The sequence below is a fragment of the Ylistrum balloti genome, unplaced genomic scaffold, assembly GCF_031769215.1.
Source record: "Ylistrum balloti isolate Yb309-2 unplaced genomic scaffold, AGI_CSIRO_Ybal_v1 Utg370876, whole genome shotgun sequence".
Lineage (NCBI taxonomy): Eukaryota > Metazoa > Mollusca > Bivalvia > Pectinida > Pectinidae > Ylistrum > Ylistrum balloti.
Genome location: NW_026782500.1, coordinates 375,944 through 498,218, shown reverse-complemented (window position 1 = coordinate 498,218; position 122,275 = coordinate 375,944). Strand labels below are relative to the sequence as shown.

General features: G+C 36.5%; 6 protein-coding genes and 1 non-coding gene across 9 annotated transcripts; 3 read left to right on the top strand and 4 right to left on the bottom strand.

Moving 5' to 3' along the window:
* The first annotated feature begins 737 nt into the window (after window positions 1–737).
* Window positions 738–6,878, top strand: LOC132559214 (uncharacterized protein SCO4629-like). Its single transcript, XM_060223835.1, has 3 exons — window positions 738–827; window positions 3,232–3,355; window positions 6,409–6,878. The coding sequence occupies exons 1-3, from the start codon at window positions 738–740 to the stop codon at window positions 6,876–6,878; spliced, it is 684 nt and encodes a 227-aa protein (XP_060079818.1).
* Window positions 6,879–8,751: 1,873 nt separating this feature from the next.
* Window positions 8,752–19,010, bottom strand: LOC132559217 (nudC domain-containing protein 1-like). The gene is made up of 9 exons (XM_060223838.1): window positions 18,899–19,010; window positions 17,474–17,625; window positions 17,142–17,330; window positions 15,773–15,962; window positions 14,258–14,446; window positions 13,289–13,496; window positions 11,899–12,040; window positions 11,407–11,535; window positions 8,752–9,995 (listed from the first exon to the last, which is right to left on the bottom strand). The coding sequence occupies exons 1-9, from the start codon at window positions 19,008–19,010 to the stop codon at window positions 9,537–9,539; spliced, it is 1,770 nt and encodes a 589-aa protein (XP_060079821.1). The 3' UTR covers window positions 8,752–9,536.
* Window positions 19,011–19,261: 251 nt separating this feature from the next.
* LOC132559208 (receptor-interacting serine/threonine-protein kinase 1-like) lies at window positions 19,262–55,345 on the top strand. 3 transcript variants are annotated; one of them, XM_060223828.1, is made up of 16 exons: window positions 19,262–19,352; window positions 21,541–21,792; window positions 22,946–23,246; window positions 23,606–23,813; window positions 27,321–27,467; window positions 28,963–29,060; window positions 30,331–31,003; window positions 31,389–31,581; window positions 33,376–33,471; window positions 38,112–38,311; window positions 38,772–38,932; window positions 40,971–41,049; window positions 49,345–49,793; window positions 52,356–52,470; window positions 53,360–53,512; window positions 53,914–55,345. In XM_060223828.1, exons 2-16 carry the CDS (start codon window positions 21,620–21,622, stop codon window positions 54,180–54,182), a joined length of 3,315 nt encoding a protein of 1,104 aa, XP_060079811.1. In that variant the 5' UTR covers window positions 19,262–19,352; window positions 21,541–21,619; the 3' UTR covers window positions 54,183–55,345. The 3 variants fall into 3 exon arrangements, with proteins under 3 accessions (XP_060079811.1, XP_060079810.1, XP_060079812.1); XM_060223827.1 differs by having other exon boundaries at window positions 49,345–49,871; XM_060223829.1 differs by having other exon boundaries at window positions 49,345–49,871; window positions 53,360–53,475; window positions 53,914–54,018.
* LOC132559210 (phosphatidylserine decarboxylase proenzyme, mitochondrial-like) lies at window positions 30,651–74,082 on the bottom strand. Its single transcript, XM_060223830.1, has 6 exons — window positions 73,774–74,082; window positions 67,750–67,986; window positions 63,568–63,847; window positions 62,948–63,108; window positions 60,228–60,533; window positions 30,651–30,955 (listed from the first exon to the last, which is right to left on the bottom strand). The coding sequence occupies exons 1-5, from the start codon at window positions 74,080–74,082 to the stop codon at window positions 60,291–60,293; spliced, it is 1,230 nt and encodes a 409-aa protein (XP_060079813.1). The 3' UTR covers window positions 30,651–30,955; window positions 60,228–60,290.
* A 7,589-nt stretch (window positions 74,083–81,671) lies between these two features.
* On the bottom strand, window positions 81,672–97,079 carry LOC132559216 (protein IMPACT-B-like). The gene is made up of 10 exons (XM_060223837.1): window positions 96,989–97,079; window positions 95,447–95,575; window positions 94,547–94,599; window positions 93,445–93,507; window positions 91,035–91,120; window positions 90,418–90,540; window positions 89,844–89,938; window positions 89,110–89,268; window positions 88,564–88,698; window positions 81,672–83,365 (listed from the first exon to the last, which is right to left on the bottom strand). Exons 1-10 carry the CDS (start codon window positions 97,013–97,015, stop codon window positions 83,321–83,323), a joined length of 915 nt encoding a protein of 304 aa, XP_060079820.1. The 5' UTR covers window positions 97,016–97,079; the 3' UTR covers window positions 81,672–83,320.
* An 8,442-nt stretch (window positions 97,080–105,521) lies between these two features.
* On the bottom strand, window positions 105,522–112,775 carry LOC132559207 (ADP-ribosylation factor-like protein 2-binding protein). The gene is made up of 7 exons (XM_060223826.1): window positions 112,740–112,775; window positions 110,416–110,473; window positions 110,076–110,137; window positions 109,712–109,818; window positions 109,132–109,217; window positions 108,392–108,488; window positions 105,522–108,150 (listed from the first exon to the last, which is right to left on the bottom strand). Exons 1-7 carry the CDS (start codon window positions 112,768–112,770, stop codon window positions 107,992–107,994), a joined length of 600 nt encoding a protein of 199 aa, XP_060079809.1. The 5' UTR covers window positions 112,771–112,775; the 3' UTR covers window positions 105,522–107,991.
* Window positions 112,776–112,983: 208 nt separating this feature from the next.
* On the top strand, window positions 112,984–113,055 carry Trnag-ucc (transfer RNA glycine (anticodon UCC)). Its single transcript has one exon. It is a non-coding gene; the product is annotated as a tRNA-Gly (tRNA).
* The last annotated feature ends 9,220 nt before the right edge of the window (window positions 113,056–122,275 follow it).

Genomic DNA, 122,275 nt, shown 5'->3' with positions numbered 1-122,275 from the left:
CACCTAATGAAAGAGTTTATTATACATGTAAATACAAATTACTTTGAATTAATGCGAGCGCTGTTATACTGACTGTTGGCGAAGCTTTCAGAGATACACAGACGACGAAAGACTTCTTACTAAGCAAGTAACACAGTCATTTGTAACAGGTGGTGGGTGAAAGTCTGAAATAGTGGCTTTTCCGAAACCGCTTGTCAAGCTGGTGCGAGAGCTGTTTAGTTCTCACCGAAGCTTGGACTTTTGACTGTGGGTAGCTATAGCGAACCTGCTTTTATTACACTGGACATTTTTAATCACTAAGCACACATTTAAGAAAGATACACAGAATCCACTGTAGACTTACTTTGGAAATCTTCCGATTGGTCAACTGAATAGATACTGAACACGTGAGCACAATCGATCGATGACACTATGAGTAATTTGAAAACGTAACAGTACTAAGAAGATAACATTTTCCGTAACACCAGGTTATGTTGTCCTGATACATTACGGTTTCCACTCAAATCATCACTTCCTTTCATGTTATCCTCGTTTCTTCACTGGCATATCGACATTTCGTGTCCATCGCTAATGTATAAGACAAAGTACACATACACGGGGGTCGTATCGTAATTCTCGGCTAGTAAGAGTTCCGTGCCGGAGACTGTTTCCTTGCTAGTTTCCGTTAACATACTGTAGTCTGAATGAATCATTTGTACAGTTAGATAACGGACAAAATCCGTCGGGTGGCTGACGATATGTTCGGGAATTATACCGTAACGGACGAGGAGAAGGACTACGCTCTGACGTTATGGGAGTACATGGGCTTAAAACACGAAGGCAAAAAGGCAGGTTTGGAAAAAGAAATTGTAGTTGAAACGACATTCTACTGCTTTTTTATAGAATGAATCCAATCACTCTGGAACTGGTCTAAAGATACAGCTGGACATTGTTATTCTGAAACGACTGTCTATTTACTAGAGAACCAGGTAACTCTGGACATGTGTGTCTATATACTACAGAACCTTGTAACTCTGGACACATGTGTCTATATACTACAGAACCTTGTAACTCTGGACATGTGTGTCTATATACTACAGAACCTTGTAACTCTGGACACATGTGTCTATATACTACAGAACCTTGTAACTCTGGACACATGTGTCTATATACTACAGAACCTTGTAACTCTGGACACATGTGTCTATATACTACAGAACCTTGTAACTCTGGACATGTGTGTCTATATACTACAGAACCTTGTAACTCTGGACACATGTGTCTATATACTACAGAACCTTGTAACTCTGGACACATGTGTCTATATACTACAGAACCTTGTAACTCTGGACACATGTGTCTATATACTACAGAACCTTGTAACTCTGGACACATGTGTCTATATACTACAGAACCTTGTAACTCTGGACACATGTGTCTATATACTACAGAACCTTGTAACTCTGGACACATGTGTCTATATACTACAGAACCTTGTAACTCTGGACACATGTGTCTATATACTACAGAACCTTGTAACTCTGGACACATGTGTCTATATACTACAGAACCTTGTAACTCTGGACACATGTGTCTATATACTACAGAACCTTGTAACTCTGGACATGTGTGTCTAGATACTACAGAACCTTGTAACTCTGGACACATGTGTCTATATACTACAGAACCTTGTAACTCTGGACACATGTGTCTAGATACTACAGAACCTTGTAACTCTGGACATGTGTGTCTATATACTACAGAACCTTGTAACTCTGGACACATGTGTCTATATACTACAGAACCTTGTAACTCTGGACACATGTGTCTATATACTACAGAACCTTGTAACTCTGGACACATGTGTCTATATACTACAGAACCTTGTAACTCTGGACACATGTGTCTATATACTACAGAACCTTGTAACTCTGGACACATGTGTCTATATACTACAGAACCTTGTAACTCTGGACACATGTGTCTATATACTACAGAACCTTGTAACTCTGGACACATGTGTCTATATACTACAGAACCTTGTAACTCTGGACACATGTGTCTATATACTACAGAACCTTGTAACTCTGGACACATGTGTCTATATACTACAGAACCTTGTAACTCTGGACACATGTGTCTATATACTACAGAACCTTGTAACTCTGGACACATGTGTCTATATACTACAGAACCTTGTAACTCTGGACACATGTGTCTATATACTACAGAACCTTGTAACTCTGGACACATGTGTCTATATACTACAGAACCTTGTAACTCTGGACACATGTGTCTATATACTACAGAACCTTGTAACTCTGGACAAATGTGTGTCTATATATACAGAAACTTGTAACTCTGACACATGTGATCTATATACTACCTTTCAGACTGACACATGTGTCTTACTCCTTGTTCTTCCATGACACCAGGTGTGTCATAATATGCTGCTAAATTATTCTGGACACATGTGTCTATATACTCATTGTTCTCTGGTGACAAAGGGGTGCTCACAACAGGTAAAGAATTTAACTCTGGACAAACTGTTTATTGCTTTGTGAACTCAAGGTCCTTTTCCACCAAACTACATTCACCATGTAAAATAAAGTGTGTGTCCAAGGAAGCAATCATGTAACCAAACATGTGTCTATATAAACAGAACCTATATGCTAACTCTTTCACATGTGTTGCTATATAACAGAATCTTGTGTTTTTAATGTGTGTATGATATGCTCAGAAACTGCCTCTTCAAGACACATGTAAGAACTATATATGTGAACTCTACTTAGACACTTTTGAAAGAATAAAACCTTGTATATTGTAAAATTGTGTTATATAATAAAACAGGGTACCTCTGAACAGTGTCTATATAACAGAACCTTGTAATAGCAGTGTGTCAAAAGGTCAGAGATACATCTATAGAAAGGTCACAAGAAAAATTAGATGACACATTTGTTTTTTACCAGAAGTTTGTAACTCAGGACAAGTCTATTACTACAGAATCTTGTAACTCAGGACACTTGTGTCTATATACTACAGAACCTTGTAACTCTGGACACATGTGTCTATATACTACAGAACCTTGTTACTGTTATATACCCAGTACCTACAAAGGACCATGTGTCTATATACTACAGAACCTTGTAACTCTGGACACATGTGTCTATATACTACAGAATCTTTCTGTTTCTGTATAAATTGAAGTGTTTATAAGAAACGTTTTGACTGTTGATCTGTTTTACCTTTCAGAGTGACATTATCCTTGTTCTTGGTAACCATGACACCAGGACTGCAGAATATGCTGCTAAATTATTCCTGGAAGGATTTGCCGACTTACTCATGTTCTCTGGTGACAAAGGGGTGCTCACAACAGGTAAAGAATTTACACTGAACAAACTAGGTTTATTGCTTTGTGAACAATCAAGGTCCTTTTCCACCAAACAACATTCACCATGTGAAATAAAGTCTCTTGTCCAAGGAAGCAATCATGTGGCCAAACTGTGCTTGGATAAACGTAAAATATATGCTAACATATTTCATTTTTGCTAAAAGCATCAGGGTGTTTTTAATGTTTTATGATATGCTCCTGCCTCTTCAAGAGTTTCACATGAATAAGAACTGGAAATAATATGTGAACTCTACTTAGAACTTTTGAAAGAATAAAACTGATATTGTAAAATTGGTTATAAAATAAATTACAGGGTACTAACTGAAAGTAGAAATAACGCTAAAAATAGCAGCAAAAGGTCAGAGATACATCTATAGAAAGGTCACAAGGACAAAATTAGATGACACATTTATTTTTTACCAGAAGTTTGAGGAAAGATTTACAGAAAGTAGTTAAGACTCAAACTCAGACAGGAATCACAGAAAATTATAAGGACAATATTGGTCAATACACTAGAAATGCACCAATGTGAAGACTCAATGTTTAAGTAGATCGTCAGTAACAGTTACTGTTATAACCCAGTAGGTACAAAGGGACCTTGTTATACCCAGTAGGTACAAAGATCCGTTGTTATACCCAGTAGGTACAAAGGGACCTTGTTATACCCAGTAGGTACAAAGGGACCTTGTCATAACACAGTAGGTACAAAGGGACCTTGTCATTACCCAGTAGGTACAAAGGGACCTTGTCATAACACAGTAGGTACAAAGGGACCTTGTCATTACCCAGTAGGTACAAAGGGACCTTGTCATAACACAGTAGTACAAAGGGACCTTGTCATACCCAGTAGGTACAAAGGGACCTTGTCATAACCCAGTAGGTACAAAGGGACCTTGTCATAACCCTGTACGTACAAAGGTCCTTTGTCATAACCCAGTAGGTACAAAGGGACCTTGTCATAACCCAGTAGGTACAAAGGGACCTTGTCATAACCCTGTACATACAAAGGGACCTTATTATAACCCAGTAGCTACAAAGGGACCTTGTCATAACCCTGTAGGTACAAAGGGACCTTGTTATACCCAGTAGGTACAAAGGGACCTTGTTATACCCAGTAGGTACAAAGGGACTTTGTTATAACCCTGTAGGTACAAAGGGACCTTATTATAACCCAGTAGGTACAAAGGGACCTTGTCATAACCCTGCAGGTACAAAGGGACCTTGTCATAACCCTGTGCGTACAAAGGGACCTTGTCAAACCCTGAACGTACAAAGGTCCTTTGTCATAACCCAGTAGGTACAAAGGGACCTTATTATAACCCAGGTAGGTCCTCTGTCACAAAGGGACCTTGTCATAACCCAGTACATAGGTACAAAGGGACCTTGTTATACCCCATAGGTACAAAGGGACTTTGTCATAACCCAGTAGGTACAAAGGGACCTTGTCATAACCCTGTAGGTACAAAGGGACCTTGTCATAACCCTGTAGGTACAAAGGGACCTTGTCATAACCCAGTAGGTACAAAGGGACCTTGTTATACCCAGTAGGTACAAAGGGACCTTGTTATACCCAGTAGGTACAAAGGGACCTTGTTATACCCAGTAGGTACAAAGGGACTTTGTCATAACCCAGTAGGTACAAAGGGACCTTGTCATAACCCTGTAGGTACAAAGGGACCTTGTCATACCCAGTAGGTACAAAGGGACCTTGTTATACCCAGTAGGTACAAAGGGACCTTGTTATACCCAGTAGGTACAAAGGGACCTTGTTATACCCAGTAGGTACAAAGGGACTTTGTTATAACCCTGTAGGTACCAAGGGACTTTGTTATAACCCTGTAGGTACAAAGGGACCTTGTTATAACCCTGTAGGTACAAAGGGACCTTGTTATACCCAGTAGGTACAAAGGGACCTTGTTATACCCAGTAGGTACCAAGGGACTTTGTTATAACCCTGTAGGTACAAAGGGACCTTGTTATACCCAGTAGGTACCAAGGGACTTTGTTATAACCCTGTAGGTACAAAGGGACCTTGATTTACTCAGTAGGTACAAAGGGACCTTGTCATAACCCTGTAGGTACAAAGGGACCTTGTTATACCCAGTAGGTACAAAGGGACCTTGTCATAACCCTGTAGGTACAAAGGGACCTTGTCATAACCCAGTAGGTACAAAGGGACCTTGTTATACCCAGTAGGTACAAAGGGACATTGTAATAACCCTGTATGTACAAAAGGACCTTGTCCTAACCCTGTACGTACAAAGGTCCTTTGTCATAACCCAGTAGGTACAAAGGGACCTTGTATGAAGGGACCTTGTTATACCCTGTAGGTACAAAGGGACCTTGTCATAACCCTGTACGTACAAAGGTCCTTTGTCATAACCCAGTAGGTACAAAGGGACCTTATTATAACCCAGTAGGTACAAAGGGACCTTGTCATAACCCTGTAGGTACAAAGGTCCTCTGTCATACCCAATAGGTACAAAGGGACCTTGTTATACCCAGTAGGTACAAAGGGACCTTGTTATACCCAGTAGGTACAAAGGGACCTTGTCATAACCCTGTAGGTACAAAGGGACCTTGTTATACCCAGTAGGTACAAAGGGACCTTGTTATACCCAGTAGGTACAAAGGGACTTTGTTATACCCTATACCCAGTAGGTACAAAGGGACCTTGTTATACCCAGTAGGTACAAAGGGACTTTGTTATACCCAGTAGGTACAAAGGGACTTTGTTATACCCAGTAGGTACAAAGGGACCTTGTTATACCCAGTAGGTACAAAGGGACTTTGTTATACCCAGTAGGTACAAAGGAACTTTGTTATAACCCTGTACGTATGAAGGGACCTTGTTATACCCAGTAGGTACAAAGGGACCTTGTTATACCCAGTAGGTACAAAGGGACTTTGTTATACCCAGTAGGTACAAAGGGACCTTGTTATACCCAGTAGGTACAAAGGGACTTTGTAGGTAATATTCATGGATACAATGAGTTTATTTTTTACTAAAATTTTATAAAATCATTTTATCATTGAAGGTAAATGGGAGAAGTCAGAAGCTGAAGTGTTTAGTGATGTTGCTATAGGAATGGGCGTCCCTGAAAATAAGATCATTCTTGAAACTGAAGCAACAAACACTGGACAAAACGTTGCATTTTCCTACAAAGTTCTCCAACAAAAAGGGATCCTAGAGGCTTTACATAGCTATATACTTGTACAGATGCCCCACATGGAAAGACGAGTTTATGCCACTTTCATGAAACAGTGGCCAGGGGATGCGGTCAGTCTGGACATCATTGTGTTATCACCTCCTATCCCCATGTTGAAGTACCCTAATGACCATGTAGGCACCCTTCACGATGTCATCACAGTGCTGGTTGGTTCATTCTTCAGGGTAAAAATCTACCCAGATACTGGCTTCCAGATACAGCAGCACATCCCAAAAAATGTGTGGTTGTGTTTCAACAAGTTGATCAAGACTGGAAAATATGGTGGTCATATGATTTAGAAACATCAATATCCATGACCATGAACAGAATATATAAGTTTACCTATCAACATACTGACTGTTTACCTGTAATCATTCAATACTCAGAATTCTTTGTTCACTTGGATGAAAACTTCAATGGACGAAAAACCTATTTGAAGTTACTATAATTAATTTTCAAGTTGATTATATCTCATATCAATATATATATATATATATGTAATAAAACTTATCTATTAACAAATTCAGCTGATTTATACCAAATAAACTGAACAAGAGGCCTACTGGCCTTGACAATTACCTGAGGTAAGCAATATTGAAAAGAAAGGTTAAAGGGTAGTAACTATAAAATGTCCCAAAAACAATTGACATTGATGATAGTAAGACTAAAGTAACATGTTTTAAACCCTTGGAGGTCAGCCAGTATCAATATATCCATACCATCAAAACTGTTATTCCTTACTAATAATTCTTACAAAATTATTACAATTAAAAATAAACAACTCTCAAAAAACTGATTTCCTTATAAAAACTATAAAAACAAACTTGACCCCCCTCCCCAGGAGGAAAGGTGAGACCCAGGGGTAATGAAATTCACAATGTTTGTAAAGCACCTGCATATCTTTCCATCCATGAAGAGTATTTGATTCTACCATATTTTGGTGTTGATAAAATATTGTCTTAACTTTGAGTCACTTTGACCCAGCCCATCAGCCTCTGGGAGTTGGTCAGAATCAATATGTGCAAACAATCAAACCATCATCCTATGCTAATGATTCTAATCAAAGAAATATTTGCAATGAAAATAAAAAACTTATGCTCAAAAATCAAATTTCCCTAAATCAACTGTAGCAAACTTTAACCCCTCTCCAGGAGGAAATGTGAGACCACAAGGTTATGAAAAAGAAATGGCATTTATAGTCCCATGCCTGCCAATGGTTTTCAGATCATTTGTTACAGCATTATCCCCAAGTATACACTGTTTGATAGTTCAGTACACAACACACAAAATGAGTGGATCAAGAATGTTCTTTTGAATACAGTGTTTGATGTTTTCCACATGATTTGATCTTCCTTTATTGATATGATCAGTTCCTTATTGCTGAGTTTATCACCTGTCAGAAGCTGCTATGGTCAGATTAAGGCAGGGTCTTCATGCAGGAATTGATATGATACTACATACCGGAAAGCACTTAAATTTCACTAAGACATCATTTAGCGAACTCACCTCTGCAGACATTATACGAGTACATGATTTCCCAAATGCTGACTAGAAATGACTTTAAATTCGTAGATGACGAGCTTTTAGAAACAAAAACTCTGGAAAGTTACTATATCTGCAAATGATAGCTTTAGCTTGGCCACCAGTTTGCTTACGAGAGTCAGCTGACTACTTAATTGTGTTTACCTATATACAGGATAGTATGTAGACAATAGAAAAGAACACGAACCCACGTTTCTTGTTTGGAGAGTGAAGTGAGTTGTTTTCAAGGTAGGATGACTTTGACAGGTGAAACATATTGAGCAGTGATTAATGTCACCATTTTATCATGTGTCTTCCATACTTATACAGTAGTTGTTCCAACAGTAATGTCATAGACACTTTTTCTACTGTTAATTATGTAATTTGATAATATAAATATTTCTGAAGAAAAACTGTTATCGTAAATATTTTAGCACTTTTCCAAAATAGTATCAGATTTTACAATCATAGCTATTGTGGAACATTTGCACGACCTCCAATCTCTAGTTGTATATATGTCTAAAGCTCTACTGACCGAGCGACCACAGTCCCAATATGAGTTTAACCTTTTTCATGGTATACCCTATCCTTGTGTTGTTATGAACATTGAACCATGCAGATTATTCTTATGGAAAACATCCAATAACTGTAAAATATTATATTTTTTTATTTATCACTTATAATCCAGCTGTTTTCCAGTGAATTTTACATGTCATATTTCTCACATATATGTCACTAGTGTACTATACACAAGAGCATTTTTATTTTTATTGGTTGCACCAGTCAGACATCAATTGTAATATCATAATATGATGTAATGTCATAATTGAAAATTGCACAACAGAATGTCTTCCTCCATTTGGTTTTGTCTCACACAGTTTTACTGTCAAACCTGACTTTTCTGATTGATGTGATAAAAGTATCTTAAATTTGTTTTCAAAAATCAAAAACTTCTAACTTGTTTCATAAAATTTCATGTGAAATGAAACTTGTTTAAGATCGCATGTACATTTTATTGAATATGAATGCCACTTTTTTCCTCTGTGTAACCTACAAGTAACACAACACTTTAATAACACAATTTGAATTAAGATTATTTTAGGTGACAACTTATTGAATGTTTAATGAGTATATAATACATATCTGTATATCAATCCTTATGGATGGTGAATTGTCACCAATGATTATCTACAAGCTATGCAGTGTGTTAATATTGTTGTCAGGATGACTTACATTCACAATTTACCAAATATATTTATTACGTATGATAAACCTTGGAGTAGGCTTGATATCACTTGCAGTTCACATCTATTTGATACTCTGCATGAAAACAAATGAACGGATAGGAAGGAAATATTGTTCCTTTCTCTATGGCATGGTCTACCATATTTCTAAAGGAAATGAAAAACAGAAATTATACATGACTACCACATATCTCATGAAGGTGTATTAACATTCACTACACATACTACACTTTTGGTAATCACAAAGAGTTTCTCATCTGTTGCTTGTATTCCTAAGATATTGTCCACGCTTTCCAATGATATTACTTGCTGCTTAGCAACAGAGTTCACTTGTCGCCCAGTCTTTCTATTCCTGACCGGTGAAGTGATAGGAGCAGGCTGCCGATAAATATATACATGCCTTATACAGTCACAAACTGCAACGTATGAACTTCCAGGGGGACAAATGGAATATTTTCGCTGTTGTTTGGAGGCTTGAACGTAACCAAAAGCATTAAATGTTGATACATGTTTCCATGGTGTTATTTGTTCTTTGACAACATTCTCTGGTTGCCATAGTAAACCATCGACATCATGTCTGAGACATAAAACTGGTGGCTGGTCACGACTAAGTCTGGCATTGAACAGCCATTGATGACTTCCAAGGTTGGTCTGAAAGGTAAGAATTATTCATGCTAGAAATAACATTATCCTTCAATATCCTTCATTTAAAAATTGAAAATGACAAGTACAGAAAAATCAGTCACAAATTTTTACAGTGAAAAGGCAAACTTTTACGCAGTGAGAAACATACTGTATGATTTGTTATGTGTATATGTTATACTATAGTCATATATCTAATCTTATTATGCATAGCAGAAAAGGATGTAACTCAATTCCAGGAGTTTGTTCACAAGTCTGAATAAATTGATTGGCACTTGTGTTTAAAACTGAAGCAATAGAATGGTGATATCGGCAATCTGAGTTAGTTCTCACATCACATATCAAATAATACTACATGGAGAAGAAGACAGATTTAAGTAATAAATAGAGACAGTGAAAGCTTTCCCTTCATGATGAAAATCACTGCACTGTATTTCTGGATCTATGAGGTGGCAATTTGTTTGGTGCTTCTTACTGAGTACACTGCAAGCTGATGAGGTTTACCTGTGATACTGTGGTATGAGTTGATGCTTTACCTTTGACACTGTAGTGTATGTTGATGTTTTACCTTTGACACTGTGGTGTGTGTTGATGTTCTACCTGTGATACTGTGGTATGTGTTGATGCTTTACCTTTGACACTGTAGTGTATGTTGATGTTTTACCTTTGACACTGTGGTGTGTGTTGACGTTCTACCTGTGATACTGTGGTATGTGTTGATGCTTTACCTTTGACACTGTAGTGTATGTTGATGTTTTACCTTTGACACTGTGGTGTGTGTTGATGTTCTACCTGTGATACTGTGGTATGTGTTGATGCTTTACCTTTGACACTGTAGTGTATGTTGATGTTTTACCTTTGACACTGTGGTGTGTGTTGATGTTCTACCTGTGATACTGTGGTATGTGTTGATGCTTTACCTTTGACACTGTAGTGTATGTTGATGTTTTACCTTTGACACTGTGCGGTGTGTGTTGATGTTTTACCTATGATACTGTGCGGTGTGTGTTGATGTTTTACCTATGATACTGTGCGGTGTGTGTTGATGTTTTACCTGTGATACTGTAGTTAGTGTTGATGCTTTACCTTTGACATTGTTTGGTGTGTGTTGATGTTTTACCTGTGACACTGTGTGGTATGTGTTGATGCTTTACCTGTGACATTGTTTGGTGTGTGTTGATGCTTTACCTGTGACACTGTAGTAAGTGTTGATGTTTTACCTTTGACACTTTGTGGTGAGTTGATGTTTTACCTGTGACACTGTGTGGTATGTGTTGATGCTTTACCTGTTACACTGTGTGGTGTATGTTGATGTTTTACCTTTGACACTGTGCGGTGTGTGTTGATGTTTTACCTTTGACACTGTGCGGTGTGTGTTGATGTTTTACCTGTGACACTGTAGTGTGTGTTTATGTTTTACCTTTGACACTGTGCGGTGTGTGTTTCCATTAATCCGGTGGAGCAGAGAGCTATCTTCAGGGAAAGCATCACAATCTTCCAGCTGTTGTGCATTGTAAGGTTGTCCTTCAGTCATTTCCGCAGCAGGGTTCTATAACGAGTTAAAAATTCATGTAACCCTGTACAGGATCACTTCCTTAAGACATTGAAATTGTCATGTGGAGTCATCTAGGTCGATATTAAATATATTAAGGCTTTTTTATCCTATATCAATTGTTAGTTTATCCTGTTTTCTTTTTTTGATAAACAATTTGAATCCAAGAACAAGTAGGTTGTTACAATTTAAGTTCCTATCACATCACACTATACTTAACATTTTTATGACAAAGTGAGTTCAAGCAAATGTAGCTGACACCAGGAAGTAAACAGTAAGTTAACCTATACCTGTTGGTTTTTTTATTGTATCACCACTATATTGATGATCCTCATAACAACTTATGTAAAAGGTAATTACCAGCTGATCAGAGGTGAGATGTGAAAGTCTTTCATGTATTTGTGATATGAGTCCCTCATCTACAGTCATCTCTCCTCTCTCATCTCCCTGAACGATGACAGGCCATGCCTCTAAATCAGTCTTACAGAGTGTCAGCTCTATCCTGAAACATAATACTAGGTCTTAAAACAAACTGTCTGCCTAAGTCTGAGCACCAAATGTGTTGTGGTGTATGTGGTCTTTCTGCTGTTGGTATTCCACTGCCCTCACAGAATGGTTTTTTTATTATAACAGGGATGAATTTTTTGGCAATCTCTATTTATTATAACAGGGATAAATTGTTTGGCAGCCTCTATTTATTATAACAGGGACAAATTGTTTGGCAGTCTCTATTTATTATAACAGGGATAAATTGTTTGGCAGTCTCTATTTATTATAACAGGGACAAATTGTTTGGCAATCTCTATTTATTATAACAGGGACAAATTGTTTGGCAGTCTCTATTTATTATAACAGGGATAAATTGTTTGGCAGCCTCTATTTATTATAACAGGGACAAATTGTTTGGCAATCTCTATTTATTATAACAGGGACAAATTGTTTGGCAATCTCTATTTATTATAACAGGGACAAATTGTTTGGCAGTCTCTATTTATTATAACAGGGACAAATTGATTGGCAGTCTCTATTTATTATAACAGGGACAAATTGTTTGGCAGCCTCTATTTATTATAACAAGGATAAATTGTTTGGCATTCTCTATTTATTATAACAGGGATAAATTGTTTGGCAATCTCTATTTATTATAACAGGGATAAATTGTTTGGCATTCTCTTTTTATTATAACAGTGACAAATTGTTTGGCAATCTCTATTTATTATAACAGTGACAAATTGTTTGGCAGTCTCTATTTATTATAACAGGGATAAATTGTTTGGCAATCTCTATTTATTATAACAGGGATAAATTGTTTGGCAATCTCTATTTATTATAACAGGGATAAATTGTTTGGCAGTCTCTATTTATTATAACAGGGATAAATTGTTTGGCAATCTCTATTTATTATAACAGGGATAAATTGTTTGGCAATCTCTATTTATTATAACAGGGATAAATTGCTTGGCAGCCTCTGTGAAGATGAATACCCAGCACACTCCTAAACATAGAAGGGCATTATACAGTACATGTAATATGTGAATTAGACACAGTTGTTTGATATCATGTTGGTCTCTTTTCAGTATAAAATACCAACATAGCAGTAGGTCTGCCAGTTAAGATCTTCTCTCACATTGGGTCTATTTCAGGAACAGCTTCCCCTCTTCTCCCCTTACTTTTGCCCCCTTTCAGTACCCTAGTCCTCTGGGGCTTATACCCAGGAAAATATGGTAAGGTACTAGATTTTCATATCAACCTTTGTCCACTGATGGTCCAGGTACTGGCATCAACATCCACACGACGATGAAGCTGACCTTTCAGGAGGGCCTTTCCATTCTTGATACCAATGTCAATGTACTCTGATTTAAGGGTCATGTAGATGTCACCTTTCTTGACTCCCTCGGGGACCGTGAACATAGCACAGATCTCCTCAGAGCCCTGGTGCCAAGTGTACTCTGGGGCATCTTCACATGGTAAAACAAAAGACAATTGGGTGAGTCATTATTTGAAATTATGTGGTTTGCAAAGGAAGAATTTAAGAAATTAATTCATAATCTTGACTAGGCAGTACCTTTCATGGGTCTCTGTGTCTCTATTCTATATCATTCAGAATTAAAAGATGGAGGAAGAATGCAAATGTTTGAGACGCAGCTTGCAGAATTTGTTCAACACATTTGAAGTTGTAGAAAAGATTTTGGTGTCACTAGTAATTTAATTAGTATACTGAGTATTAGTAAAGTATTGTATGTCCCCTACCAGCCCCAACTTTTACACTGTAATGATATATGAAGATGGTGCTGTTTGGTGTTAATTTGGAAAAGGAGAATATACAATTCAAAGTATACGATTAGTTTTTAAATGAGTTTAATGTAAAAATGAAATAGATAACTATCAATACTTGTATATGTCCCTCTCACTGAATTCATTCATCTGATTCAAAACAGGAAAAACATTTAATGAGATGAAAGTGCTATCCATCACTTATCAAAGCAAGAATAAGTCATGTGTTGGTATTCAAAGGGAAGGTACATTTAAAATGACACCCAAATATTTTATTTATCACCCTATGGTATGCCAAAAGTTAATCAAGTAGAACTGTAAGGAAAAAATCATAGCAGTTACTTTTCATAAATCCTCCTAATGAAGACTATCTGAAATTTATTAGCCTATGGTCCTTCTGTAAAATCTACTACTTATGTTGATTCATACAATAGCAAGTATCTACCATTTTGCCTGTTTAAAAGCACTTGTTCTGTATCCTCTTGGACAGGTTTTGAGGAATCTGACACAAACTTGTACTCAGCAGCAGCTGATATGATGATGGATGACCCTGTGTGATCTAGTGCAGCGTAGTCATATGGCTTCGAACCTATCAGCTGGCGTGTTCTTTCTACGCTCCATGACTTTCTATCAACTGCACATAAATCAGATGTATTTTATAATATCAACATATACCTGTTTAGTGATGAAGCCAAAATATCCATTCAATTGATGTCTTATTAAGAAACTTGATGTATGTCTGATATATGTGTTTAGTGTGACATCAGATAATAAATTTTATTGATAAAACAAGCAGAGACTTTATTTCTGAAAAATGCTAGTCAATTGATACAACTTACATTAAAAAGCCAGGTCCCGAGAAAATTATTGTGTGACGGTAAAACTGACCCAAATAATAAATGACTTTGCTATGTCATAAAAAGTCATAACAAACCAGATGTCTCCCTCCAAAACAAAACCGTTAACATACATGTTTTACCACTATGATTGTACTTAATGCTAAGGACTTGGTAGGATAAAGGCCTTTTTTGGTCCAACCTTTTATTTTTATAATTCTTAGTCTGGGTACTTTTGGTTATCTAAAAGCTGGATGTCCAAAATATTTAGTATCTATGTTAAGTACTTTCTGAGATACAGTCATTCAAAACAGGTATACAACGACATTAAGTTTACAAAATTTCAGTGTAAAATTACAAATAGATGATGACTTGTCACCTGGAATTATGTGTACAACGTAAGCATCTTAATATCTCCAGAAGACATTTTATTGTGGAGCTTAGTCTACATAACAATTCATATACATGTATATTTTGGTATTGACTGGTTGGAACTACAGCTGAACATATCCAGCATTCAAGGTAAGCACTATGGATGAGCCATTTTTCAGTTTGATATTTGGATAATTGGCTGAGTTATGACAATTTTTATTTCTATGCGATCACATTGTTTTACAGTGAAAAGAAGGTGCCTGATTCTGATTAAAAAAGTCTATTTCACAATAACCTCAATAAAGTCATAACACCAGAAGATATATTGTTCAAATAATTTTCATACAACAATGTACGAATATTCAAATTTGAAATTTGGCAAAATGACCAGGTGAGTTACAACAATCTTAATACATTTAATATATGGTTGACAGCTTGTCATACCGTATGGAATAAGATACATTAGTTGGTCGCAATCAAAGTTCATTCAACAAAATATCTTCGGTACCTACAGGCAATAGAATCAACATAAAAATGAAAAGTTTACTTTTAAATCATCATTACACTCATTGAGCATTGGCTTTTTAGCAATGGAATGAACTTAATTACTTAATCTTACCCCATTTACAATGTGGTAATATTGATAAATGTCGCACAGCGAGTCATGTTAAATTTCATTAAGGTCCATCCGTCTGTCGCCATGATTCCTATATCGTTGATCAATGAAGTGCTCTGTATAAAAAGCAGTATACCTGAGTTGAGTGTAATCCATTCCAACATAGTTAGGTTTGGAGTTCTGTACTTGTCCTTCAGTTCCTCAGTGGCTTCCTCAACATGGACACAAAGGCACTCCACACAGTGAGTCTCATCCTCTGTGTGTACCACTGTATCTACCAGCAAAAATGGCTCCCCATTGTTCAGAAGATCTTTTGAAAAGATTATCTGGAAGTATTAAAATGTTTGCAAAAACATATGATCTTACCACCTTTTATAACAGCTTTTACTATTTTACAAATGAGAAATATCATTTATTTTTGTCTCACCTAGTAAAAAGATTGCATTCTGGTTATCAAAAATTTGCACAAAAATATCATTTCAACTAAACATCTGCCAGGCACTGCTATTCAGCACAGATATCTAAAAATACCTGCTTGATAATCAGTTGAAATGCTGCAGTGTTGTTTGAACATATTTCAACAAAAGGCAAGCACTATCATTCAGTTTTATTAATAGAACCACATTTAAAAGTTCAAGATTGTGCCAAGTTTATCACATTTACATGTTGACAGTGTAAAAGCTCTAATAACCTACTTAAAGTAGGTTTTCAATCTAAAATTACACATTATATACAGTCACGTCAATCAAATATGTAATTATCAATAGTTCTTTGTGTGTATATATTTTCACTGTTTGAACATATCAGCAAATTGTGATAGCAAGGTAAGAAATTCGACCATGAAGATGTAATATTTCTGGTGCTATGATATGATAAGCTACTTGAATTTATAATAAACACTTTTAACTGGAAACAGAACTTACATTCAAGATAAATTATCGTTACCCAAAGTCATGACATACTTTTACAAGCTTCTGGTGTATCTTACAGTACAGTGAATCACTCTAACACATCTGGTGTATCTTACAGTACAGTGAATCACTCTAACAGTACAGTGAATCACTCTAACACATCTGGTGTATCTTACAGTACAGTGAATCACTCTAACACATCTGGTGTATCTTACAGTACAGTGAATCACTCTAACACATCTGGTGTATCTTACAGTACAGTGAATCACTCTAACACATCTGGTGTATCTTACAGTACAGTGAACCACTCTAACACATCTGGTGTATCTTACAGTACAGTGAATCACTCTAACACATCTGGTGTATCTTACAGTACAGTGAATCACTCTAACACATCTGGTGTATCTTACAGTACAGTGAATCACTCTAACACATCTGGTGTATCTTACAGTACAGTGAACCACTCTAACACATCTGGTGTATCTTACAGTACAGTGAATCACTCTAACACATCTGGTGTATCTTACAGTACAGTGAATCACTCTAACACATCTGGTGTATCTTACAGTACAGTGAACCACTCTAACACATTACCTTCCAATTGTTTGAGTCATCTTCTCTGTTTCCTGTATCAATCAAGTGGAATTTACCAGCTCCATCAGATATGACAGCCATTTGTTGGGAGATAAACTGAAGGACAAGGTTTAGTCGTTTGGGTGTCAGCTTCTGGTTGGCAGCATCAGGGATCTGTAAGACTTTCCTTCCGGTGTCCAGAGCCATTCCCTGGAAAACAAGGAAACAAAATTTGTCTGTAAAGCAATTATACATGTAGAATCAGCAACAGTGATTCATTTTAAGGACATAATAAAAAGAATATATGGTCAAAAGAAATTAACAAAAGTGGTATTGATGTTGATCACTCTTACCATTGATGTTGATCTAATAACAGCCCAGTTTGTGTTGATGAAGTAGACACTTTGTTCTGACCACAAATCCAGGAAAAGGTGGTTGTGGACCCCGTATATCTTTGCATGATGATAAGAATACTGGTCATCACTGAGATCTACCACTTCAATTGCTAATAAAGAGAAAATGTAAAAATGTTGAGGTCTACAGAGATTAATTGTTCTGTGACAGGTTATTTATATGCACTGGAGGAAAAATAAGGTTTTTCCAGCAAAGAACCTAATTTCAATTGAGACATCAGGGGACATAAATGGCTACATCTCTGTAATCTATCATGCCATTTCCCCTATACTCTTTAATTTTAACTCGGAATCGGCTGAAAGGAAATTTCAGTGTTTGTAAAGAGATAAAAGAACGGATTTAAAAGATATATGGTACATGTACTGTATTAAGAGTGTTACAATATCTGACAGGAAATTAATACAGTTTGGAATATTTCAAGGGAAAAAGTTTTACAAAGCAGTAGCTGGAAATAGAGGTAATGAGAGTATGTAGTCTGTTGTAATGATGGTGTCTGAGATCTTTATTTATGCTATAAGTAATTTTGAACATTATGACCAGACAAGTGTCCTTCCGTCTGTCAAAAAGGTGTAGTAGTTGAGATTACAAGTTGGTTGTTGGGTTGAACCTAGGTTGTTGTTGTCTTTGGAGTCAAAGACTTTGTGAAGGAATGAAAAGTATAGAAGTTGAGAGTACAGGTCGCCTTGTCAGCCTCGGCTAATGGGAATTTTCCTTCAGTCAAGTGTCCGGCTAGAGACCCCAGTGATGGCAAGGTGTTTTTCATTTTCATTACTCCTTCCTATTACAAAGGGATGGCCATGTGAGATCAAGCATCATAACACTAATACTAGAGTTATTACGAAAGTTGTTGGAGAAAAACCTGGCCGCCCATTTCTAACTTATAAATGTCGCCTGTTTGGTATAGGGGTCCCACACAGAAGTAGCATATTCTAATTTCAGTTACACCGGTGTCGTTTGACAATATAGCTGAAACTGTTCATGCCATGTCTCTTCTAAGTTTAAATAACAAAAATTGAAATCTTTGGTAAGCAATCAGATTAAAACATCAATATAATTCGTTTTGTGTTAGAGCACTTGTCCGGCGAGTCTAGTTTTTCGATACTCAGTGGGTTGGGATTACATGTACATTGATTCTGTAAACAACAGAGCTATAGTGTACTGTATATATGCACCACTGAAGCTGATTTCTGAGAAAACAATAAGACTGATTTAAAACCATCAACAATCGCATCACTTTTGAACACGTGGAAGTTTCCACGTTGGTCCTGTCTTTCAGTCGGTATCGTATATTGATTAGTAAGTTTTCTGCTCTTTCAGACATTGTAATGATAAAACGAGTAAAAAAATTCATGCAACAATGTTACCGTTGTCCAAAGGTGACTTGTAAAGTGGGAGTTTATCCAATGAAAGCTTATAACCGTCGAATTTCGGATCCAATAGCTCCCTGCAGATTTTCAACTCCATCGTGTCAGCCATGATTGTTTGGGTGACTACAAATGCAAAATTTACTTTCAACAAACGAAATGAAATATATACCGCATAAATCAGTATAATTCACAAATCGATTTTGTCATATCACTTTTTTAAAGTGTTTGGTAGAAAAAAATGAACATAGATTTGTTTTGGTTTAATTTTGAAATCTAATCCAAATAATGTGTTGCGTTCCGACAGAAAAGTTAGAAGGAATATATAGTGACGATTCTTCCGGGTTCAGAAGAGTCTCTCCGGTGGAAAAACCACTGGGTTAAAAAAAACATATATGGGAAGATTGTCTGGTATCAGCGTCACCTTGTATGACAGACAAAATTTACAGATCAGGTAAAAACAAGACAACTGTTCTTTAAGATATATATGATGTATAAGTTATGGTATCGATACACTTTGCCCGTATACAACACCCAACATTCCATTACTACGCGATAACTCGTGAATGAACCAAAATTCTTGGACCTTGTAATTACAAATGAGGAGGAAATGATCTGTGAAATTGAATATGGTAGTCTGGTCGGCAACAGCGACCATCTCGCATTAAATTTAAAATTTCAATGTGAAAAATCTCATTCTGCTAATTCGGAACCACATTTAATGTACAATTAAGGCAGGGACGTAATGAAGGTAACTATGACGGCATGAGAGAAGATTTACCAAAAGAGTGGAATGGACTTCTAAAAGGTAGTATTGAAGATGCGTACAAAACGTTAACAGATGTTATTGATAACACTGACAAAATTCATTCCCGAGAATCAACCAAAAGTTCTCAAGTATCAGGTAAAAATAACTATGCAATACCGCTAAATAAGAGAAAGAACAGAGCATGGCATGGAAACTAGGTGTAAGCTTAACCACAAAGAATATGCTAGAGCATGAAACCAATTAAATTAGGCATTAAGGAAAGCCAGAAATGAAACCGAGAAAGCTTTTGCTGAAGATGTCCAAGTTAACCCAAAATGTTTTTGGAAATACGTCAATTCAAAAAGAAAAGCAAGAACTGTGATCGCTGACTTACAAGGATTACATGGAGAGGAACAAAAGATAGCTGTGAAGGACAAAGATTAAGCTGAAGTGCAAGCAAAATTCTTGAGTAGCGTTTTCACAGAGGAACCACCAAATGAATTGGAGAACGACATATAGTTTACCCTTTTGAAGACATAGTTAGTAATTCCCAAGTTGTTGAAAAGTTGTTAACAAATCTTAATGAAAATAAATCTCAATAAGATGCATCCTAAAGTTTTAGAAGAACTACAAAGTAACATTAGTGCACCTCTAGCATATATTTATAACAAATCGTTAACAGGAGGAAAACTACCACAGGGATGGAAAGAGGCTAACATAACAAAAAAAAGGTTCAAAATCAGACCCAGGAAACTACCGACCAGTGAATTTAACTAGTATAATTGTGAAAACACTGGACAAAATTGTTAGGGATAGTATTGTAAAACATATGAATAAGAATGATCTTTTAAGTCCACAACAATTCGGTTTCGTCTCTGGAAGGTCTTCGCAACTTCAGCTGATAACAGTGCTTGAAGAATGGACAGAAATATTAGATAATGGTGGAGAAATTGATATAATCTACTTAGATTCTATAAAAGCATTCGATAAAGTGGCCCACCAGCAATTAATCAGGAAATTATTAGGATATGGAATAAGTACACAAGTAGTTAATTGGATCAGAGACTTTCTCAAAAATCGATGTCAACGAGTAATTGTCAATGGACAAACTTCAGCGACGTATCCGGTAATCAGTGGTATCCCCCAGGGAAGCGTGCTAGGGCCTATTCTATTTGTATTATATATAAACGATCTACCTGAAGTAACACAGTCACCTAAGAAATCTTGCTTTTGTTCATATTTTTTCCAAGTTTGATTGAATTAGAGTTTGGATTAAGAACCAGCATTTTCTTATTGTTTTTTTGCAAAAGGAAATCTTATTAGATAACTTACAGTAAGTAAACTGATTATGAAATTATTTTCTAGTCTAGATGATTTTCTGTTTTGATGAGATTTGAGACAAAAGTTTACCCTACATACAGGGCATCAATCACAATCAATGAATTACAGCCCAAACTTTGTTATGTCACCATCAGTTGTGTGGGGACATTGTAGTGTTCCCCATGACCCTTGATGTTGTATAATCACATCTGGCAGGAATCAGCGACATATCTGTACACTATTGTTTTATAGACATGGTTTTTTTTCAAATGTTAATATCAATCACTGTTATTAATTTGTGAAACTGTTTGGAGCATTAGCTTACAAGGCGTAAGTATTTATTTTACAAGTGCACAGGCTCAGTCAAAACATCAATGTATCAAATTCAACTATCAACCATGAATCAGAAATTTTGTGGAGTACATTTTGCATATGCTGCGACTGACGACTGTCTTGTTATGATAGATTGAAATCACGACAAACTTAAGCAACATTTTTGTTTACCTGATACTTGATATTAAAAAAATTGAATTGTAACGAGATAATGATAATATGATGATTTACTGTGTTGCAGTGGTGAAGTTGTATACCAGGTGTGTGTAGGTATAAATAGATAGACCAGGCTACGTACCACTTAGTTGTACCTCACAGCTATGGCGACACAAGAAGTACAGGTGAACGTCCCAGTGCTGGAGAAGACACATTTCGAGTTTGATGAGGTACCCATTGGGAGAGGAGGATTTGGTACTGTGTACAGAGCCAAGCATAAAGACTATGGAATAGTGGCAGTGAAAACTCTCATTGACAATGGAATGCTGCCCCAGAAGTTGGTATCACATAGGTTTTTTTATCTATCCTGCTCCAAACACACGTCCTCTGGTTAACATGTACTGACCACTATCTATATTTGAATTTTCTTTGTGAATGCCTATTGTAAAGTACATGTATATACATAGCATATGAAGAGGAAAAAATTGCAATAGCTGTTTCCTTTCCCTAACATCTATCATATATGTCCTGTCGAGTCTCCAAATTTAATATGGACTTCAGCCTCCAGTTAACTCAACAGTTTTGCCAATCTTCAGTGTAAAATTTCACTCCCAAAGTATTTTGAAATTAAAATCTTTTGAATCACTTAGGTAATGTGCTTTTTAGGTCATCTTGACCCTTTGGGTCAGATGACCTATAGCCACCGTGCTTTGTCCGTCGAGCGTAAACTTTTCATTCAAACAACTTCTTCTCTAATACTAGAAGGTTTAGGGGCTAATACTTGGCACAGAGGATACTGGCATGGAGCTCTACCAAGTTTGTTCAAATGAATGACCTTGACCCACTTTAAAGGTCACAGGGGTCAAATATGTTAAAATAGGTTTGGCTTGCTTTTTGTCAGATGACCGTTAAGGCCCATGGGCCTCTTGTTGTTAAATGAGGTTGTAACCTGGTAAAATGCTGAAACACAAGCATGTTTAAAATGAAATAATAAAGCCAACCTCCAGAGATTGCCAGTTTTCCTGTGATGACCTCTTGACACCTCCGTTACATGTGTGCATTATAGAAAAGTGATTCCTTGGGGTATATACGAAAAAGGTTAAACATACATGTACCTAAAGAGTTCACAGATATCAGTTTACAGCTACAGTAAGATTTTTTTTTTTTTTTACAGCTCATGTGTTAAATGCTTCTGGTAATTTACAAAATAGACAAATTTCTGAATTTTATATTTGGTTTATTTTAAAAGCACTTCACATTTATAATGCAACCCATTTGGACAACTTCATATCATTTTTCCCGTCATCAAAATTTGTCAACCCAGTGAATATGACGTTAAGGATTTTATGGAAATTTCTGTTCATCTAATTCCTCTATCATTTTATATGTTCCCTTTCCTCTTACAATGCATGATGACTTTTTGACATTGTCCATGGATTTTTTATTGTGATGATGTATAATATGGTCTTTCCTCATGCTCTTTCCTACAGGCATATCCGAGTACTGACCAAGGAAGCAAGGAAACTTGCACAAGTCTGTGGCCACCCGTCCATACTGAAACTCTTAGGAACTATTATGGAAAAAGACAATTATTCTCTAATTCTTGAGTATATGGCACTTGGGAGCATAGTAGAATTCCGTAAGGAGTTCAAAGTTCAGTGGCCTGTACTCTCTAGAATATTGACAGACATTGCTTCAGGAATGGAGTACCTACATTCCCATGATCCACAAATTCTTCACCTGGATCTGAAGGGAGATAATATTTTACTTAATGGACAGATCCGTGCTAAGGTATAACTAAAGAAACACACTTTAGGTGTAGATATGAATGGACACTAGGATTATGAAATATATGTTGTATGATATATCACTGATATAGGACATGCTTCCATTTGATGATTTGTCTCATTACACATTTCTTGTACAATTTCATACAGGTGTACCTTTGGAAAAAACACTTCGATTTACAAATCAAATTTCCTTGAATGGTTGCATATGCAAATTAGGAAGACATACAGCAGACAAAAGGGGATATGAATATGATTACTGCATGTATCTGTATAAGTAAATATATTTCCTCATAAGTATGTGATTTTAATGTTTTCGAAACTGAGTTATTGATATGAGCATTATTCTCTTTTTTTTTACAGATAGCAGATTTTGGCTTGTCAGAATGGAGGACCATCACCATGACCGTGACAAGAGGGACAGAGGCAAGCAGTGGCAGGAGATGTACAGTTAGCCATGTACCTCCTGAGGTCTGGTCCAATGTGAACCTACCATCCAGTACTCACTTTGATATCTATGGATTTGGCATAGTGCTTTGGGAAATGCTCAGTGATGGACTTCTTTACAGAGGTGGGAAATGGGCATTAAACTAACTTTATTGTAGGGTTTAGATAATACACAGATGGGAAATAGGCACAAAGATCTACCTTCATTATAGGGTTTAGAGATTACACAGATGGGAAATAGGCACAAAGATCTACCTTCATTATAGGGTTTTAGAGATTACAAAGATGGGAAATAGGCACAAAGATCTACCTTCATTATAGGGTTTTAGAGTTACAAAGATGGGAAATAGGCACAAAGATCTACCTTCATTATAGGGTTTAGAGATTACACAGATGGGAAATAGGCACAAAGATCTACCTTCATTATAGGGTTTTAGAGATTACAAAGATAGGAAATAGGCACAAAGATCTACCTTCATTATAGGGTTTTAGAGATTACAAAGATAGGAAATAGGCACAAAGATCTACCTTCATTATAGGGTTTTAGAGATTACAAAGATAGGAAATAGGCACAAATATCTACCATCATTATAGGGTTTTAGAGATTACAAAGATAGGAAATAGGCACAAAGATCTACCTTCATTATAGGGTTTTAGAGATTACACAGATGAGAAATAGGCACAAAGATCTATCTTCATTATAGGGTTTTAGAGATTACACAGATGAGAAATAGGCACAAAGATCTACCTTCATTATAGGGTTTTAGAGATTACACAGATGAGAAATAGGCACAAAGATCTACCTTCATTATAGAGTTTTAGAGATTACAAAGGTGACAAATTGACATGAAATCATTTCGATATAGAGCGTCAGAGATTACAATGGTGACAAATTGACACAAAATCGTTTCGATATTGATCGTCAGAGATTACAAAGAGGAAAAATAGATGCAAAAGCACACATAATCACAAAGTTTGAGAGATTAAACTTCTTTATCTGCATTGCTGTGCAAATGCAGCATATGGATAGAAAGTAAATGAATTTTGCCTTTGCTTAGCCCAACATCATCTGATAGCGGGCTATTCAAACCCCCCTGCATCTGTGTCATCTGTGTGCTCATTGTATTTTTTTCAAATTTTGTTTTAAAATTTTCAAATCAGAAAAACTAAGTAGCTGACTGGCAGTCATATTGGATTTCAACCATGAAAATTTGTTAATGCTATTTCATGATAAATATACTATTGATCTCTTTCAAATTACATTTGAAGGTTCCTCTTGGTCCCTAGTTATGCTCCTTTGATTTCTTGACAAGTGCTCAGGAAAGGATTGTATTTTTTTCAAATTTTGTTTCCATTCAGTCATCAATAACCATATAGCACAGAGTGTTGATATTGGGCCTGTAGCATGCTAGGATGAAGGACTACCAAGTTTTTGTTACAATGAATGACCTTGACCCTTTTTAAAGGTCACAGGGGTTAAATGTGTAAAATCTGTATACAAATTCTTCTCAATAACTAAAAGGTTAAGGCTGTTGATATTAGTTCTTTAACACAATTTGATGAAGGGCTACCTGATTTATGTAAATAATTGACCTTGACCTATATTCAAGGTATATGTGTTGAGATCTTAATTTCTTCTCTCAAAAAGCAATAGGTCCAGAGTTGTGGTAATTGTGTAGTAACATGTCTAAGAAACAGAATTTCAAGTTTGTAGTAAAAGTTTTCCATGACAATGTCTTCTTTGTAAGCTGTAGAGTACATGTAGTGGAGCAAACTTAGGTCATTGTACTCTGATGACTGCTCAGAGTATTTTGTTTGTTGTCACTAGTTTTTTTAGGTCATCTGACCCGAAGGGTCCGATGACCTATAGTCATCATGCTTCGTCCGTCGTCGTCCGCCGTGCGCCGTCCGTAAACTTTTCATTCAAACGACTTCTTCTCAAATACTAGAAGGTCTTGGCACAGAGGATACTGGCATGGAGCTCTACCAAGTTTGTTCAAATGAATGACCTTGACCCACTTTAAAGGTCACAGGGGTCAAATATGTTAAAATCTTTAAACAACTTCTTCTCATTAACCAAAAGGCTCAGAGTGTAGATATTGGGCCTGTGACATGCTGGGATAAAGTGCTACTAAGTTTGTTCAAGTGAATGACCTTGACCTACGTTCAAGGTCACAGGGGCCAAATATGTTGAAATCTTTAAACGACTTCTCCTCAATAACCAAAAGGCTCAGATTGCTGATATTGTGCCTGTGGCATGCTGGGATGAAGGGCTATCAAGTTTGTTCAAATGAATGACCTTGAACAACTTTCAATGTCACAGGGGTCAAATATGTTAAAATCTTTAAATAACTTCTTCTCAAATACTAGAAGGCCTAGGGGGCTAATACTTGGCCCATAGCATGCTGGCATGGAGCCCTACAAAGTTTGTTCAAATGAATGACCTTGGCCCACTTTCAAGGTCACAGGGGTCAAATATGTTAAAATATACAAAGGACTTCATCTCAATAAGCAAAAGTCTATGAGTGCCGATATTGGGTCTGTAGCATGCTGGGAGGAAAGGCTACCAAGTTTATTCAAATGAATGACCTCGACCCACTTTCAAGGTCACAGGGGTCAAATATGTTAAAATATACAAACGACTTCTTCTCAACAAGCAAAAGTCCATGAGTGCTGATATTGGGCCCGTAAGATGCTTGGAGGAGAGGCTACCAAGTTTGTTCAAATGAATGACCTCAACCCACTTTCTAGGTTTGGCTTGCTTTTTGTCAGATGACCGTTAAGGCCCATGGGCCTCTTGTTTTATCTTATCTGTAGATCCCTCTTGGTCTCTGGATGTGCCATTTTGAATTTTGATACTGATCAGAAATTACATGTAACAGAAAGTCTGCAGTCTTGGATTTTGCTGTTTAAAATTTGTTATCACTGTTTTATGAGAAGTACTGTATAGATCTTTCTCAGACTCGATGTGTTGGTTATTCTTGGTCTCTTGTGGTGCCCTTTTAAGTTTTTAGATTGCTCAGAAAAATAAAATGGCTGAAAGGGAGCAGTCTTGGGTTTTGTCAGTGAACATTTTTTTATCACAATTACCTTTTGAAGTACACAAAAGAACATTCCCAAATTTTATATGTTCATTTCTAATATGTCCCTTGTGTGCATTTGATTGTAGGACTGCTCTGAAAAAGAAAATGACTGGCAGTCTGCCAAGTTGGATTTTGACTATTAAAGTTTATTGAAGTCCTTATGAGTAACATTTCATTGCTAAGGGCACCTGTTGAACTAAAAAAGATTAAAAAGATTAAAATTCCAAAATATGTTCTTCTCTAGACCCAGATGGTGTAGAATCTCTTGATATTGGAAGTACTAAGGAGCCTTGATCAAAATATCACACCCCAGGGTTTCACATTTCTCCTTTGGGAAAAATAAATGACACAAACTGCAGACAAGAACTATAATTTGATGTGATATAGGTATTGGTATGTGTTAAAGTATCTGTTATATATTGTTTCCTGGAAAAAACATGTTTTCAGTCTTTTTAGATTATTTTAAAGCTACCGCTGCCGATCCTTACCAACATTGTTGACTGTTTCAAGTGAATGTTTGATGTAAATGTTATTGTAATGCTGAACAGGTGCATCAGATGACTTGATACGGTCAGCTGTCTTGAGTGGACAACGTCCAGACACTTCACAAATCCCAAAAGACTGTTGCCCAAAGTTTATGCAGCTGATGACCAGGTGCTGGCATCAGAAGCCAGCTCAGCGTCCAGCATTCACAGGTCAGAAACTATCTGAAGAGATTTCTTTAGTTGGTTTGTCCAAAACAGAAATTTCTATGATTCCAATGTATTGTTTAATGATACAGTATGTGTGCTATAAGTAGGACCTCTAATTATTTGTTTTAAGACTAACTAAACCTTACATGTCCAAAGGTCCAGTTTAATACATGCATGGATATAAAAATTGGAAGTGATCATTTCTATCAACTCTGTCAGTGATCGTTTCTATCAACTCTGTCACTGATCATTTCTATCAACTCTGTCAGTGATCGTTTCTATCAACTCTGTCATTGATCATTTCTGTCAACTCTGTCACTGATCATTTCTATCAACTCTGTCATCATTTCTGTCTCTGTCAATCATTTCTGTCTCTGTCACTGATCATTTCTAACTCAATCATTTCTGTCAACTCTGTCACTGATCATTTCTATTAACTCTGTCACTGATCATTTCTGTCAACTCTGTCACTGATCATTTCTATCAACTCTGTCAGTGATCATTTCTATCAACTCTGTCACTGATCATTTCTATCAACTCTGTCACTGATCATTTCTGTCAACTCTGTCTGTGATCATTTCTGTCAACTCTGTCACTGATCATTTCTGTCAACTCTGTCACTGATCATTTCTATCAACTCTGTCACTGATCATTTCTGTCAACTCTGTCACTGATCATTTCTGTCAACTCTGTCAGTGATCATTTCTATCAACTCTGTCACTGATCATTTCTGTCAACTCTGTCACTGATCATTTCTATCAACTCTGTCAGTGATCATTTCTATCAACTCTGTCAGTGATCATTTCTATCAACTCTGTCAGTGATCGTTTCTATCAACTCTGTCAGTGATCGTTTCTATCAACTCTGTCATTGATCATTTCTGTCAACTCCTGTCACTGATCATTTCTATCAACTCTGTCATTGATCATTTCTATCAACTCTGTCACTGATCATTTCTGTCAACTCTGCTTATTTCTATATATCTTGGCTGCACTATTTTTTCTTTGGATATTTGTATCACAATCCTTTCTTCTGTTCCCTCTAGCTATTATACATGTACTGACCCTGATACTCTTATATACCTGAATGTTGTTTAACCTCATATTCCTTCAACAATATATGTTGTTCATAAATCAGATCATTCAATTACCCAAGCTTTAACTTGTTTTCCCAAAATAGCATAAATGTTGTCCTATACTTTCTGTTTTAGTGAAATTTAAAAGGATTTATTGCATAAATGTTTTCTAAAATATTTAAAACTAAAATGGAATAAAGATAACAATATGGGCATGATTCAAATTTGTACATTGTTTAAAGAATTTTCATAAGCAAATCATGAAATTTCTATTTTATGTACTTACTGTTTGCATTTCTCAGTTTTGTAAAACGAAACATTGTATTTACCAGCAGTGCAGATATGCAGCTGTCAATATAACACTTTGTCAATAATTGTTCTTTTAGCTGCAGAAATATTTAAGATATGGATATTTTTTTTCAGTGATAAAAAGAGATGTTGATGCCATTTACAGTGACCTGTATGAAAAAGATATTGTGAAAGCATTGAAGAATATAAGGTCTGAGATAGTAGCTGATTATGTGAGTTTTATTTATTTATTTGTACCTTTGTTTATAGAGCAGTTAGCATATTTCCATTTCATATAAAATTTATGAATCAAAATATTTTCTGAAGTTTGTGGAATCTCCATGTTGGAAGGATTGGTCAGGGTGTGGGAAACATATACTTTCTAGGCCTATGAGCATTTATTGTTTTTATTACAAGATTAGTGCCAGTGTTGAAAAAGCAATTTTTTTTGCTGAAATCTATTTTGGTTCTGTTTTTCATTAGACATGGAAATGGCTGTATGCTGGAAGATTGTAATATCATTTAGTTGTGACATCCATTATGTTTGGGTCTAAAGTTAATTGAAACTCTGTGAACAAGTTGGATCTAAAGTTAATTAGAACTCTGTGAACAAGTTGGATCTAAAGTTAATTAGAACTCTTGTGAACAAGTTGGATCTAAAGTTAATTAGAACTCTTGTGAACAAGTTGGGTCTAAAGTTAATTAGAACTCTTGTGAACAAGTTGGGTCTAAAGTTAATTAGAACTCTTGTGAACAAGTTGGGTCTAAAAGTTAATTAGAACTCTGTGAACAAGTTGGGTCTAAAGCTAATTAGAACTCTTGTGAACAAGTTGGATCTAAAGTTAATTAGAACTCTTGTGAACAAGTTGGGTCTAAAGTTAATTAGAACTCTTGTGAACAAGTTGGGTCTAAAGTTAATTAGAACTCTTGTGAACAAGTTGGGTCTAAAGCTAATTAGAACTCTTGTGAACAAGTTGGGTCTAAAGTTAATTAGAACTCTTGTGAACAAGTTGGGTCTAAAGTTAATTAGAACTCTTGTGAACAAGTTGGGTCTAAAGTTAATTAGAACTCTTGTGAACAAGTTGGGTCTAAAGTTAATTAGAACTCTTGTGAACAAGTTGGGTCTAAAGTTAATTAGAACTCTTCTGAATAAATTTTATTAAATGTGTTTACAATGCGATAGAATGAGTGTCTTACTGCTTATAATAACATTTCTGAACATGATTTAATATCAGATACAATATATACTAGCTTTAGACTTATCTGTAATTTTGTCACAGGTACTTAGTTTTTTACAATTTTTATTCAGGAAATCAAAATCACAAAGACTCAAATTTTGTGATCCTTATAAAGTGTATATCATAGGTAACATTTATAATCCATAACCTGGAACTTCACACCATATGCTCCAGTATGCTTAAGAAAATATATTTCCTCTTTGAGAGCAACCAAAATGATTTAGAACAATGCTCTATATGGATATATTCATTCTGTTTCCTGCAGAAACATGATGATCCAGTGTACACTCAGACTGCTGACATCGACAACATGCAAATTCCAACATTTGTTCTCCCAAAGTTACCAGTGGCATCAAAACAGGAAATACCCGTCTGTAAGAACACTTCCATACCATCGACCTCGAGTCATTCATCACCTGCCGTGGCTTCGAGTAGCAAGTCGGATGTTAATATTGACACAACTGCAGCAGAGGAGGATGACACCCCAGTCAATGTGAAGTTGTTTAAAGTTGATGGAGACTTAGACACAAAAGAGAGGATGATGAGGAAGATCATTCACAATCCTGTTGCAATGAGACTTGTGCATTCACCATATGCTAAAGAAATATTCCGTGTAACTGACGATGTAATAAGTGATTTAAAAAACCCAAAGAAAGTCGAACGTATGATTCAGAGTGATTTGGCTTTGCAGTGGGAATTGCAGTTTTCAAAATTTGATATCAGGCGAGAGTTGTCTGGTTTTAATTCTGAAAAGCTTAATCTGAATAACATACTATACAACCAGGTTTATAAAGACGTCCTTCACCATGATCGTAGTAGCTCATTTCGTTCCAGTACAAGGTACTCCACCACAGGACAGCAGAAGCGTGAGAGACGGAGAGATCGTGTGTCTGAAACAATGAATAAAAACCCACATGTAGGTGGCTACAACTCCTCAGGTGAGTTTGTGTCTCAGTGTCTTTATCCAAGGCACCTTTTTGTCTTTTTGTTGATTTTCAAACTAAATTTTTCAAACTATTTCTAAAGAGGATTCGTTTGTTTGATAGCTTTTGTTACCAACACAATAATTAAATACTTTGTTCATTTTGTTGCAAAAAAAGTTGAAAAAAACCACTTAAGAGTCATTTCAGATGTTGGACCTCATGTGTAGTGACCTTGAAATATCATGTAGAGGTTAAGTAATGAGGATAATTATACAACAATATTATTTATTACCTGTGACACTGTTTACACCAAAGATCCCTGTAGAAAGGATAAAGAAACAAATTTTCAAAAGTTTGTGTATCATGTTTTTGCTAAGTTATTGAATCTTTACACTGCTAGGAAACTACTATCGCCTGAAGAAAGCATTGGAGAACCCAGCCCAGCTAAGACAAGCTATGAAGGACAGGGAAAAAGGCACAACTGGTTCCTCTTTAATCACCATAGACAATGAAATCTTTGATCTGATGAAGGATCCCTATCTCCTGGTTGGTGTGCTGTACCAGGAGACAGACCTGCTGTACAAGTTATCAAAGTCAGTATATTTCAGCTCAATTGAAAAAAATATATACACAAGATGTCATCACTATCCATAAATTGGAAAACCACTTTTTGACAAAATCTTTCTTTAAAATTTCTGTAAATGTCTTTATAGCCAAGGATATTTTATAGTTAACTGTTTTTTTTTCAGCAGTCTTTTTTTTTGGCAGTTTCATCAAATTCTTGAAGCAAGAAGAATTAAACTTTGGCAGAAGTCCTGATATGGGCTTTTGTCTTCTCCATCAACTCATTTTTAGCCTACATATTGTACTTCTGAATCAGAAGATGATTAACATGTTTGATGCAAGGGATTTTGTTCTAACCACAAAAATTGCTGCTGAAGAATGATCTGAATTGGAATACTTTGTTCACTATGCAGTTGTGAATGATAAGATGAACTGTTTCATTTCTCCAGTAACCAGTGATATCTTTAACGTTGACCGAGGCAATCTGTTTTGTCTGTCTTTCACCCTTCAGTGTAGGTCTTATTTATCAATTGCTTTTAGAAAAAGGGATTAATATTTCTAGCATGAAAATTCCTTTTTCATGAACTTTGATGTTTTTATATGCAGGTTAAATTGTGATTTTTATATGTCAGATTTCTGAAATCTTTCTAATGTTTTATACGCACTTTTTTTTGGCTGTATTTCCACCTATGCAGTGGATCCAGAAGATACAATCATGTTCCATCTTTCGTGTCTGGCGAATAATTTTACCCATAGTTAAGCAGGGATAATGAGACCATTTATCAGTCATAGTAAGATGATGTGCAGTATACCAAAAATAGGGCCTTAAATTCCTTTATTACAGAATTCTTGCTCTTTTTTAAAATTTTGAGTCCAATAAGGTTGCATTCGGAGAGTATTCATCAGTTTTAGACTCGTTTTACACTTGTTTGATAAAACACATAGCAAATGGAAACAAGAATAGGTTCCTATATATATCCTGGGAGTTAATGGTTTATATAACATCCTATATATATCCTGAGAGTTAATGGTTTATATAACATCCTATATATATCCTGAGAGTTAATGGTTTATATAACATCCTATATATATCCTGAGAGTTAATGGTTTATATAACATCCTATATATATATCCTGAGAGTTAGTGGTTTATATAACATCCTATATATATCCTGAGAGTTAATGGTTTACATAACATCCTATATATATCCTGAGAGTTAATGGTTTATATAACATCCTATATATATCCTGAGAGTTAATGGTTTATATAACATCCTATATATATATCCTGAGAGTTAGTGGTTTATATAACATCCTATATATATCCTGAGAGTTAATGGTTTATCTAACATCCTATATATATCCTGAGAGTTAATGGTTTATATAACATCCTATATATATCCTGAGAGTTAATGGTTTATATAACATCCTATATATATATCCTGAGAGTTAGTGGTTTATATAACATCCTATATATATCCTGAGAGTTAATGGTTTATATAACATCCTATATATATCCTGAGAGTTAATGGTTTATATAACATCCTATATATATTCTGAGAGTTAGTGGTTTATATAACATCCTATATATATCCTGAGAGTTAATGGTTTATATAACATCCTATATATATCCTGAGAGTTAATGGTTTATATAACATCCTATATATATTCTGAGAGTTAGTGGTTTATATAACATCCTATATATATCCTGGGAGTTAATGGTTTATATAACATCCTATATATATCCTGAGAGTTAGTGGTTTATATAACATCCTATATATGGTAGGAGTTTAAACTATATCAGATATTATTTTGTTGTTTCAGTAACTACCCAGACTTGTTTCTGAAGATGTTACAGGATCTTCATGGCTACTCCATGTACACAACATGTAGCAATTCAAACCAATACAAGGACCGCATGTAAGTAACCATATGTGGTGGTCCTAAACTATAACAATCATCAATGGTTGATTTAATTTCCAACATATTCATAGGCTTTTAATTATATGATACTTGTTTGCAAAAATTATCTTTGTCATTTTCCTTAAAATGAGATGCCTGACATTTTTATTTGCTTAAGGTGGATTCTAGTTAATATATATCTCAGTCAATGTAAATTTATTTTCATATTCACAAAATTACTTATTCATGTCACTTACAGACAAAATTTGCCACAAAACTGTTCTAACAATAATGGTCTGACAAATTGCTATTACATGGCAGAAAATGTGATGGCAAACTTGGTAGTCATTGTCACTGTCGATGACATGATTCCTCTTGAAACATCTATCTTTTTTTCTGTTATTATCAAATTTCTCTATTCCTTGTGACTTACAAGACTTGTGACTTGTGTATTACTCCAGAGCTTATAGAGTGTTACATAAATTTGTTCATGGACAATACCAAGCTGTATTCAAATATCAACAGTCAAACACACAGGATCTACATCAAGCTATAAAATCCACAATCCACAAGACAATATCAATCTTCATAATTTATCTATCTGTCATATCAATATATGTTCTTTAAGAAACAAGACCCACATTCTTGATGCTGAATTTTCTGAATACGATATCCTATGTGTAACTGAAACTCATCTTAATAATTCCATTTCTGCAAGCAACATATCTCTTGAAAACTTTGGCAATATTTTCAGAAAGGATAGGACTGATAATAATGGTGGCGGAATACTTATATATACCAAAAATAACGTTAGCATAAAGCGTAGAAATGATTTAGAATCAGATGATCTTGAACTAATATGGACTGAAGTAACAACTAACAATAAACCTATTCTTCTTGGTTGTATATACAGACCCCCTAATTCTCTCGTAGGTTTTTGGGATAGACTAGACAATAATCTTGACAGTATTGTGGATCTACAGAAAGAAGTTGTCCTGGTAGGTGATATTAATGTTAACATGTTAAATCTTAATCCAAACTCTCATTTTCACCGCCTTTTATCAAAATATGGTCTTAAAAATACTATTTTTGAACCTACCAGGATAACTTCTCAGTCTTCAACATCACTTGATATCATACTAACTAATAACGTAAATTTTGTAACTAATAGCAAAGTTCATCCTCCTTCTTGTAGTGACCACTGTCCTGTCAGTGCTGACCTCAACTTCAAGACTCTAAAGAAACGTGCCTATAAGAAGACATTGCTTTATTTTAATAATACTGACTATGACGGGGCTAATGCCTATCTTAATTCGGTCGACTGGGACTCTGAACTACATGGAAATATTGAAGATATGAATTTTGTTCTTTCTGATAAAATCTTGACTGCTTTAGATAAATTTGTTCCTCACAAAATTGTAACTATTAGGCCTAACGATAAAATTTGGATGACTAATGACATAAGACTAAAAATAAGACAAAGAAATCGTCAGCATTCTAAAGCCAAAACTGCAAATACCCCAGCCTCGTGGACAAAGTTTAGAAGTATTCGGAATGAAGTAATTGCATTAATACGCGAGGCAAAAGAAAACTATCTTTCAAAATTACAATCATCTTTAATAGACAAATCCATACCCCCGGGAAAATGGTGGCGTGTTGCAAAATCTGTAATGAACTTTAAAAACAAATGTGAAACTGACTCCCCTTTGGTTATCAATGGTATACTAAAAATGCACCCCACCGATAAAGCAGAATCTTTTAATAATTATTTTGTATCAATATCAGAAACTGAAAAGACTGCTGACGATTTACCTACCGACTTTAACCGACCTGAGCATAGCATCTCGACCTTTGACATAACAGAACAAGACATAATTGACCAACTTCACACATTCAATACTAACAAACCTCAAGGTCCTGACTCCATTCCTCCCACATTTATTAAAGGTGTATCTCAAGCTTTAATTAGACCTTTATTTCTTATCTTTAACAAGTCCATCTCCACTGGTACCCTTCCTTCTGTATGGAAAAATGCTCATGTAACACCCGTGTACAAGTGCAAGGGCTCAAAAAGTAATCCATCCAATTATAGACCAATCTCTGTTACTCCTATTTTTAGTAAACTTCTTGAAAAAATTGTTTTTAAATATATGTTTAATTATCTTTCAAAATATAAAATTATTTCTAAGAATCAATCAGGATTTCTCCCTAAAGATTCAACTGTCTATCAATTATTAACAATATACGATGCTATTGTAAAGCATTTGGATAAAGGTAAAGAAGCCAGAATGATATTTTGCGATATAAGCAAAGCTTTTGACAGGGTTTGGCATGATGGCTTATTATTCAAATTAAAACAATATGGGTTTTGTGGTAATATATTGAACTGGTTCTCTTCGTACTTAATGGATAGGAGACAGAGAGTGGTCTTAAATGGATTCAAATCTAACTGGAAATCGTTAAAGGCGGGGGTACCTCAGGGGTCAGTTTTAGGGCCATATTTGTTTTTGTTGTATATAAATGATATAGGAGATAATTTATCATCTAATGTTAAGCTTTTTGCTGATGACACATCCTTATATACACTGATAGAGGGTAACAGACAGGAGGCTGCTGACATACTCAATGAAGATCTACGCAAAATTTCCACTTGGGCTAAAAAATGGGGTATATTATTCAATCCGGATAAAACAGTTTCTCTTCTTTTTTCAAGAAGGGCTGACTCTGAGACGTTGCATCCTGATCTTATTTTTAACAATGAAGTAATCAATAATGTCACTAATCATAAACATCTTGGTCTTGTATTCAATGGCAATGCCAACTGGTCATCTCATATAGACTTTATCTATGAAAAGGCTTGTTCAAGACTTAATATTCTTAGAATGTTAAAATTTAAGATTGATAGAAAATCCCTTGAGAAAATTTACATCTCATTTATTCGTCCAATCCTCGAATATGCCGATATCGTATGGGCCAACTGTTCCCAGAGAGAGTGTGACGTCATAGAGTCAGTCCAACTTGAAGCATTGCGAATTATATCTGGACTAAGGCGAGGCACTAGCCATGACACTCTATATAAAGAGACTGGCTTTGTTAAACTTAGGATGAGAAGACACTTACATCAAAATATTGTATTTTTTAAAATTTTTAACAGCATATGTCCATCTCATGTATCTGACTTGCTACTTCCCTTTTTTAACAATGTTGTCAATTACAACTTTAGACATAACAGGTTATTTGATTGTCCTTTACCAAGAACGAATCTATATAGTTCTAGCTTTTTTCCAAGACTTATGTCAGAATGGAATGAGCCAGCCTGTCTGTTACCCACAATGACATCACTTGCAGCATTAAAAAGGGAATGTTTAAACTCATCAGATACGGATGCCTATCCATTATGTTCTAATGTTTTTAAATATCAAGGTGATAGGAAATTTAACATAATATTATGTCAGTTAAGAAATTTTGCAAGTAATCTGAACTCTGATTTATTCAATTCATACCTTAGTGATAGCCCTGCTTGTACATGTGGTGCTCCATTAGAAGATCGTGAACATTTTTTCTTGCACTGTCCTCTATTTTCTAATCAAAGACTAACTTTACTCAACTCTTTGTCAGCAATAAACGATTCCATTTCACTCAATATTCAAACGTTAATTTATGGTTTTCAGCCTCAAGTTAAAAACATGAATATTTATATTATGGAGGCGGTTCAGAAATACATCAGAGACACCAAAAGATTTTTCTGAACTCTAAATTAGCTTAGTATTACATTAATTCTGATCATTAGAATGTTTCTTGTCCATTGAAGTTCACTCAATAGTACAAATAATCTTCTATCTAAGTTATGTAATAATACAAGAAAATTATTTTCAAGCTATATTCATATGTAATGTGCATGTAATTACTGTTATATTTTTTAAGGAGAGGGCTAATATAGGCTTTGCCTGTTGCCCAATTCCTTTTGTACATACGATCAGTACAATAAAATATTCTGAAATGAAAAAAAAAAAGCTATAAAATCTTACAATAAGGTTGATATATTAGAAAATAGAATGTTGAAGTTGAAAGATGCAAGGAAATTTAATTGATCATTGACAAAAGAAGAGTTACATATTGCTCTAGCGCTTTCACTGTATTAGATCTTTAGGTGATAGTAGCAGTACATCATTGAGTGACATCACAAATTGTTACATATTGCCAATATACATATCATATTTGGGTTTTTACACCAACAGCTGGGTGCGGGGAACAATGCTGCACTCTGCAGCTCCTCGTTGTATTGGGCTTTATGTTTTGTCAGTTTTATATGATCCTTGTTCTCTCTTTCCGTTGATGTAAGTCTGCAAAAGCGTTTTATTTTACTAGGTAATATTTATTTTCATTGGCAGAAATGCAATCAATCAGGAAGTTTAATGTAAAGGTTGTCAGTTTTAAGGGGCTCATTTCTCCTGTTGTTGAAGACTGAAATAATTCACTCAAATCATATAAATTGTAAATAAAGATTTAGAGAAAAACCGCTATACAGTTCATGATTTCTGTGAAAAATAACACACACAGCAAGAATTTGGACGATACAATAAACAATCTTTACAGTGAACTTGAAGATGTGTTATTGTAACGACATTTATGAATATTCTTGACATTATTATGGCTAGGCACATGATGGAAATGATGCGTTACATGGACAAGGACATGATACATGGGCCTGAGGACCTAATGATGATGATGGAGATGGCTGGACCAAGAATGCGGAAGGCCATGCAACGACATCCGAGGTACAACATGGACAGTGACGAGGAGGATATACCTATGATGATGAGAGAAATGATGATGATGGGACAGATGAATCCACGTCGTGAGTAGGACTTAATCATACACAGATATAAAAGAAACAAAATACCTATATATATGTACAGACAGAAACAAAAGTGAAAGCAGAAAGCACTTCAGAACAAATATTTATACAGTGTAAGGTTAATTAATTCCTAGAAGTGATTTTTGTTTTATTCATCAGACATATATTCTATTAACACACAGAAAACAATATTCATTTAAAAATTGCTTGATAAGGAATTAGTTGATCCAATACATGTCATGTTTTCTGCATATCACTTGACATTGATCCAAAACATGTCATGCTTTTTCATAAACATTGACATTCATTCAAAGCAAGTGATGTTTCGGTGTGTCTCCTGACTTTGATCCAGAACGTGCCTTGTCTCAATATTGTTCCTGCTATTGACTGGACACATGTGTCAGATATTCTTAGTTTTCCTATATTCTGTTTATTTTGAATGCTCATCTCTTGATCACAGAAATGGACGAAATGAGAAGGATGATGGGTCCAATGCACAGGATGGATCGGGAACGAATGAGAAGACGAGAAGAAATGAGAAAGATGTCAAGAACAGAGACCAAACCTAAATCTTCACCTGAAGCTTCATCATCAAGCTCTTCTATGCAAAAAGTTAAAAAAGTAAGTCATCTTCAATCACACATTTACCAGTTTTATGAATTTTAGGAACATCAGGTATTTAATTGATACATACAAATATCTTATATTCAATTAGTTTAACTTTAAAATTTCAATTCAACCATCCATTTCATTAGGAATGGTGATTATGGTATCTGTTTGTTCCAATCTGAATTTGATTTGATTAATGTTTACCCCATAGTATTAAATCACCAAGGCCTACATCTCATCTTTAAGATCTATTTATCAGGGGCACTAGAAACCATATTTAGCTCAGCGGGCTTGAAGGGTGACTGTGATGCGTTGTCCATCATCCGTCAGTCACTCTGTCCTTTAAGCAATTTCTTCTCAATATCCAATGGACCAAATGTTTTGATATTTGACTGGTATGTTCCTGGGATGAAGCCCGACAAAGTTTGCAAAAAGAGATTAACTTGACTTATATTCAAGGCCACAATGGTCAGATTTGTTGAAAAATTTAAATGTCTTCTTCCCATAAACAAAAAAGCCCAGTGGCATATTTGGCTTGTTTGTTTTAAAGATAAAGCCTGACAAAGTTTGTGAAAAGATATGACCTTGACCTTGACCTATATTCAAAGTCACAGGAGTCAGATATCTAAAAAAACTTTTAATTGACATCTTCTCATGAACTCAAAGGCCCAGTGGCATGATATTTGGCTTGTTTGTTCCTAAGATAAAGGCTGACAAATTTTGTGAAAACAGATGACCTTGACCTATATATTTCAAAGTCACAGGGGTCAGATGTCTAAAAAACTTTAATTTACTTCTTCTCATGAACTCAAAGGCCCAGTGGCATGATATTTGGCTTGTTTGTTCCTAAGATAAAGCCTGACAAAGTTTGTGAAAACAGATGACCTTGACCTATATTCAAAGTCACAGGGGTCAGATATCTAAAAAACTTTAATTTACTTCTTCTCATGAACTAAAAGGCCCAGAGGCATGATATTTGGCTGCTATGTTTCTTCATGAAGCTCAACAAAGTTTCTAAAAAGAAATGATCATGTTCTCTTTTCAATGTCACAGGGGTTTGATTTCTTAAAAACTTTAAATGACTTCTCATGAACTTAAAGGCCCTAGCGTCATGATATTTGGCTGGTGTGTTCCAAAGATGAATCCCAACAAAATTGGGGAAAACCAAAAAACCTTTTCAGTGTCAAAGGGGTTAGATTTCTTAAAACATCTAAATGACCTTTTCAATGTCACAGGGGTTAGTTTTCTTAAAACATCTGAATGACTTTTCTCAAGAACTAAGAGGCCTAGGAGCATGATGTTTGGCTGGTATGTTCCTAGAATGAAGCCAGATAAAGTTTGCATAAAGAAATGTCCTTGAACTATATTCAAGAACACAGGGGAGCATTGCAGGCTCACTGGGCCTCTTGTGCTGTAATTATTAGAAAACTCTGATATTCAAAAACATTTTCCATCTTGAGAAGTGCATAGATACTCAACAAAGAAGAAAGGTTTGCACATATTTCTCATGGATTTTAATCAACATATTTTGCAAGAGTTATTGCTCTTTGTTCTCTCTCTAATGCCACTGTCTTTCAAACTTTAGAGGCTTAAGTATAATGGAGTTGTGCTTTCTCAGTGATATTTTGATTAGAAAATTTACTTTTCATTTTCATATTTGCATTATTTTCTAAGCATTTAATTATTTTCTATACGCATATATTCGTTTTTGCGAAGACATGTTTTTTCTTCATAACATATACATAGGTATTTTGAGTAATTTTACATTGTTTATATGTAAAAGAGTATTGCTATGTCATGTAACAGAAACTAAAGAAATAAGGTGATCCCTGGCATTTCTCTCTCTTGTTTCTTAGTTCATAGCACATCATTCATCAAACACTTTGTATTGTTGGCGTATCAATTTATGTATGAAGAAGACCAGTTCAGATTGTTCATTATTACAGGGGGAGTTGTATATGTGGGTTGAAACTTATGGCCTTCTGCAGTTTTGATGTTATTAGATTTGTGTTACTAAGGTAAAAAGATTATGTCCATGTTTTCTATGTAGACAAGCCTTGATAGTGATATGCTGGATGCAGATGGTCCGAAGTCTGACTCCCTAGAGACAGATGCAGCCCCACCTCCTGGTAAGTGTACATGTATTGTGTTTCCTGCCCTCTAGAAACAAGATTACTATTATTGAGGACTGGAGATATTGTTAGTTCAACACCTTTCTCACAGTCAAGCAAGTTTTCAAAGATTATGTTCAAGTGAGCTCCAAATACCACATTTCAAGAGAACTCTCAGGCCTAAGCTTAAGTCAACTCCCCAGGCCTGAATTGAAGTGAGCTCCCCAGACCTGAGATGAAGTGAATATCTATAAGTCTATGTTTGAGTGAGCTCTCCAGACCTGAGAGTAAGTGAACTTAACTAGGCCTATGTTTATATGAGTTTTGTAGACCAGAGATAATGTGATCTTCCCTATGTTTAAGTAAGCTTCCCAGCCTATGTTCAAGTAAGCTCTCGGGTCTTAGAGGAAGTGTGAGGAAGTGAGCTTTCCTAGATCTATGTTTAAGTGAACTCCCCAGGCCTGAGATGAAGTGGGCTTCCCTAGGCCTTTGTTTAAGTGAGCTCCTTACACCTATGTTCAAGAGAGCTCCCTGGCCCGGAAGGAATAAGCTTCCTTAGGACTTTGTTTAAGTAAGCTCCCCATGCCTTTGTTTAACAGAGCTCCCCAGACCTGAGAGGACGTTAGCTTCCCTAGGCATTGATTTAAGTGAACTCCCCATGCCTTTGTTCAAGAGAGTTCCCCAGACCTGAGAGGAAGTGAGCATCCCTATTTTTCAGTGAGCTCCCAAAACTTATATTCAAGAGATTTCGCTAGAACTGAAGTGAACTTCCCAGCTCCCCAGGCCTGAGATGAAGTAATCTTCTCCAGGCCTAGGTTCATGTGAGCTCCCAAGCTTCAGATCAAGTGAGCTAGTATTGTACTCTGTTGAACATTGGTCAGTTTTCACCCAATCAAACTTGATGGCTCTTTATTCTTAAGTATATGTCAGCATCTGTGTCCACTTAGACATCATACACACTCCATATGTATATAACATTATATATCTGTGGTTTGTTGAGGGATTATCTAAGTTTTTGCACTTGCTGTGTTAGAATTTCGGAAAGTTACCTGCATCAGTGCATCTGTCCCAGTCATCTGTTAATAATTTTTGTCATTGCTGTTTTTTTTTTTTTGGTTCAGATTTTATCTGAACTTTTAAAGGCATCGTGTAAGCTATATTAAAGGGAAACATGCTAAAAACTTGGGAATTATATGTCAGTGAGTGCTGTGAAATATATAATTCCTATTTAATTACTTCATGCTCATTAAATTACTCAATGTTAAATCTCTATGTTACTGAAGTTTGTTTTCAATTGTTACATATGATTATTTTGTGCATTTTTCCTTTTCTCAGTGTTTGTGTAATGTTAGCAATTTTTCAATGGCAGTGTTTTAAAATGAACCAAGACGTTTAGTGTTTTTGTCTTCATATAATGTTTATACATAAACTCACCTGATTTTGTCAGGTTAACGTGATATTGACCATATAATGACCTGTGTAAATCGAGAAAAATATTTTAAAAAATGCTATCATCACCCAATATATATCTTTTCTTTAGTATTCAAAAGTTTCAAAATTAGTTTTTGCATGTAATATAGTATAACATAAAACCCCTTCTAAATGCATACAGATGTGATAACTATACAACGGAATATCAGTTCTTCTTGTTTGTGACCCCTCAAAACACTCTGTCACCCTCGATTTTGAAGGACTAGTCAACAAAAAAAACATGACTGACAGGCAGCCATCTTGGATTTTGACAGCTAGAGTTAGTTATCCATTTCTTGAGAAGTTCTGTTTAGATCATTCCCGAAGTTTTATAAGAGTTATGAGAAGTTCTGTTTAGATCATTCCCGAAGTTTTATAAGAGTTATGAGAAGTTCTGTTTAGATCATTCCCGAAGTTTTATAAGAGTTATGAGAAGTTCTGTTTAGATCATTCCCGAAGTTTTATAAGAATTACATGGTTACTTCTCGGCTCCTAGTTAGTTTTAAGAATGATGGTCGGTTCCCCTTTTGTATCTAAGTTGTGTATATTTATGGACTGGTTGGATAGAAGAGGAAGGAAGTGAAAGGTCACTCTGATAATAATAAATACAGATCGCATTATGTAGGGCGGATTGGAAGATTCCTCTGACATCTAGTGTCTATCGTTGAAATCTTTCAGCTGATGCACCTATGCATGAAACTACATTTTCATATTATGGATAATTTTGTAATTATTTCAGAAGAAATTGTAAGTGTAGGTAAAGCCCATTTACAAGTTATTTGTAGTTTGAAAACAGTTTGTGTTGAACTTTGGGCCTTTAAAGTGAATTTTGATTTGAAATGTGATTCATAGCTACCGAAAAGTTCAAACACTTTCGAAAACCCGAGGACTGTAACATTACAGTACATGCTACAGGGGCCTTAGTCACTTCTAGAGTTTGTAGAGTGATATGTTTGGTGTTATGTCTGACTTGTGTATTATTAATAATTTGGTTTAATCCATGGCATGGTTCCAGTAGTAATAACAAAACAATGTACTGTAATCTTATGATTCCTGGTGGTAAGGTATTATTGAAATGTTCCTTATTGATAAGACAGGGAACTGTATCAAGTGTAGGTAAGTATATCTAACAGTGTATCGATAAGACAGGGAGCTGTATCAAGTGTAGGTAAGTATATCTAACAGTCTATTGATAAGACAGGGAGCTATAACAAGTGTAGGTAAGTATATCTAACAGTGTATCGATAAGACAGGGAGCTGTATCAAGTGTAGGTAAGTATATCTAACAGTGTATCGGTAAGACAGGGAGCTGTATCAAGTGTAGGTAAATATATCTAACAGTGTATCGATAAGACAGGGAGCTGTATCAAGTGTAGGTAAGTATATCTAACAGTCTATTGATAAGACAGGGAGCTATAACAAGTGTAGGTAAGTATATCTAACAGTCTATTGATAAGACAGGGAGCTGTATCAAGTGTAGGTAAGTATATCTAACAGTCTATCGATAAGACAGGGAGCTGTATCAAGTGTAGGTAAGTATATCTAACAGTGTATCGGTAAGACAGGGAGCTGTATCAAGTGTAGGTCAGTATATCTAACAGTGTATCGACAAGACAGGGAGCTGTATCAAGTGTAGATAAGTATATCTAACAGTGTATGGATAAGACAGGGAGCTGTATCAAGTGTAGGTAAGTATATCTAACAGTCTATCGATAAGACAGGGAGCTGTATCAAGTGTAGGTAAGTATATCTAACAGTGTATCGGTAAGACAGGGAGCTGTATCAAGTGTAGGTCAGTATATCTAACAGTGTATCGACAAGACAGGGAGCTGTATCAAGTGTAGATAAGTATATCAAACAGTGTATCGATAAGACAGGGAGCTATAACAAGTGTAGGTAAGTATATCTAACAGTGTATCGATAAGACAGGGAGCTATAACAAGTGTAGGTAAGTATATCTAACAGTGTATCGATAAGACAGGGAGCTATAACAAGTGTAGGTAAGTATATCTAACAGTGTATCGATAAGACAGGGAGCTGTATCAAGTGTAGGTCAGTATATCTAACAGTGTATCGATAAGACAGGGAGCTGTATCAAGTGTAGGTCAGTATATCTAACAGTGTATCGATAAGACAGGGAGCTGTATCAAGTGTAGGTCAGTATATCTAACAGTGTATCGATAAGACAGGGAGCTGTATCAAGTGTAGGTCAGTATATCTAACAGTGTATCGATAAGACAGGGAGCTGTATCAAGTGTAGGTAAGTATATCTAACAGTGTATCGGTAAGACAGGGAGCTGTATCAAGTGTAGGTAAGTATATCTAACAGTGTATCGACAAGACAGGGAGCTGTATCAAGTGTAGATAAGTATATCAAACAGTGTATCGACAAGACAGGGAGCTGTATCAAGTGTAGGTAAGTATATCTAACAGTGTATCGACAAGACAGGGAGCTATAACAAGTGTAGGTAAGTATATCTAACAGTGTATCGACAAGACAGGGAGCTGTATCAAGTGTAGATAAGTATATCAAACAGTGTATCGACAAGACAGGGAGCTATAACAAGTGTAGGTAAGTATATCTAACAGTGTATCGACAAGACAGGGAGCTATAACAAGTGTAGGTAAGTATATCTAACAGTGTATCGATAAGACAGGGAGCTGTATCAAGTGTAGGTCAGTATATCTAACAGTGTATCGATAAGACAGGGAGCTGTATCAAGTGTAGGTCAGTATATCTAACAGTGTATCGATAAGACAGGGAGCTGTATCAAGTGTAGGTCAGTATATCTAACAGTGTATCGATAAGACAGGGAGCTGTATCAAGTGTAGGTCAGTATATCTAACAGTGTATCGATAAGACAGGGAGCTATAACAAGTGTAGGTAAGTATATCTAACAGTGTATCGATAAGACAGGGAGCTGTATCAAGTGTAGGTAAGTATATCTAACAGTGTATCGGTAAGACAGGGAGCTGTATCAAGTGTAGGTAAGTATATCTAACAGTGTATCGGTAAGACAGGGAGCTGTATCAAGTGTAGGTAAGTATATCTAACAGTGTATCGATAAGACAGGGAGCTATAACAAGTGTAGGTAAGTATATCTAACAGTGTATCGATAAGACAGGGAACTATATCAAGTGTAGGTAAGTTTATCTAACAGTGTATCGATAAGACAGGGAGCTAACAGTGTATATAAGACAGGGAGCTGTAGTGTAGGTAGTATATCTAACAGTGTATCGGTAAGACAGGGAGCTGTATCAAGTGTAGGTAAGTATATCTAACAGTGTATCGATAAGACAGGGAGCTATAGCAAGTGTAGGTAAGTATATCTAACAGTGTATCGATAAGACAGGGAGCTATAACAAGTGTAGGTAAGTATATCTAACAGTGTATCGGTAAAGAGACAGGAGTGAAAATGTAACATGTAGGATAATAAATAGTGTAAAGTGATCAGTGTTAAGGTATAGTACCAGTGATGAGACAGTGTTAAGGTATAGTACCAGTGATGAGACAGTGTTAAGGTATAGTACCAGTGATGAGACAGTGTTAAGGTATAGTACCAGTGATGAGACAGTGTTAAGGTATAGTACCAGTGATGAGACAGTGTTAAGGTATAGTACCAGTGATGAGACAGTGTTAAGGTATAGTACCAGTGATGAGACAGTGTTAAGGTATAGTACCAGTGATGAGACAGTGTTAAGGTATAGTACCAGTGATTAGACAGTGTTTAGGTATAGTACCAGTGATGAGACAGTGTTAAGGTATAGTACCAGTGATTAGACAGTGTTAAGGTATAGTACCAGTGATGAGACAGTGTTAAGGTATAGTACCAGTGATTAGACAGTGTTAAGGTATAGTACCAGTGATGAGACAGTGTTAAGGTATAGTACCAGTGATGAGACAGTGTTAAGGTATAGTACCAGTGATGAGACAGTGTTAAGGTATAGTACCAGTGATGAGACAGTGTTAAGGTATAGTACCAGTGATGAGACAGTGTTAAGGTATAGTACCAGTGATGAGACAGTGTTAAGGTATAGTACCAGTGATGAGACAGTGTTAAGGTATAGTACCAGTGATGAGACAGTGTTAAGGTATAGTACCAGTGATGAGACAGTGTTAAGGTATAGTACCAGTGATGAGACAGTGTTAAGGTATAGTACCAGTGATGAGACAGTGTTAAGGTATAGTACCAGTGATGAGACAGTGTTAAGGTATAGTACCAGTGATGAGACAGTGTTAAGGTATAGTACCAGTGATGAGACAGTGTTAAGGTATAGTACCAGTGATGAGACAGTGTTAAGGTATAGTACCAGTGATGAGACAGTGTTAAGGTATAGTACCAGTGATGAGACAGTGTTAAGGTATAGTACCAGTGATGAGACAGTGTTAAGGTATAGTACCAGTGATGAGACAGTGTTAAGGTATAGTATAAGTGATGAGACAGTGTTAAGGTATAGTACCAGTGATGAGACAGTGTTAAGGTATAGTACCAGTGATGAGACAGTGTTAAGGTATAGTACCAGTGATGAGACAGTGTTAAGGTATAGTACCAGTGATGAGACAGTGTTAAGGTATAGTACCAGTGATGAGACAGTGTTAAGGTATAGTACCAGTGATGAGACAGTGTTAAGGTATAGTACCAGTGATGAGACAGTGTTAAGGTATAGTACCAGTGATGAGACAGTGTTAAGGTATAGTACCAGTGATGAGACAGTGTTAAGGTATAGTACCAGTGATGAGACAGTGTTAAGGTATAGTACCAGTGATGAGACAGTGTTAAGGTATAGTACCAGTGATTAGACAGTGTTAAGGTATAGTACCAGTGATTAGACAGTGTTTAGGTATGGTACCAGTGATTAGACAGTGTTAAGGTATAGTACCAGTGATGAGACAGTGTTAAGGTATAGTATAAGTGATGAGACAGTGTTAAGGTATAGTACCAGTGATGAGACAGTGTTAAGGTATAGTACCAGTGATGAGACAGTGTTAAGGTATAGTACCAGTGATGAGACAGTGTTAAGGTATAGTACCAGTGATTAGACAGTGTTAAGGTATAGTACCAGTGATTAGACAGTGTTAAGGTATGGTACCAGTGATTAGACAGTGTTTAGGTATGGTACCAGTGATTAGACAGTGTTAAAGTATAGTACCAGTGATTAGACAGTGTTAAGGTATAGTACCAGTGATTAGACAGTATTAAGGTATAGTACCAGTGATGAGACAGTGTTAAGGTATAGTACCAGTGATGAGACAGTGTTAAGGTATAGTACCAGTGATGAGACAGTGTTAAGGTATAGTACCAGTGATGAGACAGTGTTAAGGTATAGTACCAGTGATGAGACAGTGTTAAGGTATAGTACCAGTGATTAGACAGTGTTAAGGTATAGTATAAGTGATGAGACAGTGTTAAGGTATAGTACCAGTGATGAGACAGTGTTAAGGTATAGTACCAGTGATGAGACAGTGTTAAGGTATAGTACCAGTGATGAGACAGTGTTAAGGTATAGTACCAGTGATGAGACAGTGTTAAGGTATAGTATAAGTGATGAGACAGTGTTAAGGTATAGTACCAGTGATTAGACAGTGTTAAGGTATAGTACCAGTGATGAGACAGTGTTAAGGTATAGTACCAGTGATGAGACAGTGTTAAGGTATAGTACCAGTGATGAGACAGTGTTAAGGTATAGTACCAGTGATGAGACAGTGTATACCAGGTATGTTAAGGTACCAGTGATGAGACAGTGTTAAGGTATAGTACCAGTGACGAGACAGTGTTAAGGTATAGTACCAGTGATGAGACAGTGTTAAGGTATAGTACCAGTGATGAGACAGTGTTAAGGTATAGTATAAGTGATTAGACAGTATTAAGGTATAGTATAAGTGATGAGACAGTGTTAAGGTATGGTACCAGTGATGAGACAGTGTTAAGGTATAGTACCAGTGATGAGACAGTGTTAAGGTATAGTACCAGTGATGAGACAGTGTTAAGGTATAGTACCAGTGATGAGACAGTGTTAAGGTATAGTACCAGTGATGAGACAGTGTTAAGGTATAGTACCAGTGATTAGACAGTGTTAAGGTATAGTATAAGTGATGAGACAGTGTTAAGGTATAGTATAAGTGATGAGACAGTGTTAAGGTATGGTACCAGTGATGAGACAGTGTTAAGGTATAGTATAAGTGATGAGACAGTGTTAAGGTATAGTACCAGTGATGAGACAGTGTTAAGGTATAGTATAAGTGATGAGACAGTGTTAAGGTATAGTACCAGTGATTAGACAGTGTTAAGGTATAGTACCAGTGATGAGACAGTGTTAAGGTATAGTACCAGTGATTAGACAGTGTTAAGGTATAGTATAAGTGATGAGACAGTGTTAAGGTATGGTACCAGTGATTAGACAGTGTTAAGGTATAGTACCAGTGATGAGACAGTGTTAAGGTATGGTACCAGTGATTAGACAGTGTTAAAGTATAGTATAAGTGATGAGACAGTGTTAAGATATGGTACCAGTGATTAGACAGTGTTAAGGTATAGTACCAGTGATTAGACAGTGTTAAGGTATAGGACCAGTGATGAGACAGTGTTAAGGTATAGTACCAGTGATGAGACAGTGTTAAGGTATAGTACCAGTGATGAGACAGTGTTAAAGTATAGTACCAGTGATTAGACAGTGTTAAAGTATAGTACCAGTGATTAGACAGTGTTAAAGTATAGTACCAGTGATTAGACAGTGTTAAAGTATAGTACCAGTGATGAGACAGTGTTAAGATGTACTTGTAGGGTTATTAACTGTTGATGGTTGATTAAACATTGTTCACAAAACTGTGTCTTTGTATTTTAGAGAGAGTTCAGGGTACTGCTGATATTGTTCCTGCTGCAACAGCAAAGCCAGCAGTTCAAGGATCAGCAACACCAGGCCATGCTAAAGCACAAGGATTCAGCAGTGTCACCAAGCCAAGTAATAATGTGATTAGCAGTAGTACACATGCAACCCCAGCTGTTGTAACAGAAGGCAACAATGTCTCAGGCCTTGGATCTGCATCAACATCATCAGTGTCAGCATCAGTAGAGCCAATGGACATAGATCCCTTCCCATCTCTGATAACTCTACAGGATAGTATTCCAGGACAGAGCTACTCATCTAATACAAGCCTGAAGAAAATTCATTCTCCCACCAGTCCTAGTGCAGCTTCAGGACCAAGCACAATCACCTCTGACTCCACTGCACTTGAAAGCGTAAAATCATCTGCCTCTGAGGCCCCTGGGAGCCGCAATACCACAGAGACGCAAGTACGTCCACGACCCAATGTTTTCAACACTACCCCACCACCAACTGGGCCAAAAAAGAAAAAAATTACTTATAATGAAGTAAGCATTCATTGTGATATTCAAGTGCAATTTCACTTGCCTGATGGCCTGAATTTTAAAAGCCCAATATATGTTTAATGTAAAAGAATGTAGGCAAAGATAAAGAAAACCTAGTAAGTTTTGCAGTAAAGGCAGGGGCCAAATAGGGAAAATCTAGCAACTTGTTTAAAATCTATCTTCTACTACAGGAATTACAGGATATTGTCCAGATTTGGACATAAATGACTTAAATAACCAGGTGAGCGATGCAGACCATCTCTTTTTTTGTTTTTTTAGGACATCTGACTTATATGCATTGTGTTTTGTCCCTTGTCGTGGGCTGTCTGCCATCCATAAGCTTTACTTCTTCTCAATAACCTCTATTGATATTGGGCCTGTAGCATGATGGTATGTAGGGCTAACAAGTTTATCAATATGAATGACCTCTATGTACTTTCAAGGTCACAGGGGTCAAATATGTTAAAATATTTAAACAACTTCTTCTCAATAACTAAATGTTGTGTTAGTAATCACTCTGTATCCATTACAATGCATCAGCAGAGTTAGTCTGTGTAGTTACAGAACAACATTTCACTATCTAGTTCTACACCTGATAAGGTTTTGTTGGTCTCAATCTGAAAGGTCAAAGCTCACACTTCTTGAAAGCATGTGTTTTCTGCTTTCACAAATAAATGAAAAGATTACAGATAAATGAAAAGATTGTGGAGTGGTGGTGGTGGTGGTGGTGGTGTTGGGAGGGGGATAAAGGTCTATTTATGTTATTTCTTGCTGACCTTTTTTAGTTTCCTGACATAGCCGGAAGGTCCAAGTGAGTTGTAGGGATAACGCAGTGTCTGGTGTCTGTCCATCTTCTGTCAATTTTACAATATATTGCAACTTTTCATGAACGACTGAGCAGATTTTTATTTGATGCATCCTTGGGGAAAGAAAACCAATTCTGTGTAAATGATGGGTCTGCCCTGGGTGGTCTGAGGGGCTGGCCCAATTTGGAAAATCTATCAATTTCTTTAAGATCTATCTTGTTCTTAAGGATTTACAGGACATTGTCCAAATTTGGTCAGAAGCATGCTTGGGTGAACGAAAATCAGTTTTGTTTTAATGTTGGGACACGGCACCTGGGGGCTAAAGGGGCAGGGGCCCAATAGGGTGAAACTAGCAATTTCTTTAAAATCTATCTTGTTCTTCAGAAATTGAAGGATATTGTCCAGATTTTGTCAGAAGCATGCTTGGGTGAAGGGAAATTATTTTTGTATAAAGTGTAGGTTTCGGTCTACTGGGGCCGATCGGCAGGGCCCAACTGGGAAAATCTAACCCCTAAATAGATTTAGTTCATTTTCATATCATTGCTTTGCACCATCAACAATTCATCTTTGGTTCTTTGAAACAGTTGTGATCCCACTATAGCATTGCTGAGCATCAGGAGATAAACACAATTATAATTGAAAATTTGTCCAGGGGTCTGGTCCAACCTCAGGACTGATTATATCTTTGAAGCCGTTGAGATTACCATCCCACAATTTAATAGCATTGGTGGACATTATGAGATTTACAACTGATCTCTGTTCCCAACCCAAGGAAATTTGAAGCTGTATCTGTGGAGTGAGACTCATGAAAAGGAATATTTCCCTTCTAAAGAAATGTTAAGTTTTGCATTATTGACTTAAATATACAGGTGAGCAATACAGGCTTTTCCAGGCTATAACTTCGAAATCGTTCAACTCAACTTCACAAAACTTCCTATATATATTAAGTCATTGCCCTAGTTGTGCCTTTTGCTAATGGAGACGTTTCACTTTTTATATTTTTTTCTGTTACCATGGAAACACAGTCAGAAAACACCAAAAGGGGGCTTTTCAGGGCTATAACTTCAAAACTGTTCCATTCAACTTCACAAAACTTTCTGTATATATTAAGTCATTGCCCTAGTTGTGCCTTTTGCTGTTGTCGACATTTCACTTTTTATATTTTTTTCTGTTACCATGGAAACATAGTCAGGAAAATGTTACTGAAACACATTTGTTGTGTTGATTCTATATTTTCAATTATATCTCTATATATATATCTATAATGTTGAAGTTGAGGAGATTTGAGTTTATTATTTTCTACTAGTGCTTTCACTGTAATAGACCTTCACGTGTAAAGTACTGATACATAAGTGTGTGAAGTCTCAAATTATTGCAGTGCTATATTTGGGTTCCATACCAACACCTGTGCGCGGGGGGATAATGCCACGCTTTGTGGCATCTCGTTATTTTTAAGAGGGCTTTTTGATGTTGTAAAACCCTGTATATGATAGTTGTGTACCTAAGGTAGGCAGCTGGAGCAGTGATAACACAATTACCTTTCACCTAGATGACCAGGGTTCAATTTAGATAGGAGAAAGTTCACCTACCGTATCCTGTGGAATACTCTGATTTCCTCTTTTGCACCTTGTTTGTTGTAAAATCTATTAAGTACATAGTTGTATATATGTCTACTTGCTAGGGCCCTGATGATATCACTATGGATGCTAACCCCAGTTTGGAGACTGTGCCTGCCTTTACCAGCCATGAGAAGACTTACTCAAGAGACGGAAAAACTGTCACTATTCTTGATGAACGTAAGTTAATAATCATCACTACGAGGATATGAGCCTTTTTGATATTTATGTATAAAGGATAGAAATATTCCACCCACGAATCACAAAAATTTGGAAATTTGTTTTCAAATTATAATTTTAAGATGTAGGTTCTCATATGGATATCATTCCCCTTACTTCAGGTAAAACTCAAGTTAAAACAAGCATCTTTCTGATTCTGACTACAACATACTAGATGCTTGAATGTCATCTCACTTTGTCTGTGCATCAGTCCACTTTTTATGTTACCTGAGACAAAGTCTCAGAATAAAATAACGCAATCCCCTTTTGTCTAGCATTGTGCGTCATAAACTTTTAAACATTTTTCACTTCTTCTGGAAGTTGATATTGGAAAATCACATTTTTGAACATTATTTGTTTATTCTCTGTTGGAATTAGTTAAAACCTGGTAAGAATGATTAGTTTAAGATGACAGTTTTACGAGATGCACATGTTGACCTTGACTGACTTTCAGGGGCTGATGGGTAGGGCCAAAAAATTGACTGAAGTTTCACAGATGTTTACTGCTCCTGGATGAATGATTTTATATAGGAAAATTCAAATCTTTCTTTTAATTCAAACTTGGTTAGAAGCCTTAGCATCGGACAGAAGTTAATGCATACATTTACATTTGCATTATGGGTACAATATAGTAAAGTTACCTTACTAATTTAACAAAATCATTTCTATGACATGTTACAAGAAGGATTGTGACTCAGGTGACTGTTAAGTTCCTTGGGCCTGTTATATTGTTTACATCTGTGACAAAAATACAATTTAAAATAAGAATATTGATACTAGTATTCCTGACAAATCCTGATTGAAGATTGTTTCTTCATGCCATTTCAAACTTTTGTAAATAATTTTGTAGGGCCAGGATGTTCCACAAAGATCACAATGCCCGCAGAGCAAGGAAAAAACCAACCAAATATTCAAATTGGGAACAAGAATTTGATGGTTGTAAATCAAGGGAGAAGTAAATCAAAGGTGCCAGATAAAAAACAAATACCAGCCAAATTAACGGGCAAGTTCAAATAGCAGCCAAATTCACACATAAGCCCAAATGTCTACTATTATCATCTATATCTTTATATCACTGTCAATATCATCATTGTGTCTTTATATCACTTTATTTATTGAAATTTGAGATGCAAAGAATTATCCTATCAAAAGTATCAAACTATGTTTGTAGTTTTATTGATCGAAACCTGTTGAGGACTGCTATAGAAATCCATTATTGAATGGAAGTGTTTATCAAAGGGAGGTAACCCTGCAATGTATTAGAAGCTGTATTAATGTAAAAGATATAGCAATAAAGATTATTGTCATATTTTGTATTGTCTCCATTTGGAGTGTTCACTGTGCTGTAGTTTACATTTAGAATGATTAAAACATAATATTAACTCCAATGTTGATTATTTACAGAATCAACAAGAAAAGTCACAGCGGATGACTTAGATATTGTTGCTGAAAACATTGGTTCTAGTACACGTGAATTGGCGAAACAACTCAAAATAACCCCTGCTGCTATGGATCATATTCAAAATGACTATAAAAGTGAAGGAACCTATGAAGTTTGTTACCAGATGTTAATGAAATGGGCGAGAACAGCTGTTAGTGGGGCAACTGTTGCCAACCTAGCCCAGGCAATAAGCAGGATTGGAAGAAATGACATAGCTAATAAGCTTGAGTAATGTCTGTGATAACTTAATTTTTTATATCAGCAGAGTGTCATCAACTTGTGAGTACATGGGCAATGATTCGGTCGTTGTCCTGCTGGTACACACTGCCACTATACACCTGCTAGATATATATGTATTGTATTAATGCAATGCTTATTAACAGTTGTGTTTCAGCTTGTGTAATTGTATGCCAGAACTGCATTGAATAATCTGACTGTTAGCTCCTGCCTGAAAGGCAACTGAACATATGCTGTGGCGCAGCACCCATCAGTCGTCCATCCATCATCAACATTTCCCTTTAAAAGACTTCTCCTTTATAACCAAAAGTCTTAGAGTACAGATATTGGCATATAGCATGCTGGGATGTAGGGCTACATAGTGGGTTCAAATTAATGACATTGTACCACTTTCAAGGTCACAGGAGTCAAATGTGTTTAAATCTTTAAATAACTCATTGATAACCGAAAGACCAATTGTTCTGATATAAGCCTATAGCATGTATGGATGAAAGGCTACCAAGTTAGGTCAAATGAATGACCTTGTACCACTTTCAAGGTCACAGGAGTCAGACGTGTGTTAAGAATTTTATATTTTTTCTTTCAATTACCAATTGAAAACAGTCATTGTATTGGTGTAGTGGAGAATGTGCCTCCAGGTATCTGACTTTACAAGTCATCTTTGTAAGTAGTGCAGGTGAATGATTCAGGCCCATTCTTGTGATATGAACTTTCCTTATCATTGTCAGAGCTATGTGTACATGACCATGAAACGCCTGGTAGAATAAACTTAATTGGTACTGGTGAAGCAAAAATAATGTGTTAATAATTTGATAAACAGAAATTTTACTAACCATTTGTTTAAAACTTTATGTTGAGCTGTGGTACTGCAGAAGAATGTACTGTTTTGTATTTCACAAGCTATGACTTGTAAATATAATGTCACAAAATACATTATCCTTCTGATGAAGGCAAGATTATGGCTTGTCAATGAAATGATGTCTTTTTAGTTTCTTTATATTAATTAAGGAATTTATTAGTTTCTGTAGATTGATTGGCAGTGATTTATTTTACTACCCAGACAACCATTTGTGGAGGAAATGTTGCTGCAGTAGTACATTTCAATTTACTATGATATTGCAGTGTGAAAAACTAAAAAATAAATAATTCTAGATTTTATGCTGAATATTTTCATTATTTATGGGTAGTAGGATGGAAAGGTCATTTTCTGTTGGTGACAGGATTTTGATTGATGCTTAATGACTTTGATCTGGTAGTTCAAACCTAAGACTCTGATAATATGATGCTAAGACACTGATGACAGGATGCTAAGACACTGATGACAAGATGCTAAGACACTGGTTACAGGATGCTAAGACACTGGTGACAGGATGCTAAGACACTGATGACAAGATGCTAAGACACTGGTTACAGGATGCTAAGACACTGGTGACAGGATGCTAAGACACTGATGACAGGATGCTAAGACACTGATGACAGGATGCTAAGACACTGATGACAGGATGCTAAGACACTGATGACAGGATGCTAAGACACTGATGACAGGATGCTAAGACACTGATGACAGGATGCTAAGACACTGATGACAGGATGCTAAGACACTGATGACAGGATGCTAAGACACTGATGACAGGATGCTAAGACACTGATGACAGGATGCTAAGACACTGATGACAGGATGCTAAGACACTGATGACAGGATGCTAAGACACTGATGACAGGATGCTAAGACACTGATGACAGGATGCTAAGACACTGATGACAGGATGCTAAGACACTGATGACAGGATGCTAAGACACTGATGACAGGATGCTAAGACACTGATGACAGGATGCTAAGACACTGATGACAGGATGCTAAGACACTGATGACAGGATGCTAAGACACTGATGACAGGATGCTAAGACACTGATGACAGGATGCTAAGACACTGATGACAGGATGCTAAGACACTGATGACAGGATGCTAAGACACTGATGACAGGATGCTAAGACACTGATGACAGGATGCTAAGACACTGATGACAGGATGCTAAGACACTGATGCTAAGACACTGGATGCTAAGACACTGATGACAGGATGCTAAGACACTGATGACAGGATGCTAAGACACTGATGACAGGATGCTAAGACACTGATGACAGGATGCTAAGACACTGATGACAGGATGCTAAGACACTGATGACAGGATGCTAAGACACTGATGACAGGATGCTAAGACACTGATGACAGGATGCTAAGACACTGATGACAGGATGCTAAGACACTGATGACAGGATGCTAAGACACTGATGACAGGATGCTAAGACACTGGTTACAGGATGCTAAGACACTGATGACAGGATGCTAAGACACTGATGACAGGATGCTAAGACACTGATGACAGGATGCTAAGACACTGATGACAGGATGCTAAGACACTGATGACAAGATGCTAAGACACTGATGACAGGATGCTAAGACACTGATGACAGGATGCTAAGACACTGATGACAGGATGCTAAGACACTGGTGACAGGATGCTAAGACACTGGTGACAGGATGCTAAGACACTGGACAGGATGCTAAGACACTGGTGACAGGATGCTAAGACACTGATGATGCTAAGACACTGATGACAGGATGCTAAGACACTGACAGGATGCTAAGACAAGACACTGATGACAGGATGCTAAGACACTGATGACAGGATGCTAAGACACTGATGACAGGATGCTAAGACACTGATGACAGGATGCTAAGACACTGGTGACAGGATGCTAAGACACTGGTGACAGGATGCTAAGACACTGGCAACAGGATACTAAGACACTGATGACAGGATGCTAAGACACTGATGACAGGATGCGAAGACACTGGTTACAGGATGCTAAGACACTGATGACAGGATGCTAAGACACTGATGACAGGATGCTAAGACACTGATGACAGGATGCTAAGACACTGATGACAAGATGCTTAGACACTGGTGACAGGATACTAAGACACTGGTAACAGGATGCTAAGACTGGTGGTAACAGGATGCTAAGACACTGGTAACAGGATGCTAAGACACTTATGACAGGATGCTAAGACTGGTGGTAACAGGATACTAAGACACTGGTAACATGGATGACACTGGTTACTAAGACACTGATGACAGGATGCTAAGACACTGGTGACAGGATGCTAAGACACTGGTGACAGGATGCTAAGACACTGGTAACAGGATGCTAAGACTGGTGGTAACAGGATGCTAAGACACTGGTTACAGGATGCTAAGACACTGGTTACAGGATGCTAAGACACTGGTAACAGGATTTTAAGACACTGGTAAAAGAATGCTAAGACACTGGTTACAGGATGCTAAGACACTGGCTACAGGATGCTAAGACATTGATGACAGGATGCTTAGACACTGGTGGTAACAGGATGCTAAGATACTGGTTACAGGATACTAAGACACTAGTAACAGGATGTTAAGACACTGGTTACAGGATACTAAGACACTGGTTACAGGATGCTAAGACACTGATGACAGGATGCTAAGACACTTATGACAGGATGCTAAGACAATGATGACAGTATGCCAAGACACTGGTTACATGATGCTAAGACACTGATAACAGGATGCTAAGACACTGGTTACAGGATGCTAAGAGACTGGTTACAGAATGCTAAGACACTGATGACAGGATGCTAAGACACTGGTGGTGACAGGATACTATGACACTGGTGGTAACAGGATGCTAAGACACTGATAAGAGGATGCTAAGACACTGGTAACAGGATGTGAAGACACTGGTAAAATGATGCTAAGACACTGGTTACAGGATGCTAAGACACTGATGACAGGATGCTAAGACACTGGTAATATATTGCTAAGACACTGGTGGTAATAGGATGTTAAGTCACTGGTTACAGGATACTAAGACACTAGTAACAGGATGCTAAGACACTGGTGGTAACAGGATGCTAAGACACTGGTTACAGGATACTAAGACACTAGTAACAGGATGCTAAGACACTGGTTACAGGATACTAAGACACTAGTGACAGGATGCTAAGACACTGGTAATATGATGCTAAGACACTGGTTACAGGATGCTAAGACACTGGTGATATGGTGCTAAGACACTGGTGGTAATATAATGCTAAGACACTAGTAACAGGATGCTAAGACACTGGTAATATGATGCTAAGACACTGGTTACAGGATGCTAAGACACTAGTAACAGGATGCTAAGACACTGGTTACAGGATACTAAGACACTAGTAACAGGATGCTAAGACACTGGTAATATGATGCTAAGACACTGGTTACAGGATGCTAAGACACTAATGACAGGATGCTAAGACACTGGTGGTGACAGGATACTATGACACTGGTGGTAACAGGATGCTAAGACACTGATAAGAGGATGCTAAGACACTGGTAACAGGATGTGAAGACACTGGTAAAATGATGCTAAGACACTGGTTACAGGATGCTAAGACACTGATGACAGGATGCTAAGACACTGGTAATATATTGCTAAGACACTGGTGGTAATAGGATGTTAAGTCACTGGTTACAGGATACTAAGACACTAGTAACAGGATGCTAAGACACTGGTGGTAACAGGATGCTAAGACACTGGTTACAGGATACTAAGACACTAGTAACAGGATGCTAAGACACTGGTTACAGGATACTAAGACACTAGTAACAGGATGCTAAGACACTGGTAATATGATGCTAAGACACTGGTTACAGGATGCTAAGACACTGGTGATATGGTGCTAAGACACTGGTGGTAATATAATGCTAAGACACTGGTAATATGATGCTAAGACACTGGTTACAGGATGCTAAGACACTGGTGATATGGTGCTAAGACACTGTTGGTAATATAATGCTAAGACACTAGTAACAGGATGCTAAGACACTGGTAATATGATGCTAAGACACTAGTTACAGGATGCTAAGACACTGGTAATATGATGCTAAGACACTGGTTACAGGATGCTAAGACACTGGTGATATGGTGCTAAGACACTGGTGGTAATATAATGCTAAGACACTAGTAACAGGATGCTAAGACACTGGTAATATGATGCTAAGACACTGGTTACAGGATGCTAAGACACTGGTAATATGATGCTAAGACACTGGTTACAGGATGCTAAGACACTGGTGATATGGTGCTAAGACACTGGTAACAGGATGCTAAGATACTAGTAACCTGGAGGATAAGTTCCTTATTAAGAAAAAGATACTTTACATATTGCACAACTCCCCTTTCAAATATTGAGTATAAAACAGACTGGGTAGGGCATCACCTATTCCTTCTTTGTCATTGAAACTTTATTTAATTAAGAACAACTTCCAATGCACACACATCCTCATGTATAATGGAGGTATGTATGATGAGATATACTACACAAACAGTGTAATCATTCTCTGCTGTGTTGGAGAAGTCTCATTTTCTATATTGTAAATGGCTATTAATTCTATTTTTGTTTGCTTGGTTGATCACCTCATCACTGGTCAGATTCGTTCTGAGACAGGCTCTCCTTGTTGTAGCAGGTGTCATATTGTTGGTTATCAGCTGACATTAATCAGATTGTGTGAACTAGAAATAAAAATGTTCTCCCGAAAGTGCTTGCTTTTTCGCAATTGTACATTTTTTTTGTAATAGAATTTCGAAAAAGGAAGTGCATAATAGTGTGTTTAATAATCTTTTAACATAGAATTTGCCTGCTATGCAGTGAATTCACCCAAGTAATGTAGTTGAATATATGTTACTTGTGTGATATAACCAGGAGCATTTTTCATCAGTTGCACCATTCATATTTCAGTTGTGATTTTTATAATTTAGAAATTAACATTATATCACAAGTTGAAAATGGGGTATCAGATTGGCTGCTTCCTAATTTTATCCTTCACATTTAGAATTGAAATCCTGTGAAAATATCACTTTTCCGAGCGAAAATGGAAACTTCAAGACTTGTTTCATAAAATTTCATATGAAATATAAACTCATTTATGATAAAATCCTTTGCTTGTGTATAATCACTTAAGGCTCAACATCACACAGGTTTTATTGTAAAAGTATCTCTTAAAACGTCAGAAATTCACTTTATGTGGATTTTGATAATTCAGAGGCAGCTCCAATGGGCTGTCCAAACTTCACCTTCTGTCCTGCTTTCAGTCTAAATTTGAAGTTTCTAGGCGCCTCAAATACGAGTACAATAGTTGAACCAAAGTTGAATTCCCCGAACATGGCTCCTTTTTGTACTGCCAAACCACTGTTTTCTTGAGTACAGAGATTCTTGTCAATATATCTTTTCCCTTTGTGATGATAAATATTTGTCTGTAACTCCTGTAAATAATAAGAAACGAAATGTAATTTTATCTGTGATAATGTGAGCTGAGGTCCAAACACTAAAACAAACTTTTATGATAAAAATGCCTCCTCACTTCCTTATGGGTACATACCTGTGTGTATTAGGCCTAATTGCTATACGGATCAAGAGATGGAAACATTGAAAACATTTAAGTATCGAGAAGGTGCAGACAAGTGCACAGGTAGGGAAGCAGAGCAGGCAGACAAAGACATGATGTGTAACAGCAGGGATTCCCGTTAATGTACCAAAATAACTACAGGTCAAGTCTGATCGCTCTTGTAATCTGTTCTCAACTTTAAAAGTCATCTCATCGTCAGAACTTTGAAGTTCGTCGGTGAGAAATGAACAAGCCATAGGAAGTGAAAACCTGTAACCAACTAAAGCGGAAGAGTCATCAAAACGATGATTGTAAACATCATTAAAGGTTAGTTGTAAATAAAACTTGGTTCTACAGAAGAATCATCATCTATCAAAATCATAGGGTATGCACCAGGGAATTTGATCAGAAGAAAGGAGAAAAATAAATAAAATATTGGCGTGTCAACAGATTCTTAATTCAAACTGAAATTCGATGAAACTGGGGCATAATATGAGCAAAAGAAAGATTTACATAGATACTCAAGAAACGCACAAGGAGGATAAGACCGTGAGTTCCGGAAGGATAAGTTTTTTCTGCTTCAACACAAACGGTATGTCGGCACTCTCCGTAAACGGAAATGTGCACAGTTTAATATAAACTAATCAATACACTCTAGTTCACAAGAAACAGACTACAGGTAAACTAGAAGGGCACTTATGACCACACAGGTAATGTGAAAATAAGCCTGATATACATTTGTATAATGGGTTATAATGGCTTTCTGGTGTTTCAGCCCAGACACTGTACAACCCGAGGTCTACCTGTGGTTTTACCTTCTCAGTTGTAGAGATACCATTTATTACAGTACTACCTGTATGTTACCATGTCATTATATTGAATAGATATAAAATGAACAGTTATCAAAACACAATATTTAGAAATTTTAAATAGGTATTTTCTGGTTTACGGAAAGTACCGATGTTTCTGCCATTAACTTCATGAGACAGTCTAAGGTGATAATGTCACGCCTCCAAAGGTTTACAACAACGGGCCCAATGGGGATACTAACTTGCCTCAAACACGTCCCAAAAAGAAACAGAATGAGATCACTATAAACAACCAGAAAACTTTCCCATATTTTTCATCATTCTACATCTCTTGAAACCCAGTGTTGTGAGTTTCTCCGTCAGCCATTGACATCTTGTGTGGAAATTTTGTTATTGGAAGCAAGCCATTAAACTTCGAATCAGATTTGACATGTTCATACCATAAGTCGGAAAAGTAGATATATTATTATCTTGAAATGGAAAAACTACAATAGGTAAATCACAGTCATTACACTAGTCATAGATCTCGGCCGAAAGATGTTTTCGTTGTAGGACTACATGATCGCGGTGAGTGTCTGATGTAGAAGAGATCTTCAGTTCTGGTATATACCATGGATAAGGTCAATGAATTTCTTGTTATTAAAAGACGAGACATAAATATATCTTAATTGAAGGACTTGGCAGGGTCTATGTGACCTGTTTGATTGAGCCTTTCGATAGATTCAACATCGTAATAGGGACGCTGTTCCGATAGTCATGACAAAAGTCATCTTTTGAGGACCCATAAACAGGGAACGAAGACATTTCTTCAGTATAGAATAAGGTATGTTTGAGTTGGAAATGTGGCCAGCACTGATACATAAAGAGAACATCATCATGGGATACATTGGTGGAAGACAATGTATGGTACCATATGCGTTTCTTGTGAAAAAATGTTCGTTCTCTTTTCTTAAAGATATATTTCAATTTCTCCCATGGAACATCACTCTTTCTTATGAGATTTGTTTTTAGTGAGCTCCTCTAATCTCACTGTTATGTTTATAGCAAAAGGACATCTGAATTGTGCTGAAGAACAGAGCTTAATTGGGCCCCTCTGCGACTGAAAAATAATTTGTTTACAACAATATACATGAATACATATTTAATTAAGATAGGAAACAAGTTTGAGGCATTACAAGTCTTACAATGTGTTTGTCCACATGCCTTGTTATGTGTAAGGTATGTATTATGTGTTATGTTTAAGTACTTTCACTAAAATGTTTAAATTTTCATTCTAGCGAACTGATTACGATAAATATCAATCATTTGAAAATATTCTGATTTGAAATAAATCTAGAACATGGATGAACAATTCATATCCAACATGGTTTGACAAAATCATGACCGGCAAGAAAAGTCCAGACTTCTTCTGATAGAGAAAAACATCTTTGATTGCATCACAAATCAAACCAAGCGCCATTATTACCGATTCCTTTATACGTACCTTATCACAGTAGATCCTTATTGAACCTACATTAGTAGCCCCTACGGCTGTGTAGCTGAAGAATCCATAGTCCCAAGTCCCCATGTATACTGCCCTCTCATTGTAGTTATACAATCCGGCGACCCTCCTGACCACGTGTGGACTGACACTGAGTAGATCGCCTGTAACATCCAACAAATCTAGATGTACCTGTGGTGCATCACAAACTATACTACAAACACTCCCATATATAATGTCTATTTTGGTGACATTGACACATTTCAATCTAGATAATGAATTCTTTCTAAACCTTAAATATGTCCCTTTCAATGTGAAACTAATAGACATTTGTACCAAACCGTTATGTATTTCGGAAGGGCCATTTGGTTGAGCCGTATCACATAAACTATTGACCTTCGTGACCTGGCCGGATAAGTTTGGGTGTTGAAACATATCCCGCTTCCAGAAAGAGTAAAAATTATGATTTAAACCATTCACAATAAAATATTTTAAATTCTATATTTCATTGGCTAATTTGTGCGAAATACAAATAATTACATATCTTTGTTCAACAAGTTCTTCTCCCCTAAATAGTATGCAATGTTCACAAGTGAAAGACAAATAAAGGTTGAACAGACAACCTGGAAAGTGTCTCCGGTGCTGAACTGTCCAGTCTGCTGCTGAATGAAATCTGTGATAATCGCCTGGAGCCAAATATATTACACAGTGGTACAGAGAGTCAACACTATTATGTTTCAAATTTGTGGAGTATTCTTCGTCAGATAAAATATTTTCGGAACCCATTTTCCAGGACAGAGGTCCAAGGAATTCTTGGAGAGAATATATTACGCCCTTCACTTGTTCCAACTTCCCGTTTTCCACCTCGCCAAAATGCAGTACCCTACCATCGCATGGACAGGTCTGTAAAATACAAATAATATCAAGCACTGACATTTTTCAAGTCGATGGCCACAAATTTCTTTCATGTTGGATTGCGTACATATGTATTCTCGTTCTGGGCATTCCGTCTCATAGGAACTAACAAGTCAACAAAAGAAAAGACTTTTAAAAAATCAAGAAAATACCAACATGGCAACATAATTCAAACTCAAATTTGAAGAAGGTTCTATCCATGTAGAATTAAACTAGTGGACATACAAAGAACTAGACCTTACATTCATCAATTAACATAGTGGACATACAAAGAACTAGGTAGACCTTACAATCATCAATTAACCTAGTGGACATACAAAGAACTAGATAGACCTTACAATCATCAATTAACCTTGTGGACATACAAAGAACTAGATAGACCTTACAATCATCAATTAACCTAGTGGACATACAAAGAACTAGATCTTACATTCATCAATTAAAATAGTGGACATACAAAGAACTAGATAGACCTTACATTAATCAATTAACATAGTGGACATACAAAGAACTAGATAGACCTTACATTCATCAATTAACATAGTGGACATACAAAGAACTAGGTAGACCTTACAATCATCAATTAACCTAGTGGACATACAAAGACCTAGATATTACAATCATCAATTAACCTTGTGGACATACAAAGAACTAGACCTTACAATCATCAATTAACCTAGTGGACATACAAAGAACTAGATAGATCTTACAATCATCAATTAACCTAGTGGACATACAAAGAACTAGATAGACCTTACAATCATCAATTAACCTAGTGGACATACAAAGAACTAGATAGACCTTACAATCATCAATTAACCTAGTGGACATACAAAGAACTAGATAGACCTTACAATCATCAATTAACCTTGTGGACATACAAAGAACTAGATAGACCTTACATTCATCAATTAACCTAGTGGACATACAAAGAACTAGATCTTACATTCATCAATTAAAATAGTGGACATACAAAGAACTAGATAGACCTTACAATCATCAATTAACCTAGTGGACATACAAAGAACTAGATCTTACAATCATCAATTAACCTAGTGGACATACAAAGAACTAGACCTTACAATCATCAATTAACCTAGTGGACATACAAAGAACTAGATAGATCTTACAATCATCAATTAACCTTGTGGACATACAAAGAACTAGATAGACCTTACAATCATCAATTAACCTAGTGGACATACAAAGAACTAGACCTTACAATCATCAGTTAACCAAGTGGACATACAAAGAACTAGATAGACCTTACAATCATCAATTAACCTAGTGGACATACAAAGAACTAGATAGACCTTACAATCATCAATTAACCTAGTGGACATGCAAAGAACTAGAAAGATCTAACCTAGTGGACATACAAAGAACTAGATAGACCTTACATTCATCAATTAACATAGTGGACATACAAAGAACTAGATAGACCTTACAATCATCAATTAACCTAGCGGACATACAAAGAACGAGAACTTACATTCATCAATTAACATAGTGGACATACAAAGAACTAGATAGACCTTACAATCATCAATTAACCTTGTGGACATACAAAGAACTAGATAGACCTTACAATCATCAATTAACCTAGTGGACATACAAAGAACTAGATAGATCTTACAATCATCAATTAACCTTGTGGACATACAAAGAACTAGATAGACCTTACAATCATCAATTAACCTAGTGGACATACAAAGAACTAGATAGACCTTACAATCATCAATTAACCTAGTGGACATACAAAGAACTAGACCTTACATTCATCAATTAACCTAGTGGACATACAAAGAACTAGATAGACCTTACATTCATCAATTAACCTAGTGGACATACAAAGAACTAGACCTTACATTCATCAATTAACCTAGTGGACATACAAAGAACTAGATAGACCTTACAATCATCAATTAACCTTGTGGACATACAAAGAACTAGATAGACCTTACAATCATCAATTAACCTAGCGGACATACAAAGAACTAGACCTTACAATCATCAATTAACCTAGTGGACATACAAAGAACTAGATAGACCTTACAATCATCAATTAACCTTGTGGACATACAAAGAACTAGATAGACCTTACAATCATCAATTAACCTAGCGGACATACAAAGAACTAGACCTTACAATCATCAATTAACCTAGTGGACATACAAAGAACTAGACCTTACATTCATCAATTAACCTAGTGGACATACAAAGAACTAGATAGACCTTACATTCATCAATTAACCTAGTGGACATACAAAGAACTAGACCTTACATTCATCAATTAACCTAGTGGACATACAAAGAACTAGATAGACCTTACAATGATCAATTAACCTAGCGGACATACAAAGAACTAGATAGACCTTACATTCATCAATTAACCTAGTGGACATACAAAGAACTAGATAGACCTTACAATCATCAATTAACCTAGTGGACATACAAAGAACTAGATAGACCTTACAATGATCAATTAACCTAGTGGACATACAAAGAACTAGATCTTACATTCATCAATTAACATAGTGGTCATACAAAGAACTAGACCTTACAATCATCAATTAACCTAGTGGACATACAAAGAACTAGACCTTACATTCATCAATTAACCTAGTGGACATACAAAGAACTAGATAGACCTTACAATGATCAATTAACCTTGTGGACATACAAAGAACTAGATAGACCTTACAATCATCAATTAACCTAGTGGACATACAAAGAACTAGATAGATCTTACATTCATCAATTAACCTAGTGGACATACAAAGAACTAGATAGACCTTACATTCATCAATTAACCTAGTGGACATACAAAGAACTAGACCTTACAATCATCAATTAACCTAGTGGACATACAAAGAACTAGACCTTACATTCATCAATTAACCTAGTGGACATACAAAGAACTAGATAGACCTTACAATCATCAATTAACCTAGTGGACATACAAAGAACTAGATCTTACAGTCATCAATTAACCTAGTGGACATACAAAGAACTAGGTAGGTCTTACAATCTTCACGACAGAGAAGAAACCTGCAAAGTGTAATAGCGAAGCATAGCGCAGATGATGTAATAGATAAGTTATGGTTGGTTATGTGAATACTGGACTTAAGAAAAGCAAATGAGTTGTTGAGAAACGGGAAAAAAACGTTAAAGATGAAAATGTGAGAAATATGATTGATTCGTTGGTGGACAAGAAACGAGAAATAACCAACAAGCCAACATAATCAATAATCATAATCCTAAGTCAAATTCAATACAACTAGGCCAAATTTTGAACAAAAGAAAGATTTACACGGAAACGCATCAAAAAGTACAATGATATTAATCTTTATTTATCTTCTGCTTCATCAACGACACCCGTCATGTAAAATCTTAGTCAATTCAAGTAAGTAATGCAATGTCCCTAAATGAGGAAAGGTATACGACAATGGAATCCATAGACAAACTCCTATCACACAAAGAAATATTTCTTAATGGTATCACTATGACAACCGTAAAATATAATTTTCCTCAACCAGCATCTTTTAAACCATGTGTTACGAGTTTGTGCGTCAGTTGACGACTTTTCGCACGAAAGTCGTAATAGGTTGGTGATGCAGGCATGTTGCTATCCAGAAATAGAAAAAAATCACAATAGGAAATTGAATATATGTACTTTGTCAGTTTATGTATATATAAGTGCCTGTTATACATCCTATTCACTTGTTTGTTTAAAGACTTTCCGTCTGTTGTCAAACCACATTAATATTTACGAACAGCCATTGTAGAGTTTACTTCGTAAATGAGATCGAATACGACTTAAGACACGTTAAAAGCTGCATTTATCAGAGGTGACTTCAATAAGTAAACATAAGGATCACTGTCCTTACCAAATTATGAAGTTCGTCCACGGGTCGCACATCTGCTTTTAACTTCCTGCGGAAGAATTCGCTCAAGTTCCGATAGTTGCCTAGATTTTCATCAGCAGCTTCATCAAGGTCCACACCCCAAAGCCATACATAGAGGCCCAAAAGAGGTCTCCGGAGAATAGGATGAAGGTCAAGTTGACTGACCTTGCCCCAGGCCCTTGACATATAGGTCAATGGTAATTTTCGGTATAATTTTACCTGGAAGAAATAACCTCAGATGAAGGAAAAAAGATATTGTTCATTAAATGAACACATGATGTCAAATCCCCATCTCACAAATATTATGTATATTATAGTATATTAAAGATAAAGATTAAAAATATCAATAAAATTGTCACCATTTTGAATTCACGTTCCCGCGTTTTTGTGTATGATGGACCTTAAGTAAGTATTAATTCCTAGGATTTCCAACTTGAGCTTGTATAAATCAAAACTAAAAAGAACATCGCCATTCTGAGAGGAATCAGCGTATAGATCCTATCAGTGACGTAACAAAGCCCTGGCGCAATCTATTTAAACCTGGGCTCGAATTCTTACACAATTACTGAATAAAGATCGTTACCAAGAAACAATCACTTTTAAAGAACATTCTTGTTTATTTGTTTGTTTTTTTCTCACCTAGTCAAAGGAATTTCCCTTTAAAACGTGACCAGTCCAGAACGCCTGATTTGATTTTAATCATGTTTTGGTCTGGGGCCTTTGATTAAGAGGAACGGTACCCAAGAGGTAGGAAAGGACCTGTTTCACGGTACATGTAATATTGTCCACATCCCAATTCAATCTTGATTGTGCCACTGTAAACTCTGAAGAATGTAGGCTTAAAAATCCCAAATACATATATGGCCTGAACTATGACCCTTTTTATGATCCTTGTCATGGGTGTGAGTCAGGATGCACATCTTATCCAAACATTTGTTTAAAAAACCTATAACAAATAATTCAATTGGGTCAACTCCTCTTCGTAAAAGTCTGCATGTTTTGAACACAAATATAAAAAGTTATGGAAGTTTTTTTAAGTAGGAAAAAATCATACATTTCTCATAGAAATTTCAACACGTTTTTATGAAAACTGTTTGACAAACTTACAAAATATTTAGATATTTTGGCCAACTAAATGTACTTAAAATATTAAACATTTCATCAAATTCTGGGCCCGGTAAAATTGTTCCAGGGACAGATTTTCTTGTGATGGCAGTATCAGGACACTACACTTATCTCTTACCCAGAGTGTTTATTTTGTGTAAATGTATGTTTATCTTCATTTCATTATTTCTATGTGACTTAAAATAAAAATAATGTTAAATGGCATTTTTCCTCATTTTATTATAAACAGATCCAATTCGAGTGTTAACGGGATACCGAAATGGCGCAGCGAAGGCTTTCGTTCCAACCAAAAGACAACGTTTTGGCAAAGCGAGTTGGTGAAGACCACAACACGCCGAGATATAAGCGTATAACAGATACTTGAAGCATGTGACATCTCGCTCCCTCGTGTGAATCTGGGAAACCGTGAGCCATCGCATGCGGTACGTACCAAATCAAACAGTCACCTGGTTACATTGTGGAATATCAGGCAGATAACGGTGATAATGAGATGTGTCTACCAGCACGATGATGATCCCATTGGAGAACAGATTCATTCTCGTCACAAGTCTCAAACGGAGTACAATGTTTGGATTCAGTTTGACGAGAATGAACCTGATGATCCTGTGAAGGTATACTATTGTTGCAGGAAAGAGAATCTCTGGCATGTGTGTCTACGTTGCATGAATAATATATTGCTTAAGGTATTATATACATTCGGAACATTCAAAACCAATGCAACCACACATTAAAAAACAAGATTATTTTCTATGAACTAACCTGCCAATGAAAGAAACAGACAATAAGTACCAGGAATCTTAATTGACAACAGTAATTAATATTTGTGAATTATTATCATTGTATGTCTGAAGTATGGCAACAATCATGATCAGAGAGTATTTTAGATTATAGATTTATAGTAGAAAAAACATGTATTTAATTATTCTGCCATCACAAGAAAATCTGTCCCTAAAACAATTTTACCGGTCCAAGAATTCGATGAAATCTTTGGTGTTTTAAGTAAACATATGTGGCCAAAAATGTGTGATGCTTTTAGATGAATAGCAACTGTAAGTTTGTCAAACAGTTTTCAAAACCTTGAATTTGATGAATTTTTCATGAAAAAAATTATGATTTCTTCCCAGTTACACTTCCATAACTTTTAATATGTATAATGCTTAGCTTTATATTTCAGTTTAAAACATGCAGCAGACTATAATGAAGAAGAGATGACCCAAGTAAATGGTTTAATTATGATGTGCACCCTGGGTCACTCCTATGACAAGGATCAGAGGTGTAAGTTGGAACTTTCTGGGAAATATATCTGTGACCAAATAGTGGACATTAGCAAAGTTTTCAAAAAAAAAAACCTACTGTAGTAACAGCATAATTTTGTCTCAAGTACCCTTGGGTATAGAGGACTCGTTTAGGGACAAAAATGGGTGTGACCCCCATGTGGCAGAGGGGCGGAGTGAATTAGGGGAAATATGGACAAAACCATACCCTACAATACCAGACATCAAATATAACTACAACACCAGACATCAAATATAACCTACAACACCATACATCAAATATAACCCACAACACCATACATCAAATATAACCCACAATACCGGACATCAAATATAACCCACAATACCAGACATCAAATATAACCCACAATACCAGACATCAAATATAACCTACAATACCGGACATCAAATATAACCTACAATATCAGACATCAAATATAACCCACAACACCAGACATCAAATATAACCCACAATACCATACATCAAATATAACCCACAACACCAGACATCAAATATAACCCACAATACCGGACATCAAATATAACCCACAACACCATACATCAAATATAACCCACAATACCGGACATCAAATATAATCCACAACACCATACATCAAATATAACCCACAATACCGGACATCAAATATAACCCACAATACCGGACATCAAATATAACCCACAATACCAGACATCAAATATAACCCACAATACCATACATCAAATATAACCCACAATACCGGACATCAAATATAACCCACAATACCGGACATCAAATATAACCCACAATACCGGACATCAAATATAACCCACAATACCAGACATCAAATATAACCCACAACACCATACATCAAATATAACCCACAATACCATACATCAAATATAACCCACAACACCAGACATCAAATATAACCCACAATACCATACATCAAATATAACCCACAATACCATACATCAAATATAACACACAATACCGGACATCAAATATAACCCACAATACCAGACATCAAATATAACCCACAATACCGGACATCAAATATAACCCACAATACCGGACATCAAATATAACCCACAACACCAGACATCAAATATAACCTACAATACCAGACATCAAATATAACCCACAATACCAGACATCAAATATAACCCACAATACCAGACATCAAATATAACCCACAATACCGGACATCAAATATAACCCACAATACCGGACATCAAATATAACCCACAACACCAGACATCAAATATAACCTACAATACCAGACATCAAATATAACCCACAACACCATACATCAAATATAACCCACAATACCATACATCAAATATAACCCACAACACCATACATCAAATATAACCCACAACACCAGACATCAAATATAACCTACAATACCATACATCAAATATAACCCACAATACCAGACATCAAATATAACCCACAACACCAGACATCAAATATAACCCACAATACCATACATCAAATATAACCCACAACACCAGACATCAAATATAACCCACAACACCATACATCAAATATAACCCACAACACCAGACATCAAATATAACCTACAATACCATACATCAAATATAACCCACAATACCATACATCAAATATAACCCACAACACCAGACATCAAATATAACCCACAATACCATACATCAAATATAACCCACAACACCAGACATCAAATATAACCTACAATACCATACATCAAATATAACTCACAACACCAGACATCAAATATAACCCACAATACCATACATCAAATATAACCCACAATACCGGACATCAAATATAACCCACAATACCATACATCAAATATAACCCACAATACCGGACATCAAATATAACCCACAATACCATACATCAAATATAACCCACAATACCAGACATCAAATATAACCCACAACACCAGACATCAAATATAACCCACAATACCATACATCAAATATAACCCACAACACCAGACATCAAATATAACCTACAATACCATACATCAAATATAACCCACAACACCAGACATCAAATATAACCCACAATACCATACATCAAATATAACCCACAATACCGGACATCAAATATAACCCACAATACCATACATCAAATATAACCCACAATACCAGACCTCAAATATAACCCACAACACCAGACATCAAATATAACCCACAATACCATACATCAAATATAACCCACAACACCAGACATCAAATATAACCTACAATACCATACATCAAATATAACCCACAACACCAGACATCAAATATAACCCACAATACCATACATCAAATATAACCCACAATACCGGACATCAAATATAACCCACAATACCAGACATCAAATATAACCCACAATACCGGACATCAAATATAACCTACAATACCAGACATCAAATATAACCCACAATACCAGACATCAAATATAACCCACAATACCAGACATCAAATATAACCCACAATACCATACATCAAATATAACCTTCAATACCAGACATCAAATATAATTATAAATATATATTCAACAACACCTGACAAACACCAAATATATTCAACAACACCAGACAAGCACCAAATATATTCAACAACACCAGACAAACACCAAGTATATTCAGTAATACCTGACACACACCAAATATATTCAGCATTACCTGACAAACACCAAATATATTCAGCATTACCTGACAAACACCAAATATATTCAGTAATACCTGACAAACACCAAATATATTCAACAACACCTGACAAGCACCAAATATATTCAACAACACCTGACAAACACCAAGTATATTCAGCAACACCAGACAAACACCAAATATATTCAGTAACACATGAAACACACCAAATATATTCAGTAACACATGAAACACACCAAATATATTCAGCATTACCTGACAAACACCAAATATATTCAGTAATACCTGACACACACCAAATATATTCAGCAACACATGACACACACTAAATATATTCAGTAATACCTGACAAACACCAAATATATTCAGCATTACCTGACACACACCAAATATATTCAGCATTACCTGACAAACACCAAATATATTCAGTAATACCTGACACACACCAAATATATTCAGCAACACATGACACACACCAAATATATTCAGTAATACCTGACACACACCAAGTATATTCAGCATTACCTGACAAACACCAAATATATTCAGCATTACCTGACAAACACCAAATATATTCAGTAATACCTGACAAACGTGCGAGAAAACTTCAATCGTTGTCTGGTTAACAACCAATATCAGTCGAACACACAATAAAGAGACAACATCAATGGTTTCCGATATAAAGATAACTTTGTTGATAGGAATAAACTTTAAAAATATAATATAAAGACAATATGCGCCAGAACATGCAGTCACGTCCTTAAATAATGAGGATATGTAATACTACCAATTGGACATGGGGAATTTCTGCTAGATGTATTTCGCTGAAACGACGTTCAACCCAACCAATGTTGGTGTAAAATTTCACCCAAAAAAGACGACAAGAAGACTGAATTGTCTGATGTATATAATGTAAACCAACAGAACAACATCCTGTAGATATAGAACTATATACAGTATGAGGAGGGGTTCAGGAAACTTACCGTTCTGTGATATCTTTTTCTGTAACTCGTGCGCCTCTTTCGTCCAGTTCCGTGTGTCCCGGGCTTCTTACCGGTTACATGGTTGCTATAGTGACGTGGGTACGTGTTACCCATCAGATGTCTCCACAGTTGACGTTTGGACATATAGACGACTCGGTGTGTAAGATTGTGGACGGTATTATCCCCGTGCTGTCCTTGGTATATAAATGCCACAACCAATGAACCGTAGTACAATGCCTTGTTGACCTTGATGGTGGGTTGAACAAACGAGTGCACGACTAGGAAGATGTCCCACACTAAAACTATCATCGTGTCACAATGGTCTGTTGATGTTGTAAAGAGCGTATGTTAAGATATCTGCTAGTTGTCTGACCTTGCTAGTAGTATAATCTAGAAATAAGTTAAATGGTGAAGTGAGCTGATATGGTAGAAGCCCACGGTTTGGTATATATAAACACACTGTGGTATAAATCCAGACCCCTTTGATTATGTATTTAATATACCACTAAATAGGCATTTAACAACAATTCATGTATTGTACAATTCTGATAAAAAATAAAATCTATGCAAACACGTGGATTAAAGGGAAATTGAATATCAATCGATATTTTCCTAAAACGTAATACCTCCTCTCGGATCAACTTTCCTTCTACGACACGTCACAGGGATCTATAACATTTTAACACCCAATCATTGTCGCTTTCGATATTACAAGGCTTACTCAAGAGTTAAATATTTGAACATTTAAAAACGAGGGAAAATATCACGAAAAAGTTCATATCTGCTGCTGTACTGTATTGTAAGTAAAGATATATTAAATTAGTTGGATAATTATACAAATATCTGTTTATCACGTTACAGACGCCTGTGTTACTTGTGTCAATATGGTACGATATCAGGGTTGTTACTCTGTTGTACTTTAACCCTCCACGTACCACTACGTCAGTCATCATGTGAAATGTTAATACACAGAAACAAACAGGAAGTTCACTTGAGAAATATTACGATTGTTTAGATTTGTGTAGAGTGTAGATCTTCTCCTTTAAGTAGAAAAGTACTGAGTTAAAACATGGCGACGTTCGAAAGTAATTGGCAACGAAACCTCATTAGTCCGGACACTTCGTATCACTACAAGCACTAACCCCCTCCCCCCTCCCCGCCCTCCTAGTCCCCGCAAGTTATCACGATTTTATTATAAAGATAGTTATGTTTGGTGAAATTCCGGCTCTTTCAACAAGTTTGAATGTTTTAATTACAGTTTTAATTTAATTTTATTCCCTTCACCGGTAGGGGGCTAAAATTTTCCTATCCGGAAAGTTCAGAGTATATCTTGAGAGGCATAAAATTTCGTATAGAGTTCTAATAAAGGAAATATTTCAAGACAACAAAGCGCAATTTTCATCCTCGTGTTCGTTACATCAAATATATCTTCAATGGCTTTTCACTGACCTTCATTTATTTCAATGAAAACCAGTTTTCGTTATTTTAAGATGTTCCTACATGTATATAATATTTCATCACTAGAAGTTAATGATAAAAACGAGCTCCGTAACATCCACGTTAACATCTGATTTACAGAAACATGTACTCGTTTTCCGAACTATTCACACCATGCACATGAGGCCACGTTTACTTAAAATGGTTCGAGTTCACGTGTCCCTTACAATGAACTTTGGGACATGTCGGATGTTGCACGATGGAAATATAAAGTCACGTGTTCATGACAATGGACAAGAAATAACAAATACAATACAGAAATTGAACTTTACGGTCGGTTAGTCAAATCTCGTGATATAAGGAAGGTAGCGCGCAGTTTGATTAAAAACTGACATATGTATTATAGCGATGTGTTCGTCTCAGAACTTGTGAAAGGAACAACGCGGAATAGATTAACTCTACAAAGCTTGATATATGATTGATCTGTTTCCTTACTACGAAAGTCTCTCATAACACAGACACAACATCCCCGAACCTTTTACACGACCACTCCTCCTCGACCACTTCGGAACCCCATCCAATGTGACCCAACCCATCTTCGCATAATTAAAACGTACAATGTAATTATTTTATCTGAATGATAGATACCAAATGATTTCCAGATCGATGTTCAAGGTTTTCATTCGTGTGATATTCTCAAGAAACTGTTGTTGTTTGAATTGATTTGAGGTTAAAATCATATATGTCTATTTGAAAAATAATGTATGAATGCATGGTTTGGTTAAAAATAGATTAAAAACTACTGTTGTGTAAAGACAAATATGTTTGCCTAGTCACTCGCAATGCTTTAAACTTATTGGTAAACTGGATCGATTTTCCACTGATGGAGAAATTATACTTACAGGGGAGTTTAGTAGCCAGAGAAATAAAGAACAGGTTTAACGAATGTTCTTCCGTCTGTATTCTTTAGCAAACAATTGATTCTAGTCGTTATAAATATCGAGCGGAATAGGAGACACTATGTTATTTATAAATCGACTTGTGAAGCTGAAGACGAGCTTTATTTGGTGTTATCATGTAACAGAAAACTTTTAAAGAATCAGTTGTATATAAACAGAAACATTTGGCAAAAACCGTCAAACTTCTATAACAATTATCTTGCGCACCAACGACATGGAATCAAGCTCTCTCGGAAAATTCATTTTTGAAGCCAGTAGATAATAGTTGTATATTTTATAAATTTTTCTCCGCTTTTGATTTGCTTTTTCATATCACATATTATGTAAATATAATTCCAAATGTTTACTAAGTGTAGTCCCTACGGCCCATAAGTATAGGTAGTCCATACGGCCCATAAGTATAGATAGTCACTACGGCCCATAAGTATAGACAGTCCCTACGGCCCATAAGTATAGATAGTCACTACGGCCCATAAGTATAGACAGTCCCTACGGCCCATAAGTATAGACAGTCCCTACGGCCCATAAGTATAGATAGTCCCTACGGCTCATAAGTATAGACAGTCACTACGGCCCATAAGTATAGATAGTCACTACGGCCCATAAGTATAGATAGTCACTACGGCCCATAAGTATAGATAGTCCCTACGGCTCATAAGTATAGACAGTCACTACGGCCCATAAGTATAGACAGTCACTACGGCCCATAAGTATAGATACTCCCTACGGCTCATAAGTATAGACAGTCACTACGGCCCATAAGTATAGACAGTCACTACGGCCCATAAGTATAGACAGTCCCTACGGCCCATAAGTATAGATAGTCACTACGGCCCATAAGTATAGACAGTCACTACGGCCCATAAGTATAGACAGTCCCTACGGCCCATAAGTATAGATACTCCCTACGGCCCATAAGTATAGATAGTCACTACGGCCCATAAGTATAGATAGTCCCTACGGCCCATAAGTATAGACATTCACTACGGCCCATAAGTATAGATAGTCCCTACGGCTCATAAGTATAGACAGTCACTACGGCCCATAAGTATAGACAGTCACTACGGCCCATAAGTATATATACTCCCTACGGCTCATAAGTATAGACGGTCCCTACGGCTCATAAGTATATATACTCCCTACGGCCCATAAGTATAGATAGTCACTACGGCCCATAAGTATAGATACTCCCTACGGCCCATAAGTATAGTCACTACGGCCCATAAGTATAGACAGTCCCTACGGCTCATAAGTATATATACTCCCTACGGCCCATAAGTATAGATATTCACTACGGCCCATAAGTATAGATACTCCCTACGGCCAATAAGTATAGATAGTCACTACGGCCCATAAGTATAGATACTCCCTACGGCCCATAAGTATAGATAGTCACTACGGCCCATAAGTATATATACTCCATACGGCCCATAAGTATATATACTCTCTACGGCCCATAAGTATAGATAGTCACTACGGCCCATAAGTATAGATAGTCACTACGGCCCATAAGTATAGATAGTCACTACGGCCCCTAAGTATATATACTCCCTACGGCCCATAAGTATAGATAGTCACTACGGCCCCTAAGTATATATACTCCCTACGGCCCCTAAGTATAGATAGTCACTACGGCCCATAAGTATATATACTCCCTACGGCCCATAAGTATAGATACTCCCTACGGCCCATAAGTATAGACAGTCACTACGGCCCATAAGTATAGATAGTCACTACGGCCCATAAGTATAGATAGTCACTACGGCCCATAAGTATATATACTCCCTACGGCCCATAAGTATAGATAGTCACTACGGCCCATAAGTATAGATAGTCACTACGGCCCATAAGTATAGATAGTCACTACGGCCCCTAAGTATATATACTCCCTACGGCCCATAAGTATAGATAGTCACTACGGCCCATAAGTATATATACTCCCTACGGCCCATAAGTATAGATAGTCACTACGGCCCATAAGTATATATACTCCCTACGGCCCATAAGTATATATACTCTCTACGGCCCATAAGTATATATAGTCACTACGGCCCATAAGTATATATACTCCCTACGGCCCATAAGTATATATACTCCCTACGGCCCATAAGTATAGATAGTCACTACGGCCCATAAGTATAGATAGTCACTACGGCCCATAAGTATAGATAGTCACTACGGCCCATAAGTATATATACTCCCTACGGCCCATAAGTATAGATAGTCACTACGGCCCATAAGTATATATACTCCCTACGGCCCATAAGTATAGATAGTCACTACGGCCCATAAGTATAGATACTCCCTACGGCCCATAAGTATAGATAGTCACTACGGCCCATAAGTATATATACTCCCTACGGCCCATAAGTATATATACTCCCTACGGCCCATAAGTATAGATAGTCACTACGGCCCATAAGTATAGATAGTCACTACGGCCCATAAGTATATATACTCCCTACGGCCCATAAGTATATATACTCACTACGGCCCATAAGTATAGATACTCACTACGGCCCATAAGTATAGATAGTCACTACGGCCCATAAGTATAGATAGTCACTACGGCCCCTAAGTATATATACTCCCTACGGCCCATAAGTATAGATAGTCACTACGGCCCCTAAGTACATATACTCCCTACGGACCATAAGTATAGATAGTCACTACGGCCCATAAGTATATATACTCCCTACGGCCCATAAGTATAGATAGTCACTACGGCCCATAAGTATAGATACTCCCTACGGCCCATAAGTATATATACTCCCTACGGCCCATAAGTATATATACTCCCTACGGCCCATAAGTATAGATAGTCACTACGGCCCATAAGTATAGATAGTCGGCCCATAAGTATATATACTCCCTACGGCCCATAAGTATATATAGTCACTACGGCCCATAAGTATATATACTCCCTACGGCCCATAAGTATATATACTCCCTACGGCCCATAAGTATATATACTCCCTACGGCCCATAAGTATAGATAGTCACTACGGCCCATAAGTATAGATAGTCACTACGGCCCATAAGTATATATACTCCCTACGGCCCATAAGTATATATACTCCCTACGGCCCATAAGTATATATACTCCCTACGGCCCATAAGTATAGATAGTCACTACGGCCCATAAGTATAGATAGTCACTACGGCCCATAAGTATAGATACTCCCTACGGCCCATAAGTATATATACTCCCTACGGCCCATAAGTATATATACTCCCTACGGCCCATAAGTATAGATAGTCACTACGGCCCATAAGTATAGATAGTCACTACGGCCCATAAGTATATATACTCCCTACGGCCCATAAGTATATATACTCCCTACGGCCCATAAGTATAGATAGTCACTACGGCCCATAAGTATATATACTCCCTACGGCCCATAAGTATAGAGTGCATACTTACAGTACATAATATTGATATGGTACAGCATATTAAAAATGGACAGCGAGTTAAAGAAATACAACTCTTAATTTCGTTGCTTCAAAAATAAAGTCCAATATGTGTACTTATGAGCTGTAAGGTTTAGACAAGAAGGAAATTGAACTCTACGGTCGGGTAGTTAAATATCGTGATATAAAAAAGTTATAAAAAAAAGATCTCACTTAGGGAGAAAACGTGTGCATTTGAAGAAATTCCACGTGGCTGGGAACAGGGATGCAATCAGTATCACTCTTCACTGATCATAGACAGGATTGGAAATCACCATTCAGTGATCTTAGACAGGATGTGACATCACTCTTCACTGATCACAGACAGGATGTGACATCACTCTTCACTGATCACAGACAGGATTGACCGTAACTATCAATGATCAAAGACAGGATGGGACATCACTATCACTGATCACAGACAGGATGGGACATCACTATCACTGATCAAAGACAGGATGTGACATCACTATCACTGATCACAGACAGGATGGGACATCACTATCACTGATCACAGACAGGATGGGACATCACTATCACTGATCAAAGACAGGATGTGACATCACTCTTCACTGATCACAGACAGGATTGACCGTAACTATCAATGATCAAAGACAGGATGTGACATCACTCTTCACTGATCACAGACAGGATTGACCGTAACTATCACTGATCAAAGACAGGATGTGACATCACTCTTCACTGATCACAGACAGGATTGACCGTAACTATCAATGATCAAAGACAGGATGGGACATCACTATCACTGATCACAGACAGGATGGGACATCACTATCACTGATCAAAGACAGGATGGGACATCACTATCACTGAGCACAGACAGGATGGGACATCACTATCACTGATCACAGACAGGATGGGACATCACTATCACTGATCAAAGACAGGATGTGACATCACTATCACTGATCACAGACAGGATGTGACATCACTCTTCACTGATCACAGACAGGATTGACCGTAACTATCAATGATCAAAGACAGGATGTGACATCACTCTTCACTGATCACAGACAGGATTGACCGTAACTATCACTGATCAAAGACAGGATGTGACATCACTCTTCACTGATCACAGACAGGATTGACCGTAACTATCAATGATCAAAGACAGGATGGGACATCACTATCACTGATCACAGACAGGATGGGACATCACTATCACTGATCAAAGACAGGATGGGACATCACTATCACTGAGCACAGACAGGATGGGACATCACTATCACTGATCACAGACAGGATGGGACATCACTATCACTGATCAAAGACAGGATGTGACATCACTATCACTGATCACAGACAGGATGTGACATCACTCTTCACTGATCACAGACAGGATTGACCGTAACTATCAATGATCAAAGACAGGATGGGACATCACTATCACTGATCAGACAGGATGGGACATCACTATCACTGATCAGACAGGATGGGACATCACTATCACTGATCACAGACAGGATGTGACATCACTATCACTGATCACAGACAGGATGGGACATCAATATCACTGATCAAAGAAGGATTGGACATCACTCCCACTGATCACAGAGAGGATGTGACCATCACTCTTCACTGATCACAGACAGGATGTGACATCGCTCTCACTGATCAAAAACAGGATGTGACCATCACTCTTCACTGATCAAAAACAGAATGGGACATCCTACCCACTGATCACAGATAGGATGTGACATCACTATTCACAGATCACAGACATGATGTGACATCACTATTCACTGATCACAGACAGGATGTGAAAACACTATTCACTGATCACAGACAGGATGTGACATCACTCTTCACTGATCACAGACAGGTAGGTAGAACAACACATGTAAATGGTCCTTGTAGAAGCATCCCCTCCTAAATCACACAGTGACAGTCCTGATACTAGTAGCAACCCCTCCAAAATCACAGAAACAGTTCTGGTACCACTCCCTAAAAATCACAGAGTAACAGTTCCTTTAGCAATCCCCCCAAATTACATGGTAGTATTAGTTCTTATAACATCCCAATTCTCCAGAATAGGTAGGAAAATGTAATTTGTTGTACTTTATTAGACAAAATACATCACAAAATCTCTACACCAGAATAGGTAGGAAAATGTAATTTGTTGTACTTTATTAGACAAAATACATCACAAAGTCTCTACACCAGAATAGGTAGGAAAATGGAATTTGTTGTACTTTATTAGACAAAATACATCACAAAGTCTCTACACCAGAATAGGTAGGAAAATGTAATTTGTTGTACTTTATTAGACAAAATACATCACAAAGTCTCTACACCAGAATAGGTAGGGAAAATGTAATTTGTTGTACTTTATTAGACAAAATACATCACAAAGTCTCTACACCAGAATAGGTAGGGGAAATGTAATTTGTGGTTCTTCATGGGACAAAATATATCACAAAGTCTCTACACCAGAATAGGTAGGGGAAATGTGATTTGTTGTACTTCATGGGACAAAATACATCACAAAGTCTCCACAGCAGAATAGGTAGGGGAAATGTAATTTGTGGTTCTTCATGGGACAAAATATATCACAAAGTCTCTACACCAGAATAGGTAGGGGAAATGTGATTTGTTGTACTTCATGGGACAAAATACATCACAAAGTCTCCACAGCAGAATAGGTAGGGGAAATGTGATTTGTTGTACTTCATGGGACAAAATACATCACAAAGTCTCCACAGCAGAATAGGTAGGGGAAATGTGATTTGTTGTACTTTATTAGACAAAAAATATCACATAGGCTTCACACCAGAATAGGTAGGGAAAATATAATTTGTGGTTCTTCATGGGACAAAATATATCACAAAGTCTCTACACCCGAATAGGTAGGGGAAATGTGATTTGTTGTACTTCATGGGACAAAATACATCACAAAGTCTCTACACCAGAATAGGTATGGGAAATGTTATTTGTTGTACTTCATATGACAAAATACATCACAAAGTCTCTACACCAGAATAGGTAGGGAAAATATAATTTGTTGTACTTCATGGGACAAAATATATCACAAAGTCTCTACACCAGAATAGGTAGGGGAAATGTGATTTGTTGTACTTCATGGGACAAAATATATCACAAAGTCTCTACACCAGAATAGGTAGGGGAAATGTTATTTGTGGTACTTCATGGGACAAAATACATCACAAAGTCTCCACAGCTTCATAAGACAAAACACATCACAAAGTATTCAATAAATATAACAATATAATTCTTTCAGGGATTAAAATCATTTAAAAACTTTAACAATGAATTCATGCACATTGTACAATAATGTAGCAAAATTCAATCTGAAATAGAACAAGTCTGCTTTCTTACAGAGTCAAATACTCAGTGTCAAATACTCAGTGTCAATTATTCAATACAAAGTTGAATTCCAACATAGAGTTTAACAGCTTTCATAGATTCAAATACTTCCAACTTTTCACACTCAGTTACCACTCATAGAGTCCTATAACCTTTGTGGAATAAATAAACCTTAATCGAGTCGGATATTCATAGATTCTATGATTTAATCCTCCAGTACATTGCACAATATTTTTCAAAGAATGAAATTATCTTTGGAGTTCAGAAACTAGTCAGTTGAACAATACCTTATAGTAACAGATACTCACTCTTGTACACTTTCAAATGATTTAATCAGTAATAAATATACAGCTTTATCATCTTTTCTTTTTTCCACCACTTTTGGGTCCTTTTTTCAAGTCCTAAAACAAAATGGAAGATCAAATTAAACATTTCATGAAAAAATATGAAAATACCATGACATAGTTATTTATAGCACATATCAGAATTATTCTCCGAAAATCTGCAATGGCAGAGACATCTAATATTAGTCATCCTGTCCTTTAATTCAGTACTGTAGTAATATTAGCCATCCAGTCCTTACCTTTATTTCAGTACTGTAGTAATATTAGTCATCCTGTCCTTACCTTTAGTTCCGTACTGTAGTAATATTAGTCATCCTGTCCTTTAATTCAGTACTGTAGTAATATTAGTCATCCTGTCCTTACCTTTAGTTCAGTACTGTAGTAATATTAGCCATCCTGTCCTTACCTTTATTTCAGTACTGTAGTAATATTAGTCATCCTGTCCTTTAATTCAGTACTGTAGTAATATTAGCCATCCAGTCCTTACCTTTATTTCAGTACTGTAGTAATAGTCATCCTGTCCTTACCTTTAGTTCAGTAGTGTAGTAATATTAGTCATCCTGTCCTTTAATTCAGTACTGTAGTAATATTAGTCATCCTGTCCTTTAATTCAGTACTGTAGTAATATTAGCCATCCAGTCCTTACCTTTATTTCAGTACTGTAGTAATATTAGTCATCCTGTCCTTACCTTTAGTTCCGTACTGTAGTAATATTAGTCATCCTGTCCTTTAATTCAGTACTGTAGTAATATTAGTCATCCTGTCCTTACCTTTAGTTCAGTACTGTAGTAATATTAGCCATCCTGTCCTTACCTTTATTTCAGTACTGTAGTAATATTAGTCATCCTGTCCTTTAATTCAGTACTGTAGTAACATTAGTCATCCTGTCCTTACCTTTAGTTCAGTACTGTAGTAATATTAGCCATCCTGTCCTTACCTTTATTTCAGTACTGTAGTAATATTAGTCATCCTGTCCTTTAATTCAGTACTGTAGTAATATTAGCCATCCAGTCCTTACCTTTATTTCAGTACTGTAGTAATAGTCATCCTGTCCTTACCTTTAGTTCAGTAGTGTAGTAATATTAGTCATCCTGTCCTTTAATTCAGTACTGTAGTAATATTAGTCATCCTGTCCTTTAGTTCAGTACTGTAGTAATATTAGCCATCCAGTCCTTACCTTTATTTCAGTACTGTAGTAATATTAGTCATCCTGTCCTTACCTTTAGTTCCGTACTGTAGTAATATTAGTCATCCTGTCCTTTAATTCAGTACTGTAGTAATATTAGCCATCCAGTCCTTACCTTTATTTCAGTACTGTAGTAATATTAGTCATCCTGTCCTTACCTTTAGTTCAGTACTGTAGTAATATTAGTCATCCTGTCCTTTAATTCAGTACTGTAGTAATATTAGTCATCCTGTCCTTTAATTCAGTACTGTAGTAATATTAGCCATCCAGTCCTTACCTTTATTTCAGTACTGTAGTAATATTAGTCATCCTGTCCTTACCTTTAGTTCCGTACTGTAGTAATATTAGTCATCCTGTCCTTTAATTCAGTACTGTAGTAATATTAGTCATCCTGTCCTTACCTTTAGTTCAGTACTGTAGTAATATTAGCCATCCTGTCCTTACCTTTATTTCAGTAATGTTGTAATATTAGTCATCCTGTCCTTACCTTTATTTCAGTACTGTATCTTTAGTTCAGTACTGTAGTAATATTAGCCATCCTGTCCTTATCTTTAGTTCAGTACTGTAGTAATATTAGCCATCCTGTCCTTATCTTTAGTTCAGTACTGTAGTAATATTAGTCATCCTGTCCTTTAGTTCAGTACTGTAGTAATATTAGTCATCCTTACCTTTATTTCAGTACTGTAGTAATATTAGCCATCCTGTCCTTACCTTTATTTCAGTACTGTAGTAATATTAGCCATCCAGTCCTTACCTTTATTTCAGTACTGTAGTAATATTAGCCATCATCTTTAGTTCAGTGTCATCCTGTCCCTTTATTTCAGTACTGTAGTAATATTAGCCATCCTGTCCTTACCTTTATTTCAGTACTGTAGTAATATTAGTCATCCTGTCCTTTATTTCAGTACTGTAGTAATATTAGTCATCCTGTCCTTTAGTTCAGTACTGTAGTACTATTAGTCATCCTGTCCTTTAGTTCATTACTGTAGTAATATTAGCCATCCTGTCCTTACCTTTATTTCAGTACTGTAGTAATACTAGCCATCCTGTCCTTACCTTTATTTCAGTACTGTAGTAATATTAGCCATCCTGTCCTTTAGTTCAGTACTGTAGTAATATTAGTCATCCTGTCCTTTAGTTCAGTACTGTAGTAATATTAGTCATCCTGTCCTTTAGTTCAGTACTGTAGTAATATTAGTCATCCTGTCCTTAACTTTATTTCAGTACTGTAGTAATATTAGCCATCCTGTCCTTACCGTTAGTTCAGTACTGTAGTAATATTAGTCATCCTGTCCCTTAGTTCAGTACTGTAGTAATATTAGCCATCCTGTCCTTACCTTTATTTCAGTACTGTAGTAATATTAGCCATCCAGTCCTTACCTTTATTTCAGTACTGTAGTAATATTAGCCATCCTGTCCTTACCTTATTTTCAGTACTGTAGTAATATTAGGCATCCTGTCCCTTAGTTCAGTACTGTAGCAATATTAGCCACCCTGTCCTTACCTTTATTTCAGTACTGTAGTAATATTAGCCATCCAGTCCTTACCTTTATTTCGGTACTGTAGTAATATTAGTCATCCTGTCCCTTAGTTCAGTACTGTAGCAATATTAGCCATCCTGTCCCTTAGTTCAGTACTGTAGCAATATTAGCCATCCTGTCCTTACCTTTATTTCAGTACTGTAGTAATATTAGCCATCCAGTCCTTACCTTTAGTTCAGTACTGTAGTAATATTAGCCATCCTGTCCTTACCTTTATTTCAGTACTGTAGTAATATTAGTCATCCTGTCCTTACCTTTATTTCAGTACTGTAGTAATATTAGTCATCCTGTCCCTTAGTTCAGTACTGTAGCAATATTAGCCATCCTGTCCCTTAGTTCAGTACTGTAGCAATATTAGTCATCCTGTCCTTTAGTTCAGTACTGTAGTAATATTAGTCATCCTGTCCCTTAGTTCAGTGCTGTAGTAATATCAGTCATCCTGTCCTTTAGTTCAGTACTGTAGTAATATTAGCATCCTGTCCTTTAGTTCAGTAATATACTGTAGTAGCCATCCTGTCTGTAATATTAGCCATCCTGTCCTTTAGTTCCTGTCCTTTAGTTCAGTACTGTAGTAATATTAGTCATCCTGTCCTTTAGTTCAGTACTGTAGTAATATTAGTCATCCTGTCCTTTAGTTCAGTACTGTGGTAATATTAGTCATCCTGTCCCTTAGTTCAGTACTGTAGCAATATTAGCCATCCTGTCCCTTAGTTCAGTACTGTAGCAATATTAGTCATCCTGTCCTTTAGTTCAGTACTGTAGTAATATTAGCCATCCTGTCCCTTAGTTCAGTGCTGTAGTAATATTAGTCATCCTGTCCTTACCTTTATTTCAGTACTGTAGTAATATTAGCCATCCTGTCCTTACCTTTAATACTAGCCATCCTGTCCTTACCTTTATTTCAGTACTGTAGTAATATTAGCCATCCTGTCCTTTAGTTCAGTACTGTAGTAATATTAGTCATCCTGTCCTTATCCAGTAATATTAGCCATCCAGTCCTTACCTTTAGTTCAGTACTGTAGTAATATTAGCCATCCTGTCCTTACCTTTATTTCAGTACTGTAGTAATATTAGTCATCCTGTCCTTACCTTTATTTCAGTACTGTAGCAATATTAGCATCCTGTACTGTACTGTAAATATTAGCCATCCAGTCCTTACCTTTAATTCAGTACTGTAGTAATATTAGTCATCCTGTCCTTACCTTTATTTCAGTACTGTAGTAATATTAGTCATCCTGTCCTTACCTTTATTTCAGTACTGTAGTAATATTAGCCATCCTGTCCTTTAGTTCAGTACTGTAGTAATATTAGCCATCCTGTCCTTACCTTTAGTTCAGTACTGTAGTAATATTAGTCATCCTGTCCTTACCTTTAGTTCAGTACTGTAGTAATATTAGTCATCCTGTCCTTACCTTTATTTCAGTACTGTAGTAATATTAGTCATCCTGTCCTTACCTTTATTTCAGTACTGTAGTAATATTAGTCATCCTGTCCTTACCTTTATTTCAGTACTGTAGTAATATTAGTCATCCTGTCCTTACCTTTAGTTCAGTACTGTAGTAATATTAGCCATCCTGTCCTTACCTTTATTTCAGTACTGTAGTAATATTAGTCACCTTGTATTATCAGTACTGTAGTAATATTAGTCATCCTGTCCCTTAGTTCAGTGCTGTAGTAATATTAGTCATCCTGTCCTTACCTTTATATCAGTACTGTAGCAATATTAGCCATCCTGTCCTTACCTTTAGTTCAGTACTGTAGTAATATTAGTCATCCTGTCCCTTAGTTCAGTACTGTAGTAATACTAGCCATCCTGTCCTTACCTTTATTTCAGTACTGTAGTAATATTAGCCATCCTGTCCTTTAGTTCAGTACTGTAGTAATATTAGCCATCCAGTCCTTACCTTTATTTCAGTACTGTAGTAATATTAGTCATCCTGTCCTTACCTTTATTTCAGTACTGTAGTAATATTAGTCATCCTGTCCTTTAGTTCAGTACTGTAGTAATATTAGCCATCCAGTCCTTACCTTTATTTCAGTACTGTAGTAATATTAGTCATCCTGTCCTTACCTTTATTTCAGTACTGTAGTAATATTAGTCATCCTGTCCTTTAGTTCAGTACTGTAGTAATATTAGTCATCCTGTCCTTACCTTTATTTCAGTACTGTAGTAATATTAGCCATCCTGTCCTTACCTTTAGTTCAGTACTGTAGTAATATTAGTCATCCTGTCCTTACCTTTATTTCAGTACTGTAGTAATATTAGTCATCCTGTCCTTTAGTTCAGTACTGTAGTAATATTAGCCATCCAGTCCTTACCTTTATTTCAGTACTGTAGTAATATTAGTCATCCTGTCCTTACCTTTATTTCAGTACTGTAGTAATATTAGTCATCCTGTCCTTAGTTCAGTACTGTAGTAATATTAGCCATCCTGTCCTTACCTTTATTTCAGTACTGTAGTAATATTAGTCATCCTGTCCTTACCTTTAGTTCAGTACTGTAGTAATACTAGCCATCTAGTCCTTACCTTTGACTTGATGTAACCCTGAGCCTCTAACAGTATTCTTGCAGCATTGTTGATGTGCTTGAAACGATCAGGACCCAGAAGTATGCCTCCATACCACCTTGAAACCACCACCAGCACATTCTCAGTATCCAAGATCTGTAGCAGTGAAAAAATACCAACACTATTGCAGAATGTTTACACTTAGCTTTGTTAATATTCTGTAAATATAATGTAAGCTAGAAAAAAAGTGTCCATTAGATAAGAGCTAATATCACTTTACTATCACAATGTCACTGAAATTTACTACGAAGAAAACTCTTCCATATAAGTTCTAGGCATCCCCACAAATATAGCAATGAAAAAATTAGATTGGTTATATAATTTTATTGTAGACATTTACAGTTAAAAACTGGACTAAACAGATCAGTTGTCAGACACATACAGACAGTATGTTCTGGAGCATCAGACGAAAGTGTCTGCAACATGATCCATTTAGGGGATAAAATTGCCAAAGCTTCAAACAAGGATAATTCAGAATTGTTTTCAGGTAAACAGGACAATAATTACCTGTAACAGGTGAAGCATGCGTGAGCCAGCATTGGTTTCACCATCGTCCTCACAACCCTGATAAACAGTACCGCCCTCACAGATTCTGTAGGCGTAAATGTTGTGTGTAGCATTGGCAATCTTCTTGTTTTGGTATAGCGTATCCAGTACCTGTTTTACCTACAGAATATCAAACAGAACACAAAGTTACATATATACACCTACAAACTTCTGTACATATATACACTTACAAACTTCTGTTACATATATACACCTACAAACTTCTGTTACATATATACACCTACAAACTTCTGTTACATATATACACCTACAAACTTCTGTTACATATATACACCTACAAACTTCTGTTACATATATACACCTAAAAACTTCTGTTACATATATACACCTACAAACTTCTGTTACATATATACACCTACAAACTTCTGTTTTCGTGGGGTTTTTTGTCCCTGTATATATTTTATTTTTATAAGATTTTAACAAAGACATACACATCTATCAAATCACACAAAAATTCATTCAGACAAACCCTGATGTAGAGAACAGGTATGTGTACACTTCCGTGATGATAAACCCACATGTAATGTATGTGTATACTTTCAAACTGACATAACCACAGATCAATCAAGCTTAGTTTGGATAAATGTATCTGTGTATGCCACATATTATGAACATATTCTTGTATCAAAAAACTTCCTCTTATCCCCTTATGACCAATAAATAAATTTTTGTACCTGTTTTTTATGAACCACTGGGGCTAGATGAGCTTGAAATGTACTTTTTCTGTCCAAGATTGGCTCGCCACTATTGATGGGTGGACATTCCATCGCTGTAAAAGATCAACTCTGACAGAGTTTTACTTTGTAAAACAAAGTAATATGATATAGTATATACACCTGTATCACATTCCATCTTTTTGTGCCAGTTCATACATTTATGTTGAAGTTTGAGGGAAAACCCCCAGTCCTGACGCCCATACACTTCCTATGCGTTAGCCTCAGGACCATAGGTTACTGACGACAAGTACTGGTATACATTCCAGATGATTGATCACATTCTAAGACTATTTAATCTAAAGTGTTTAATCCAAATAACAATTGATAACATTTTATCTGAATAGCACTGGGTATCAATAGAGTTATTTCCCTTTGAATAAAACCAAATACCAACACTCATGCTACCTTTAAACTTTATTTCAGTCTATACATGTATTAACCCCTCTTGTTGTGGCCCCTATTGAAGTGTACAAGACAACCTCGTTCTGAAGAGAGGAACTGCTAGGTCCTCATATGTAAGACTGAAATATACCTTCCCCATCGTCTGGTTGTTCCATTGATGATATTACCAGGTCAGACAGGTCAAATTCACTGTCATTATCATCCTCATCGCTGACAGCTGATGCCGACGACTTTGAAGTGTGTGGAGAAGAATCTGAAATTCCAACTCCAACATGTTAAAGCTTGTATAAAGTGATCTTAGAATCAGGAACCTGTATAAAGCAACATTCAGGTAAGAATACTGTTGTTAGGTATTCCTGTGTAAAATGAACGTGTTTAAAATGGAAATGAATTATTTGGATTCCTTACTTGTAAGATGTCCCAAATCTGAGTAAAAAAACAAGCTTCCATTTACCGCTGGTAACAAGAGTAATATTGACTGTAAATTTACTGTCTATTCTGTCAGTGTAATGCCCTATATACATCCTAATACCTGCATGGCCTCTTGATTCTGTGGTAAATTTTACTTGCCTAAACGGGCCATGCACTACTGTCTATCACAGTTGGCAGTACACCAGTTTAGCTTGTGCTTCTCCTGGATAAAATGTCCTGATTGAATACTGACTTGTGCTTCCTGCTTCCCCTAAATTAACTTCCAAAATCAACTTCTGTCTACTTTCAACTCCATCACCATCAAAATTTACCTACCTGATTGACTATCGTCTAGTTGAGCCTGCACTACTTCCCGGATTCGTTCAATCCAAAGATAGATGATGCTTTCTCCAAGGTTTTCACTGTGTATTTAAATGGAGAACAAAATCAACTGGTTATGACATATGACCTCAGCCTGAGTTAGCATAATTACTTCTTTTTCAGTTCTGTCTCATTGAATAAAAAAAAAAGATGAGAGCAAATTAAATTGTTTTATTGACATTTTCATTTATTTATATATTATTTATATTCATTCGAAAAAATATTCCTTTGCTATGGTCCTTCACAAATAACCAAATTTCTCCCATTGGGTCCTGCACCTAAGGCTGCAGAATTTGTCAAATTTCTCCCACTGGGTCCTGCACCTAAGGCTGCAGAATTTGTCAAATTTCTCCCATTGGGTCCTGCACCTAAGGCTGCAGAATTTGCCAAATTTCTCCAATTGGGTCCTGCACCTAAGGCTGCAGAATTTGCAACATTTCTCCCACTGGGTCCTGCACCTAAGGCTGCAGAATTTGTTTCTCCCATTGGGTCCTGCAATTTTGTCTTTCTCCATTGGGTCCTGCACCTAAGGCTGCAGAATTTGTCAAATTTCTCCCATTGGGTCCTGCACCTAAGGCTGCAGAATTTGTCAAATTTCTCCCATTGGGTCCTGCACCTAAGGCTGCAGAATTTGCCAAATTTCTCCAATTGGGTCCTGCACCTAAGGCTGCAGAATTTGCAACATTTCTCCCACTGGGTCCTGCACCTAAGGCTGCAGAATTTGCCAAATTTCTCCAATTGGGTCCTGCACCTAAGGCTGCAGAATTTGCAACATTTCTCCCACTGGGTCCTGCACCTAAGGCTGCAGAATTTGCAAAAATTTCTCCCATTGGGTCCTGCACCTAAGACTGTAGAATTTGTCAAATTTCTCCCATTGGGTCCTGCACCTAAGGCTGCAGAATTTGTCAAATTTCTCCCATTGGGTCCTGCACCTAAGGCTGCAGAATTTGTCAAATTTCTCCCATTGGGTCCTGCACCTAAGGCTGCAGAATTTGCCAAATTTCTCCAATTGGGTCCTGCACCTAAGGCTGCAGAATTTGTCAAATTTCTCCCATTGGGTCCTGCACCTAAGGCTGCAGAATTTGCCAAATTTCTCCCATTGGGTCCTGCACCTAAGGCTGCAGAATTTGCCAAATTTCCAAATTTCTCCAATTGGGTCCTGCACCTAAGGCTGCAGAATTTGCAACATTTCTCCCACTGGGTCCTGCACCTAAGGCTGCAGAATTTGCAAAAATTTCTCCCATTGGGTCCTGCACCTAAGACTGTAGAATTTGCAACATTTCTCCCATTGGGTCCTGCACCTAAGGCTGCAGAATTTGCCAAATTTCTCCTATTGGGTCCTGCACCTAAGGCTGTAGAATTTGCAATATTTCTCCCATTGGGTCCTGCACCTAAGGCTGCAGAATTTGCCAAATTTCTCCCATTGGGTCCTGCACCTAAGGCTGTAGAATTTGCAACATTTCTCCCACTGGGTCCTGCACCTTAGGCTGCAGAATTTGCCAAATTTCTCCCATTGGGTCCTGCACCTAAGGCTGCAGAATTTGCCAAATTTCTACCATTGGGTCCTGCACCTAAGGCTGCAGAATTTGCAACATTTCTTCAATTGGGTCCTGCACCTAAGGCTGTAGAATTTGCAACATTTCTCCCATTGGGTCCTGCACCTAAGGCTGTAGAATTTGTCAAATTTCTCCCATTGGGTCCTGCACCTAAGACTGTAGAATTTGCCAAATTTCTCCCATTGGGTCCTGCACCTAAGGCTGTAGAATTTGCAACATTTCTCCCATTGGGTCCTGCACCTAAGGCTGCAGAATTTTGCCAGATTTGTTTTGTTTGACTTGTTATGATTGTTGAACATTTGTGTAAGTTACTTGTCATGCTTGTGTGAGTCACTCATCTGGGTTACGTGAGCCACCTGTCATGCTTGTGAGAGTCACTGATCTTGCTTGTGCGACTCACTCATCATGTTTGTGTGAGTCGCTCATCATGTTTTTGCGAGTTGTGTGAGTCGCTCATCATACTTGTGTGATTCACTTGTCATACTTGTGTGAGTCACTCATCATACTTGTGTAAGTCACTTGTCTTGTCATGATTGTTGAACATTTGTGTAAGTTACATGTCATGCTTGCATGAGTCTCCTGTCATGCTTGTGTAAATTACTTGTGATGCTTGTATGTCACTTGTGATGCTTGTGTCAGTCACTTTCCATGTTTAAGTCACTTATCGTATTTCTTATTGCCATGTCTATTATTTGTGAGTTACTTGATATATATCTGACAATGATCATGAGTTACCTGTTATATTTGTGCGACTCACTTGTCGTGCTCGTGAGCCATGTCATCTCACATTTTATTTTTTCTTCACTTACCAGTAAATATCTGCTAAAGAGTTCTCTAATATCTGTTTTTCCTGTCGGCGAAGCCAAGGAGCCCTTGTAAAAGACATAAATTGAGTATTGATAGTTTCTTCCCACTAACCCATGTTCTATGTGGTTGTACAAAGACACACAAGTGAAGAGCACCTGTTTATGTAAAGTTAAATAAGATACGGTAGAGCCAAACAATAACTTTAACTGTATCATACAGTTAGTTTGTCCTTGCAATACTTATCAGTGATGCTAAAGGCCTGAACTTTTAAGCCTTGGAAGCAACTGAGGAAAATCCAAAGTGATTTAAAGAAATGTTTAAATCTAGAGAATCACACACTTTGTCTGATTTTAGCTTGTTCTTTTGAACAATTTATAATACTGTCAGAATAATACTTCATTGCCTGTTGTAAGTCTAGATATTCTTTGGTGGTATTCTATTACTACAATATTTTAATCTAGGAGGTTGTAGTAATGGACACTACTTGACAAACTTAATCAAATGATCTGCTGCAACTTGGAAGAAAACGATGGGTGAAAAATAACCATTATCTTTCTTGAAAATGTAACAAAAACAAATCTCCTTCTGAGTGGCAAGATTTTTAAATGTCCAACCCTCAATGGAGTCTTGGATTTGACATTCAAGAATCTCAGCCTCTGGTTCGTGATTCTCTGTCATAACCTCCTGAGAAGATAATATTTATAACTATGTTTCAGTTTCCATGTTTAATTCATGAAATGTTAAACGTGGTATGAAAAAACCTGCTACCTATCTGCAGTAACAGTGTTACCAATCTAGTGTAACAGTAATAAAAAACAAGGAGTATAATTATATTTTCCTACTTTTGATCGATCTCGGCTGACTTTGAGTATCCTCTAAAAGCTGATTTAGATTTACTTCCCTTGTCTAAACAATTATTTTTCATTTTGATTATTTTTAATCTGACTCATTGAAATTAATAAAGATTATTTGTTGAGTGTAAAAATTTTAAGTTTAATGTGGAACCTTTGATACGTGTAATATTCTGCTATTTTTATTAGAGATACTGGTAATTAACCATATAGTTTAAGTTAATACTGTATCACTGTAATGATAGGTACTTACGTAAACTGATACAGGGGAGGCGACTCTGTTGGATAGCCAGGAGGCATTGTGATCTGCAATGACAATGAAACTTTTATCAGCAATCTTACTATATATACACATAAATAAAAGAATTAATGATATATACAACATATTTTGGTAAAATAAACTTTGTTTATAATCTTTAACACATAGACTCTTATACTATTCTCTCTTGTTTTTTCAAACGTCTAACTAAATATGTGTTGGCCATAATCTAGTAGATTTACACACCAACACTAATCAGTCAGTGTATCATTCTATCATGTTATATTGATATAGCATGTCTAAATGTATAGTGATATATGTGTATATGAATAAATGACTTCTACATAATGCGTTGTATCATACCTTCGGCTTTAATATAGTGTGACTTCCAACTGCTTTGATCAGCAAAATATGAAAATTCTTTGAAATATCATCTTTAAGCCAAATTCTGTGAACATATTTAGCTTTCACAAATTTCAATGAAATAAACATTTAAATTTTTCATCAAAGTTGATTACATTCAAATATAAGAAATATTTTATGTTTGTTATATTTTTTTTAAATTTTTTGTGTGTGTGTTTATTTAATTTTTTTTGCTGTGGTATCAAACAGGTTGTTTCAAGATTATGGTTTTTAGGCCTGAAAACAAAATGTTTCCATCATTTTTTAGTCTTGCAGCTTGAAAATGGATAAAAGAGACCACAATGTTGTATAATGTATATGGTAATAACAATGTAAAATGTATCAGGATGAACTGTTTTTTTCGTAGGTTTTGAGGAATAACTTCAAGTGAGCTTGGGTAATTTTACGTAGGTCACTTGGCCAGTTGTTCTATTCACCCAAGTTCAATTGCAGTTATCATTAGCTGTGGGGGTAAGCATGATGGTAACCTACTTCAACAATAATGTTCCTGTGTGATTTTGGGTTGACATCTCTGATTTGTATACTGTAGATGTGTGCTTGCTCACTGACCACACACCAGTCTTCTCCATAAATGGCAGCCAACGCCTCCACTTCTTCTTCCTGTAAAATACATGATATCTAATATTTCATGTATAGATGAGAAGAAGCTGACAAGCACACCATGGGCTACATTTAAACTTCATATACAGAATTTCTATTTTCCAGTTTATCATCTTCCATCTGCACTCTATTTAGACACTCGTGACACAACATAATAAATACAAGTTAAGGAGTCAAGAATTATGTACCAATCAAAAGATACACTGGACGCTACAAAATTAGTTCTATCAGTCTTATAGTTCTATAACAGATAAGACCATAGCTCTAAAGGATAAATAAGAAGTACTGTTATATATTGTTGTCATATATCACATGTACAGTAAGATATTCAAGTCTAACTTTGACTCAAATGTTGTATCATATAGTTTTCATTTCACAGCTGTAATAAAGTTTGAGGAACCAATCAGATAGTATCTGGGTTGGACTGATTATAAAGAATCTATAACCAACATCTCAATGTTTTGGAAGGAGTATGTATTATATTTTACAGTACCGTTGGCCTTAGTATTTTAGATCTATCATTACTGGACCTTCTAACAATATCTACAACGTTTGGCTGATCAGGCCTTGTATTAGGTAAGCATCTATAAGTTATCTTAAGTTATCTATAGCAAAGCATCACATTGTGGGAAGCATTTACCAAGGTTACATACTATATATATAATTTTTATAACATTATTTACACTGTATACATGCAGAATATGTCTATATTTTTATTTAGTGGCATATAATGCTTAAAGCTGACAAGACAAGACACACTTTCTGACCACACCTGACGTCATATTTCATTATTATGGAAGTGGACATCTCTATATACACACAGAACACATGTCTGATCCTGGGGTCAACAGGGAGGAGGAACGTTGGTCTTGATGACGCATTAATTCACATCCACATTGCAGCATCTGCTCGTTCAGCGTGGAGTATTGGAAATCACGCGAAAGAGCACAACATATATATCTATACACTGGTATCAGCACAATATTCAATGATTTAATACAATAAGTAATGGACCTCGACTGTAAGCCTCTATATCCATATCCATAAATTATATATATATATAATAATAATTTGTTTATTGTCTTTGTTTATGTACATTACATTTTTAACATTATGTAAGTATGTACATGTGTATTTATTTATCTTGACTTTTCGCATCCAGCTGGTTCGCACCAAGTCATTTCGCTCCAGCACTGTTCGCATCGCGGCTTTTAGCACTAAAAGCCAAGGATGGTTGGCTTTTGGTGCGAAAATATATATATGCAATATATATATGCACGAATAATAAACATAGAAGGTGCGTAGTCTTCAGTATACGTACTGGCGGTTAAGGTACAGAGAGTAGCATGTACATTTGTATAGTTATAACACGTGTAACCAATTTCACAAATAAATAATACTCATAATATTAACCTGTCTTGTGGGATTATCATCCGACATTTCTTCCTTGTTAAATCATAAACTAACTGATAAACTTAAACAGACAGCTAACTTTTGTAGCACATTGCAAGAAGGGAGCAGCCATTTTGTACAAACCACGTCACGTGATGACCTAAAAATAACGTGATAGTTTAAGGAGGGATTTTAAGCATGATTGACTAGTTTTGTGTTAAAAAAAATCTTCGTTTGTATTTTCTTGCACGTTGACTGTAGGTCGATATTAAAACGTGGGTAGGATCAGTCGGACTACATGAGTACGAGGTCAAATTGACTAAAATTTCTGTTCCTACAGTGAAAATTCCATGTCAATATTCACATTTATTATGCTGTTATTGATATACTTTTTTATTGCTCAGTAAAAATGTACATACAGTATCAATTACAGCATATTAAATATGAATATTGACATGAAATTTTCATTTCGGAGACATAAATGTTCGGTCTAGAGGCCAAATATTCACATAAAATATATAGTGGCTCTTGAATATACCGAAATGTAATAACATGGGCGCTTTTATCTAAACAGTTGAAACTGTTGGACCGGTAGAATGTGAAAATAAACAAAGTTCAGCATAAAAGTAGGGCCGGTGCACTCACATATTCCTGATAGCATTGTGCTATTAAGTATGAGTGAAATGTATCTAAATTTTAGTTAATTTATTTATTCTTGACAAGAAATTTAAAAAAAAACTGCGTTTTTCACTTCACACATATCAAGTACAAGTGCGTTTAATGGCTAATAATGGAATCATTCTAGACCACGTGAATCGTCTCAACCGGGTTACGCGAACACTGTCTTAGTTGATGCCAATAATAGCATGGGCGTGTAAATTTATTTCTCTGGGCATATTGAATCGCAACACAGGTTATTCCCTAACAACTTATTGTATATCAGTAGATCAGACATGTGTCATCATTAATACCTCTTCTTTTTTTTTTTTTATAGAATAATGATTATATATACGTTTTACTTAGCACGATAGAATACAACTATTTGATAATCTGATTTAAACACGCAAACACAGACTTCCCCGCGTTAGATACAACTAGACAGGGAACGAAAATCATTACCATAACCCTACCTAAGATAGGATAGGGCATCCTACCTGTGTCCATTACATATATAAATTATCAAGTTATTTTTATTTTCGAAAACGTCTATTCGAAACATGAATTCGTTTAATTGATTATTTTTTTCTATTTCGAAATAGTTTTTTTTATCGAAATATTGTTTAGTTTTATAAGCTCTCCTCATCCGAACGACAAGACGAGCTATAGGGTTACCGCGGCGTCTGCCGCCGTTTCCTTATAGCTATATATCGCTTTTGTACTAGTCATGAAAGACTGAGCGGATTTTACCCAAAGTTGGTCTGAAGCATCCTTGGGGCGAAATAAAACTTGTTTTTATAAATGGTGGGTCTCGGCCCTCTGGGGCGGAAGAACCGTGGACTAAAAGGGGAAATAGAGCAAATTCTTTAAAAATTTACTCCTTATATATGAATGATTGGATTTTGCTCAAATGTGGCCTAAAGCATGTAAAAAGGCGCAAACAGTTTGGTGTTTATTGTATAAACCTTACCGGGATCCTAGTCATTCTGACGACGAACACACAGCTAACCAATTGTTATATGTCAGTGATTAATACGCTTTATCGCTCTCTGAAATAACACGTAAAAGCGTATGATAGTGTCATTGCAATACTGAGCAACAAGTGATAGGGTTTGCGAAGTGCTAATTTCGTGGCTTTGTGATGTAACGGCATTTGGACAGAAGTCATAGCCCTCCTCACATGGACAATCGGTCAACTTTAGGAATGGTAATTCTAAACGAGGCCCTATACAAGTTCACGTCATTGCAAGATATTGTCTAAAGATCGCTTGTAATGGCAGTCTTATCTCTAAGTCTTAATCGTTTATCTAGTGTTAGGTCACAAGTAGGAAAATTGTGTCAAAATGTTACGAATATTTGTTGTCCTGGCATGTTGGTCTGTGATTCTAATGAAAGGTAAGAATTCATCAGAAAGGACTTTTCTAAAAAGCTTGAGACAAAGCTTGGATTTCTGTCAGTTTGGAACCAGGCGAATGTTACACTACGAACATGAATATTTTGAATTGTGTCTTGTTTTAAGGACGAAATGTCAGCTTTGAATCTTATATAGTCTCCGAATGCCTTAAATTGTGTCAATTTACTAAATTCATCTGTATGATGTTTAATCATATTCCAGTCGGTTACTCTTCTTGCAGTTTTTAGTGTCGATAGTTATCCCTGCTCAATATTCACATGTACCAATTAACATCAGCACCGAGAAGCTGTGATCTTCTAGTAATTATCATACATCTTACAGAGAATTAAGCATGAAGGAATGTACTTCCATTAAATGACGCATTTCGCCAGAAAAAATATTGTCCACATAATTGAGTTAATTAATTCAATGGTACATTTAGTATAATCAAATAAAAAAGAATCGCATATCGGTTAGTTTGTGTTTTTAAGACATATTTTCGTTTTAGCTCACACAGTTCCGGCTGACAGAGATTATACAGGTCAAGGTCAGTAACATTTGTAGTTCTTTCATTTTCCTCTCTCTAACACTGGCACTGTTCAAATAGGATTCAACCTAATGTCAACTTTCGTGTTTTATCTTATTATTATTTCGGGGGTGGGGGGATGGGGATGGGCGATATATTCACGTGTATTTGTTCGGTCGGGGATGGGTAGGGGGTAAAGGGCCTGTCGTTGTCAACTCTTCCTTTTATACTTTGCATATCAAAAATTGATATATGAGGTTATTTTTCGATTTTGACGTAGTGACGTTCTGCTCTTAAGCTGTTTGATTTCATGTTCACCGAATGTTTTGTATTACCAAATCAATTTCACTTTCAACTCTGACCCGATGCACGATCAGATAAATGTACTGAATGCACTTAACATAGGTTTTTATAGAGGACGTAATTGACATTTTTAATTAATCCGAATTATTTAACAGAAAGGCTTACGTTAAAGATTATTGTTACAATGAAACATGCTTCAATAAGTCTTTCATGCAATTAGATTGGACCAACACGTTATATGGTACATGTATAATTAACGCGCCTCAAAGTTGTGACGACCTGGATAAAAAAAACTTTTAATTGAATACTTAATAAATAATATCCGCCGCTGATATGTCGATTTCTAAAACAATGTTAACGAGTTAGCATTTTACATATGCCACTTCGACAGTCAAATAAGAGATAAATAGCCAAAAAGTACATAATATATACTAAACAAAAAAAGAAAGGTAACACTACTTTATTCTGTGATTAATTTATTAACCCCTTCATAAATCCTTACCAATCATGTACGAATAAAGTAATTGATCAATTCTGATAAAACTGCAGTCATGGTTCATTATAAAACTTTGCGTTCAGTTGATTTTATTCAAGGACGTTGGTGTAACACCATTAGTAACGGGTATGGCCACCGTTTGCAAAGTAAACAGCATTGCAGCGTCGTCGCATGGAACTCGTAAACCGGCGGATAATTCGAGGAGAGATGTTGTTCCATTCGATTTTGACGTAGTGACGTTCTGCTCTTAAGCCGTTTGATTTCATGTTCACCGAATGTTTTGTATTACCAAATCAATTTCTAGGCTAAACTCGCCATGAAATCGCTGGAAGATGAAACGCGTGATAGTTCATCTTACTTTACAACACAGTAGTATGATGTGATAGAACTGATGTCAGTATGACGTGATAGTACCGGATGTCAGTATGACGTGATAGTACTGATGTCAGTATGATGTGATAGAACTGATGTCAGTATGACGTGATAGTACCGGATGTCAGTATGACGTGATAGAACTGATGTCAGTATGACGTGATAGTACCGGATGTCAGTATGACGTGATAGAACTGATGTCAGTATGACGTGATAGTACTGATGTCAGTATGACGTGATAGTACCGGATGTCAGTATGATGTGATAGAACTGATGTCAGTATGACGTGATAGTACCGGATGTCAGAATGACGTGATAGTACTGATGTCAGTATGACGTGATAGTACTGATGTCAGTATGATGTGATAGTACCGGATGTCAGTATGACGTGATAGTACTGATGTCAGTATGATGTGATAGAACTGATGTCAGTATGACGTGATAGTACTGATGTCAGTATGATGTGATAGAACTGATGTCAGTATGACGTGATAGTACCGGATGTCAGTATGACGTGATAGTACTGATGTCAGTATGACGTGATAGTACCGGATGTCAGTATGACGTGATAGAACTGATGTCAGTATGACGTGATAGTACTGATGTCAGTATGACGTGATAGTACCGGATGTCAGTATGACGTGATAGAACCGGATGTAAGTATGATGTGATAGTACTGATGTCAGTATGACGTGATAGTACCGGATGTCAGTATGACGTGATAGTACCGGATGTCAGTATGATGTGATAGAATTGATGTCAGGTCCAAGTGATAGGACTGATGTCAGTATGATGTAATAGACTGATGATAGTATGACGTGAAGTACTGATGTCAGTATGACGTGATAGTACTGATGTCAGTATGAAGTAATAGACTGATGATAGTATGACGTGTAGTACCGGATGTCATGCTATTTGTGCTATAGATGAGGTAAGTTTACTTGAATGTGCTGATAACTCCCTTCTTTCACCCATTTGTCATATTATCTAAGTAATCACAGAGAAAGTAAACTCCAGCTTACAAACGTAAATGCATCTATTAAATTTTATTTCATTCATTTATTTACTTAATTTGTTTTTTTAACGAAATAAAGTCACGCCAACAATATAAAATATTGAGATGACCAGCAGACTAAGAGAGAATTAACCACTCATCTCTTGTATGTAAGAAAAGGGTATCGCAACCCTCATGGAAAGGTTATTATGTTACACATATGAAAAAGCCCCGTGTTTGCAAATTCCATCATCTTTCACCGAGGGATCAAATTCCCAAGGAAATGGACAATATTTCATGCTTTTAGTATATGGTCTAATTCTAGGCCATTGTGAGTACCGGGGACGGAACTACAGCCAAGGCGAGAAGTGGTCGGAGGGATGTGAAGTGAATTGCTCATGTGAAGATGCCTTCACGGGCTTCTTTGTATGTTCTAAAAGGTAAGCACAAGTAACATCGATAATGATTTTATTAATCTAATGATACGATAGGCTAAAGGGAAGATCGATAATTTTTATTTGTGATCTTCACTTTCAACTTTGACCCGATGCACGATCAGATAAATGTACTGAATGCACTTAACATAGGTTTTTATAGAGGACGTAATTGACATTTTTAATTAATCCGAATTATTTAACAGAAAGGCTTACGTTAAAGATTATTGTTACAATGAAACATGCTTCAATAAGTCTTTCATGCAATTAGATTGGACCAACACGTTATATGGTACATGTATAATTAACGCGCCTCAAAGTTGTGACGATCTGGATAAAAAAAAACTTTTAATTGAATACTTAATAAATAATATCCGCCGCTGATATGTCGATTTCTAAAACAATATTAACGAGTTAGCATTTTACATATGCCACTTCGACAGTCAAATAAGAGATAAATAGCCAAAAAGTACATAATATATACTAAACAAAAAAAGAAAGGTAACACTACTTTATTCTGTGATTAATAATTAACCCCTTCATAAATCCTTACCAATCATGTACGAATAAAGTAATTGATCAATTCTGATAAAACTGCAGTCATGGTTCATTATAAAACTTTGCGTTCAGTTGATTTTATTCAAGGACGTTGGGGTAACACCATTAGTAACGGGTATGGCCACCGTTTGCAAAGTAAACAGCATTGCAGCGTCGTCGCATGGAACTCGTAAACCGGCGGATAATTCGAGGAGAGATGTTGTTCCATTCAGCGATCAAGGCTTGGGCCAGCTCCTGCAAGTTTGACGGCTGATTTTGACGTTCTCTCACGCGTCGCCCGAGAACGTCCCAGACATGCTCAATCGGTGACAAATCAGGTGATTTAGATGGCCAATCTAACACCTGTACGTTATTCTGCTGCAAGAAAGTTCTGCTGACGCGACTGGTGTGCGCTGGTGCGTTATCCTGTTGAAAAATGGCGCCAACGCTATGGCGTCTTAAGAATGGCAGAACCACTGGTCTTAAAATTTCGTCCCGATATCGAATGCCGGTTAAATTGCCATTTAACACAACAAGCCTTGTACAAGTCCCCCCACAAATACCACCCCAAACCATTACACTTCCGCCGCCAAAGCGGTCCCGTTCTGCGACGCAGCAGTTCGCAAAACGCTCCCCTCGTTGCCTCCACACTCTGCGCCTTCCGTCACCGTGTTGCAGGCAAAACCTGGACTCATCTGAAAACAGAACATTGTTCCATTGTCGTAAGGCCCAACGACGGTGAACACGGGTCCAGTTACGCCGATTATTACGGTGACGTCGCAACAAATTGGGTCCAGTGTAGGGACGCCGCGCTTTCAATTGGTAGGCCCTCAGCCTGTTGCGGACTGTTAGGGGAGACACACGACGACCAAACAATGTCCTTGTAGTCTCTACTGCGGTTACGAATCGATTGCGCAAGTGTATCAATCGTATACGACGGTCATCTCTGGCGGTCGTTTTACGGGGTCGGCCGCTTCGGGGACGATCGGATGTTGACCCAGCATGGTTTAAACGACTTACCAACTGGCAAATTGTCTTAACACTGCAACCAAAATGCCGTGCAACTCGACGGCGAGACTCCCCAGCCTGGATCTTGCCTGCAGCCTTTTCTCTCTGTACTTGTGACAGCCGGGGCAAAATGATAAAGCTGATAGATAGCAAGATTCGGTGATTTCTAAGTCCTAAGGATCTAAGGAACAGTTGTCAGTTTGAATGTTTATCAAATTCAAGCGAAGATACAAGTTAGTCGCAGAAAACCTCGTGCAGCTCTTTCGCTAATACAGACTTTCACGCTTGAATGATTTTGGTAACCCCCCTTGGATTTTGTAATGTAAAACATTACCATTTTCTAATATTGCATAAACGTCATTTTGTTTTCACTCATTTACATGTATTCGCCAAGGAAACATGTTAACCTTTCTTTTTTTTGTTGAGTATATATCTAACTAAAAAATACAAATCTGTTGTTATCCTTCAGGCCTGAGTGCACAGAGACACGGTCAACCGCACCACCTGGATGTCATTTAGAAGCTGATCCAAACGACGATTGTTGTCAAGTTGCTGTGTGTAACAATTTTATCGGCCGCTAACTGCTGAATTGTTCATCATCTAAAGTATATAAATTTGTATAAATTCATCTGGAGACAGACCTTGATTAGTTATGTTTAGCCTTTAGGTGATATGAACCGTTCCCTTTTTCTGGTGGAAGCATGTTGACCATGCGTCACAAAATAGACTCAAACAGGTTGTCTTAAAATGGAAATATGTATGAATTTTGTAAAATCAAGTATAGTTTCTAAACGATTGAATTTCGACATCATAGACGAACTGAAATAATACATCATACCAAATCTGGTGGTGTACATAAATACATGAACGCATGCCGAAGGGTCGCTTACACCGAAACAAACGGTGCTGAAGGTATATAGCGAATTTAGCAACAGAAACATGGATTAATATTGATTATAAGTGATAGGTGTTGGTGCTCTATGTGCAAGTCCAGCCAAAAATGTCATTAGAGCAGATGTGGCCGCTCGCCTCGAATGTCGTGTTATCTGCTCAATAACTTCTAAACCTTCAAACGTCAGTAAAATGTCTGCCACGAAAGGAAACAACGAACATTTTATTGTGGAAGCGCGATATTCATACGAATATTGCATTCTACATATCTAGGTATTAACAGATTTATTTAGGTTTCTGTACTCTCTGTTGGCCCCCGAAGCACCGTTCTGCGGCAATAATTGCTTATCATATCAAACACGTTGACCCTTCTAACAACTAACAACCAATAAAAACCTAGAAATGGACTTTGAGGGAGATCCCTTCAGTATTTCAAAAGAAATAGAGATGTCCGACTTTCATTGGCAAAATCAATTAGAGCGACGTCTGTCAAGACATTTTATTCATCTGATCAATCAGAATCGAAAAAGCAAAACTGTGCACCAAAAGGAACCTGCAAATGGAAGACCCATCCAGTCCTTCTCCAGAAATAGCAGTAACAATAATTATTTTAGTTCAACAGAAAAAATTATTATTTCAATAGCCCATCATCATCAACAAAGTCCAAGGTGGCCTAAAAGAGTGTTTTGGAATAAGTCTAATATGTACCTGTTAAAAACGAAGTTTCTTGAATGTTGAACTCTTTATGTTCTCTAAGCTCAAATCTTTTTCACTTGGTGATTTCTGTAATATAACTGCATACATTTAATTAAATACATCTGAAAGAAGCCTTTGCCAATTGAGCATTCTCCCAATAGCTAAAACAGCAGGACTCCTTCAAAAGAAAGAAAACTGAAAAGGGCAGAGAAAGAAATGTGAAAAATTTATCATGAGAGAAACACAATTTGAGTTTTAATAATAATTTATTTTTGTAAATATAATGCATATACAAGTAAACAAAAGTCATCTTGCATACTGTTATAACCTGGCACACAGAAACTTTCACTCAAACCACATTATCACTTACATACATAAAAAAAACCACTTCTTGCTGTATACCTTGAAACGAAACAATTTGAACAGGATACCATGACACTTGTCAACAGGTAATTTAAGGAAACATTTTTTCAGAGCATTTGGATATTTAAATTTGTTCTACAACACTCAATATTATCTTGTAATTAATCTAAAGCCACCCCATACAATTAAAAAACCAGCAGGGAAAGTTTGCACTGTCTAGTTGATAAGAGACCTATCAGGCAAGTTAGTATCAAAAATGACCAAATGTTTATGTATAGTAAAACAGCATTTACATGACCAAATAAAATTGTACTAATCCAGAGTGATAACCAATATAAAAAGTTCAATACCTCCAGCAAAAGTTGTTCAGTTATTGGGTGTCAAACAGTATCTGCTTCATAAATTCATTTTTAAGGCAAAGATATTTAAAATACCATAATGAAATAACACAGTCTCCTTTCTCTGTACATTGTCGATGATTGTATATATGTATGGTACATATAAGGTCATGGGTCAATGACTGAACTTGAAACAGTAAATCCAACCAATAAAACATTGACCTATCTATCAAACAACCAATCAAAAAATTTGACACATATGATCAATCAACCAACTGGATCAACTGACAATTCAAAATTAAAATCATACAACTGATTTGACCAATAACTAAAACGCATCCATCTTACAATCTCACTATATGTCAACCTTCTTCAACATAAATATCATTTTTATTGATGTGCTGTCGTGTGGAAAAACCTGAACAAGAGGAGGGACACAGTTCAGAACTTACTTTCAAGGTAACAAATTACAAAATGAAATGGTAGAATGAGATGTTCACAATAAAGATTAACAAACTTTTCTTCAATTTCTTGTCTTTGCTGTTGTTACAATGTCCTCCTCTTGTTGTAGTAATCACATCCAACCAGACAGTCAAGATTTAAACTAATATTTAGTAAACATGCAAAATAAAGAAATATAAAAACAGTTGATATGTTACAAGGGACGGAATTGTACATGTTCAGTAAACACGTACAGTGATTGCGACATAGTTCTGGGGAGTCCTGGAATGAAAGATTCAATGTGATAACAATTGAATACAAGATGAAAGGCAGTGGAGACTTGTAGTCACACAATGGAAGTATATAACACCAGGCTAAATTTCCAGATTTATGTTGTGGGATAACTGTACACGTGTCACTGAGACTGTGAGACATAAGGAATCAATGAGAATTATTAATGTTTAACCAAACAACACCACACTATTTTCAGTATATACCTCACAGGATCAGGTATCAACATCTCCCAAGAAAGTACAATATATCTTTTATCAATACACTAATACACCAGTAGATTCTGTGTAACTGTTCATTTATATCAAAAAGATCTGTTCATCCAAGGAGGATCACAAGTTTTACAACAAGAGCTAATGCCTACATATCCAACCAAGTCTGATTTCTGTTTTTTTTTTTTAAAGTTTACGATATGCATACCGAATGGTAATTGTATTTATAATTTAAAAACAAGAGGTAGTGTACTTTATATTAAATGTACAGGTGACACCTAGAGGAACTATGATAGACTGGCGTTCCCCATTGTTTCAGTTGTTTTTCAATATTTCAAGACTTTTTCATCGAACCAAACCTTTTTCTTTAATAGCAATGACATTGAGCAGATTTTCGTTTTTTATCATGAAACCAACGTAAAAAAAGAGGGATTTATGGACATCAGAATTTAAAGGTAGCATACTTCCTCAGAATCAAAGTATCTTTAACATTTAAATCCGAGTAAATGAAATCTAATTCATGCCTTTTTGAATTATCTGGATAACATCAGATGTTAGGTATTTTATCAATTATCTGGATAACATCAGATGTTAGGTATTTTATCAATTATCTGGATAACATCAGATGTTAGGTATTTTATCAATTATCTGGATAACATCAGATGTTAGGTATTTTATCAATTATGTTACTACAGGAAACCTGACATATCCATTTTTCTGGGTCACAGGAATTGAATCCTCTGTAGCACAGCAATAAACAAATAATGAGTGTCTTTACCTGTTAAAACTTTACAAGGTGCAAGATATACAACACAACACTGATCCAATATGGACTTTTCCATGGAACGATGAGCTTCATGGTTTACAAAAAACAACAGCAACTTTTCAAAATGAGCATGTCTGTCTGAACTCCATGTTTACAACGATTCAACACTGTGCACGTGACTTTTGGCAGAAAGATATGTAGGATACTCCACCATTGGACAGATCCACACATTCCAGGCAGTACTCATTCACTCGTGACAAGCATGATCACATTCCAGTAAGCACTATTTCACTAGCTACAGACATATCATTTCTGCTCCGGTCCATCTCCAAATGAATGTCCCGTTAGAGAAAACGTGCAGTCATCTAGTGAGATTCCCCCATCATCTGTGCCATCATCACCGCCTCCTTGCATGGATGTTACCATGATCCCTGCACTCAGATCCACTGTTCGTCCTTCCTTGTCCTGAGACAAACAAATACAGTTAAACCAACATACTAAAACAGAAAGTTAAAAACCTTTGTGTGGAAATCAGTCTTTTACAGTTGTTTTGATATTGCAAGTTGAGGTTCAAAGCAGAGGTGATAACAGATACTGAGTACTACCTAAGAAAATGTATTGTCTGCAATTTCATGGAAACCCTGTCACTCTATCATTTTTCCATTAACAACAACAGCATCTACTACATACAAGCTTCAATACTTACTGCTTTGAAATCTAGAAACATTTCCTTAAAAGCCATGAAGTCACTAAATGTAAGAAGCATCTCAAATATCTCGCCTTCCAATTCATTTTTTCTTTCCCTGTTAAGTAAAACACAAATTTTATTCATGAAATTGTACATATGGTATTTAAGTCTGAATACTGAATATAACTTAATTTTGATTGCAGATCAAGAAGCAGACAAAGCCAAAAATCCTCCCCATGCCCTCCTTATATTCCTGTAGTTGACATCCAAGTATTTAAAAAGTGCTTGTCTTTTCTTTTTTATTTATTATCACTGGTTACAAAATATTCTAGAATCTGAATTACAAATCACTGCCACCTGTAATGTTTCTTTCGTTAACAGAAATCTCTGATCCACTGTAATGGTAGAATTCATTGCTTGGCGTCAGAATTCATTTCTTTAACAAGAAGTGTTAGCCAAAGGTCCACTAATTAGCTACAACCTAAAACTCTCACAGATCATATGGAGCTGATCAAGGAGGCTCTCAATAACAAGGGGACCAAACATCTGAGGCAAAACAAATTTTGTGAGTCAGTGAAATAGTCTGACATTGATATATAGACATCCTGGTTCCAGAATATCCCTAGTACTGTTAATAAAGTAGGGGTTAATCATACATTTAGTTTTTCTTGTCACTATACCAGTGTCCACACATAATGTTAAGAAAAATTTTATGTTGTAAGCATATCAGGAAGACCTTTCTAAGAATTTGTACTCACATAATTTGATGTGTAAATTCACCCATGGAAAAACCTGGCATGCGTTTTGTGAGCTCGTCATCTAAATGTTTTTCTATTAATTGAACCTGTCAAAAATGAACAAAAGATGTGATCAGATTGACATGTATTTTTGGTCTTGAGACCATGAAAATGAACTGAACATAATATCAAGTTCTCTTTTTTTTCTTGTTTTTAGATTGAGTTATACCGAGATGATAAGAAGTTTTCATTTTCTTAAACTGTATCTGCTCTACTATATGATGGCTGACTGTAGCACTAAGAGACATAATGTTTATTAATATGTGCCAAGAACTTTGAAAAACCAAATCCGAAAAATTATTGAAGAACCAACAATTGAATGATCATCAATTACAACCATTACACAAAGCTGAAAGCCGAGAAGTATAATAAAAATGACATTTCACTCCAGTTATCAAAAAGACACTTTTCTCCAGTTCATGTATTTTAGAAGAAACCACTTTTAAAAGTACAACATATATAAAAGTAAATATAAATACATAAGAAATAAAAATTTTAATTTATACATTATATTTATCATAATACCTTCTTGTCAACTTACATATTCTCTGTGGATGTCTGTGTATATAAATTTGTTTTCTTCTGTGTCATCAAACTCTTGGTAATATTTTTCTAAAAATCCATTCTGTATGGTCTGAAAATCATCATCTGTGAAAAAAGTAAAGGTAACAGTTTTACAGAAACTTAACCCTGAAGCACCTTAAATTAAGGTACATACTGTACATGTACAGCTACTTATCTTTTTGTAAGGCAGTTAGGTCATTAATATCATTGCATAAATCTGGTAGACGAAATCACATACTTAAATATTGAACAAAAGCTTGACACAAAAATGTAGTACCAGGGCAATATCAATGGAAAATGAGATGATCAAAAGGGATTCGCTTTACAGTTGTATGACCTACCCATAATAATATCTTCAACATGTCCAATTGTCTCGTCAAACTTTGTGTCTACAGAATTAGAACTGAAAAACAAAAATAAAATCAATATACAAGCAAAACAAGCATGGACATTCAAACCAAATTTTAAACATTCAGATAATTCTGCATACATAATTTAATTTGTAGTCAACCTGTAAGGAAGATGCATAATGTTTTAGAAACTAGCTTATAAATACATGAATATACAACTTTTCACTCCAAAAATATCTTATATATGTATCCATTAATTTACAAACGAAAACTTTTAAAAACCTGATTTTCAATGAACTTAGTACAGAAATATGCATTAAGGAAGAAATACCTAGAAACTGCAAGATCCTCATCTTCATGGAAAGAGAAGTCCATTGGTTCTATACCATCTGAAATTATCAATTAACTCTCAGTAAGCTAGAGAAAAACAAGTTGTGTGTACTAGTTTATACTTACCTGTTCTTCATCAATCAACTCTATTTTAGTTCATATACCTATTCACTGGCTTTGACACAATTTTCAATAGTCTTTTTGATGTAAATGTAAATAAACTTGACATGTTTTAAGGAATTTGTAATAATTTGGGAATGGAAAAATATGCACTTTATATTTAAGTATACATATATTTATATTGCTGGTTCTCTCAGTAGTGTAGAAAAAATATCAATCATAACTAGATATTTCAATGACATAAATCCCCCCACCACCAGCTACTAAGGAGAAGGTTGAAAATGATTTGTTTTATTGACTTTGTTTAGTGGTGTTTAACACAATTCATGGCCTCTGGAATTGGGCAAGGCCCTTTAATATTCATCTTTTTAATTAGAATTCTTCAAGATAAATGGCCATAACTTAACTTTGAAGAAAAAAATCACAACCAAATCAGAACTTGATCTGCATATTCTTACAACTACATATCCAATTACAGTTCTGTTAAAGAGTTAATGAATGGAACCAAATGTATAACCTAACCTAAAGATAACTGTTACACTAGATCTACACTAGAGAAGCTTAAATGCTTCTAACCATGAAATGGCAAGCCCCAATCTATGATTTCAGATTAGAGAGGGGTGTACATTTTGGTTACCTTAGTACCTAGTAACTAAATGCAATGTTATTTATACCCAATATCCCATGTTTTCTTTGTTTTGTTTATATTTTTTATATCATCACCATTATTTTATATTCCCATTGGCTTCCAGTTAGACAAATAATCATGGGCTGCATTATAAATAGGACCCAGGGCTCTCGATCTGCCAGATTTGGGGCCGAATTCCCAATGCAAAATAGTATCTTTTTTTCCCAATTTAGAACCCAAGTTTTCCCAATTCAAAGGAAAACAACGTTATTTTTCCCCAATACTAAGGGCCCCGGGCCCCTGTCCCAAAATGGGGTGTGAGAGCCCTGGGACCTCAAACCAATCCTCAAAAAGTTACACTAAACTATAAGGTATAATAATCTTCTACTACAGTGAATATGTTTCATACAACTAGTTTGATACCCCATCCCTTGGGACCTGTTCTTACATACTCAATAGCAATTTTACAAGTCAATGAGAGAGACAATGAAAACTAAAGAATATTAATGGTAAATCAAGATATTGAACAAAGTAATTCTTTAGATAGTATTCATAAGTAATGAAAATTTCAATGAAGTTTCACAATGCTAATTAACTTTTCAACAAATTGATTCTAATAAAATATGTCCTCAGTCTGTATATGATTTGAAGAGCTGTAGTCATATACATGTGTAATAATGGAACTTCAGCTGATCAACACGGCAAATAATGGTCACTTGGCAATTTTAGAGGAGGTACTGCCAACTAATTATAACTAACAGGTGATCTGATTTACAAAAGAAAGACTTTTTAACATTTCTTCTAGTGATATTTATAATATCAAATACTTACATCTCTTTCATTTGAATTTATAATCTTTATTGTAACGCTACATGTATTGTCAGACCTCCATGAAAAAAGCGATTAAATGGACTTATCGTCCAATATTATATCAATTTAAAACTTTTATACTGTAATTTAAATATATACTTACAACATACGCCGACACTCATGTTTAAGTAATTGTTTTCCCACAAAAATATGGAAACGATTCCTTGACAAGTTGTTTCTCAAAGACGGTTTGTTTTCACGACTGTTTGACCAAACTTGAACTCTTTCCAGTTAAAGCTAAGCTCGTGCCAGAACAAGTTCATTCAGGAAATCGCACCTAATTAGTAGAGTTACAAGCGAGCATTGCAGGCGTGAAAAGACTTTTGAGAACACCCCAGCATATACACTGGGGAACCATTATTTACTCTTAGCTTGGGGTCTCTAATGAATATTAGCCATACAGCTGATGAGTTTGTACCAATCACCATTCATCAGAAAATAACACTTGCAAATTGTGAGTTGAATGATGGCCTGCTTGGTATAAGAAGTTCTGTAGCGAATACAATGCGAATCTTCATGTGGTGCCACATGATTTTCTCAAAACAATGTTGCATTTCTATAATAAGAGGTAACCACCGAGCTTAACTTGAATGATAGATTAATCAATTATATGTATTCACATTCCGATTCCTGAAATTCGTATGTAACAGTCGAAATAAATGTGAAAACGCAAGAAGAAACGGTTATAATCGTAAAAAACAACTTACCCGCCTGGTCATCGTCAAAATTGGATGCCATGTTGGAATTCGGCGGAAGTAAAAACACCGGTGACAAGTAGATTGGTATTTATGATAGATTTTACTTAAGTCCGTTTACAATGACAGAAGGTGTAAAATTGAATAATTAGAACATGTGATATCTTAAATAAAAATCGTCCCACAATATTACGAAAACCATGCAATGTTACGGATTTTTGGATTTATATTTAACAATTTCAAAACTTAAACTAATGCGTCGGTGGTGTAACGGTCAGCATGGTTGCCTTCCAAGCAGTCGATCCGGGTTCGACTCCCGGCCGACGCACATTGTTTTTGTTCATGTAAAAAAATGATTAGCGTTATAAAACTTATTTAATACTGAAATTGATTTGTTATCTGATCTCCTTATTTTCGTACATTTTCATAATGCAAGATATATACGTGCTTCTACATTGCACTTTTCATATGATAGCCAGACCACACAGATTTGTCCTCATCAGTGATGTATGTTGCAATTTCGCAACTGCCTGACATGAAGAATCTATCTTACGCAGAAACGCTGCAAACACTCAAATCACCAATATAAAGAGGCGACATGCTGAGCTATTTACATTGATAATTGGTAACATGCCCTGAGCTCAAGTTCTGGAGAGACATATCCGATAGGAACACAGACAGAGGAAGCACCAATATTCTGTATCCACAAAGGGCCAATTAAAACTTGTGTAGGCATTCATTTTACGCATTAAGAATTTATGGAACAGAAATCAATTTAAAAATCGATTAGATAAGTACATAAATGGCAAAGAATTATGATCGAGCCAGGCCCAACCAGCGATCACCAGAAGCAAAGTCAGCCTAAGGTTTTAAGTGTGATATAGAAGAGGATTAGGATCAGTCTCTCGAGTCCGGTCAGACTATAGTTAGCAAAATGCAATAATTCTAATGAATTCTTATGAACTAAAATGAAACTTAAACAAAATACTCAAAACTGTTCTTTAAATACGAACTAAAGTAAAATTTACCCCAGGGATAAATGTCACATAACCACTATTTCAGCCACTAGATAGGGACCCGACCTTGGACTGTGCCTGCCAGACAGGACTCATTGTGATCTCCCAGAGTTACTGCCCTTTGCCTCACTTCGTCAGATGGTATAGCGATGAGCTTGACAGTCGATAGGGTCAGTATAAGAACATAACAAGTGTGTTATACAAGTGATGCGCCTAGGGAGGAGATACAAGGAGGATTGACATGACCAAGTTTGACGTTTGACAGGTGTTGATAACACACAGAAAGGAGTTGTGGGTTGGGGATATTTAGCAAGTACATGTGTATGTCCATCGTGTATAGAATATTTAACTTGTCTTCTCTAGGAAGATTCCTCCTTTGGAAAGAATATCCATATCCTGTATTACAGAGTATCAGTATTGGCTGGTAGGTGCGACACATATCAATGGGAGTTCATGTCGAACACAACACGACTACAGCAGTATAGACACTAACAGGCGATTATATGAGTAACACCAATACACTTTTTGTTAATGGTTTGGTATTAATGTCCAACTAGCAGTATTAGACACTTAGGAGACACAGTGTTAGTTTCTACTATGATTATCTAATATGTTACACTAGACCACAGTTATCCAGAGAGTTGATCCTTTCGTGGAGAAGCATTAAACACATCCTCCGTGTAAGCTTCTAGAAAAACAAGGTCCTTAGAGTGATGGCTGAGAACAATCAGCCAGCAATCAATGCCACATCGTACACACAAGTAGGTACGGCGGTTGGTATAGTCCCAAAAGTTGCCCCGTAGCTTGGCCTAGTTATTGAGTCCAGGTGATTCCTCCTTGCAGCCCCCCTCCACCCATTTCCCTTAGAGTTGTCCATCCTACTTTGCCTTCGTTATCCCTCCCCTGTAGAGTTATCCATGTCTTTTACTTGACACATGTGGCTAACAGTTTGATATCGAGGAGATTATGGTTAACCGCAGCTTTTGCATGAAGGAAGACAGCCCATTGGGTTTATAGGTACTTCTTTCATTCTGACTGTAGTTACCTGCTGAGTAAAGCCAAGTTGTAAGGGATATTGTAATGGACCAAATGAGAAATTCAATGACTTTTCCTAAAGCCATAGGCATAGTGATGCTCCTATAGTTCTTTAAATCCTCCATGGAACCTTTCGTTTTGAAGATCGATCTTGAGATCATCTTGGAGAGCACCATTTGTCAGAATCTTGTTGCATAGTCTCGTGGTGGACGAGCTGACGATTTTGAGAACACATCGCATTTGTTCAGAGGTTATAAATCAAATAACTTGTTGGTATTAAGGTTAGTTATAGCTTCGTCGATTTCCAATGTAGTGACTTTGGGTCAGTGTTAGACCTTATACATATGTTTTTGATGGTGTCCACGGCGAACTGGACAGAATTTCTGTCCCTATTGTTAAGAAGGTGGTTGGAAAGCGAGAGAAGTGTTCTGTCCATCCTTCTATCCTGATACGAATCATATATATTTTCTCCGATATCAATCATGTCGTCTTGGCGCGATTCCATGATTTGGTCGAGTTTCTGTGGTTGGTAATTTCGATATGTCTTGCTGTCCTAAGTACCTTTTTGTAACCAGCTCTATGTTGGGAACCAGCTTGCTATTTTTCATCTTTCTTCCAGGCATCTAGTGCAGATTTGTTTTCCTTTGTTGCGTTGGCTATGACGTCGCTTCACACGTGCCTCTTTTCACCACTAATTAAGTGGAGTATGTATATGTTGTAAGTAACTTGTAAGTATATCGACAGAATACTGCTCTTTGAAGAAATATTCATCCATGTAAATATAACATGATAGCTAGTCTTGTCCAACCTATCTCATTTTATTTTCGGGGCTTGTTGACAGTCAGTAGCTGATCTATATTAGGGTCAAGCTAAATTGTATTCTAGCTGAGACTAGGACGTAATCATAAGAGATATCCGGGTGCACTTCACCCAGTGTTATGGTGACATACATCTGAAAGACGTCTGTATAATTTCTATGTATGAACATACAGTAAATGACCGACGTGTCCTTTCCATTATTCCATTAGGGCGTTCTAATTTATGGGTTTTATAGTTGATAGAGAAGTCGTATTTTACAATGAGTCTTTATAAATTCTTTGGACATGTTTTCTATAAGAACATTTGATTTCTCCATTCTTCACACCATCATACCCCTTCTAAACTGAAAGAACGCCTTCGTTGTCTTGATTTGAGATCTTTCTTTTTCCAGGAAAAGTGAGCGAACGGCGATACAAGTATATGGTTGTGAAATACATTGAAGCGTATTTCAAAGAAATAAAACCTAATAAACAAACAAAAACAAAACGTCCAAATCCACGAAGACATATATGGAGGACGAAATCATAAAAATGATCGAGTTTCTGGTTAACAACAATTTAGTCGAGTGGTGGTAAGATCTTCCAACAGACTATTGGCATACTTGTGGAAACTAACTGAGCAATTCTGTTTTCGTGTATTTACCATTCCTGGATAGCGACATCCCTAGTTCCCACACTTATGGTATTTACATGTCGCATTTGATTCGATATTTAAAGGCTTGGTCCCATCATCACGATTTTCGTGTAAGAAATCATCAACTGACTGACAAACTCGTAACACAGGTTTTCAAAAGATGCCGTTCAATGAAAATTATGTGTGTCATAGTGATCTAATTGAGAAATATTCTGTTTTTTTTTTTGCGACATGAAGCTGGACGTAGTTGATGTTCGTTAGTTCCCTCTGTAGTTCTGTTATAATTGACAAAACTATGTGTGATCTATCTGTACATGTTTACTGTTCTGTAATAACTGAGTCAGTGGGGTCTGCAGCGTCCATTATAATTATAATTAAAAATTACGATTTATCGATTTTCTCGTGTTCACATGCGGTGATTTCCGATAACCTAAACAAAATAGAAAGATGACTTTTACATATGATGTAAATTTAGATACTGTAAAACAGAACACACTAGGCTGTAGACAGTAAGCTGTAGGCAATTGGCAGTCAGCCTGTACATTTTCAGTAACGGTCCTGTTCGCACGGCAATTATGAATTATATAGATATTTTATCGGTTCATTATTTCACAGGAATGAGGTATTATAGTTCTCTCGTTTAAGTCAACTGAAAACGATCCATTTTCTATCAACCTTGGAAACATGACAATCCTCCTCACTACATCGCACATACAGCTGATGATTATCATGGGACTATTTTCATACATATTCTAATCATTAAGTTGTTTATATGGAAGTAATTGAAACGACTACATCACAGAAATAAGTCGACCAACCATAACTTTTCCCTTGGGGATGGGGGAAGCCGTTAACACACAATAACCAATATAGAAATTGTAACGTAGGACGAGCGGCGAGAAGCTATCAGGAAAATGAAACACAATACCATTATAAAGATTAACAATTTATTTACAACATGAACGTAAACAAAGCACACTCACACATTCCCTCAGATTCACACAAAAGATTACACTTCAGTATTACACAAAGTCTCTGTTGATCACCCCTCAACGGTCTTTCACACCAGGAATGAAAAGTTCAAGAAAACCCCCAAATACTGGATTCAATGGAGACAGAGGATTCCTATCCAGACAACTGACGAACTACTAGTACTCTGGCGCTGTGCGTGCCACACAAAATCTCAAGCAGAGTAGAGCTCACAGTTATAGATGCCATATCTGTACCGCTATGCTCCTCGGAACGTGTACCCCAATGCCAAACCTGTAGTTCCCGTGATTGGCTGACCTTACTGTCTGCTAAGGCCCTGGTGCCGACTCTCACTGATAAAACCGTCGTGGCCTTGATGAGGTAGCTGGTGTCGTTGTGACCGGTGGGAAAAGCTTAAAAGAATAGTAACGAAGATTGACTCGCATACAACACTTGCACATTATTATGACACAATCAACTACTATTATAAATGAAATTATCCCCAGAAATACTCATAAATTACACAGTACATGATACATTTCGAAGAGTTATAAAGGTAATAACATAATGAACGACTAATGCAGGCTCAGAATAACATAACGACCATCTAGCAAACAATGTATGAGACATTATACGGCAACTCACGGCTTCCATACTTTTTTCAAACACGCATACGTTCTCACCTGAGTATTCTATACGCTTATAAAATACATATAACTTATAATAACTGGAAGAAGTTATAGAAACAGCTACAATAATAACATTCCTAGCAAATACTAAGATACAATCTAAGAAAGGACACCCTAGTGTAGCCTTATACATAAAAACAACAATGCTACGCATGACTGAGCCGCACAAACAACGAGTGTTTATCAAAGATATTTATTAAGAAAAAGGCTAAGAAAGCAATAATGCGAAGAAAGAGATATTAAGATAGACTTACCACAGTCTGCAATCTGTGCCTGTATATTTTCCTTGTAGTGGTTACATCGGGTAAATAACCCGTAAACAACCCCTGCGGAATTCACGCGACCTCCATGAACTCCCACTCACCTGGTCACACGCACAAGTACGGTCGCTCGACAGGGATAACGAAAATACCGAACGTAGACAACAACATATACATACATACGACGTGACAGAAATATAGATAATTGCTACCGGACCAATCTTTAAGTATAAGAAATTGCATATCCTTATTGTGTACAGTCTGTTTTTTTATGTCTTTTGTACAATCTTCATTAAAATGATCTAATACGCATGTACTTTCTACAACAAGAGGCCGAAAGTGTCTGAATCGGTAACCTGGTATTCAACGTTTTCCCAATAAATGAACATTTCACAGCTTTGACATTTAAAGTCGTGGTCATGACGAAACTGTTACAGAAAATAGCATGTGTTTGCGTTTTGAAAAACGAAAACTTCGGCAATTTGTAAATTCATACCAAAATTACTATTTCCAATAATTTGTACTCAGACCGATATGAAAATGTTTCTACTATTGTTTCCATTGTTTTCAAATGAAAAGGTGCAGAAACAGATTTATCATTTATAAAATAAAAGTTCTAATAACACAACCAGTCGAATAAAACCTATGGCTACGCTTTGTTTAATACTTGGTCGTAGATGTGCAAGTCTTTGTCCCACAACCCAGTTGGTACTGGCCATTCGCATGAAAACGTTGCTTTCCCTTACAATTATTTTTGAATTGTTTCAGCCATTATGTCATTTTGCTGCTTGTAATGATCTGACTTATTGATCAAGGACTGTTTTCGCTCTGATCTGGTGAATTTCATGCCTTCTTGAGATTCCGCTGCTTTCTGATATTCATTCAATAGGACCACGGATCCCCAGCCTGTTTCTTCGCTTGATGATGCATTGCAGTTTTAGCATCTGATTTTGGATATGCGTTTTTCTTTTCAGATGGTCTATCCTTATGATGGACTAGAACATTTCAGAGAGGCTTGTGAGGTTTCAATACCAGGACTAAGGTAAAGCCTGTGAGTGGTTTCTGATGTAAGGGATGTCCTTTCATTTTGTTACTTGCCTTTGTGTTACTTTTCTTAGATCTTTCTTTGCTTTCACCAACTTCGTTGTTATTTCTTGATTTTTTGATCATGGTATCTACAGTCATGGCGCTATGAATGTGATTTTGTTCCTGTTTCTTCCAGTTCTTCTGTGGCAAATTTCTCACATTTGTTGGGAAAAGATCGAATAACGCTCGAACGTTGCACGTGCGATCGAACGTTGAGGTATTGGTCCGTGCGCGTCTGTTCCTAAAGACCAATAGTTTGTTAGTGCAATGCGTTCGTTCTTCGATATGTTGTTTCCTGATATTTTGGAAGACACCTGTCACTTGTGATCTCAGTTGACCAGTCTCATCATCGTTACTTTCATGAGAATATTCTGCTTCACTAAAATCGACTGAATTTTTTTCTGGGACGATGGCAAAATTCAAACCCTTAGCTAGCAGGGTTTTGTTGCCATTTGTAAGCTAATTGTGATATCAATTGCCCGCTTGTTGATCATTGTTTCATTCAAATCCCTATTGTGCTGTAGATTTCTATATCAACTTCACAGGCTAAACGCTCTTTCCTCAAAGCGCTTCATAGATGTTTTTTTATGTCCCCGAGAGTGTCAATCGGTAACCGCTGTTAAGTATAGCGTTGAGTAGCCTTTTCTCGCTTTTTGATCTTTCTGGAATGTAAGATAAATGGTTGCTAGATGCACTTACGAATAATTTCATTTTTTAGTTGATCCAGAGATTTGTTATTGATACCAGACGTCTTTTTAAAGTAAATATCCGGTTCATGTTGTGTCAGGTTTTTGTATGTTCGTTATCTGTATGAATTCAGCAAAGGAGGGTAAATATATAATTGGACAATTGCCTTTTCTTACATTCCACGCAAGTTGACTTTCGGAATGATTCTCGTGCCAGTCATTGAGTGATTTCATTACCACTGAAATAATAGTACTTAGTATTTATCACTGTATTCATTCGTTATCTGATTGATTTGTACATTTGTTCGTAATAGCAAGGACAGGGCTTTGATAGGCTATGCCTGTTGTCGTATTCCTTTTGTTAGGTAAATCTTGACGATCAAGTATTCTGAAATGAATGGAAGATATCAAACAAGCATCTAATATTGAAGGTGTTATCACGATCATGGTACCTTCTACATCATCCGCTTACATATATCTCGATTGTTTTCTTCAACGAAACCTCACATAACAAACATAAGACAGCTTTCCACCAAGCTGTATGATAAGCGTGATGATTTCAATTTCTACTTCTGGAAAACAACATCTGCATCCCAATTATATGCTGTTTACATGTCGCAGTTGATTCGATATTCAAGATCCGAGTGATGGTAAGATGTTCCAACAGACTATTGGCATACTTATGGAAACTAACTGAGCAATTATCTTGTAGTGTATTTACCATTTCTGGATAGCGACACTCCTAGATCCCACACTTATGATATTTACATGTCGCATTTGATTCGATATTGAAAGACTTGTTCCCATTATCACAATTTTCGTGTAAGAAATCATCAACTGACAGACAATTTGTAACACAGGGTTTCAAAAGCTGAATGTTGAATATTATGTGGAAGTTTTATGGTCGCCATAGTGATCTCATTGAGAACAATTCTATTTCAGTGTGCGATATGAAGCTGGATGTGTTTGATGCTCGTTAGTTTGCCTGTTTGTTCCGTTTTACGATATGAAGCTGGACGTGTCTGATGCTCGTTAGTTTGCATGTTTGTTCCGTTTTACGATATGAAGCTGGACGTGTTTGGTGCTCGTTAGTTTGCATGTTTGTTCCGTTTTATGACATGAAGCTGAATGTGTTTGATGCTCGTTAGTTTGCATGTTTGTTCCGTTTTACGATATGAAGCTGGATGTGTTTGATGCTCGTTAATTTACCTGTTGGTTCCATTGCATGATGTGAAGCTGAACGTGTCTGATGCTCGTTAGTTTGTCTGTTGGTTCCGTTGTACGATATGAAGCTGGACGTGTCTGATGCTCGTTAGTTTGCATGTTTGTTCCGTTTTACGATATGAAGCTGGAAGTGTCTGATGCTCGTTAGTTTGCATGTTTGTTCCGTTTTACGATATGAAGCTGGACGTGTTTGGTGCTCGTTAGTTTGCATGTTTGTTCCGTTTTATGACATGAAGTTGAATGTGTTTGATGCTCGTTAGTTTGCATGTTTGTTCCGTTTTACGATATGAAGCTGAACGTGTCTGATGCTCGTTAGTTTGCCTGTTGGTTCCGTTGCATAATGTGATGCTGGATGTGTTTGATACTTGTTAATTTACCTGGTGGTTCCGTTGCATGATATGAAGCTGGATGTGTTTGATGCTTGTTAATATACCTGTTGGTTCCGTTTCATGATGTGAAGCTGGACGTGTTTGATGCTCGTTAATTTACCTGTTGGTTCCGTTGCATGATATGAAGCTGGACGTGTTTGATGCTTGTTAATTTACCTGGTGGTTCCGTTGCATGATATGAAGCTGGATGTGTTTGATGCTTGTTAATTTACCTGTTGGTTCCGTTGTACGATATAAAGCTGGACGTGTTTGATGCTCGTTAGTTTGTCTGTTGGTTCCGTTTCATGATGTGAAGCTGGACGTGTTTAATGCTCGTTAATTTACCTGTTGGTTCCGTTGCATGATGTGAAGCTGGACGTGTTTGATGCTCGTTAATTTACCTGTTGGTTCCGTTTCATGATGTGAAGCTGGACGTGTTTGATACTCGTTAATTTACCTGTTGGTTCCGTTGCATGATGTGGAGCTGGACGTGTTTGATACTTGTTAATTTACCTGTTGGTTCCGTTGCATGATGTGAAGCTGGACGTGTTTGATACTTGTTAATTTACCTGTTGGTTCCGTTGCATGATGTGAAGCTGGACGTGTTTGATGCTCGTTAATTTACCTGTTGGTTCCGTTGTACGATATGAAGCTGGACGTGTTTGATGCTCGTATCTTTTCCCCCAACATTGTACAAAAGACACGCACGTGCATCTTCCAATCCTAATTAGAATTAAATACAACAGAGTCAAACAATGATGAA

Coding starts and splice junctions, on each gene's coding strand:
- LOC132559208 (XM_060223827.1), top strand. CDS start 21,620: ATGGCGACACAAGAAGTACAGGTGAACGTCCCAGTGCTGGAGAAGACA. Junction 27,468..28,962: donor TCAGCGTCCAGCATTCACAG/GTCAGAAACTAT, acceptor ATTTTTTTTCAG/TGATAAAAAGAGATGTTGAT. Junction 41,050..49,344: donor AGATGCAGCCCCACCTCCTG/GTAAGTGTACAT, acceptor TTTGTATTTTAG/AGAGAGTTCAGGGTACTGCT.
- LOC132559207 (XM_060223826.1), bottom strand. CDS start 112,770: ATGGCATCCAATTTTGACGATGACCAGGCGG. Junction 110,138..110,415: donor GAGGATCTTGCAGTTTCTAG/GTATTTCTTCCT, acceptor TTTGTTTTTCAG/TTCTAATTCTGTAGACACAA. Junction 108,151..108,391: donor TGTTTCTAGATTTCAAAGCA/GTAAGTATTGAA, acceptor TGTTTGTCTCAG/GACAAGGAAGGACGAACAGT.
- LOC132559217 (XM_060223838.1), bottom strand. CDS start 19,010: ATGGCTGACACGATGGAGTTGAAAATCTGCAGGGAGCTATTGGATCCG. Junction 14,447..15,772: donor ATGGATTACACTCAACTCAG/GTATACTGCTTT, acceptor ATTTATGTGCAG/TTGATAGAAAGTCATGGAGC. Junction 9,996..11,406: donor CACACCGCACAGTGTCAAAG/GTAAAACATAAA, acceptor CTTACCTTTCAG/ACCAACCTTGGAAGTCATCA.
- LOC132559214 (XM_060223835.1), top strand. CDS start 738: ATGTTCGGGAATTATACCGTAACGGACGAGGAGAAGGACTACGCTCTG. Junction 828..3,231: donor TAAAACACGAAGGCAAAAAG/GCAGGTTTGGAA, acceptor TTTACCTTTCAG/AGTGACATTATCCTTGTTCT. Junction 3,356..6,408: donor CAAAGGGGTGCTCACAACAG/GTAAAGAATTTA, acceptor TTATCATTGAAG/GTAAATGGGAGAAGTCAGAA.
- LOC132559216 (XM_060223837.1), bottom strand. CDS start 97,015: ATGTCGGATGATAATCCCACAAGACAG. Junction 89,939..90,417: donor ACAACCAGACGATGGGGAAG/GTATATTTCAGT, acceptor GATCTTTTACAG/CGATGGAATGTCCACCCATC. Junction 89,269..89,843: donor CAGTGGTTCATAAAAAACAG/GTACAAAAATTT, acceptor GATATTCTGTAG/GTAAAACAGGTACTGGATAC.
- LOC132559210 (XM_060223830.1), bottom strand. CDS start 74,082: ATGATAGTTTTAGTGTGGGACATCTTCCTAGTCGTGCACTCGTTTGTT. Junction 67,987..73,773: donor GAAAAAGATATCACAGAACG/GTAAGTTTCCTG, acceptor TATTTCTTCCAG/GTAAAATTATACCGAAAATT. Junction 63,848..67,749: donor TGGACGAACTTCATAATTTG/GTAAGGACAGTG, acceptor TGTATTTTACAG/ACCTGTCCATGCGATGGTAG.